Source organism: Mesoplodon densirostris, chromosome 16, assembly GCF_025265405.1.
Source record: "Mesoplodon densirostris isolate mMesDen1 chromosome 16, mMesDen1 primary haplotype, whole genome shotgun sequence".
Lineage (NCBI taxonomy): Eukaryota > Metazoa > Chordata > Mammalia > Artiodactyla > Ziphiidae > Mesoplodon > Mesoplodon densirostris.
Genome location: NC_082676.1, coordinates 11,088,873 through 11,201,794, shown reverse-complemented (window position 1 = coordinate 11,201,794; position 112,922 = coordinate 11,088,873). Strand labels below are relative to the sequence as shown.

The following is a 112,922-nucleotide window of genomic DNA, read 5'->3' as shown; positions in this document are numbered from 1 at the left end:
ACCCCCCAGAAAAATGGCAAAGGTTATGAATAGGTATTTCACAGAAAAGAAAATGCAAAAGTCATTTTAAAGATATGAAAAGATATTCAACCTCAATCTGTAAGTCTAAAGAATATTGAAATTAGTTTTCACTTATGCAGGCAAAAATAAAACGTTTTTGATGACACTGTTAGTGAAATTTTGAAGAAATGTGCATTCTCATATGTTGGTGGTGGGACGTGATTCTCATGGAGGTCCATGGGCAGTACCCATCAAAATTAGAAATGTATATACCCTTAGACCCCTAGGGCACAATTTCGCCCCTAGGGATCTAGCCTCCCAATATATACACACAAGAGAAACAATAAATGCAAAAGTTTATTCACTGCTTATTGAAATAGCAAAAGATTGGAAAGAACCTAAGTATCTATCAATTAGGGACTGGTTCAGTTACAGTACCTCCATACACGCAGGAATGGGTGGAATCCTATGCAGACGTAAAAATGGATTCGGAGTTCTTTATGACTTGGTATGGAGATATCACAAAAGCCAAAGTGGAGGAAAAGGTACCTGATATGCTACCATCTGTGTGAGAAAGAAAAGCATTCAAGTCCTCTGGGAAGATAAACAAATATTTGAGAATGGTGAATATCTATTGTGGGTGAGAAGTGGACTTTCCATTTTATTTTAAACTTTTGATATTTTGGTGTTTCCCTATTCAAAAAATTCAATTAAAATCAGTTGCCAGCAATTAAAAATCAGGACAGTTCACATTAAGAACTGGATTTCCAGCTTCTCTTCAAAAACTAAAATAAGGCAATATGGGGCTCATATTCTTGCAAGACAACAACAAGCCAAAGCTGAGTCCCTTTAGCAGGGCCGCACTCTCTGGGTCTCTCTTGTATCTAAGTTATCTCACTGATTTCTTTACTGCCTGACCCCACAGGTATTTGCATTTGCAGAAGTCCTCAACAAAATAGCAGCAGACTGAATCCAGAAATATATAAAAAGGATTACACACCATGACCAGTGGGCTCTCTCCTAGGAATACAAGGTTGGTTTAACACCTTAAAATCAATCAGTGCAACACACTTGGATTAATAAAAGTAAAAAAACCCCACATGGTCATCTCAAGAGATGCAGAAAAAAGCACTTGACAAAATCCAACATCCATTCATGATAAAAGCTCTCCTTCTTGGGGTGGAAAGGAGAGTTCTCAGAGAAGAGGTTAGAAGCTAGGCAGACACCCCCAAAGGGGTCTTGTTCCAGGATTACCAGTTCTCTCGAGATGACCTGTTGACCCAGGCACCTGGAGGCATCAAGGCATTTCCTTCCCATCTTAAAGCAAAATCCTGCTTTGTCTTTTTTTAAAATACATTTATTTATTTTATTTATTTTTATTTTTGGCTGTGTTGGTTCTCCATCGCTGCACACGGGCTTTCTCTGGTTGTAGCGAGCGGGGGCTCCTCTTTACGCGGGCTTCAGTAGTTGCAGCACGCAGGCTCAGTAGTTGTGGCTCGCGGGCCCTAGAGCGCAGGCTCAGTAGTTGTGGTGCACGGGCTTAGTTGCTCCGTGGCATGTGAGATCTTCCCTGACCGGGGCTCGAACCCGTGTCCCCTGCATTGGCAGGTGGATTCTTAACCACTGCACCACCAGGGAAGCCCCCCGCTTTGTCTTATGGTCAAAAGCACAGCCATCTTTGGGTTTCAAAGAATTCAAAGCAATTCTGACTCGGAGCAGCTGTCACAGAATTTCCTCTGTGAGGCCTGTGTGCTCGCTGTAGATTTAAAAGCATCAAAATTCTTATCGGTAAGCACCAGCTGGATGCATTTTAGGCTTGCAAGCCGCTGGGGAGGGGCAGTGGTCTGAGGCTTATTTCTGCCTTCTTTGCGGGGACTTCTGGCGAGTGTGCTTTGCTGGCTGCCTGGGCTGCTGAGGTGGGGGAAGGAGTACGGAGCTGACTGCAGTGGGCAGGTGTACTTGGTCTGGATAATCACATGATTTTCTCAGAGAACCAAACCAGGCAAACCTGACTCTGCTGGAGGTCGACCCCTCAACCGGAAGGACTTTCTCACTGGGTCTTCCAGGGAGCAGTCCCATCATAAATGTAGCATTCGGCGTTTCGCCAGCGAGGCTCTTCTTGGGGAGCCACGCCCGAGGCGCAGGAGAGGGAGGAGGCCTGGGGGAGCGCCCTGGACGATGAGGTTTGTGCTTTTCCTTTTTTTTTTTTTTTTGCGGTACGCGGGCCTCTCACTGTTGTGGCCTCTCCCGTTGCGGAGCACAGGCTCCGGACGCGCAGGCTCAGCGGCCATGGCTCACGGGCCCAGCCGCTCCGTGGCACGTGGGATCCTGCCGGACCGGGGCACAAACCCGCGTCCCCCACATCGGCAGGCGGACTCTCAACCACTGCGCCACCAGGGAAGCCCTTGTGCTTTTCCTTTGTTGGCACCAGGACTGGGGCTGTTTGCAGCGGTGATCCCGCTAGGGTGACCCGTGTAGGCCTGTGGTCTCATCATTGCTCCTGGGGAACCGGCAAGACATCAGGGCATTAGCTTACACGGGTAACATTGTTTTCTACACACAAGTTGCTTCTCTGGGTGTAGAAATGGGGGTTCTTAGGCTGTCTGGCAAGTGTGCGTGTTTGTTGAATGGAGAGAAATAGAATAAATGGTCTTAAACAGGAGACCACTGGCAGCAAATACATGAATCAGGGGAAGGCTCACTCTGTAGCCTTGGTCGCTTGTGTCTTTAGAACGGTGGTTCTCAGGTTTGCCTGGGAACCACATTGGAGTCACCTGGGCCACAGCTCAGGCCAGTTGCATCAGAATCTCTGGGGGAGGGTCCCCGGCATCTTTAAGTGTTAAAAATCCGCAGGTGATTTCAAGATGCAGCCAGGTCTGGGAATCCGTGCTTTGGAAGAATAGCAGTTAAGAGATTTTTCAAAGAGGTTTCCTTTGAAGAATGTAGAGGCCCCAGTATCCGTCTCACACCCTCCTGAGTGTAGTGGGTAGAATCGGGTTTGAGTTGGTTTCTGGTTTGGGTTGAATTGATTGCACCCCAGCTCCAGAGATGGGTATTGCCTGATCTAAGCCCATCGAGGTAATCCTAGCTCACAGTCACTCACCGAGGCTTAGGTCTGGCCTAAGCCTACCAGCCACAGAAACTGGTTCTGCAGTGGTCCAATTAGCTCCAAGTTCAGGACTCTCCCTCTGTGGTAAGAGAGGGGAAACCCTCTCTCAGGGCAGGTGAATGGGAAGCAACACAAACACCAGGGTCCCTGCTTAGGATGAAGGTGACCGTGTGGGTGGCAGGATGGAAGCACAGAGGACCTGACACCCTGCTGACATCACTGAGCACCCCGCCCTCCTCGGCCACAGCTGTTACCTGTGTGCCCCCTTTATTAAGCCCAATCTGAGTTGGAGTTCCCGTTCCTGCCAGTGAGAACCCTATTTCATAAAAAGGAGTCTAAAGCCAGGTAAGAAGAGCTGGGTAATGACTGGGCAAAGGCTTCCCTGGGAAGCACTCTGAGCCAGAGCCATCTCTTGACAAATGGTTTGGTGCCACCTGGCATGCATCAGGTAACACGAGTCCATGGAGACACATCCAGTTCTTCCAGTCTCGTCTGGGCCAAGGAAAAAGCCTCATCTTGGTGCTAGCGTGCCCTGGGCCCCTCTGATTTTCCTTTTTAACAAACAGAGCAAGTCTCAGGCTCACAGCCCTCAGCAAGCAATGACAGGTGGCACATTTTTAGTCTAACGTTTTGTCTTGTATGTGTTTTTAGGGATGCCTTCATTAATGGCAAATTATGCTGGTTGTCCTTTTTTTGTAGAGATACAGTTTTCCCTTCCAAAAAGGGGAGTTGAAACATACTAAGTATGTAAAGCAGCTGTTAGGCAGATGTGGCAAAAGTGACAAAATGGCAATGTGAACGAGTATAGTTTGGGAAACGCTGTGCCAGGGAAACTATGATGTGTGGGTTTAGAAACCAAGGCTCACATGTCTTTGCATTCATAGCAGGGAAAGCCTTTCTTAAGAGGGTAGTCTTCAGCCAAGATCAAGGCTGGATGGTGTGGCTGGGAATTCCAGGGGCTGTGGGCTCAGATCTCCTGGGTCCAAGTCAGCATCTCCCCTCTGCCAGCTGGAACCTTGGGACAAATTGGCTTCTCTGAAACTTCATGTCCTGAAACCCAAAACCTAGTACTAATACTCCCTTTAGAGGACCTTTTTTTTTTGGCGGGGGGTGGTTTAGGGAATTGGGGCAGGACCGTTTTGAGGACTCAAATGATCTTGGAATCTAATGCCCTACAACTAGTCCCAGGAACACTTCTGTGATGTTTGGAAAGTTCTTGAGTAAATATGTACTCAGGATGTGTGCTGAGCTCCAGGCATTTTCAGGAACAGTGTTGAACTCCTAGGAAAGGTGTAATCTCACCCCTGGCCTGGAGGTCCCCTCCTTGGAGGGCTCTGTGTTTAAGCCTCTCTCGGAGTCCTCTTCCCAGGGAAGCCCGTAGAGCTGTGCCAGCAGTTGCAGCCACCAGCAAGTCGTGCAGTGATCTTTTCGCCAGTGGTCCCCAAGGCAAGGTCTTTTAATTTTTAGATTCCCAGATGGCTGCCCCACGTACACAGCTGTCACATTCTGCTCCAATCTAGATGGCAGCCAGTATGGCGCTGACATCAAATGCATTGGAAAAGCCCTTTTATTTCTAGGCTCTTGCTCTACCAGTTTCCAGAAGTTGAACAATTTACTTATTAGGCTATCCATTTTGCTTCACTTGGTAATGACATTCATAAAGGTACAGCAAGATTTTTATTGCAAAAACCAGTTTAGGTTTAAAATGGCCTTGCACCTTTCTAAGGTATACTGATAACATTGTACATAAGCTGGAAAAAAACAGAGAATGTGTCCTGGAAATGACTATGGACTTTCCCTCCTGTGTCCTGTTAGCTGGAACACTTTGAAATCATGACTTAAGGATTTTCAGGATATATGCAGTTTTTACCTTATATGCCAGTTTTTGAACACAACTCCATTAAGCTGTAATTCCACTAGGATTTAAGTTATAGTGAATGTTAACTTTTTAAAGTGGAGTAAGTTGATGGGAAGTAGCAGGATGCAAAGAATTACCAAATGGTGATGATCCTCCTTTGGTGCAAGTTTGGATCCGTTTTTGAGCTAGACTTCTAGTAGTAGTTGGCAAAAAACACCTTTTTTTCTAACTTGCCTGTCTAGTTTCTCTCAGCTGAGTCTTTCCCTAGACCACGTTCGTCATGGTGGCCAGTTAATAACTGGTATGTTGGAATGCATTTCAGAATGGTGAGAGCAGCCTCTTCCTTTTGTTTTCAGTCCTCTGGGGGTTTAGGAGTTTGAAATGTTCCTACATGACACTTTGGTGAAACATGCCTGCAACTGGTGCCAGGCCAGTGACCTACAGGGTGGGTGGGCAGTTAAGGGTCACAGTGGGTTGAAAAGATCGTTGCCTAAGGGAGGGGCGGAATGCTGACCGGCTGCTCTGTGGAATTCAGATTCAGTATGCTCTACCTAATCTCGCTGGTGAAAAGTAGATTTTTCCATCACTCAAGCTAAGTGGTTCTCAAGCTCGCGTGGCACAGAATCACCTAGAGATGATTTGGGAGCCCCACCTCAAGGTTTGGGTGCTGGTAGCCCACAACGTGGGGAACCACCCCTCTATATGGCAGTACTCACTTGGCAAAAGCAAGTTGAATGGCCCCCAGGGAAGTGTTTCGGGCGGGCCATTCCCAGTCTGTGATAGAGCATTTTCAAATCTGGCACTTATTTTGTTCCCTCCTGAAGTACTGTGCGTCTTCACAAGTGGCTAGGCATTTCGAGTAGACAGAAACACAGCCACAGGGGGGAAAAGGAGGCAGATCCTTTTTTGCTTGGAATTTAAGAGGGGACAAAGAGCTGTTTGCTGAAGACCCTGTACTGCTCAATGACAGGGAACCAAGGATGGGACAAGAAAATGCTTCAACGTGCTGAAAAGGGAGAGAAACCATAGTGCTACTCAATCTGAGTCTGAAACTCATGGCCACAGGAAATTTAAAGGGCAAAAAGTTCTCTGGAATTTTGTTTTTCCTTGTTAAAGCAAAAGCAAATCTATAGGATTATTCAATCTACAGTTATAGACCTTCTCTAATTAGAAGATGGCAGAATGCCAGTTTTTATTTCCAGATTATTCCAAAAGCAAACAGTAGCAACAGCATTTTTTAAAAATGGCTTTTATTGAGACACTTTTAGGGCTTCTGCAACATTTCTACTTGGAAATCTTCTTTATTTCCAGTTCTTAGGTGGCTAAACTCTTCTCATATGCCAACAACGCCCACTCACACCACCTCAGCAAGAAAGCATACTCATCTATCTTTGTTCAAATGTCCAACCTGGAATGTCCTCCCACCCCGCCCCACTATTTTGCACAAGTCTCACTAGTACTCCATGTAGGCCTCATAAGCCCAGGCTAAATTCTTCCTACCTTTTAATTAGGCAGTCTAATTTCAAAACAAATGGGAGATGGCTTAAATGCAGCTGGTATTACTGTCCTCAAGGGAAAGAGACCTTCTCAATGCCAGTTTTTCTGATTGGGTAATCTGTAGCATCTTAACTTGGGGACATCCTGTCCTAAATGTTAGCTGGTGTCCACAGAATTTATAATCTGTATAATGGATTTAAAGTAGCTCCATGCCAGCCCCGAACACCCTAAAGGTTCTAGTCTATTTTCGTGCTTTCTCCTGTATTGTTTTTGAGAGGCACGACTTTACATCTTAGGGGAACGTTGGTCAAACCTTTATTCCTGGGTAGCAAAAGCATTAACAAGGTGAACCTTCTGGGAAGAGTCTCAGAAATCATGGAAACTAGCCACTTCAGAACTCTTTAGGCCAATGTCCCTGAGAGGTGACTGACCAGCCTCTGCATGGGCTGGAGCATCCATCCCATCACTGTCCTAACTGCAAAAAACATCGGCCTAATTCTGCCTCTTTGTAACTTTCTGTTTAGTACGGGGTTGGCTCTTGGGAATCCATGCATAGTAAACGCACCATACCAGCTCCTTGTATCTTGACAGCCCTCCGAACGTGTGATCTCCAAAGCCTTTTTCGTAACAGCAAGATGGTTGAGAGAATTATAACAAAAGCAGAGAATAGCTGACTGTTTAGTACAATTGTTCCCATTATAAGGTGAAAACTAACATTTACTTCATTTAGACAAAAGAACACCAGGGCATTAAGATTCTGCTTGCAAATGAATGCTAACTTATGTTTACATCCTTTTATCATCGATACATTTACATGTATAAGCAGGTTCTGCTCCTTAACAAAAGGGGAACTGAAGAAACTCACTCCAGGACGTTTAGTTTAGCAAGGAAAAAGGGAAAAAGACAAAAACCAAACCAAAGAATTTGCAACAGGTGCCTTGAGAGAAAGCATTCTTTATGCCAATGGCAGCAAATCTTGGTCTTCCACAAGTTTCCTCAGTGGCTGTACCTCCATCTCTGATGAAAGAGAGCCATGGCATCAACTGGCACAAGACATAATGGACACACAGGACTGTAATGTGTAATAAAGCAAATATTTACATTAAGCACAATACAGCAATTTATTTAGATGCTTAAAATGAATACAAAGGGAAATAAAGATCACAAAATTATACATACTACAACAGTGTGTCATATATTAGATGGTATAAATGACTACACCAGGGTGGTGTTTAACTAAAGATAAAACTAAATATCCAAAAGACAGCAGTCATTGGTTTGCTGCTTCAACACAACACACTTTCATACAGATCTAAAAGGTGTCAAAATTAGTAGCTGCAAAGTCAATTCTTGCATGTGATTTTAGCTTAAAAGATTTCAGGAAACATCTGAAATACCAGTTTTTGTTTTTGTCAGCTGTAATGTCAAGGATATTCAGAACAAGAAAAATTCTATAATACAAGAGAGTCCAGATATATATCTTATGTGGCTGGCCTCTGTTGCGAGATTGTACAAGGTTATGTGCAAAAACTAAGTCTGTCCCGAAGTCCACACTAGCGTAGTTTCAGGCTTTTGCTAGGTCAACTAGATACAGCGCTTATTAACACAGCAAGGGCAACACTAAAAAAAGAAACAAATCTATGATGGGTACACAATAACAATATCATAAGCATCACTTGAATAGGTCTAAAAGACTGTACAAATATACATTTCAACTATTCAGAATGAATACATGAAAAAAAAGTCAATTTCCCCAAAGTCTACTATACACATTGGACTGGTAGCTTGTATGTTGGCCCTACACTACCGTTTGAATCAAGAGAACGCTTCTCAAGGACATCCAACCAAACATTTTACAGAGGGAAAGAAATGTTGAGAAGGCAGATAAAATAAACCTCTGCTTTTTCTCGTGTGCGTTCGTGAGCCCCCAACTTACTGGTTTTTCACATTTAGTTACTGTGCCTGTCACAGCACGTTCTAAAGCAAGATCAGCCAATCATGTGTCACAGACTTAGAAAGAACCACGTGGATCGGAGTGGCCACATGTCCCCACAGCCTGATGACCCAGCACTCAGAAGGCAGTACCAGTTAGAATACAGCTTTGCAGTCATACTGAAAGGAGAACAGAGTTCCAGGCTGCAGCATCTGTCACCAATGCCAGAGAACCTGGCCCTCAGGCCTGCTGGCTGCTCAGTTTGACTCCGGTCAAGCTCCCGTGCATCGGCTCGGCTACTCCATCAGTCATGTTGTCAAACGGCTCCCCGTCCTCACTGTCAATCGTGCTATTCTGCCACTCAATCTGTGGGTTGGATAAGCGCTCATCATTTTCAGTTGCATTCTTCCATTGTGACTGGTCCTTGGACCAAAACCCTTCAACTTTTCCATAGGAACTATTCTTCCATTTCAACTGCTCTCTGTCACCTTGCATGGTAGCCTTTTTTTTGGCAGCTGGCTTACTGCTCCTTGCATCTTCACTCTGGGAAGACTCATCGGACCAGGTTCCTGTTTTCATCTCACATGTGTTGTCCTCGAAGTCTGACACTTGTTGGGAACCAGGGCCGCTCTCAGATGGAGAAGCACCATCTTTCCACTCAACAACATCATCTTGGTCCACCTCACTATCAGAGGCGTCATGCATTAGTTTGGTTGGTTCCTCAGTCAAATGAATAGTTTCATATTTTGAACCATCCTCCTCTTTTTGGTCTAGCTTCTCAGACTCTAAAGCATCCTCAGAAATTACCTTCTGTATGTGTTCCTCTGGGTTATCATTAGGGATTTTAGGCTCAACTTCAAAAACAGGGTCAAAAGGGCTATCACTTCCATTGGATTCTTCTTCCAAATTTTCAAAACTGTCTGAGGAACTGTCATCTTCCTTCCCAAGGTTGAGCTTTTTGTCAGCAGTTTTACTAGCATTGACCCTGGAATCCTTCTCATCATGATTTTCAAATAGCCACTCAGCATCAAAATCCATCTCATGCTTAACTTTGTTTAATTCTTTCATGTTGAAGCCCAGTAACACACCAGGCTTATACTTTTCACAGTCTCGGACACACTTCTTCCTCTTGTTACTAAAATGGGAAGCAATGTCACTCTTCCACAACCATAAACTGGCTGCCAGCTTCTCAATTTCTCTCCTGGTGGGATAGGGCTGCTTGTTGAAATATTTTGTTAGGAAGCTTTTCCTGGCTTCATAGGAATCGTCTTCATGACCCTTGGGGTCCAAAGCTAAAACAACAGGCTCCTCAGGCTTCTCTTCAAAGAAGCTGGGCGAATCGCTGTCATCATCTAACTTTCGCTTTTTCAGCAAGGGAAATTCCATTTGCTCATAAGTGCGCTTCACAGGTGCCAGGCCTGGTGACTGGTTAAGCCGAGAGGGTGCATTTGTCTTATCTTGGCCATTCTGGGTCTTTCCAACACCCCTGCAGTGGACCAGATGCAGAGTGATAGTCGAGGCGGTCATGTTGCTGGTATACACGCCAAGGCAGTGGATGCATTTGTAGGTGAGCTTTTTCTCCACTGGGTGAACCGTCTGAATAACCTGGTGCCTCTCTCTTAAGTGATGTGCAAGTGCATCAGATATGGGTCCTTTTAGGATTGAAAAGCAAAGAGGGCAAAGGGTTTTCCCGACATCCTTTTTATAGGGCACTGCAGCTTGAGGTGAACTTTTAACAGGAACATCTGCCTTTTCCTGAACTTTTGGCTGTGGCTTTGGAGGGACTGGAGGGTTATTTTGGGCATGGTAAGCAACAGATTCAGCAGGGGCATCCCTCAGGTTGTACGTAGTTACAAGGAGATGGATGTTAGTGTGACTGCCCTGCTGCAATGTCAAATCAAAACTCAGGGTCGAGTCTGTTTTAGGTCCCATCTCTTCGTCAATGTGAACCATCCGCATGTGTGCCGCCATCTTTTCCACATCATTGAAAGTTGAACGGCAATATGGACAAGACAGACCATGAATTAACATGTGGTTGAGCAGAGTGTCTGTGGGCAAATAGCGATTACAGTAGAGGCATTTGCTAGTAAAATTGTGTATTTTCATAATGTAGTTGGCTACTGCTGGGACTTTCTCAGCTTTATGTTCTTTTTCGAAGTGCACACTATAGACATTTTCAGGAAAAAGCTCATTACAGATTGTACATATTTTCCACTTCTGAGTTGAGGAAGTATTGGGTGGGGGAGGGCCAGTGGCAGCTGCAGTAGGTTTGGAACTGGACTGACCTAATACTCTGGATGCCTGTGACTGGGAGAGGGAAGGAGACTTTAACTGGCCCGATGAGAGAGACGAAGCATTTGGAGACTGCAGAGAGTATCTTGCTGGTGCCTGGGTCCTCTGCTCTGACCCAAGTCCATAAGATCTTCCATTTCCACTTGGAAGTAGCTGCTTCACAGACTGAGACTGCTGAGGGATGGAAACTGGTGCGTTGCCACCTAGACCCAGTCTCATTGACTGACCAACGCCATAGCCCTGGCCTACAGATTTGACTCCATAGTTGTTCTGCTGTAGGTGAACATTGGACATCATGTTGACTCCTGTAGAATTTAAGTTAGGCTTTGGTATTGAGAGTCGATTCACCATCTGCTGTGATGGTAAAGACCGGATGTTTCCAGAAGCGAGGGAACCAATTCTTGATTGGAGTCCCATGCCCTTCTTGTCTTGAGGTTTGGGAGCAATCAGCATCAAGGGTTTGGATCGGGGAACCACCACATTTGTGTGCCCAATCATGGCAGTGACCTGATAGCCTATGCGTTCATGGTCTTCAATGACATGCTGTACCAAAGCTTCGTAGGACTTTGGCATGAAAAGGCATCGCTTGCAGTGAATACTACTTTCTTCCCGGGCATTTGTGCCTAAGGGGACTGCACCATTGAGTGATTTTTCTCCTGCCTTTGCTATGTAAGGTGCTGCCACATGCTGAAAATGTTCCCTGTAAATGTGCTTCCTAACTATTTCATAAAGAGGATCTCGGTAAGTGCACTTCTTACAGTAATAAACAGCTTGCTCTACACTGTCAGCCTGCTTAGGTTTAAGGCCATCGCTTTTGCTTTTATCTTTGAAAGTGCTGAGGCTGCTACTTGGTGCGCTGGCGTTTGGAGCATGAAATATTTTAATGTGTGTTTCCAAAGTCTTTTTGTCTGCATTGAAGGTACAGTAGGGGCAATTAAGGAGAATCCTATTTTCAAAGTCTTCACTATGGACATTCCGGAAATGACTTTTGTAGGCAGAGAAAAATTTTGAAGAAAATGGGCAAGCACTGCAGCAAAAAGGTTTTGTCCGATAGTCCTAAAGAAAAGACAAAAACTGGAATCAGGATGCCACTTCAGATAAGCAGTAACAGGTTTTAGGCTTTTTTCCCCCAGTCTTTTTGTACGCGGGCCTCTCACTGTTGTGGCCCCTCCTGCTGAGGAGCACAGGCTCCGGACACGCAGGCTCAGCGGCCATGGCTCACGGGCCCAGCCACTCCGCGACATGTGGGATCCTCTCAGACTGGGGCACGAACCCACGTCCCCTGCATCGGCAGGCGGACTCTCAACCACTGCGCCACCAGGGAAGCCCCCCCAGACAGTCTTTAAGAGACATAATGCTATTTTTAGAACTGAAACTCTATAATGCACTGAGATTTGAGTATCATTTTTTCCTTTCGCAAAATGCAAAATAAATTTATAAAATATTCAAATGAGAAAGCTGTTTTAAACTAAATGCTTGTTTTGGCATCGCAGTGTAAATAAAAACTCCATTCAAAGTTCTTCCTCAGTGTTTTTAGAAAAGACCAGAGTCACATTTGCTCATTGGTTTTAGAGAAACCAAAGACAAATGGCTTCAAGATAAACATTTTAGTTAGAAAGGATAAGAATAAGCTAGGTGAAATCACTACAATTACTCTGTGAACTGGTAAGTTGCTGAAGGCTTCAGATTCACTATATAGTAAAACTCAGGGCCCAGAGTGTTGTAGTGCAATTAGGCAATATGATATAAAGACACACTTTTGATCCTCCCCATCATGGAAAAATTTTCAGAGAGAAAAAGGCTCATCTTCAAAAATCTCAAACATTTCCCCCCTCTGATCAAAGTAGAGTATAGTATTCAGGTTTCACTGAGATCACAAAACTAATGATTTGAAAAGTCGGCTTTCTTCTACAAGCCATGCTGTTCCTTCTTAAGCAAGAGCAGCTTCAAAGGAAGTAATGAAGTGACAGCTGCTTTGATTCAAATTAAGAAATTAAAAATTTCCTACAGACTGTGAGGAAAGCAAGGTGTTAAAAAGCCAAAAAAAAAAGTAAAGCATTGCAGAATATACCGGTATCAAAGAGCAACTTACAGAACCATGCTCATTAACATCTGTGCAGTTGGTCCTTTGAAGACAGGTGAAACACAAGTTCGGTGAGAGGTGATCTTTTTTCCCCTAGAAACCTAAGAAACCTACCTTGTTTCAGATACCAACTCGAACCAAAATGAAATACTTCGTTTTTCCTTAAAGCTCAACCCTTCTTTAGTATTTGTAAAACTGAATTAACTAAGTGATGTGTCCCACTGGAAAGCTTTCATATTTTAAGACTGCTGGTTAATACCCTTTCTTGGGGTATTTCTAAGAAAGAAATAGATGACTATACTATCAGTTTTTTCATCTTATTGGTGCTGAGAAGAAAAGGGATGAGAGTAGAGCCCAATTTTTTTCTTCCTGTTTGTCTTTCTGTCTTTGTTTTAAGTTTTGGTTCAGAAATAACTTCAAACTCACAGAAGAGTTGCAAGAATAAAGTGATGTGGATTTTAAAAGTACTGATTCCCTGCCAAGTATGTCCCAACAGATGAACAGATCAATAATCCAGAATTACTACAATCACTTGAAATAAACAGTACAGTTTGAATTGATAATCACTTCTCCCTGTGGGAAAAAACATCACCTATAACTCCATTTTTGTTGTATCATCACCTATTGATATTTGCCAGCATGGCTGGTGCCCTTGATTACCTAATACTGTTTTTAATTCCAACTTGTAAAAATTAAGCTGCACCACTCTGCCATCCTGCAGAGCCACCTGTCCCATCCCCCACGTGCTGGCTTAGGCTACCCGGAGAGGTTGGGTGACAACACAGATGAGTAAGAAAACGTAAATGGAAGCAAGAGCCCTGTCTTCCCTTCTCTAGAAAAAACAAGGATTGCAACACAGAAAAATGATGGATACCCTAGATGAACAGAATGCTGGAGGGAACATTTTAGAATTAGAAGAACCAAAAAACTTCTGACAGGGGTTAGGGGAGGAGAGGGGAATGCTGGTATACAGTGGGCTCCGCAACTTTTAAGTAACAAACATTCCTATTCTTCTTACACTTGAAGTTTCAGTACAATGACAAAAAAGACCAAAAGTTCTTCCTAATTTTCCCTACCTCTTAGGAAAATATGAAACAATCAGTTTCAACACTTCCCACGTTAGGTTGTTGCCTACAAACAATGCAATACCATGAAAGATGTAGAACTGAAAAGGGAGGATGCTGCCTTTTGGGGAAGTCTCCTGTGCCACTTACCTGGTTTTTTGTAAGTGAAGGGTCCCACAGTCCTACATCCTCCCATGTAGTGTTTTTCAAATAAAAGTCATTAGGTTCAAACTGTTTAAAATCCTAGAAAACAGTGAAAGAAGTTTCAAAAACATTGTATCAACTCTAGCTCAACTTTACATATAAATCCTATCTCTAACTAGGGTTGGGGAGATGCACAGGAAAATCGACACCACCGAGAACTAAACTAGTATCGATAAAGCTCTAGGAAATACAAAAGGCCATTAGGATGTTACATTGAACTTCTTATATCAACTAAGGAAAATCGACATCACCAAGAACTAAACTAGGATCGATAAAGCTCTAGGAAATACAAAAGGGCATATGGATGTTACATTGAACTTTTTATATCAACTGAACATTCCCCTAATGGTCACCAGGTTTCCAAAGAAACCACTGGAAGTTCTAACTAAGTGTAAAAAACTCAGCCACATATTAATACCAAAGCACCCTTCGTAAGAGTACTGTAACTCATTAGTTGTAATATTAGAATGGAGTGTAAGAGAGCAACGTTCACTTATAGTGCTACAGATGAGATATTCTGGTTCTGTGCAAGAAAAGTCTTTTGTGGGAGATGGGGGTGGTGTGGGATTGGACTGGAATGAACACTCAGGATTTCTGAACCCCAAAAGGAGGAAAGCTCTTCAAAGAAAGCAAGTAGTATTATGTTAAATTTACACTCTTGTGTAAAAATTTGATCCCCTCCACCCTGAGACAGGAACATAAAGAGTTTTATGGTAAAATTCCTCTTGTTCCTAAAAGGGTCACAGTTCAGTGTGGAAAATCAAGTACACATATATTCCAGAGTATGTAGTGGGTGCAATAATGGGAGGAACAAATCAAATGCAGGATAGAAAAGGTACCTTTAACATTTGCATTATTTATTCTTGTGAAGATTACCCCACTGCATGGGAAGTAAATGGACTGTTTCATCAGGCAGATCTACCTGAACCTGAGGGACTGAACTGCCACACCAGGGACGACATAACTAGAGAAACCCAATTTTGAAAAGCTTCAGTCTTCATGATATACCCCTAAAGTAGAATTAATAGGAACCAGGAAAAGAAAACCTGTTGCATGAAGGAAATTGCTTTTTTACTTTCAATTCCATCCAAACATTTACTGAGTGCCTATTAAGTGCCCAGCACTGTGCTAAGTGCTGAGGATACAAAGATGGACAAGGTAGTTAAGGTCCCTGGCCAGCTGGAACTTAAAAGGCTAGTGGGGAAAATAGCTTTAAACATTTCTTTCCAATCAGAGGTTGTTGATCAACTAACCACAAGACCTGGAGTAATGAGATCTAGAAGAGGAGACCACTGCACTGGCTATCCCACAGGGCTGTTAATAAAGCTCATAGAATAAAAAGGCTAGAAAAACAGTTTGTGAAGTCCAAACTGTTACCTAGGGGAAGATAATAGTCTACGATGGGTCAAAAGGGCCAACAAATGCTCAAATCCCAAGGAAAGAGACAACAAGCACCCAAACCACCACGCCTCAACAATCAGAAGATCAATCAGAACATTCAGGCATATCAGAATGAGGCTCTGGAGTCTCACAGACAGACCCTGCCACATGCTCAGCTGTGAGGTGGACCTATTTCTTTACTGGTTCTTTATCTGTAAATTGGAGATAAGAATTCCTATATCCCCCAGGGGTTGTTTTAAGGATTTGAATTTAAAGACCATTTTAAAGCCACCTAGTAAAAAATGACTGATGTGGTACGTTCTCAGTGGTAACTGCTTTTGCTCCAGGATGCAAAGATGAAAAAGCCCATTTTAGGGAGAAGGGAACAAGTTAGGCTATTTGAGAAAGCTCAGGCAAAGCTAACGCTGCAGTTAAAATACAGAATCACCCCTAAGAATTAACGATCCTGGCCACTGACACGAAGTAATGGATCAGAAGCTGAGTCATGTTAAAATTTAAAAAATGACATGCTACTTACTTCTATGTGTTCTTTACAGTATTCCAACCCAATGTCACTAAGTATTTTTTTCACAGTTTTCCGGGCTTTTCTTAAACTGCCAAGATTGTTGACAGGAAGTTGGAACATAGTTTCTATTGGAAAAAAAAATTTAAGTCAAGTCAAAACATGTACAACTTGTGATATTTACTAATTCCACTGATGGTAGGATCACAAACCCTGGCCCAGTCTGACAAAAAAGGTGAGTAGATATCCTTATCCAGCATGTTCTGAATACTTAATAAAGCAGGCAGGCAAAATAAGTACTCTCTGATCTTTTCTATTTTTAACAGGACATTTTATATCACAGGTAACATGAATCTAATGTGGCACAATTCTGATTAGACTTTTAAAAAACTAGTTTGGTGATGAGCTTATTTAGAGTTGAGAATGAGGTTTACATACCAACCGATTACTTTAAAATCAAGTGTGAGTGCTTTTCTCCTTGTGATGCTGAACCTCTGAAAACAGAAAAATGTTCACCATTTCAGCATCATTACCACGTAATTTTGAGTGCCAGGGGAAGTAAGTTTCTGTTGCCTGGGAGCTACCCTTCATACTACCGTGGTATCTGTAAGTTTCTGCACACCACCCAAATCTGAGAATTTGTATGGCTTCCAATGTGACCATAAATGTTTCCTACAAAATAGTGTAAAAACTAATCATCGACTTAATAATTCAAATAAATTTTGCAGGATATAAAGTAGTTCTAAAAATCAAAAACAGGCAGAAACAAAAGCCAATGCATCTGGATTTAAAATTTAGTATTCAATACATGAAAATCTGGTTTTCTAATTAATCAAGGCTGTTACTCTATAATACCACTACCATCTGTAAACCACAATCATAAAGTCAACTAATACACATGTAATAAGATATCATGTTACCTCACTTATTATTCAAATCCAAACATCAATATTAACTATGAAAAATGGAAAATAAAATGAAGCCTACCAAAAAATCCCAGCAACTTCTAGAAATTCTAAATCTGGATGTTACCAGAACTTAGCATACCTGAGGCCAAAAGATGCATGCAGTTCACTGCAAAACACATGCTCAGGATGGAACTCCTAGTTATGAAGCATGACTATGGTGTCCTCTGCACTCTCTGCCATCTAATAATCTGTGTATCGTTTACCTAACAGACTTAGAAGTCAGTTCTGATACAAATCAGTGTGCATTCAAGGCCAAATCCATTACTCCTTGTGAAAATTTTATTACTAAATTGTTCTGAACCATCTTTTTGATGGTTTAAAAAAAATCAGTTGCTTATTAAACTGATTAAAAAGAAAACTAGGTTCGCACAAACTAGGTCATTTAGAGAACCCCCGATAGAAAAATGTTTCAGAAATGTAAGAAAAGTGTTCCAGAAATACAGGAAGTGTTATAGGCTAATTCTGAAGAGACCAGGCATCAAAATGAATGTCCATAAACACCCAATTCTGAAAAGAGACATTTTGTTTCTCCATTCATTTTATCAACTCTCCACGGGCCAAAATCCAGTTCTTCTGGAACATCCCGTGTGAATTCTGTTTCACTTCAGAGCACAGACGTGCCCCAAAGGCAGCCCTTTCTGGCTTTCCCTGCCTCCTGGATGAGCACAGCAAAACACACACAGAGATTTGGAAATGCCGCCCCCCCTTCTATACAGAAAACATCCTAGGGAGCCAAACTGCAGCTCAGAATAAAGGAAAACCCAGTTTCCTATGGAAAATACCAGGTGTTCTAAGTGCTGACCCACAGCTAACAAAGTTGTTTCAAGACCTCCAAGTGAAGCACCTCGCTGCTTCGCTGTACCCAATTTATCCACCTACGGTTCTGAACAAGTAAGAATATGCTCTAAGGGAGCTTAGTTACAAAAAACTTATTTACAGAAGGTGATATTTCAGCAATAGAATAAATCTTGAGTTTACTTATTTGAGTTGAATTAAACAGGCTTATAAATAAAAGTTACATTGCTTATTTGAAAATGCTACAAAAAACAGTTATTTGTTCTATGATTAGCTAGGAGGAATCCAAGTTAAAGTTTACATCGGGACTTCCCTGGCAGTCCAGAAGTTAAGAATCCACGCTTCTGCTGCAGGGGGTGCGGGTTCGATCCCTGGTTGGGGAACTAAGATCCCGCATGCCGTGCAGTGCGGCCAAAAAAAAAAAAAAAAAAAAAAAAACCCGAAAAAGTTTACATTGAAAAATGTAGAATATTCTGAGTTAAGGTTATAACTGTCTTCATAAGCAGATTTCTGACATTTCTAATGACCTTGGGAATTCTATCATCTGCCCCTTTCCCCAGATGGAGGTACCCTCCACGGAAGCCATTTCCAAGATTTTGTCCATCTGGAGCTAGAGTAACACATTCACATGTGTTAGCATCCTCAAAAGCACTTAAGAGATTCTTCTGGTTTTTCGCTTATCGAATAAAACACTTCTCTCAGTATATAAAGCAGGTATATAGTATAGGAATATAATAAGCAAAGAAGGCTCCCTCCTACTCCCATCCTCCATTTCCTGTGTCTATTTCTTAAGCTTTTCTATGCCTGTAACAAGCCAAACGTTCCTTGTAAGAAAGTCTCCAACAAACTCTTACCCGTTAATGTTAGAATCATTATGGGTGATAAGAAAAAGAACTCAAGGGCCCTATGTTGTTGTTTTTTTTTCAGCCCACCACCTGCTGTTAAGAAACAACTTCAAATCGACAGCTGCCTTCAGGGTTCATTTATGTTATCTACCTGATTCTTGGGGCCCACACCTTCCTATTTACTCTGTTCTTAACTGAGGGGAAAGGACAGAGTAAATAGGAAGTTGACTGCCTGAGATTAAGGGGTGTTCCTCACTTTTGAATAGGAAGAGATGAAAACGAATTCTTTCAGTCCTTACTCTTAGGGAGGAAGATGTCTTACAATGTCAAAAACTGTCTAGAGATGGGCATTGAAAGGAATGCAGAAGGGTGGGATTACTTTCCACATTTGTCCCCAGTGGCTAAACTTTCTCTTGAGCCTCCCTGGCTATCAGGATGGCCATTTTGACGAGGTCAGCACCATTTCCCAATACCAAGGAGAGCTCCCTTCAGCCAAACCATAAACTTCTCAGCTCATGGCATAAAAAAGGGAAAAACATCCAAATTAATAGAACGAAACCACTGTTCATCCATCATTTTTGGAGCACCCTGCCCAATAATGTGCTAGAAACAGAAAGGTGAACAGGACACAGCTCTTCCCCTTCAATAGTCCATCGCTTTGGGGTATACAGCAGGCACTGGGTCACTGGAGTAAAGATGCTTGCTTCTCCCTGCCCGACTTCCTCTTGGAGCCACTCCTGCCGCAGTGGAGGTGCTGTCAGTTAAGAGGCCCTTCCTCCACCGCCCATACAACACAGGTTAACCAATTAGTGTTCTATCTCTGCAGACACTGGTTAGTACAAACCTGAACATGTGCCCCAAACAGGGCGGACAGTGATGATGCGAAAAGCACAGAAAGGGAAACACTCCTGCTGATACTGCTTAAGGTCCTCAATCTAGCTGTGCCTGAAAGATAGCCCCCTTGAACCATCCCTCCCCCAAACTTTTCATAAACAAGAACAAAAACACATGATCATTTCTGCTTAAGTTTTGGTAGACCCACTGAGTAGTGGGACAGAGAAGAGGGAGTGAAGTGAATAAGTAAGGGAAGATGGGGAATTTTATGCAAAATAATTATTCTTGTGAATTGGGACTAGTAGGAAGAATAGGAATTTGTCAGGGAGATACAGTTATTCTGAAAGAGGCGTTGGCCCATCGTTTCATTAATCAAAAACACTGTATGGAAAGAGTAAAACATTTTGTAAATTCTAAAAGCATTTTGGAGAAAGCTCAAACCCATTAATAATGGAGTTAACGTCTGCGTTTTATTAACTGAAGTAGTAACCTTTGGTTAAGCATATGCTACCTGATGAACTAGACTTGAATTATTGATTTTTGAGAATGATTTAAATTCACTGTTGAGTAATTCAGCCACACTCCTTATCAATCTGCAAATTATACCCACACCTACTAATTAGGGCCAAAACATTAGTTTTACCAATAATCCCGGCCAAATTCCCACTCAGAAAGCAATTCCTTCCTCAGAAAGCAAGAATCAGATGGCTGAAATGAAAATCTGAGATCTGTAGCCATGATGACTTAAAACCATATAAATTATAACAATACGTAAGACTGATCAGATACATGTACCTCTTTTCTCACCCAATACGAAAAGCAAAAGTACTCCTTTACACCAAGTACAAAGAAGGTAAATAAAGGCAGAGAGAACCTGTCTCACGAGGAAATATCTACAGGCCGAATCTGCGTAAGAGAACTGTACAAGGATGATGATACAACATCAATGACTGTGAACTTCATTTAGGCAAAGAGGTCATTAACTGAGAAACGTAATTATAATCATTTATGAAACCAGAGCTCTGCCAAAAGGCTTGGATCTAGTCAGGGGCTGTACTCAGGCTCATCTGGGTCAGGAAGATGGAGGGGAACCCAACAGATGACAGGACTAGTTTAGCAGGCTTAAGGCAAGATTTGCAGGACCTAATGTACCAACAGTCAATGGGGCTTGTCTGTGTATCGCAGTCCCTCTGCAAAGCCACCATATCAAGGATGGCATCATTTAGTCCCTGCTTCTAGGGGTAGAAGAAAAGTATTTATAACTGTGCCATCAGAAAGTAAAAACAAAACAACAAAAAGAACCCCCATAAAACCCAATCTTAAACCTTTGACTAGGCACAGATAATCAAGCCAGGAGAAAAAAAAAAGCCTCCAAATCAAACTTCTACAGATTATATTTTAAACGACTCCAAGTATGGATCTAGCATAGCATTTTCCAGTATACAAGTTCTTCATATTTTTACATGCATTCTTGTATGTTTTAAGTTCCTAATAAGAACATATGGTGCTAATTTAACATGCCAGTAAATACGCCAGTAAATATGATGTTGTGTCCTAGTTTCCATCACCTGCAGGCATAACCCTGCTACTTTCTAATATTTGGGAACTGAAATTTGAACAAATACCAGAATGAAAACTACTGCATCAGTTATACTGTGAATGCAAATCTAGAATTTTCATAGAAAAAACATTTCTAACACTGTACTGAGAGCTAGACCAGGATAGATACTTCTTCCTGCTAAAACCTAAACACAAGTTACTTAGACTAAACCAGTGGTTTCCACCACCCCACCTGACCTTAAAAGGGGTGAAATCCTTGTTTTTAAAGAAATCTTAGTTGAAATATAAAAAAGATAAAAAGTGGATGGAGGGGCTCAAGTTGATGGAAAGAGGAAGAAGGAAAAGTTCTCCATTTCCAAGTATCTCCTTGAAATAGTTACTTGTCTAAACTAAGCTCATAATGCAAATTTATGCCAAGGCGGCAGACTACTGAAATGTAGAATCTGGACCTAGTGGACAGTCAACCAAAGCATGATGTTTGATGGCTACAGCAGAATTCCAATAGTTCACTGAAAATCTCCCCTAAATTACAGTTTGATCAGAATATGGTTATAGGAAGCCCACAGTAAGCCTAAGGATTAGAACACAGTTTATACTCTGTTGTTTTTTAAACATTTCTACATTAAAGCTGTGAAGAAAGATACAGCCTCTCTGGAAATACCTTTTTGGTAGGGGGTGGGGGAGAATCAAAGGCTGGAAATGATGCCATTACTAGTGAAGAAAAAAGGCAGAGATATTTTCTAAGTTAATAAATTAGGAAGACTTTCAAACTACTACAATATAAACAATTTCATTTTTGGTACATCATCAACCCAAATTAATATGTAAGAAATTCAGATCCTCAATACTTAAAACAATACTCCACTTAATGCTGGTGCAAGTATTTATATAATCCACACTGGGGTTTAAAAGTCAGATATTTGAATTTTTTTAAACCACTGATCTAACTAAAAATATTAAGTTATGCTATTTTCTAAGAGACGCAGGCATTTTAAGAAGATTCTCACGAAGAGAATCAAAGCATCAGTTACTTCACTGCTACCCATGATAGCACTTAAAAAAATCTGTGATAGGGCCTCCCTGGTGGCGCAGTGGTTAAGAGTCCGCCTGCCGATGCAGGGGATACGGGTTCGTGCCCTGGTCTGGGAGGATCCCATATGCCGCGGAGCGGCTGGGCCCGTGAGCCATGGCCGCTGGGCCTGCGCATCTGGAGCCTGTGCTCTGCAACGGGAGAGGCCACAGCAGTGAGAGGCCCGCATACCGCAAAAAGAAAAAAAAAAAAAAAAAATCTGTGATATCTCTGTGGATTTTGAACACATTAAGTTAAAAACTATTTAGGCAGAAAGAAAAAATCATTCCTATATTTCTGCTGTTTTCTCCTCCTGCCACCCCCTCAACAACATATTTAATACCTGTCAATATCACTCACTGAGTAAAAAAAAAGTGTGGTCACTGTAAAACACTTTCTTTTTATAACCAGCAAGTGTTTATCTTTCCTGACTATTCTGGGATCCAAAGTGGTGAACACAGACACCTTATTTGCTTTTCAGGATGTCACTAGCCCTACATTTAAATTAAACCAGATGTAAAAAGCTTTATGTAATATTTGTATTTGAAACAAAATGAACCTTGTTAAGTCCTTCTAGAACCACCCTCCGATGAGTGAACACATCGAGACCCTAGAGCCTACGTTCAGTCTGGAAGCAATCACCCTACTCAATCTTCTTCTAAAACACAGTCCTGAACAGAAGCAGCTTATCTTTCAATTTCCTATAAGGTTTGGCAAAAGACCTTCTGGATGCCAGAGGCTCGGCTCTTCACATAAAGGCAGCTCGGTCTCCTCCTTTTCCTCTCTTCCTCAATCCCAAATACCACGAAACAAGTAACGGTCTGACTATCCAGGGGCAGAAAGCTCTTCTGGATTAGCAGATAAAACTGTGCAGCATGACAACAGAGGTAAAAAAAGCAAAGTTTTAGTCTTCCCTCTCTTCCATCTCACCAGATAATGTTCAGTAGTGTTGAGGCTAAAAAAGGGAGTATTTGGAAAGCCCAGAAGGATTAGAAAGAGAAACTACTTTGCCAATGAAGACACACTTGCACCAAAAGCTAAATTTAAATAATGAACATCAATTATGTTGCTTAGGATAATCATATTAGAACACTGTTAATAAAGACAAGAAGCAGGCAGGAAATGTAACTAATTTTTCTTCTGTTCTTAACTACTAACTGCATTAATTTTTTACTATTCTTTCAGTTTGGTAATAAAAGAAACCCAATTAACTGAGTAAAGTGTCAAATATAAAACTGCCTCCACTTCAGAAAAAAAAGGTTTTCTTCAAGTGTTTAACCAAATCAATTATTAAATTCCTTATAATTGTTTTCGTAACTATTTCTTTGGTAGGTAGACTATATTTATGCAAAGCAAAATGAGTGTATTTATCTACATACAGCATCCTGTACAAAAACGTTTTATCACAGTAATACTTTTGGCCACTTTCTATAAACAATGTGTGAATCCTTTCCACCAACAACCCTGCTCTAAGAGACTCTCTGCCTGATTACTTTGTGTGAGGGAAGCACAAACCCCACCAGGCATCTTGTCCCACACTGGACAGCTCTGTTCACAAGTTTACTCTTTACAATGCTCTGTAACCTGCCCACAACTCTCAGTTCAGCTACAGACGTCTAATTACATAGCCACCTAACAGCCTTTCAAGTTTTTAAGACACTTCCTCCTTCCCTCAAGACTTCCCCTTCTCCAAGTTAACCATGCTCAGTTCTTTTCACCATTCCTTCTGTATCGCCTACGCCAATCTCCAATAAACAGGCTCCAGTTGGTCAATCTCTGTGGTGCCCTGAATAAACTGTTATTCCAGATGTGACATAATCAGGTCAAGTGGAACAATATTTCTCTAATTCTGGATATTATTTTTAAATTAATGCTCCTAAAAGGTGCATTTGTGTTGGTGGCAGCCACTTTACACATGTAACTACAATCAATCCTTTTTTTTTTTTTTTGCATATGTGCTGCCTTTTTCAGCATTAGCTGGTTTAGCTGATGAGAAAAAGATATGCTATTCTGAATCCATGTCTGGTTAGAAGAGAAATAACTATCAACAATCTTTAAGTATCTTCTCAATCGAAGGGGCATGAACATTCTAATTCCAAAATGAAAAAGAACAAAGTACACGCCTTAGGAGACAAGAGATTGAGATTCATATTCCAACTAAAATCAGTTATGAAAAAGCAGCACTTTGAATCACTGAAAAGAACCTAGGGTTTTGCCTAATCTAAACTCTTCTCATTTTACAGATTAGCAACTGAGGTGAAGCAACTGGCTTAAGGGTGATGAGTGTGTCAATGACAGAGCTGGGTCTCAAGGTCATCTCCAGGCCTAGAATGCAGTGTTCTTCCCATTACCCATGCAGATGAAGCTCTGATCTCTGACATTAATTAAAAGTAAACAACAGCATGTTATATACACACATCTGAAAGTGTCAGAACTTTAATACCCAAGGTTGAAATAACCATAAATAATTCAGCCAAACCAGCTCAAGTGGAGATACGGAGATTAAGAATACACACAGGGCTTCCCTGGTGGCGCAGTGGTTGAGAGTCCACCTGCCGATGCAGGGGACGCGGGTTCGTGCCCCACTCCAGGAAGATCCCACATGCCGTGGAGCGGCTGGGCCCATGAGCCATGGCCGCTGAGCCTGCGCGTCCGGAGCCTGTGCTCCGCAGCGAGGGAGGCCACGACAGTGAGAGGCCCGTGTACCGAAAAAAAAAAAAAAATACACACACATATCTTAGGTCAGATGGTCCCATCACATCCAAAGAAGTGAAACATGAACTCAGCTCTGAGACCACCTGCCCTAAAGCGCTTGTAACATCACCGTGGATGCCAACAGTCACTAGTGGTCACATCTGACGGATATCTTTCTATCCAAACTGTAATGGTAATATATATATATTTTTTTAATTAAAAAAAATTTTTTTTTTAAATTTCTTGGCTACACCGTGCGGCATGTGGGATCTTAGTTCCCCGACCAGGCATCAAACCCATGCCCTCTGTAGTAGAAGCGAGGAGTCTTAACCACTGGACAGCCAAGGAAGTCCCTGTAATGGTAATATCTTACAAAATGAAAACCACAATTTTAGAATCCTTCAATAAAACAATACATTTTCAAAAACCAGATATATCCTATGTCTCTCCTACTGATAATGGACCAGTTATCCATTATCAATACTCAAAGCACAGTCTTCTGAAAACTGCTTGGGAAAAGCAGAGGCTTTCGTCATCTTTTTTCCTTTTCTAAAGGGCAGGGGTAGGCAGGAGACTAGTCGGCTCTCAACTAACTACCTCTTAGTCTCCTTTCCCCTGCCAAATTCCGTTCATTCTTGTTACAAAAGCAACTGAGGAATGAAAACATATGCCCACACAAAAACTTGTACACGTATGTTCTCAGCAGTCTTCATAATATCCGAGAAGGAAAATCAACCCAAATCTCCATCAACTGATAAATGGTTAAGTAAAACATGGTATTGATACAATGGGATATGATTCAGCCATAAAAAGGAGTGAAATACCGATATATGCTCCAACATGATGAACCCTGAAAATATTACACCAAGTGAAAAAAGTCAGTCACAAAAGGCCACTTATTGTATGACTCCGTTTATATGAAATATCTAGAACAGGCAAATCTCAAGAGACAGAAAGGAGATTAAAGTTGCCTAGGGCTGGAGGAGATAGGCAGGGGGAATAGAGGGTGATTGCCAAGGGGTACTGGGTTCTTTGTCAAGAAAATATTCTAAAATTAATTGTGGTGATACGTGCACAACCCTGAATATATTAGAAAACACTGAATAATATACTTTAAATGGGTGAATTGTATGGTATATGAAAGATATCTTAAGCTGTTAAAAAAAAAAAAGCAATTAGGCCTAGTATAAGATTACAAAATGTAGATAAGGTGAAGAACACAAATAATTTTACCCAAAGACAACAGTAAATACTGGGGTATACTTATCCTTCCAGATTTTATGCATGCATAATTTTTCTCAAATAAAAAGAATAGATGGGGCTTCCCTGGTGGCGCAGTGGTTGAGAGTCCGCCTGCCCATGCAGGGGACACGGGTTCGTGCCCCAGTCCGGGAAGATCCCACATGCTGCGGAGCCGCTGGGCCCGTGAGCCATGGCCACTGAGCCTGCGCGTCCGGAGCCTGTGCTTCGCAATGGGAGAGGCCACAACAGTGAGAGGCCCACGTACCGCAAAAAAAAAAAAAAAAAGAATAGATGTATTTACTCAAGCAGCAAGAAAACCAATGTTGCTTGAAAATTTTGTAAATTCATTTTTATTTTAAGAACTATGCTTTCCAAGACGGCAGATACTAGCCACAAATGGCTATAAGGCCCTAAAAATGTGGCTAGTCTGAACTGAATTCAGGTGCTTTAAACTTTTATTGTGCTAACATCACCGCCATCCATCTCCACAACTCTTTTCACCTTGCAAAACTGGAACTTTATCTCCATTAAACAGTAACTCCCCATTTCTCTCCACCCACTTACACCTGGCAACCACCACTCTGTTTTGCCTCTATGATTCTGACTACTCTAAGTACTTCACGTAAGTGGAATCGAAGTATCTGTCCTTTTGTGACTACTTATTTTACCTAGCAATGCCTTCAAGGTTTATCCAGTTGTAGCATCATGTCAGATTTCCCTTCCTTGTACGGCTGAATAATATTCCATGCTATGTATATATCACATTTATCCATTCACCTGTTGGACACTTGTTCCACCTTCAGCTATTGTGAATAATACTGCTATGAACATGGGTGTACAAGTGTCTCTTTGAGACACGGCTGCTGGATCACATGGTAATTCTGTGGTTCTACCATTTACACTCCCAACAGGGCACAGTGTTCCAGTTTCTTCACATCCTCACCAACACTTTTTTTTGACAGTAACCATCTTAATGGGTGTGAGATATATTTTCATTGTAGTTTTAGTTTGCATTTCCCTAATGACTAGTGATGTTGAGCATCTTTTCATGTGCTTTTGGGCCATTTATACATCTTCTTTGCCCATTTGAGATATGCTTTTAAGCATAAAATATACTTGGGATTTCCAAGACTTAGTATGATAAAAATGCAAAATATCTCATAAATACCCTTCCAAAAATAGACTGCACGTTGAAATGACAATACTTTGGATATATTGGATTAAAAAATTAAAATTAATTTTACTTTTTATTTTTAAAAAAGTAGCTACTGGAAACATGGATAAACCTCAAAGATATTATGCTAAGCAAAATAAACCAGTCACAAAAAGACAAATATTACATGATTACACTCATATGAGATACTAAAAGTAGTGAAATTCATAGAGACAGAAAGTAGAAGGGTGGTTGCCAAGGGCTGGTGGGGAGGGGAGAATGGGGATTTACTGTTTAATGGGGAGAGTGTTTCTGTTTTGCAAGATGAAGAAAGTTCTGGAGATGGACAGTGGTAACTGCTGCACAACAATGTGAATATACTTAATGTCACAGAACTGTATACTTAAAAGTGGTGGGTTAACATGATAAATTAATTTTATGTTATGTATATTTTACCACAGTTAAAAATAAAGTTAAAAAAAAAAGTGGCTACTAGAAAACGTTAAGACAAGAGTAGTGAATATGGAACCAGATAAGGCTGCTTGTAATTTTATCAGCAGGGCAGTCTGGGTTCAAAATCAGAGACATGTATCACTGATGGGTCTCTTTGCCAAAACTATGAATATTAAGCATCTGTTAAGACTGTTTAAGATTCCTTTGAACAGGATAGATCCTCTAGAGCAAGACCTGGATGTAAGAGAACAACTTTGAAGGCCTTTACAAATTTCCAGACCATTTTGGACAATTTTAAACGAGTGACTCTATGGTAATATATCAACAGCCCCCAAACTGTTAAGCACTTAAAAAAAAAAAAAATCTTAGTAGAGAGTTCACTTTCCTGGCAAATCTGCTCCACTCCAAGAGGCCAGGAACAGAGGAATATATCACTTTTGTCAACGTCAAAGGCCCAAATTCACTCTGCCTTAATTAACAGATTAATCCAGCTAGAGTTACTTTAATGAGTTCAATTATTTTTAATTTTGCAAACTTGAAATGATTCTAGAGCATGAAGCAGCAGTACAGAAATGATTTTCACAGAATTTCCATGTATTAAATTTTCAAATCACCTTAAGTTTCTTTCAAACAGTTACAGGATAGAACTGTAAAAGGGGAGAGGTCCCAGGAAAAATAAAACAGGAAGCCTTTTCAAAGGTAACAGGAAGATGAAAAATTTAATTTTAGCCCTTTAAGCAAGTTTTATTTTCTTTCATATTGGTGTGGCTCATTAATAACAAACCAAGAATCTAATGGGAAATAAAAAGCCTGGTTCACCACATTATCAATCACCAAAATTACAATGACACTGTGACTTACAAGTTTTAATTTATTTTAAATGCTCATCACAGGTGATCTCAAGAGATTCAGTAAAATATGACCTGAAAGTATAATTCATACAACTGGTAAAGAGATATTTATGTCTTTAAATTAGAATCACTATGAATCATTTTTCAGCACAGATTAATTGTCCTGATCTCAACTGATAGGCTAACTAGAACCCTTAAAATATGCAGAAGGACAAGGATGCCATCTCACTATTCAAGGCAAAGAATGTCCATTACAAGGACCCTGTTTTTTTTCCCCCTGCTATATTCTCTAACACGTTCTTCATTGGCTGGCACACAGCAGGCACTCAGTAAGTGTAGAATGAGTGAACAGTCCCTGCCTACAAAGGTCTTATAGAGATGACGCCCCATAAATATATACAGGAAAAGATGCAATATGTCAGATGTGTCACAAACTAGATGCTCTGAGGCTTTGTAAGAGAGACAGTTCATTCTCAGCAGGGGCAGTCAGGAGAGGGCGGAAGTAGCTGTTGAGCTGCGGCTACTATGTTAGGGTGGAGAATCTGCACTCACTGCAAAAAGTCTCACTGGCACAGTTCCAGAGGTGGAAAAGCAAGGAGTTTTAGGAACTACTGCAGAGAGTCAGAATGGCTGCTACGTCAAGCTTCTGAGTAGTAATGAATGACAAGGTTGGAAAGGCAGGATGGGGACAGAATGCAGGCCTTGAGCGTGAAGCTAGAGCCTGCTGCCATGTCTAGCAGGCACTGAGGAGATGCTGCAGTTACTGGAGTAGAGAAGTGATACAATTTTAATGGCGCTTTGAGAGAATTCACCTCGTTGTGTTTGGCAGGTCCCATTAAAAAAGGTCTGGAGTAAGTAGATTAAGTACAAGAGTGGATACCAGACCTAGACCTAGCCATTGTCACAATCACCTGAGGGAGCTTACACCCATTCCAGACCTACCTACTCAATCTGAAACATCTGCAAAATAGCCAGAACTTTAGGTATAAGATAACAAGATACTGAAATGATAGCACAAGGATGGGGAGAAAAAGTTTAAGTATAAAGCCTATAGCCAACATCAAATTTTGTGTTTTCCAGTAGGACTACACTGGTTTCATGAACAAATATTTAGGTTACCTGTCAGCCATATGTAAACATTTTTTCCCTCCTAACTTTAAACTTCTATAATAAGTAAGGTGACACAGTACAGTAAAGCTTTCCCCTGCTAGAAAAGAAAGATGGCACAAGGCAGTAAGAAAGAATACAGCTCTAGAGCTGGACAGACCTGTGTTTAAATCCTTGCTCTGCCACTTACTAGCTTTGTGACTCTAAAAATCTTACTTCACTTCTGGAGGTCTGTTTCCTATGGTATAACCAGTATAACACCATTCTACTGTTCAAATGTCAGAAGGATTAAATAAGATGATGCCAATTAATACTTAAAGCAGTTGTTATTATTATTACCCTAAACCAGGTCAGATTTTGGATCACTCTGAAAATTATGAGTTCATATGAGGATATAATCTCTTAAAAAGCACAGACTATCATTATTCCTGAGAATCAGATGTGGTTGCCACACATCTGTTCCTGTACACATTACAATGTGCATTTATACTTACACATGAGTGTTTTTTATGTATTTGTGTGAGCCATTCATGTTAGACTTAGCATATTAACTTTACAAGCTCTGTGGCACTTATAATGGTTATGCAATAGAACATTCGCAAGTACCCAAAATAAACCTAGGTGACTTAGAAATATAAAGGTGTGACCTAGAGTTTGCTTATTAAATATATATATATTTATATAATATAAAATTTGGGTTACTCCTCTTTTAAGAAGGCTTTCAGACTAAAAAACTAGTGCCTACAACTAGGAACTGTTATTATGGTTGCTGCTTATCCTGTTGCTTTTGAGTATTTAGATTTCAGACAAGAACCCTAGCTGTGACCGCCAGAACTTCTAGAACACTAATGGAACCAATGGTTTTCAGGGTGTACTTCTCAGAGTGTGCTGAGAGACTATAAGAGATATATACAGATGGAGGGGAAGTTGACATTTGAGGGACAACGTGAAAGCTGCCCCTTTAATCAGTTTTATATACTAGAGTTCACACAAAATTTTACATGAAAGGGGGAAAGATGCCTCACTACTTAAAAAAGGACAAAAAGGATTGAGAACATTTCTAACATCCCAATCTAGCTTCAGGGAGACTGTGAGATGGGAAGCATTTCCCAATTTACTCTATTTTAAATAGGCATTCCAGCAAGACATACTGTGGGAGTGATTCCAACACCATGCTGCCTACAATAAGAACTCCATAGACTTAGCGCTGCTTGCTGTCCATACAGGTGAACAACCTGGCTTAAGAGAAGTGTGAAAAAGGGAAATCAATTACGAGCAGGCCTAAGAGAACATCCAGATATGTCCATTTATAATCACTCCAGAAGCATGCTTCTGGTCTTCATCTAAATGGCCTAAGACAAAAAATAGGTTATTTTCAATCCCTTAATAAGTTTTCCATGCTGTCTCAAAACTACTCAAAATAATTTTCCCATAGTAATGGGAAATATATTTTTCTCACCATTCTTGAACAACAAAATATGTAATTTATTTGAACCACCTTCTCACGTTTTTCTAAGCTATCTCCTAGAGTCAAGGCTTAAGCAAAGGCATTATTCTTAGAGCAGGTTTTGCCACTTGATGGCTCAACCCTTACACTTTCCACACAAGTTTTATTTATATTTTTCTGATCTCAAACCAGGATTCTAAGCACTCCCTGCATTAGGACACACCCAGTCTCAGTTCATCTCTTTCACAAGAGCAAGAATTCTAATTGTTGACTTAAACGTACATTTAATAAATTCCACCACATTTCCACTAGATAGAAGTTTCTTCAGATATATCAGGTTTCAAGAGACCACTCATATAGGTCCTCAATTGTTGCCAGCTCCCATCAGAAAAGGAAAGCCTTACAGATTTTTGAGATATCAGGAGAAGCACAGGTTTCCACAAGCTCTTAAATGGGGCATAGAGGGTTCAGAAAAAGAAAAGGCAGAGGGCAAAAGCCAGCAATTATCTGTCTAAGCAAAAATAACTGCTCAGAGGAGAGAAGGAACAAGACTGCCCTAAACCAAAACAGTGGGAAAAGCAATGGACCATAAACAAACTTTCTTTTTAGATCCTTATACAGGCAACTTCAAACCTTATACAGTTGCTACTTCAACTAACTACCACCAGCACAATTCACCGGTAAAGAAGCTAGTGAAGCTAACTGCTTTAACTGCAGAGCCCACTTGGGATCCTTGGCTGTTAGCTAACATCCAAGCACAAAACATCACTAAGAAGTTATGAAGCACTCATGTGGGTCTTCATTAGCCAAACAGCTCACAGGGGCACTATAAAAGCCTGTGTTCCAAACACAGACCTGGGAACCAGCCCAGACATATTCCATGGCTCACTTCATCACTGCACACAGTAGTGCCTTGATTTCCCTACTTGTGAAATCAGTCCTGAGAGAATTGAGAATGGTTTATGAAGTGCTTAGAAAATGACACCAGTATTATTAATATTATAATACCATAAAGGCCAGCAAGGGGGCCTTTACACTTATAGTTCATCCTTATTAAAGACATCAACCAAGTCATATGAGAAGTGACAAACACAAACAACCCAAAGCTAAGTGACTCAAGTACAAATCTATACCCTTACTGGAGAAGGAATCAGGATGTGGAGGGATTTATTTTTAATTCTAAGAGATGGTCAATGCAAGAGTCTCTCACAGATCATGTTGTGCATGTTTTCGAATGACAACTCAATCTTAAACTGTGGCATATGTTCAGGGCAGCCTTCCCTTGGTAATTCTATTCAAAGTCTTTTATGCTCTTAATTTCCAAACCTTTATTTCTGGAACACTGCTAGAATTCTTGAGATATCAGGATTTCTCTCGCTGCTGTCTTGGAACTAAGCTAGGGATCAATAAAACCAAAGAGGACTGTGAGTGCATCTCAAAGAAGTCCTAAAGGCAAAGGACAGGAACACATACATGGAGATGAGAGAACCAAGCACGGAAACAGTGAAAAGAATTTTGCATTTTACACGTATTAGAACAAAAATGTGCACCCCTAAATCAAAACTCACTTTACATAGTTGGCTCACATTTTATCCGTGACTTCCTATATATACACGCATATCCCCATATAATCAAGTTGATATATATATATCCCAATATGAGAGGCCTGTTAATATGTAAAGAGCCTTCTCTTTCCAGTGAGGCAGAATGTGGATTCTCATTTAAGCCGACCTCTAAACTGGCAGACATCAAAGGTAGGTCATGACCAAAACAAAGGTATAAGGGGTACTAAGACAGTAAGAGACTGAGGGAGCACAATCATCCTTCTCCTCACTTTCTAATGGACAAGATCAGGCAAACAAACAACAACAACAAAAATGCAGTCACATGGAACTGTGGCCACTCATGCTGGGCAAAACATGGGTGGCTGTTCTTATAAAGTGTCTCAACGATCAAGGTGGAAAGTGCCAACGTGTAAACAAGAAACAGCCTCTACATTCAAGATACCAATTCAGTTAATTAGTGTGGGGCTTTGGTTCATACCAGTTTCAAACGCCAAGTTTCCAAACTAACAACATAAAATGTATATGCACATCAGCAAAACATGGCATTTGCTCCAGACTTAATACGACAAGTTCTCACAAAACTAGGGGAGGAAAAACTTTTGTAAGTTCATGTGATGCCAATAACACGTCAAGCTCTGTGAATCTAACTAAAATTATTTACATAGGTGAGCAACATTTTTCTTAATGTTCATGCCTCTTAGGCAAGCAGATGAAAGTTACACTCTTGTGGAAAATATTTTACCTTCTGGAAGACATAACAGACTTTATGACATTCTTTAAAAGTGAAAGTCCTTTGGAAGTCTAGATTGAACAAGTAGCTCATTACACAACAGTACTGGGCACCTTGATGTAAACTACAAATTAGGTTCTAATAAGAATTTCAAAAAAACTTTTGTAGTTTCACATCATTTTTAAAAAGTTTATCTAAGATTTAAACATTAAAAAAAAAACCCGACATTTAATTCTGATTTTTTTCCCCGCACAAATGTATTGTTTCCAAACATTATCTCCAATATTTGCACCTTTTATTTGTATTTAATGTCATTTCAACTCTAAAAAAGTGAACTGTATTTTATGTATACACCCACCCAGCCATTAATAAAATCAAGGTCTACAACTTATGCAATTTGTTATTTATGCATGGTTCTCAAAAGAAAAAAATACTACTTAAATTCTGAAGTTTTTCTTTTATTTTTTCCCTATCTAAGGTAGGGATCCCTACTTGCTCCTTTGTAACAGAATAGCTCTATGTTCCTTGTTAAACTGTAATTTTCACAATTAAATGTGAAGTCACAAAATGTGTACATCACCTTAAATATATTAACCACCAGGTTGCTAAATATTTAACATTTCACAATTCTAAAAATTATTTTTAACATTTTCCAAAATTTATAAGTAGTTACTTTTATAATGTACCTAATATAATTATGCTTTCAGCAATCAAATATAAATAATAAATGTAGGCATGTATGTTAATAATAAAAATCAAAATTCATTTTTACTCGATAAAAGCCTACTTATTATTTGGGAGCAAGTACATGTTCACGGAAAGGTTTGTTCTGATCAGAGAATGTTCAAGGTTTTTAGAAGCTTAGCAACTCTTGAGACTGGGTCATCAAAATAACAATAATCAAGAACTTACTTGACACTTAGTCTGTTCAACATGGTGGCGTTTTATTTTTAATATAAATAGTATTAGAACTTTTCCTGCACTCTGGTTTAAGGAAAAAAAGAGAAATTTAAGCAAAACAAATTCACAATGGATATGTTTAAAATCAATGACTTTCAGGATAAACAGGAACAAGGGTCTTTAGAGATTCACAGCCCAATCTCCTCTATTTCCTACACAGAGACTATAAGAGCCAAAAAGCAAAGATTTAGTTAGTTCGAAGTATAGCAGCCTCTAGTAAGGCAGTGTTAGGAAATTTTCAACAAGGGCCAAGACAAAGAAGGAACTTCTACTTAAAGTTCAATTGAACAGAATACCCATTCCCCACCCTCTAGTTAATTGAGGCTTTTTAATGAACCCTCACAGTTTACCTAAATTCCAGCCTTCAAGTCCAATTGTTCCACCTTTTTTCTTTTTTGGGGGGTGGGGGTGGGGGTGGGGGTGGGGAGGGAATGCCAAAATCAGGAAACATTTGAAATTGCAGAATATATGCTTTTTAAGAGCTCACAGTAAGTTTTCCCGTAGGGGGAAAATGGCTATTACCACTAAGGACATCAGTTAACATTATATCTTACGTATAATTTGCTAAATCACACGAAAGCACCTTCACAAACTACCTCCAACACACCCTCAAAGAAGAAATGGTATTCGTATTACTCATTTAAAAAGTCGTATAATTCTATATCAAACACAATTCAAGTCAAAATTATATCTGCTTAATACTAAGAAGTATTTAAAGATTACAATACCCTTTAGATCATATATCTGATTCTTCTGATTACTAAACAAATTGTAAAAGCAATTAGTTAAGTCTCTAGTGGAATAACTGAACCAAGCTGCCTCCTTTTCACTCACCAAAATGTTACTTGGTAGCAAATGTCCAATGCAAATTCTCCCCTAAGCACCAACTGGTTAACTATGTATCAAAGAATACACCGGTTCATTTTCCCATAAATTTATCTCGGTGTATCTTTATAAAATACCTGCAACAAAGTCTTAACAGTACCCTTAAGTATCAACAACCACTGTCCATCTTTGGTAGCAAGTACCTGTTCATGGAAAGGCCTGTTCTGATCAGAGAATCTTTAAGGTTTCTAAATGCTTAGCAACTCTTGAGATTGGGTCATCAAGATAGCAGTAATTGAATACTTAACATATTTTATACACAAGAGTGCAAAATGCAAATGATTAAAACAATATTAGCAACTTCAACATTTTCTCTTAAACAAGCCACAAGTCATTTCTCTGTTCAGAACCCACATCTGCAACCAGCTCTAACCGGTTCCTTGAGGAATGTGGCTAGGCTGAAATTTTGGAAGTGTTGGATTTGGTGGTGAGCAAGGAGGAAGAAGTCTCTGGCTTCCCTGTTGCTGCAGTTCCCACCCTCCAAAATGAATATACCCACCGGTGTGAATTGACAATGTGGTCCAAAGAGCAAGGCAGGAACGGAGTCCAGATCCTCAAAATGGTAGTACAGGGCATAACCACTAGGCCACCTATCAGTTCAGTACAAAAAGTACAACCCTGTGCATCATGGTGCAAAAGCTGGGGCCTAGGTTTCGCATTGTGCATCTCACACCTATGGAAATAACAAGAGGAGTAAAATCTATAGAAATCAACACACCCTAAGAAAGTGGGTGCTCACAGAAGACTGGTGTCAACACTTTTGCAAAGGCGGTTGGCTATTGAGATAATGAACAGCAACCCCAAGTCCAAAGTTGGAAAGAAAGAAAATTTTACAATCAACTCTGTTGAGTCTGACAATGAAGAACTCAACATGGGCTTGATGTTTACCAACAAGGCTTTGCAAATCATGACACCCATCTACATACTTAGGAAAATTACTACCCCACTAAAATCTAACATCCCTCAAGGATTTTCAACTCTCAAAGAGTTGAAAAGGTTGGGGCCATGAAGAAGGGATGTCGTAAGCAATTCCCCCAAACCTGTTACTCTCAGGTTTTAAACTTTTCCCTTTACCATCTGACCTTGGGAAGATATGGTGACACATTCAAAGCTTAAGGTGGAAGAATTCCAGAGAAGGGGATATCTGTGTACCAAAGATGTGCCAAGATGATTCCTCAAGAACAAATGTGGATTGTCTAAGGGTCAACAGTTTTGAAAAAGTAAAAAGAGAGAACTTCTAAAACGCAGGGTGAGTTCTTTAAAAGAAATAAAATCACTGCTCTTGACTCACTTGATCCTTCACCATGTTGCTGTCAGCTCACCAACTAAGAGTGTGCGACTGTGTCTTGCTGGGTCCATTTTCCCATGGTCTGTAGAAGGCGCTGTGAAGCACATCCTGTCCTAGCTCTGGGGCCCTTCCCCCCTCTGCAGCCTTACCCAGTGCAGGGAATGCGCCCCCTACTGACTCCAACACTCATCGCCTTTAGCCGACTTGGCTGCGGTGCATTTTGGGTGGGGGCTGGTATTTTCTTCAAGGCCATAAACCAGAAGCAACAATGCGGATTTATAAGGAAACTGTATCAAGCTACCCAGGAGTTTTTTTGGTTTTGTTTTTTCCCCATTCTGAAGGTTCAAGACACTGGCACAAGAAGCATCAGGGAAAGAGATTGGGTGTGTGGGGATGGACAGCATCAAAATGGCAAACACAGGAAACAGTTTGGTTCTTTTCCCTCCTAAGCCTTTGTCTGAGAAATGGGGTTATGGCAAGAACTGTCCAGAGGAATTGGGAAGGCAAGAACATCAAGAGGACTCAGTGTGGGTATGTGTGTGGCTGAAAAGACTATTAGACCTTAGCGCCTGGTCTTGGGCAGAAGAGGAAGAGAAGCAATCGCGCCTTTTCCAGCGGACAGGCATCCAGGTTTGGGGGGAGGGGAAGGCAGGCAGGCAGCCCAGAGGAAAGAAGAGGTGAATAAAAGGGTGCTCAAAGAACTACTCCCCATTCATTGCACACACACACACAAAAAGAAAAAAGAAAAAAATCTTTCGCAGCTTTCTGGATTTCCATTTTTTACCATCTTACTGCAAAGTTGGGGCTCAGAATGCTCGCAAGAGGTCGTGCTGACCAGGCAGCTGCGATTGAGAAAAGGGGGTGGTGGAGGACTCCGTGGTCAGGATAGGAGGGGAGCTGGCTTGTTGGGGAGGAAGGATTGCACAGGGGAGGCAAAGACTTTCACTCCGTGCCATGCATGCTCCCCGCCCCCCAATCTATTCCCCCCTCCCCCGACTAAAGGTGGGTAGACCTGGCAGAAGGTTCGTCCCAGGGATTGGGGGTGTGCGTGGGGGGCTCATTTTGGGCGGGGGGCGGGAGGAAGGAATTAGTTCCAGGGATGGGAGAAGCTCGATTCTTGCTGGGGGCGGGGTGGAGGGAGATGCCACTAGCCGCAAAAGCTCCGGCGGCCAGGGCGGCTGCTGGCCTCCGCGGGCTCACGGGGCGGGGAAGGGGGGTCGGGCTGCAGGAGGAGGCGCCCGGACCGCGGAGCAAGAGCCCGGGTAGCGGTCCGCGCCGGGGCGGGCGCTCCGTCAGCACCGGAGTATGCAAAGGAGCGTGTGCGGCCGGAGGGCTGGCGGTCTCAACAATAATGGGCCCGCGGGGCCGGCCGTGGGTCCGCGCGCGGCGGCCGCCGGGCTTACCTTGACTCGGCCTCGAGGCGCGCGCGGGGCCGGCGTGCTCGGGGACCGGGCGGCGGCGGCGGCGGGCGGATGGCGGCGGCACGGCGCTGGCGGCGGCGAGGGCGCGCCCGGGGCCTCGTCGCGCTCTGGCTCGGCGGCCTCGGCGGGGTCCGGCTCGCGCCGCGGCCGCGGCTGCTGCCGGGGGGCGCGGCGGGCGCAGCAGAGCGGCGGGCGGCGGCGGCGGCGCGAGCGGCTCCCTCCAGTCCCCGCGCGGGCGGCGGCGGCAGCGTCGTCGAGCGGTGCAGACAAAGGAGGGGCGGAGGGAGGAGACGGAGGGTGTGGGAGAGGCGGCTTCACCGGCGCGGGCAGGCGGGCGGCGACGGCCGCGCTCCTCTCACTCCTCAGCAGCGGGGACCGAGAGAGGGAGCTGTGTCTGAGGAGACGCCAAAATCCCCCTTAGCGCTGCCCGCGGGAGGGGGAGGGGGCACAAGATGGCGGCGGCCGGGGGGGCGGGAGTTCAGTTCATGGATCCCGGCGGGCGGCGGAGGGGAGACCGGGCCGGCGGAGGCGGCGGCAGCAACGGGCGGGGGAGGGGGGGGGCTGATCCCGCGTCTCCCCTCAGCAGACAATACAAGCACCTCGGAGCGAGTCCCCGAACCTGCCCTAGCCAAAATGGCGGCCGAGAAAGAGCGGAAGTGACGTAAGTACCTCATTAGCATAAGAGGACTCATTGTCCAGCTAACTAAGGGGGGCAGTGGGGGACAGTACCCTTTCCCCCCCATAGACAACTCTTACTCCCACCTGTGTTTGCTCCTAACTTTTTCTGAGGGAGGGTGGCATCAGCACCCCCACCCCCACCTAAGGGACATTATATAATCCCCACTGAGGGGGAGCTCTCGCGAGAACCAAGAGGATTTGCCATTGACCCACTAGGAGGCGCCGCGGATAATGGCCGCAGTGCGCCTCCATGGCCCGTGTGCACGGCGGGCGCCTTCCTCTGGCCACAGCGCCGGCGGCGGAGGCACAAGCAGAGGGCCGCAGCACGCGCTGCACTCAGTCAGGTGGCCGCGCTGGAGATCCTTGCGCGGGCCCAGCTGGGCCTGGACTACATCTGGTGGGAGGGGGCGTGCACGCAGCCCCGCGGCTCCACGTGCTGGGAAGCCCGCGCTCTCGGGCTGGGCAGCAGCCGTTAGGGCAGACACACCTGGCCGGTCATGCCCGACACCTCCTTCTTTAAAAGAGGTGTGAGGGCGTCGTGCTTCACACACCGACTTGAGATGAGACCCAACCCCATGGATGCTTGGCCCCTTGCGGGTGGGGTGCACTATTCAGTGGACAGGCCCGCGTTTTACAGAAGGCCGGCTGTTGCCCTGGGACTGGACATTCTTCCGAATCAGTGATGGACTCTTTGGCCTGAAGAAAACAAGTGGGATCCCTATCGTTTGAGGCCACTGGGCTAGTGAAGCCCGAGGATGAGAAATGATGTTGCCAGTGGGCCTCCACAAGGTCCTTAAAAACCACACAGGCTGTAGTCCCAAGCCTTTTAGTGCTCCCACAATTTGGACAGCACAGGACACAACGTGGGCCTTTGTAAATTTAGGTCAACCCCAACCAACACATTGTCTTCTCAACATTCTTGAACCCACCTTTTATAGTTGAGTGCATATGAGTGTCTATCACTGGCTAGACGTACTTAGAAGTAATAAATGTCAATTGTGAAGGATTAACCAAACCTGTTAAGATGTGCCCTGTACATCTTACACTTATCTTTTGCTGTTTCTCTAAAAATCATGCTAAAATAGTTTCAAACCATATTTAACATCCACAAAGAATCTGACTTTACTGAAAACAGAACAAATTGTGGTTACATATAGCTCAATGTCTAAGGCTTCAGTTAGCAGGTTTAACAAGCTGTTTCATCCAACACAGTGTTCCGTTAATTTCTGAAATTGTGATAAACTATATCTTTAAAAGCCAAATCAGTATTTCAAGGGAAAACAGCTGAAAAAAGTTGTAAAAAGGAGGAGGGGACCCAAAACATTCAATTTAGAGAAAGAAAGATGAAGAAGCTAATTCCATGTTGCAGAAGACAGGCAAGAACTAATATGAAATAAGCAAAATAATTTTAAATTTAGTTTTCCTTAGATATACTTAGATTTCATACAGAGATAATACCAATACAAAGGGAGAACATCTGGATTTCATCCTTGGCCCCATTTACAAAGTAAAAAGGGATGCTGGATTCACATGTAAATGTTTAAAAAGATTTTACAGTGTTTAAGTCACCAGATTTACTACAAAAATGCATCTAAATAGTCCAGATTCTTTTCTAAATAACTTCCAAATGGTGAAAGTTTTCACTGCTCAAATAATTTACTGTAAATAATGAGTGTTGTAATGATTGTGGGAATAAGAACCAAAAGACTAAACAAAGGCAAAAGGTACCTACCCTAGTGAGGTCTGAGAAGACTATTTTATAGTGGGCTCTGAGGTGGTTATTTAATCTCTACTCCACAGAGCTGACAATGAAAATTTAACTTTGGGTTCAGACGAGAAAGAATCTAAACACTCAAAAAAAGTATTTTACATCAGTGGTAATAAATTTTCTAGTTGTTATTAGTGATGAGAGAAGTCACTTCCCCAAGGAACAGGGGTCCATGGTGGGCCAGCTGTTCAGCTCTGCATAAAAGGGAAACAGAATAGTAGAGGCCCTTACTGGAATGTGTTCTATGGATTCAACTATGGGAATAGGTAATGTTCAAAACGACACCAAAGGTTTTATACTCTGGTATTCATTTCTGGTAGGATCTGTTAGAAATGCAAATGGAAAAATCAGACTTTAAATTTCTTTAGCAGCCAAATTAAGCCAGGAAAATGCAGTAGTAGGAATACTGTTCACTGAATATGCTTATTAAATGACTTAGAGACGCCCCTTCCTTTTACTTGCAAAGGAAAGTCAATTTAATCTTAAGCTTATTTGCTCAAAGTATGCCTTACTCAAAATTTTAAAAGACACTGCGTGATCTAAAAGCTATGCTATACTTGGAAATTAATCTTTTTTGCAATACCCACTTAAGGTGGGTAAATAGAATATTTGTGAGGGCTTTACTGAACATTTCAACTGGCAGAACAGTTTTCTCAACAGAAGAGCTATAGGGGATTTAGTCATATTACTAAAGATGTATGCTTTGTTAAGGGTCCTGAAATAACATGAAAAATATTTTGAGGAAAAAAACATAGTTGTTTAAAAATTACTACAGCTGGGAATTCCCTGGTGGTCCAGTGGTTAGGACTTGGCGCTTTCACTGCTGGGGGCCCAGGTTCAACCCCTAGTTGGGGAACTAGGATCCCACAAGCTGTGCAGCACAGCCAAAAAAAAAAAAAAAAAAAAAGGGGGGGTGGGGTGGGGGCAGAGGTGTGTATTTCTTTTTTAGTTCATATAGAAACAGCCATGTATCATATGTGTATTTCATGAATATAATTAGCACTCCTCTTCTGACATGTATTAGGTATGAATCCAGAGCTATGAATAGTTTTTATAAAGAATATTTCAAAATCTTCCCCATGTAAGAAATCCTGCATTTGCATACACTAATGAAAGCATTATTTTTATGCAAAAATTTCACATACATTTATTTATAGGTCTTAGTACAGCAAAATGTAAACGAAAATTGAGAACACTGCTCATTTTTCTAATTTAATTTGACATATAAAATGGAGTTTCTCAGGAAAAAAGATTTGCATGAAATTTACCTTACCTTATGATTTATGTTCTAAGAGTACATTTTATAAAAATCAGCAACCAGGCTTCTTTTATGTTTAAATTGAAATGAACATGATTAAGTATAAATGAATAACTTTCTTTTATGTAGTAGCAAAGAGAGTCAATAGTCCTTTCAAGAAAGAGACTATTTCATTTCCTCCCAACTTGGATTCACCATAAACACGATCCACAAATGATATTGGAACCTAGTTAAAAAAATATAAGTTAAGTGAGTCTTCAAAAATATTAGAAAGGAAGCATAGCAGGCATACAACAACTACTCATACAACAGAAACAAGATTAGTCCGCTGATAGCAAGTCCTTCAAGGTAAATCAGAATTATGGGATTCTTACAGTAACTGTGTGCATCTCCAAGTCTTCAAAATTAAACATGCGTTTTACTATCTAAAATTAGGTCATCCAGCCAAAGCTACAACTCTTTTGAAAAGCATTGATCCTGAATATTAAGTTGGTTTACTCAAGCTTCCAAGAAAAATTGTATGCCCGAAGTAAAATGGCCTTTCACCTACTTTTTTTCAGTAGTCCATCAAATTTAGCTGTCACTGTTTTAGCACTAAGTTAAAAATCTTATAACTTCCCCAACAGTAGCAACATTCTAGTTAGCTAGTTTCTTGCTCTGAATAAGAATATTACTGTTAAACGAGGAGAGTCTTCCCTAAGAACTTACTAGCTGGCTGTAAGTGTTACAAATCCCCTCTGCTCCCCCAATTCCTGCCCTTTGCAACGGGCAAAAGGGATTCACCACGCTTTTTTTTTTTTTGCGGTATGCGGGCCTCTCACTGTTGTGGCCTCTCCCGTTGCGGAGCACAGGCTCCGGACGCGCAGGCTCAGCAGCCATGGCTCATGGGCCCAGCCGCTCCGCGGCATGTGGGATCTTCCCGGACCGGGGCACGAACCTGCGTCCCCTGCATCGGCAGGCAGACTCTCAACCACTGCGCCACCAGGGAAGCCCCACCACGCATTTTTAAGTAGGGTGGCTGATGGCTGAGACAAGGGGAAAAGCAGCAGACTTATCCCAGAATGCTGAGTGGTCAGAAGAAAGGGAAAGGAGGAAGAAGATACCAGTAACTTTCATCTATTTAAAAGGGAATGCTGCCTTCTGTTATGCTTTAGATCTTGGTAAGTCAAATATATTTATTTTAAAGAACTGTGAATTTTCACCCTTTTGCATGGACACCTGGAAGCCTTCCACATTTTTTAGTAGTTTATGAAAATTAACATTTTTATGATAAAAAGTAACCCTATTGTTTCTTTATGAGGAGTATAACACACTATTCACCATACCTCGCCAACAGTATAATTCAGCTGTCTCGCCCGAACAATCATCTCCATCTGGAAGACGTAGCCTTTAGAAACACATTTTTCTATTAATTTCTGTAAAACTTCTTTTCGGTATAACCTGTAAGAAATTAAAATGTATATGAACACCTGGATAAATATACACGCCTACATGTATCCTGACCTTTCAAAAAGTTCACTGGTATTTATAAAACCTTAAACTTTCACCAGCCATTTGTATCTAGAAAAGTTCTCACAATTGATGATTATGATACATTTGTCCTGAACTGGAAAGGCCATAAAAATATTTGGTAAATAATTTGGGACGATTTTGAAAATGAATTCTTAGCATCTTTTAGAGAATTATCTTCCTATCACACTATCAGAAATTATAAAAATATGGTGATAAAGTGAATCATGTGGAGCAGAACCCCCCCATCGTTTGTAGTTTTTAAATTTTTCTTAAAATTTATTTTTAAAGCTGAAAGGGGAGAAACTGTTTCAAATACTGGAACAACAGAGTTGACAGATGATGAAGCAACAATATAAACTAGGTAACAAGAAAGAAGTAGTTAACAGGCATTTCCTCATAAATGTCTATGAAGTTCCTATTTCCTGAGATCTAAATAAATTCCTGAGATCAACTAAGCCCCTCTAGGATGAGCTTGGTTAAGCTAGGTTAAGACAGGAAGTAGGGATCACAGGATGAGGCAGTCCTGGTGGGAATCAGATATCAGCAACTGAGGTCACAGTTAGACACTTCAACTGGGCGAAGGCACAGCCTAACTTTAGATGGACTGCAGGCCAAAGGCAAAGCTCATCAGATTTACAAAGAAAGACAGGAGCTGGGAAGTCCTATGGGTGAACTCAGTCACGTTCTTCAGGAGCTCCCCATTTTCAGTCACTGAGGTTAAAAAACAAAAGCAACCCCTGAGCCTCAGTGAGTAGAAAGGCAGCAGTTTCTACCTCTTTCTTCTTGCTGTTTCTGTTTTTGAGAAAGCTAGGTGAGGCAGTTAACTTTGTTCTCTTGGTAGTTAAAGCCACCTGGAGCTACAATGCCAGAGGGTTTTATAGCTGGAACTCACATATTTTCTCAGGCTTCCTTTCAGGTTACCCCACCTTTTGGTTTTCCAAGCTTTTAGGTGGCTATAAGACTAAAGCACAGTCCTGAGAGGAACCTGAGGGGGATTAGTGGTATGCACTCCTTTACCTATACAGTCTCCATCAGAACTCAAAAGAATAAGTCTGGAATAAATGTGAAGAAAGGAGATTCTGATGGTAGTAGTATTCACTCAATAACAAATGTTTATTGAGGAACCTACTGTGTTTCAGGAACCTTTTCATGTTTGGGGATTTTAGCAGTAGAAACTAAAGATATATGTCAAGTGATGTTAAGTAGGGGAGGGAGGTCTGGGATTATGGGAAGAACTATGATGGTGGGATAATGGAAGAAGGTTTCAGCAGTACCTTTAAAACTAGGATTAGGCTACGAATTCTTTCCCTGTAAGAGTCACTTTATTCCCGTAAGAGTCACTTCGTAAGATTTATTTCTCTTCATTGCCACCCCCGTCTCCTCCACCACAATATCTTTTTTTTTTTAATTACAATCTTCTTTTTTCCTCTGGAAATCAGAGATCTTTATAACACATTATTCATTTGCCTCCAAGTGTGGAACTGAAGGGATGTATTTATGGGGTCCCTATCTATCTTTTTTTTTTTTTTTTCCCCGTATGCGGACCTCTCACTGCTGTGGCCTCTCCCGTTGCGGAGCACAGGCTCCGGATGCGCAGGCTCAGCGGCCATGGCTCACGGGCCCAGCCGCTCCACGGCACGTGGGATCTTCCCGGACCGGGGCACGAACCCGCGTCCCCTGCATCGGCAGGCGGACTCTCAACCACTGCGCCACCAGGGAAGCCCCCTATCTATCTTTTATACACCAAATTGTGCTTTCAAAACAATTTACATTTTAATTCTGGAGAGGTTTCATTTTCATTGTCTGACCTCTCATTTGCGATGGCTCCTCTCTTCACTTGTGACTTGTCTTACTGTCCCTGAACTGCTATCCAACAGACGTGCAGTGGCACTGGCGGTACTAGTTAACCCTCACCAGCCAGCTCCTGATTTGTGTGTTTGTGTTGCTCTAGTGAAGTATGGAAGAATCAACATTATTTCATGGATAGGAGCAAATACCAAGTAATATAAAAGTACTAACCAATGCATGGGTCTCGGCCTTAAGGCAGATGAACAGAAATTTTATAGTTTCAGAGATAATACACACCCCCCAGAAACAAACAAAAATTTAAAAACCCCAAGGACCTAGCAGGAGGCTTTGCTCCATTTAAACAAGAATTTTTTAAATAAAAAACGTGGAGAATAAGGAAACTGAAAAAGCTATATATAAATATTAAAGATTTTAAAACTTTTCTGTGGACAATGCTATAAACTGCAGAAAATTACCGGAAGAGGCACTGTTTTTGAAGCCCATCTCAGTAATGTCCTGAATGAGCAGTCCATGGTCACCTCAGGCCCCTCAAGGGCTGAGCAGTGACACTAATGTTAACAAGCACACTAACCTGTCGTCCATACTCTTTAAAAAGTACAATATTTTCCCTTAAGATGCTTAGGCTTCATCAGCAGCTTCTAAGCAACTTCAGTCTGTCCTTTTTAGCGTTCCAGAACAAAAATGGGATAGAAACGAAAAGTATTTCTTTAAGTCATTATAAAGGAAGAAATTTAGGCAAGAAATTGTAAATAGTAGAAAACACACAATCACAGGTTTTCACTGTACCTGAAACTTCCTGTTAGATCAGACGCTCCTGGTCTCAGCAAGATCTGAGTTATAAAATTTGCCCCACGGCTGCCAAATAAAAGATTTTCTTTATAAAGTACAATTTCTAAACAAAAGAAATACACCCAAGTGTAGAGTGCTAAAAATGCTACACTAATTTCATAAATGCAACACTATTTCACAAAAATGTTAATGCTATGGAACAAACAGAAATCACTGAAAGGAGATCTGGTAGTTCTCCTTTTTCAGAAAATAGGGATTTTTATTCTTGGAATGTGACATGTAGAAGTGACCATAAAACACTCATTCTTCCAAACTCTAGGTGAGAATGGTAATAGATTTTTTAACTCAACTCGCATGTTTGCCAACAGTCATGATTTAGAATTACAAACATCTGTCAAGACAGCAAAAGTGATCTATCAGGGATCTGGAGTTTCTTTTTCAGATTCAGATCGCCAAGTGATGGCAGTTTCCAACTGGGTAATAGGTCAGTTTGCATTAAAATGGCTTTTTTTTTTAAAGGTGTGCAGGTGGGAGAGGGTTTTGGTTTTTGGCAATCTCTGGAAATTGACCAAAAGTTCCGTTCTGAGACTTTCTTAGTCTGCTTGGGCTTCTATAACAAAATACCATAGACTGGGTGGCTTAAACAACAGATATTCAATTCTCACAGTTCTGGGGGCTGAAAAGTGCAAGATCAAGGTGCTGTAGACTTGGTTCCTGGTGAGGATCCTGTTTCTAGCCTACACATGGTACGTTCTTGCTGTGTGCTCAAATGGAGGGAGGCAGAGGGGCTGAGGGTGGGGGTAGGAGGAGAAAGGCCAAGCTTTCTTGGTTTCTTCTTGAAAGGGCACTAATCCCACCAAAAGTGCCCCACACTCAGGACCTCATCTAAACCTCATTACCTCCTCAAAACCCCACTTCCAAATACCAACACTCCCTGCATAAGGTACTTTAACACATGAATTCTAGCAGAAATATTCAGTCCATAACAATGACTTTAGGATCTGTGCTTCAAACACAACTAGGTATCAATCAACTATAATCTATTACTGACTAATAGCTATTATTAACATTTCAAAAAGATGTGAAGTACACTTGGAAAAAATGACTTTGGTACTGCAGCTATATTTTAGTGGGCTCAGATTATTTTAGAGTGTTCAGATTCAGAAAAAAAGTGGGTTCTTTTTTTTTGGCGGGGGTGCGGAGGGCAGCAGGGGAATCAGCCTGGAGAAAACAGTTTCTCCCCAAAGCCAGGGTAACCATCAAGGCACTCCTTAGGAGTGTTTCTTTCTTTCTTCCTTCCTTCTCCTTCCCCCCTTCCTTCTTCTCCTTCCCCTCCCTTCCTTCCCCGTGCCACACAGCATGTGGGATCTTAGTTCCCTGACCAGGGATTAAACCCAAGCCCCCTGCATTGGAAGCGCAGAGTCTTGACCACTAGACGGCCAGTGAAGTCCCAGGAGTGTCTATTTCATATAAATAACATGGTTAGGGATATAGCTGGCATAATGGCTAACAGAAACATTTTACCGTTCAGTTTGCTTCTAATAGCTACAAAAAAATTCCAGGACATAGTTTACCCACCAAAATGGGTGTAATCAAAGGAATGTGAGTGTATATGTATTTATGTGTATGTGTGCATGTGTGTATGTATATATTTGTACATCTATTTAAGGTAATGCATTTTAAAATTGGGGTCTTTTAATTAAAATGCAGCAAGAGTCAGACAGACTTGGGTTCAAATTCTGGTTCTGGACCATACAGATGAGACCTTGAGCAAGTGATACAGACTCTTTCTCAGGAGTTTATACTATAAAGTCAGTGCAGACATTAACAACTAATGACAGATACAACTCAATGATCCAACTAAACGTTGTAAATTGTCTCTGACCGGGACTCCCTGATTTTAAATAATAGCTTTAATGACCAAATTCAGAGAGGCCTGAGAGATCACTGATTTGTTGCTCTCAACCTTGGCTGCACCACAGAATCATCTGGGAGCCTGTGAAAAATACTGATGCTCTTGCACCACCTCTGGAGATCCATTCAAATGGTCTGCAGTATGTTCGTGCACAAGAAAGGGAGGACAAACAGGGAGCAGTTGTGTATAATTTTCCCCCTACATGACTTCAATGCTCAGCAGGATTGAAAACCACTGATTTATCCAACCCCTTCATTTCACTGAAGACTGAGGCTCTTACATGTTTGAAATACTTGCCCAAGATTTAACAGTTAAGAGGCAAAAGTGACATTAACCTAAGAACCTTCAATAGGAATGAAGTGGGTGATAAAAAATACTATCAGTAAGAATTTATATAAAGTTATGTTGTTACACAAAAAGCAATAAGCTATATAGATCCTTTAGAGATAGAAACACATCTTCCCAACAACCTAGGTGCCATAGATTAAATATGGTCAAAAATTCTTTGTGGGTCTTCCCATCAAGAGGTGGATTCTATTTCCCCATCCCTTGATTATGGGCTTGCTTTGACCAAAAATTAATTTGGTGTTAGCCCCAGAGCTTAGGACTCAAGAGTCCTTGCAGTTGCAGCCTTGGTACTTTTGGGTGCTGCCCTTAGGATGCCATGTAAAGAAGCTGATCTAGGGCTCCCCTGGTGGCGCAGTGGTTGAGAGTCCACCTGTCGATGCAGGGGACACGGGTTCGTGCCCCGGTCTGGGAAGATCCCACATGCCGTGGAGCGGCTAGGCCCGTGAGCCATGGCTGCTGAGCCTGCGCGTCCAGAGCCTGGGCTCCGCAACGGGAGAGGCCACAGCAGTGAGAGGCCCGCGTATAGCAAAAAAAAAAAAAAAAAAGAAGCTGATCTAGCTTCCCAGGTAAGTGGCCACATGCAGGAGAACTGAGATGGCCCAGCCAACAACCAGTACCAACTGCCAAACATATGAATGAGGCCATCTTGGAGCCTCCAGCTGAAGGAAACTGCATGAGTGAGCCCAGGTGAAGTCAGCAGAGGAACCAGTAGCCAAACGAAAGAATTGTGAGAAATAATAAATTGTTGCTGTAAGTCACTCAGTTTGGGGATGGTTTGTTACACGGTAATAGAAAACTGAAACAGTCTGTTTCATTTCCATCTTATCATGAGGAAAGTAAAGCCTAGAAAAGGTAAAATATGCAAGGGGACACAAGTAATTAAAAGACACAATCAGGATTTTAACCTAGGTCTGCCTCCAAAGCCTCACTACTTTATGCTGCTTAGTAAACGCTGAAATCATGAAGTGTCTTAAATTATTGAAAAATACATATGGAAAAAATTACATATTTAGTCCAAAAATATAGATGAATAGTTCACTTAAATCAAAGCTGGAGGTCCGGAAGAACAAACTGTGCTGAATTAGACCATTTCTACGAAAGGTTCAAAGGTTTATGCAGATTTTTCCCAAGTGAAAAACATCCAAAATTAAATACTCTAACACAGGAAAAACTGTGCGTAAGAAGCTATCTGGGAATACTTTCTGGAAGTTACAATCTGATCCCACAAATTCCAAGGCAGCATGGTAATTTAATCCAAATACCTGTTAAAAACATATTTCTAGTAGTTACACTAAAAAAATAGAGAAATCATGAGCACATACATATATACCTGATTATTTTCCTTTTCAAATCCCAGCCATATACACCTCCATTTCCTTTGTAGCGAGTTCCAGAGACAATGTCAAAATTACCCTCCTTTTGCTTCCTGCAGAAAAAAAATAAATTAGCTGGCAATTAGAAAAAGCTGTTGAGCTTTCAACAGAATTGCTAAAGCAAAGCTTATGAGTATTTTTAATTCTAACAGATATCACCAGAAATTACTTTCCAAAAAGGCTGTAGTAACTCATACTTCCTCCAGCAATATCCATGTTCATTTTCTATCATCTTATTGGTGCTGGATGTATTGTTCTATATGTCTTTAATTTTGAAAAACTAATAGTAACACACGGTTATTTTAATTGCATTTCCCTGACTACATCCCAGGGTGAATATCTTCTCTTAGGTTTATTAGCCATTTGGATTTCTTCTACACATGGCCTGCTTGTATCTTTCACCCATTTTCTACTCCACTGGTTCTACTGCCTTATCAGGTCAAAGGAGCTTTTGTGTATTGGTGATCTAAGCAGAGAAGGTATTTCTGAGGTGACTTTTATGCAGAGATCAAACAAGGAGAAGTAGTTGGCCATTAAGGAGCAGTGAAAGAGCACTTCAGGCAAGGGGGAGGGGCACAAGACGAGTTCAGAATGCAAGGCAGGGGCCACATCACGAGTGGTTTGAGGGGCAAGTAAAAGAGTGTGGATTTTTCCCCATGTGTTCACAGGAACTCCTGGAAGTGTTCTAAGTAGGTGAGTGACATGATCTGATTCTGTTTTTGTGTATTTAGCTTACATTCAGAACAGCTTCCAAATGCTTATTCTGAGAGGTGTCATGGTCTCTTGGGTTTTCTAAAAATATAGTTACATTACCTGCAAATAAATGTAATTTTGTATCCTTTACCAGTATATACTAAATTCTTATGTTACAACATTACTTAAAATCTCCATGTTTTATGATAGGTGGTACGCCTATAATCATTGATGAGTTTATTGGAAATGACTCAACATTTCACCATTTAATAAGACCTTTGTGGGGAAATTCCTTGGTGGTCCAGTGGTTAGGATTCTGCTGAGGGCCTGGACTAAATCCTTGGTAGGGGAACTAAGATCCTGCAAGCCGTGCACTGAGGGCAAAAAAAACAAAAACAAAAAGTAAGACCTTTGTGTTAGGACCAGGTTGTCTTCAGTATGTTTAAGTGGTTTCCTTCTATTTCTACATTAAAATTTTAATTAGAAATGGCTAGTGAATTTTACCAAATACGCTTTAGCAGCTATAGACTTAATCACGCTTTTCTTTTTTAAAAATATTTATTTATTTGGCTGTGCCAGGTCCTAGTTGCAGCACACAGGCTCCTTAGTTGTGGCCAGCAGGCTCCTTAGTTGTGGCATGCAAACGCTAAGTTGCGGCATGCATGTGGGATCTAGTTCCCTGACCAGGGATCCAACCTGGGCCCCCTGCATTGGGAGTGCGGGGTCTTAGCCACTGGACCAACAGGGAAGTCCCCAGTCATGCTGCTTTCTTTGTTAATGTGATAAATGAATTTTTTTGACCGATTCCTGATTTTAGCATTCCTGGAATAAACCCCAGCTATTCACAGTGTTTCACCCTTATGATGCAGGGCTTAATTCCATTTAACAGGGAAGTTGCTTTTCATATTTTTCTGTAGTCTGTAAGAATTAGGTAATAAAGGAATTATCTGTTGATTACTCTTATCAAGGCTCCTAAAATATATCATTTAGTCACATAACTAAATATTCACATGTCTCAAAACTATACCTTGGTTTCATTTTTGATAGCAAACTTAGAATAGCATGAGTATTTTTAATGAATGAAAAATGAAAAGTACAAAATCAGTAAGATAAATGATTTGAATAATTCTTTCAAATATTAGAAATACCTACCTAATGAATTCAGGAATAAATTTTGGCTGAAATTTAGAAAGAATAAAGAGTAGGTCAGTAAAACAGGCTAAGACTGTCATAAATAGCCTCTAAAAAAACATACTACTCACGTGGTGTGAGAGATCAGCATCCATAATGATTATGTAGTTTCCTGTGGCATGTTTCACCCCATGAATATATGCAGTTCCTAAAAATGAAAATATTTATATCCATTAAAGGAAATCACCAGAAATGCTTAGGTATACATCTGAACAGGGAAGAAACTGAAAAGCATACATTACTCCTCTAAAGTCCTATTTATTACTCTCCATCAAAAACATCTCTCGGGCTTCCCTGGTGGCGCAGTGGTTGAGAATGTGCCTGCTAATGCAGGGGACACGGGTTCGAGCCCTGGTCTGGGAAGATCCCATGTGCCGCGGAGCAACTAGGCCCGTGAGCCACAACTACTGAGCCTGCGCGTCTGGAGCCTGTGCTCCGCAACAAGAGAGGCCGCGATAGTGAGAGGCCCACGCACCGCGATGAAGAGTGGCCCCTGCTTGCCACAACTAGAGAAAGCCCTCGCACAGAAACGAAGACCCAACACAGCCATACATACATACATACATACATACATACATACATACATACATACATACATACATAAACAAACCAAGCATTTGAAGCCCTTAAAAAAAAAAAAAAACTCTCCATTTCATTCTTTCGTCTCCAATTTCACTTTAGTCCCAGGCACCATCTTCTGATGCCTGGATCCCTACCTAACCAGTCTCTCTGCTTCTGCTCAGCCCATCACCCCTGTCCCACAAAAGCTACGCAGTGTCTTCTACACTGTAAGCCTGGTACACTAGAGCCCTGTACCTGGGGCCAAAGGTGCAACTAGCAATTACTTAGCCACCCTCATGCCTAAAAATTCCTCGGGGACTTGGCAGGTAAGGGTGACTGGTCAGGAACACGATGTGGGAATTCCTGCATTCTCTAGCCCCAAATCACCACAGTATCTTATTAGAAAGGCAGAACTCTTCTGACTTCTTTTGTTAAGAAGTGACTATCCAGGGACTTCCCTGATGGCGCAGTGGTTAAGACTCCACGCTCCCAACACAGGGGGCCCGGGTACGATCCCTGGTCAGAGAACTAGATACCACACGCATGCCGCAACGAAGGAGCCTGCAAACCGCAACTAAAGAGCTGGCGAGCCACAACTAAGGAGCCCGCCTGCTGCAACTAAGAGCCAACCAGATTAATTAATTAATTAATTTTTAAAAAACGTGACTATCCACAGCTTTTTGGATTTCCACTGACGGGTTAGTAATTCTTGGTGGCTTTCATGGCAGTTTCAAGATTATTTCAATCCCAAAGAACCTTCTGGATTCAGATATTCAGAACATTTGATCATGCCATGAAACTGAGGGTCTTCAGGACAGCAGATACTCAATTTTCAAGAACTGTGCTTCCTCCATGCTCCCCCAATTTTTCAGTAAAATTATACCACTTTTCAACATAAAGCAGCTGTGAACAACAATAGAAATAAAGGCATTCAAGATTTTCATCTCAGAATGACTGACCTCATCTCAGCTTTTCTATAACCCCTTACATTTTAAAGCTGGAAAAGCTTCCTTTTTAAAAACTAAACACCTTTTAAAAACTTGTAACTTCAAGAACTGTTCAAAAGACTTACAGCTAAGGGAGTGTGCTGGTCTAAATGTTTGCCCTTAGATCCCTTCTCTGTTCTATATTGCAGGGTACTTTGTTTTCTTGTCCACTGGTTTCCAAGCAGCTTTGGGAGGCACAGGAAGAAGGAAGCACTCAAGGAGAAGGGGAGAAGTCCAAGTGCCTTCCCCTTTCCTCTGCCCCCCGGCACGGACCAGATTCCATCCACGGCCCCCGCTTCTGCCAAGCATCCCTGACTCCACCCTTCTAGCTCCTCTGGGCAGCCCGGGTTCCCAGCTCTAAAAACACCATCTCCTCCATTGCTGCTCCAGCCCAGGAGCGGTAGTGAGCTCCAGCTGCTACTAATCTCTGAGTAGCCCCACTGTTCCATTTGGCTTCTCAGCAACTCCTTCACCTGTGTAACCAGATTCTCTGTATTAAATTCCCTATATTGAAAGAATTACAGTGGTTTCTGTTTTCCTAAGTGGGCTTTGCCTCATACGGGCAATTCAAGTTAAACCATCTGAATATCATTAAGATCATTAAAAACCATCACAGGAGGTCACTGTATTTTGGCCCTGTTCCAAACTGGGGAAATACATACTGGATAGTCTTAGCAAGGCAAGGAGCAGGCATGAGGGGTGAGAGGTTCTACTTACCTAGTCCCAACTTTTGCTCTCGCGGTCTTAGAAGCTGTAAGAATAAGAAATGGCATTTTAACACAATTAATCGAAAATCTGACTAATAAAAACTTTTTTAATAAGTGCTCACTCATTTAAACAGAAATACAGCCGCATTTATTAGACCTTAAAGCAGAATATGCTTAACATTTTTTGCCAAAGTAAAAAAAGCATTTAGTAACAAATCAAATAATTTAATAGCTTTCAAGGAAAAGTAACATTCTTTCACCCAAACCCCACAGACCAAATCTTAAACTCCGCCCCCCGCTGCACCCCAGAGCTATCCACCAAAAAAACTTTTTTTTATGTCTATTACTTGATTTATCATTTTAAGCAATAGCTATTGATTCCTTCCTAGGAAAACAGAGTATTTAACTCACTTATTCTATACCTTTTTGGAATATTTGATAGCCATGCTTGTTTTCTCAATTCCCTTTGTGATTTTAAATGTTGATACTCCATCCACTTATCTTGACTCTATGCTTGGATGACCTCATCTTATTCTCTATTGGTCCAATGACATGATTTCAGGTTATATTCCTAAGATTAAATTCTTTCTCCTTACAGTTTGTCCATTAATCTTTTTACACTTCTTGCTTCATATATAAACACTGACTTAGTTGTTATTTCCTTTTTTCTCTAAATTTCTGGAAAAGTAGAATGCCAAGGTTTTGACCCTAAGTTTCTGAGGTAGGGGGCTCAAGTAGACGAACTACTGGGCATTTCTTATCCTCCCCCCTCCCCCGCCCCCCGGCACTTGCCAGTGGGTAAGCAGGTTGCCTCAGACTGCAATCTCCAAAGTACTTGCAGTTTAATTTAAGCAGGATAGATTTTCTCTTTTTTTAAAAAACTACACACAGCTGCTATAGGTCTAGGGGAGGGACAAAGATAATAAAATACATTCCTACCCCATTTTTTAAATTAGTTTCTGCTTTATAACAAAGTGAATCAGTCATACATATACATCTTTTCCCACATCCCTTCCCTCATGCATCTCCCTCCCTCCCACCCTCCCCATCCCACCCCTCCAGGCGGTCACAGAGCACCGAGCTGATCTCCCTGTGCTCTGCGGCTGCTTCCCACTATCTATCTACCTTACGTTTGGTAGTGTATATATGTCCGTGCCTCTCTTTCGCTTTGTCACAGCTTACCCTTCCCACTCCCCATGAGTTTTTACATAGAGGAGAACTAGACATTCAATCATCTATAATAATTACTATTCACTGAACAAAATCAAACCAGACATGTCAGGTTTTATTTGATTTTGTGCTTGACTGTTACTGACAAAATACTGACCTCATCTGGTATTTGCCCTGAAAAAGCAAATCCTTTAAAGTTCATCTTAGATTTCCTATAACCCTATGCTTTAGCTAAAAAAACTTTCTTTTTTTCAAACAAAGGATAATTTTGTTATTTATAATTTTCAGAACGTTCAAAAGTTTATATAAAATACAAACCACGTTACATAGATAGGGTATCATGGAGCAGTTAAAAAAATGAGGTAATCTGGTGACAAAAAACGTCCAAGGTATAATTAAAGAGTAACAGAGGGCTTCCCTGGTGGCGCAGTGGTTGAGAGTCCGCCTGCCGATGCAGGGGACATGAGTTCGTGCCCCGGTCCGGGAAGATCCCACATGCCGCAGAGCGGCTGGGCCCGTGAGCCAGGGCCACTGAGCCTGCGCGTCCGGATCCCATGTTCTGCAACGGGAGAGACCACAACAGGGAGAGGCCCGTGTACCGCGCAAAAAAAAAAAAAAGAGTAACAGAATGACACAGGAAGACTGCATTTATGTTCAAAAACAAAAGCACACATATAAAACCACATTACCTTGTTCTATAGATGTAGACACACACACACACACATGTGCACAAAAAGATTTGGGGTAACATATACCAAAATGTGGACTGGGGTCTCCCCCTGGAGAAGGGACTGGGATGCAGATCAAGAAATGCTCATCAGAGGCCAATTCAGTTTTACTGGTAATATTTACATTTGACAATATACTTGTTTACTTCTTATGTAATAAAAAGTTCAAATTGTTTCATCTCCTGTGCTTTACTTTCAGACCCCTAATTCTACCCCTCTCCTTTTTTTCCCTCCTTACATCAATATGATTGCTTTTTCTTACATATGGCAGGATGGCTTAGTAGATGACTATGGAACCCCCCTGCTAATTTGCTGTGTGACCCCGGGGCAGCAATGGGCACACAGAGCTCACCTCACTCAGTCGTCATCAGAAAAAGCTGTGAATTCGTAGAAAGTGCGTGTAAGGGTACAGGGCACATATCCTGAAGAATGCTTACAACTGCTTAGAAAATACCATACGACACTATGATTTATTTGACAAAAAACTTACTTTGTAAAAATCTTTATCATAGAAAATCACGACACTTCAGAAAACTGTATCCATTTCCATTAGGATCAACACCATTTGAGTGGATCTGTTTTACCGTACTCTTGAAAACGGGTTGGGAAAAGAATAAAAATAAATCTGCAGCTAAGAAAAGGCTAATCGTACTCTCCTATTTTGCAATTCTTATCAGTGAGGCTCATATTTTTTCTTTTTTTTTTCACTTTTGACCATCTGTAGTTCTTGTTTTTATGAATATTTCTGTACAGTTGATTAGGATACTGATCTCTTTGTCAGAGATAATATGTTGGTATTTGGGGATGAACCAAATATTTTTAAGTAGTCAAATCTCTCAATCCTATAGTTATGCTTGACATTTTAAAAGTAATGAATGTGTGTTATACTTCATTATCAAAACAATTTTTAAAAATACTAAACTATAAATAATGACAAAATATAGATGAGTCTCTCTGATCTCAACTTGGGTGATGAAACAAGCCATGTACATCAAACATAATAGAAGCCCTCCAAATCTCGTATCTCCCTGCCCTGTGATCATTGTTAACAGTTCAGAATATGTGCCTCCAATTTTTCTATGGTCCCACTCCTGCCATTTATTAATTACCTATGTACCCTTAGAAAGTCACTTAACCTCTAGTCTGTTTCCTCACCTCGAGTTAAATATTTTTTTCTTTAGCTTTTTTTCTAAAATATTCATTTCAGCCAGTTTGAAAGGCTAACAAAGCATCTGTGAATATTTTATCTGAGGTATTGTAAGGTGGTTCCTAATTTTTCCCCCAACTAAATATATGTACGTCACCTAAAAAGCAAGGAGGTGCCCTCCCTGGCATAGCTTGTTATTGGCGCGTGTGCACACGCACACATGTAATTTTCTAGTTTAAATGACCTAAAAGTGATAAAGTAATGAATAGGGAATTTCCCTGGTACCACACAGAAATCATGATAGTAAATGCTATTTTTTCCTCATTATTTTAACTTTTATTGGATTGATGGAGAAAGTGGAACACTTTGAAGACCGTGTTGTTTTAGAATTTGAGGAGATCAATTCATCAGGCATTCCTTAAGATCAATCAACCACACCTCAAGGCTGAGGTTCTATGACAAAATATTCAAAACACTGTTAGGTTGATGTTCCCAGATTAAGTGGAAGTGCATAATGAGAGTATTCTATACGTTATGTGAATCAGTAGCCCTGGCCCAGAACTTAATAACTGAGGAACTGTTGGCCAAAAACATGAACCTAGCATTATCGGAAGTCACTGCTAGAAGGATGAAAATCTCAGTTTTTATCTCCTCTGTACACTTGTACATCTGGAGACATTCAGAGAGGACTGAGGTGTGCTAGTTCTGCGAATTGCTCGTCTGAGAGATGGAAAGAACCTCCAGTACAGGATAGATTTACCATGTATATAAGAGTAACACATTTCTTTAAACGCTTCTCACCAACTAAGGTCTCCTCCAACTGCACAGAAATTATTTCATTATTGGGACTAATCAAGAATATCTGGGGGCTTCCCTGGTGGTGCAGTGGTTGAGAGTCCGCCTGCCCATGCAGGGGACACAGGTTTGTGCCCCGGTCTGGGAGGATCCCACATGCCGCGGAGCGGCTGGGCCCGTGAGCCATGGTCGCTGAGCCTGCACGTCCGGAGCCTGTGCTCCTCAACGGGAGAGGCCACAACAGTGAGAGGCCCACATACTGCAAAAAAAAAAAAAAAAAAAAAGAATATCTGGACCCAGAGCCTATTCATTCATTCATTCATTTATGGCTATGTTGGGTCTTCGTTTCTATGCAAGGGCTTTCTCTAGTTGCAGCAAGTGAGGGCCACTCTTCATCGTGGTGCGCGGGCCTCTCACTATCGCGGCCTCTCTTGTTGCGGAGCACAGGCTCCAGACACGCAGGCTCAGTAATTGTGGCTCATGAGCCTAGTTGCTCCGCGGCATGTGGGATCTTCCCAGACCAGGGCTCGAACCCGTGTCCCCTGCATTGGCAGGCAGATTCTCAACCACTGCGTCACCAGGGAAGCCCAAGCCTATTCTTTTTGATGCTTAATTGTCATTTCTTGAAATGCAAATATCAATAAAGGTTCTCCAAGAGACTTCTTTGTTCCTTTTTATGGCCGAGTAATATTCCATTGTATATATATGTACCACATCTTCTTTATCCACTCCTCTGTTGATTGACATTTAGGTTGCTTCCATGTCCTGGCTATTCCAAGAGACTTCTTTATTCCTATACCAATCGTTCTCTGTGGAAAGAGGGGACAATTTTGCCCACAAAGGGAGGGACACTTGATGTTATCCAGAGGTATTTTTGGTTGCCACACTGAGGAGGGGGGCTGCTGCTGCTGCATCTCGTGGGTAGAGTCCAGGGATGATGCTAAACATCCTACAACATACACGACAGTCCCTCACAGCAAAGACCTATCAGGTCCCAAGGTCAGGAGTGCTGAGATTGAGAAATTCTGGTCTATACAAATTACAAAATACCCAATGCCTAGAATGTGTTTTCTAATTAAATCTGGATTTAATGTATGCTTTTGGCCCAAGAATTAGCTGAAGTGATCTCACAAGTATGCTCCAGCATTTATAAAGCCAAAACACTGAATCAAAAATAAAAATTACAAAGCTATTACAAAATGAACTCTACATCTGCCTAAGTTACTCCTGTAGAAGAACAACAGGCTTTAAGGCACAGTGGGAAAATCTAAAGTTTAAGACTCAGAAAGTCAATCTAAATACTTCCAGAAGACGGTTCTACAGATAAAAATAAAAATGCCAAGTTCTCTGAAAAATCATGTTTCACGTGAAAACCATCAGTCACCTTTCCCAGCTACAAGCTAGCTGTAGGCAGGATTCTCTACTGAAAGTATGAGAATACCTAAAGAAAGGGAGCGAGAAAGATCCAGACACACATTACTAACTGCAACCTAGCTCTATAAATATTCCTTCTCATTTCAGTATCATGCTTTAATTCTGCCCTTCAAGGAAACTGACTTGCAGAGTCAGACATAAAAACAGAGTTCATCCAAAGGCTCACTATCTTGCTGTGAACCTACCACTGACTCAACATATCAAAGACATGTAAAACCTCAAGCACAATGAAAATGCATCTAAACCCCAAGTGTATAAGTTGCTCTTTAATTTTTTCAGTTTCTAGACAGACTGAATTTAAGCACTGTTCATTCATCATCTTTCCCCAATATAAACATAACTAATATGATAAAAAAATGACTTACAATTTTGTCTGACCCATAGATCTTCTCCAACTGTTCAGCAACATCCCTTGTTCCATCTGGGCTTCCATCATCTATGATTATAATTTCATAGTTGAAGCCACTAAAATAAAAAAATTTAAATGTGTACTGCTTGGAGACAGTAGTCTCAAATGAAAAAATGATTTTAAAATCACTAATTCCTCCCCAGTATAAGTGGAAATTTATTGCCATGTTAAGCCCCAAGGAAAACTTCAATTATCAAATGAAATAAATGTCAAATATTTACTATGTCACCTCCAAACTACGTATGTTGCTGTAAAATGCTACTATACAGTCCCGAGATGTTAAAATTCTCACAAAAAACATACTCTTTCGTTAAAAAAATTATAGTGATCATGTATGTTATATATGATAGGATATCATATAAAATTTTATACCTACTTGGGAAATGGAATTGTGAAACTTTAATATCAAGTCTTAGTTACATAAAATATTTCAAAAATACATTTAAAGATATCAAGTCAGCTGAGTAGCTCTGGGTGATTACTCTTTTTAATTTAATCCATGAATAAATAAATCTGATTTAATTTCACCCTTAAAAAACCCACTTGAGAATGGTGACAATCTTTTATATCACTATTTCAAACAGTTATACCCATTATCCCACACTATCAAAAAAAAAAAAACCCCAAAACCAAAAGAGCATAGAATTACAAAAGATGTCAGTGCTTCAAAATTAACATCTTTTCGTTGTTCCCATTAACTTCATGTGATAGTTTTTATTCTAAAAACAAGCCAGCACAATACTTGGATGTACCTCTGATCACCATCACATCTCTCCCCACCTCCCTTTAAAGAAAACATTCTTTTTGTTAACTTTATTGGGAAACTTAAGGGGAAAGAAAAGGAGATACAGACAAACCCCCGAAACGCAAGACTCTGCTTCCTCTGGTCCTGCTTGAAGAAACAAATGTGAGGAAATCAACCAGAAAACACATTCTATTGTTAAAAGCGTAAAAAAAAAAAAGTCGGCCCCAGCAAACTTGGAAGAAAGCGAAACCCATCCTATCTCATCCTATCTTCTAAGAGTAGATAAGATGACTTCAGTTTCCCACAGTGCATTAAATTTGGTTCGTAAAGCCAAAAAAAAGTTAAGATGTTGGACTTCCCTGGTGGTCCACTGGTTAGGACTTTGCCTTCCAGTGCAGGAGGTGCAGGTTCCATTCCTGGTCAGGGAGCTAGGATCCCACATGCCTCGCGGCCAAAAAACCAAAACATGAAACAGAAGAAATATTGTAACAAATTCAATAAACACTTAAGAAAAATGTAAGATGTTAATTCTAGTTGTTGTTCTGAAAGATATACTTCATAAACAAATGGAGTCATTCATAAGCAAAATTACTGCCCTCTCCACTTCAAAGCACCCACACCACCTGAGGGTGAGGTAGTTAAAGGAATCAAGCTGAGCAAACTTTAGGTAATTTGACTGCCACCTGAAAAGAAAATAGTTGTTTCCGTCATTAAACTTCATTTTGATTAAAAAAATATCCACCCAGAAACTACTGAAAAATAAACTGCACTACATAAAAAAATTAAAGAATAGAGCAAAACATATTGTATAATCAGAAGACAAGCTGGAACAAGATCAGCTACATGACAATTTCTCTAATCTGGAAAGAGCTTGAGAAATCAAAATATAACTTGAAGAAAAAAGGGTTAAAAGCTACGGATAAAAAAACTTTGGAAAGCCGTGAATGTGAGGATAGTTATTTCATTCAAAGAATTATAATCAAAACAGCAGTATCTTTCACCAATTAACATTTCCAACAATGTAGGTTTAATAAAACTGGTTGGTTGGTGGGGAAACGGGCCCTCTCTGATGAATGTTGGAGAGTCCTAAGCCGGTACAATCTTTTTTGAGAGGAATTTATCATTAACTATCAATCTAAGCACATCTCTGTCGACTCAACAATTAAACCACAAAGACTTTATCCACGGTATACTAGTAAAAGTAAGAATGTGTAAGGAGCACTTCTTATGTGTCAAGCACTTTTCTCGATGCTGTTAAATACGTTGTGAACAAAGTCCCTATTCTCATTTGTAAAGTTAAAGTCAAAAAAGAAAAACAGAAAAACTCTGGAAATAATCCGTGTTCATTGATATGACCCGCTTAGAAAAATTATAACACAGCCATGTGATACTACCCAATTTTCACAATAATTTGCGAAGTTTGTATACGGAAAGATCTTCAAAGATTTACACATGACCCCATTGGTGGTACAAGTTACTTCGTACTGATACCACGATTTTCTGAAGTTTAAAAAAAACTGTATAACTCTTTCAAATTCAACTCCAAAACCTCTGTTTCTAACAATCACATCAAACATCCACCAGCGAATCTGCCCTTCTGCCCTCTCCAGAAAGGATGTCCAGCCCAGCAGCAGCTCCCTAACCCACAGAGCCCAAACCTCATGCTTACATAACCCCTCAGCACCCGGGCGGGAGTGAGCGGCCTCACTGAGAGTCCTGGTTCCTGCCGCAGATCCTGACCACCTAGATAGAGGGAGGAGTGAAGCCAGGCTTTCGGCCTCGCAGTAATTAAAAGGGTGGCTAGGGACTTCCCTGACGGTCCGGTGGTTAAGATTCTGAGCTCCCAACGCAGGGGACATGGGTACGATCAGGGAACTGGTCAGCGAACTAAGATCCCACATGCTGCGGGCGCATGCCAAATATAAAATAAAACAATAAAAACAAACAAATAAAAGGGGGGCCAGCCCTTCTAAGAAAAAAGCGGGGTGAGGAGTATAAGGGAGTGTACAATAAAGGAGTGTGTCACAAAACCCAAGGGCAGAGATAAGAACTCGAGACACAGAGAGAACCCGGGAAGTATTCGCCTCCTTCCTCGTAGGGTGCCTTCCTCCCCAAGGCTTCCAGCGGGAGACGGAAGAGAAGCCAGGCAGGGGGCCGCCTCTCGCAGCCAACTGCCGACACCCAGGCCGGGAAAGCCAGCTCATCTCATTCCTCTAGAAGGGCGGCCGGGCGCGCTACCTCTCGGAGAAGCTCTTCACCAGCAGCCACACAATGAGCGGTAGGTTCTCGCGCTCGTTGTAGGTGGGCAAAAGCACCGAATACTTGTCTTGTCGCGGGGTGCGCGGCTCTGGCTCCCGCGGAGACCGAGGAGACGATCCTCTCGCTTTCCCGGAGTCCATGGCAGAGCTGCGCCAGGCGGCGGAAACGGGATGACGTCAACGCGCCGCGGGAAGAGGACGCGTCGGAACGTACCAAAGCCGGGAGGAGGGGGATGGTCCGGGTGGCGAGTTCTAGTCCTCCTAAGGCTCTCTGCGTAGCTCCATTGGAAACAGTCAGGACTTGTGACTCTTTCAAGTTGAATCTGACGGTTGCTTCAGAAAAATACATATCTATTTATCACCTTTCCCCAAGCTCCATAGAGCTGTTTAGTTTATTCCAGTCTCATGACGAGGGAAAGCCGGAAACGGAAATGCCTTTGACAACCTCCCAAAGAGGCTGCCATGGCGGCCAGGAAGGAGGTGCTCACTTTGCAGGCTGAAGTTGCCCAGCGTGAGGAGGAGCTGAGTTCCCTGAAGCAGAGGCTGGCGGCGGCTCTTCTGGCCGAGCAGGAGTCAGAGCGGTTGGTTCCGGTGTCTCCCCTGCCGCCAAAGGCCGCCCTGTCCCGAGATGAGATTTTGCGCTATAGCCGGCAGCTCGTGCTGCCTGAGCTGGGTGTGCAGGGACAGCTGCGCCTGGCGACCGCGTCCGTGCTGGTCGTGGGCTGCGGGGGGCTCGGCTGCCCACTGGCGCAGTACCTGGCAGCGGCCGGCGTCGGCCGCCTGGGCCTTGTGGACTACGACGTAGTAGAAGTGAGCAACCTGGCCCGCCAGGTGCTGCACGGCGAGGCACTGGCCGGCCAGGCCAAGGTCTTTTCGGCCGCCGCTACACTGCGCCGTCTCAATTCGGCGGTGGAGTGCGTGCCCTACGCCCAGGCGCTTACGCCAGCCACGGCGCTAGACCTGGTCGGCCGCTATGATGTGGTGGCTGATTGCTCCGACAACGTGCCCACTCGCTACCTGGTTAACGACGCCTGTGTGCTAACCGGCCGGCCCCTCGTGTCGGCCAGCGCCCTGCGCTTCGAGGGCCAACTCACAGTCTACCACTACGGCGGCGGGCCTTGCTATCGCTGCGTGTTTCCGCAACCACCTCCGGCGGAGACGGTGACCAGCTGCGCGGATGGCGGGGTGCTTGGTGTGGTTACCGGGGTCCTGGGCTGCCTGCAGGCGTTGGAAGTGTTGAAGATCGCTGCAGGTCTGGGCCCCTCTTACAGTGGCCGCCTGTTGCTCTTTGATGCCCTCGGAGGTCATTTCCGCTGTATTCGGCTGCGGAGGCGCAGGCCTGACTGTGCAGCTTGCGGGGAGCGGCCCACTGTGACTGATCTGCAGGACTACGAAAGCTTCTGTGGCTCCTCGGCCACCGATAAGTGCCGCTCCCTACAGTTGCTGAGCCCAGAGGAGCGAATTTCTGTCGTCGACTATAAGCGACTTCTGGATTCCGGGTCACCCCACGTGTTGCTGGACGTCAGGCCTCCAGTGGAGGTGGACTTGTGTCGGTTGCCTCACTCCCTACACATCCCTTTGAAAGATTTGGAACGGAGGAATGCGGAGAGCCTGAAACTCTTGGGAGAAGCAATCCGGGAAGGGAAGCAGGGCACACAGGAAGGGGCATCTCTCCCCATTTATGTGATCTGCAAACTGGGCAATGACTCCCAGAAAGCCGTGAAGATCCTGCAGTCCTGGACAGACTTAGACTCTTTAACAGTTCGGGATGTTTTGGGAGGCCTCATGGCCTGGGCTGCCAAAATCGATGGAACGTTTCCGCAATACTGAGATGGTCGGTAGTGTGGGTTGTCACGTTACCTAAAGTTTTTTTGCCTTTATGAATGTATTTGCATTTTTTTCAGTAATGTACGGAAGAGCCTGGGATTCTCCAATATCTGCGGATAGGTGGACGTCTTTTTATAAGGAGCTTTTTAATTGCTTCTTACTGGGTGATGTGGCAGTTAAGGGGTTATAACACTGTTCCTCTGAACTGTCTTGTGTTTGCAGCACTTGGATGGTGTGTTGAACCGATGGGATAGAATGTAAGTGACAGGACTTTGTGTTTTGAACTGCAGGTCATTTGCGTGTCCTGCCTTTTTTTTTTTTTTTTTAAATCTCCCAATTAAAAATCTCTTTAAAGTTGTCCATTTTATTGCTTGGAAAGGTGTAATATACTTACTGAATTGATCACGGATGATATAGTTAAGATAAGTTTATTGTTTACTAAGACATTCTATGGGTGTTATTTCTAATTCAAATGATGGAACGTGCCCTAGAGATCAGTGTTTAAAATGTAAATTGTTAAAACATTAAAATGAAAATTAGCTGGGAAGTGGTCATTCTATTAAATATTTTCAATTAATAGCCAAGTAAGATATTTACAGTCTAGCAAGATAGAAACCACCTTTGTAGCATGTCAGTTTCTTTTATAAATTGCTGATTTTTTCTTAGACTTAACTTCAGGGTCCACCTTATGTTGTACACATACAGAAATTTCTAAACTGTATGGTTAGGCTTGCTTTGGAATCTTCAAGTCCCAAGTCCCAGCCTTCTCCCCTCCTTTTGTCCCTGTCCAACCTGTTATTTTTATTTTTGTCTTTACTGTATGGCCAGAATGCCAAATACAATATTGAATTAAAGTGAAATAATGAACATTCTTCTCTCCTTTGCAGTTTCAGGTGAAGAACTTTGAATATTTGGCCAATATTACTTGTTATTGCTTTACTGTAGATAAATAGCCTCTATCAGATTAAATAAATTTCTGTTTATAGTTCTGCATTTTTATGTGCTTTTTTTCTTCTGTTAATGTTGTGAATTACATTTTTTTTATTGTGGCAAAAAAACCCCCGCATAACATAAAATTCACCCTCCTGACAGTCACCACATGTACAATACAATATTGTCAACTCCGTGCACATGCTGGGCACCAGATTCCAGAAGCCTCCATCCTGCATGACTGAGACTATTTATACCCACTGAACAGCTCCCCATCTCTCCCCTTTAGTTTACCTTTTCTATTTTGATTTAATCTATTCCAGTATAAAATGTATACTATTATCCAGTATACTATTATAGCAGTATAAAATGTTGGTGTTTTTATGTTTGTGTACTTATTAAATAGCGTTTTCATGAAATGGCATGTAGTATGCCCAACTTGCAACGTATTATGCAACAAAATTAAAAGCAAAAATTTGGTATGTGAGTATATAGTACAGGCAAATTGAACAATCCATGACATATCAAAAGGGGGCCTCTATTCTCTAGCTGATTGTTGCATGGCAGGCCTATAATCGTCAGAAATCACAGATATAAATGTAAAATGTTTGTATCTCTGAGTACAATTTTTAAAGATTAAAAGCGTTGTGGGCCAGACAAAACCCTCTGCAGGTCAGAATTTCTCACCAGTTTGCAACATCTGACACAGACTCTTGTTTTATGATAAAAGGATGGTATTGTTTAATAATCAAATTCAAAATTAGACATCACTTTTTGAGTGTGAGACATAGCTCATTTTGGAATAGGCATGCTTAAAGTATGATAGGCCTTTGTTATAAAGACAAAGCAGGTTTCTTATGACTGCTTCTCCCAAGGAGAGGTGGAAATAAATGACAGACCTGGAGAGGAGAACAAAGATGGCTGGCCTCTGTCACACTTCTTACTCCTGGGAAGTGAGCTAATTCTGATATATATCAGGAAACAATCAGGTGGACAGAGTAGGAACTAGTTCATACTGTAAAGACATGTCCTAAAGTTAGGCAGTTTTGCTAGTTCCTGCAAACCTGGTTGTCAGTGGGACAGGCAACAGAAGTTGACCCTGACTGATTGAGAGGAGGGCTTATTAAAGCTATCTGAGGGCTTCCTTGGTGGTGCAGTGGTTAAGAATCCGCCTGCCAATGCAGGGGACGTGGGTTTGAGCCCTGGCCCAGGAAGATCCCACATGCCGCAGAGCAACTAAGCCTGTGTGCCACAACTACTGAGCCTGCGTGCCACAACTACTGAAGCCCACGTGCCTAGAGCCCACGCTCTGCAACAAGAGAAGCCACCGCAATGAGAAGCCCATGCGCCAAAACGAAGAGTGGCCCCCGCTCACCGCAACTAGAGAAAGCCCATGCACAGCAATGAAGACCCAACATAGTCAAAAATTAATAAAATTAAAAAAAAATTTTTTTAAATAGCTTTAAAGTGATCTGAGGTGCTTTTCAGAATTTGGGGGAAGACTCGAAACTGTACTTCCAGGAACGATGCCCAAAACCATGCACAGAACTGACCTGAGAACTCTATGCTGTGCTGCCCCATCTAGTACTAGAGGAAGCTGCCAGCACAGCCTCACCAAACTCACTTGACTTGGCTCCATGCTCTTCCAGAAAGCCCAACACCTCAGCCACAGCTTAGGGGCCAGAGAGCAGAGTTGCTTTCCACCACTCTTTTCTGAGTCAGTCTTATGAGGGTGTCTGGTAAGTAGAGCCTGGTCACATGCCTTCATCCTAACTGCAAGAGCCACTGGGAATTTGAGTTCCGACATCTACAGTAGGGAGGCTGAACTCGTAACCTGGGATTTTTCTCAAATTAGGGAAAGATTTTTCAGAAGATTGGTTGTTAAGAATATGACAAGTATCTATTACAGGACCCAGATCTTTTTTTTTTTTTTTTGCGGTACGCGGGCCTCTCACCGTTGTGGCCTCTCCCGTTGCAGAGCACAGGCTCTGGACGCACAGGCTCAACGGCCATGGCTCACGGGCCTAGCCACTCTGCGGCATGTGGGATCTTCCCGGACCGGGCCACGAACCCGTGTCCCCTGCATTGGCAGGCGGACTCTCAACCACTGTGCCACCAGGGAAGCCCAGGACCCAGATCTTTTTATTCTTTGAAATTCTCTTTTCTCTTGTAGCTGGCTTTTTACAATCAGATGGGATTTGAACCAGATAACTTTTTTCCTTTTCATTGAACATCAAGTGTACCAGTTACCATTCTAAGCTCTGGGATAAAGAAAGATGAACAAGAGGGAATTCCCTGGTGGCCCAGTGGTTAGGACTCTGCACTTCCCCTGCTGGGGGCCCAGGTTCAATCCCTGGTCAGGGAACTAACATCCCACAAGCTGTGAGGTGCAGCCAAAAAAAAAAAAAAAACGAGATTTCCTATTGCTATGGAGTTTACATTTAAATGGGCAGGGGGAGACAAGTCAACAAGTAAGTTAGTGATAAGTGCTGTAAAAGACATAAAACTATGTGATGTATTGGAGTTGGGAGGGGAAGCTATTTTGGATAGATTCAGAGAAGGGTTGACATGAAACACAAAGCCTGAGTGGTGAGAAGAAGCCAGTTAGGTCTGGGAGAACATCCCAAACTGGAAAGAATACAAGTGGGAAGACCCTGAGACAAATAAACCTGTAATGTTCAAGAAACTTGAAGTGGCAGGTCAGGCTATGAACAGCTGGGGAGAGTAGAACAAGGTGAGGTTTAGGGAGATAGGGAACATACCATGTAGGTTGTAGACCATAATAAGGGTTTTTTATTTTAAGTAAAATAACAACTAACATTTATTGAGCACTTACTGGTGATTTGGGATTTGAACCCAGGTTGTCTGGCTGGAGAGCCTATGCCCTAAGCAGTATGCTATGCTGACTCTCAGTGAGAACTTTGTAATTGTTGTATATATTTTCATTTTTGAAAAACAATCTATGCCCTGATAATCACAGAATGGAAAGAGCTTGTATTTCAGATGCAACAGAATTGTACTCTGATGCACTTGGTTTGCAGACCTCTCTCTAGGGAAGGAGCCCCAGAGTGAAATCCCTGGGAGCCCTCTGACACACCTAAGCAATAATGTGCAGTTAATCAGGAGCCACTTTGGTCAGGGAGAGTGAGAAATAAAGTCTCAGCGTAAGGAGTCACAGCTAGTAAATGGAACGGTGGCCAAGGAGGGGGGTCAAAAAAGGGCAGTAAGTCGCCTGAGAATGTTCCCATGGGAGATGAGGTGTTTTTTTTGTTTTTTTGTTTGTTTTTGTTTTTTTTAAGCTTGTTTATGTTTAATTAGCTGCTCCCTCCCACAGAAGCAGAGGGTCCTCTGGGAGCCTGAGGTCAGATATGTGGCCCAGTTTGCTCTGCCCAGGAGATTTCTTTGTTTTCATAGGTGTATTTTCTCAGGGTTCCATATGTAACATGAGGTAGACCTGTCCAGGTAAGAGTAAAATCTCATCACTAGAAATCATGCACCTGCCTGAAGATTCAGGATAATTCTGGAGTTGGTTGGGAATATTAGAAAGACTACTGTGGTACAGGAGTGGGAAAATATTTTGCAATAAAACAGTAAAAGGGGTTAATTCATACCTTTGATGAAATATAATTTCCAAAGCACTCAGGATGTGGGAGAAAGCTAATCAAATCAGCCCAGAATTTGGATGATAAATAGTACATATACAGTTTACTATAATTCACTATGAAGTCCTATATATTGACACTGATTCTGGTTTCTAATCTTTAGTCCAATTATTCAGAATTTAAAAAACAACAAATAGTGACTTACCCAGGTGTTTTGTTCCTGACTATTAATGCCATTTGTTGGAGACGTTGCTGAAGAAAAGGAAAGAGAAAAGGCTTATATTTTAAAAGTTCCCCTCTTGGTGGCACCTTGGTTTAAAAGGTGTCAGAGTAGGGTGACATTGATGGAAGATGTGTGGGGCATTATTTTTAATTAGCAGTATTTTCCTTACCCAGTGCTTCCAGATGAGGGCGGCCTAAAACCAATTGGAACTTAACAGACCAAAGTTCAGGTGAGTTGAAACAGTTGACCCTCAAGTAGAAGAAATCTCCCAGGCAAGGCTTGCTCTGTGTAAGAGCCAAGGGAAGCAGTGCTTTTACAATCTTGACTTAGTCATCTGCGGTAAGCTCTGAGTTGTCTACCCAACAGCTTTCCCACTCCCACCTCCTTTTTCCTGGCAGTGCTGAAAATGTAGGACTCCTTTCCCAGCCTCCCCTGCAGTTTTGGAAGAACCTGCACTTCTAAACAATTTATTCCATCAAATACAGTTCAAATCTGTCTACTTCTCACTGTCTCGACTGCCGCCACCCTAATCAAGCCATCTCTCCATCAAATGTATCACTTTTTAGGGACATGCGCAGCATCAATCACACCGTGGAGCGCCAAGAACCAAGTATCGCTCTTAGGTCTTAAGATAACAAAAGAGGTACCTGTGTACAGCAGGGACTGCCGGCCTCATAAATGTCCTTTTGGTAATCTTGAGACCTGTGAAGGAAAACAGGACTTTTAGATCATGTTTCTCTTAGTGACATAATGAACAAGACTTATCTACTTTGTACAGAGCTCAAAGGGATTTGCAAACTCAGTAACTCCAGGGGTTAGGCAAGTAAAGAAATGAGTAAAGGTGGTCAGCTAGGGACCGTGGTGAAGAAGAAACACAAGTACCATCGAAAGCCACTATACAGCTAGCTCACTTTGCCACACAGGAATGTGGTAACAGTGTTGGCAAATGTTTCAGTGTTTTAAGAAAATCTGAACATTTGGAGTTTTCCATGAAATCTCCTAATTTTAAAATGTTGAAAACAAATTTTAAGATTCCAAAACCCTTTTCGCATTGAAATATATGCATAGGAGGCTGAAAAGAGCCTTTAGGCTTAAACAGGAAAAACCAAACCAAACCAAACCAAACCAACCAACCAACAAAAAACCCAAAACACATGATTTGCATCTTATTTAGCTTGGTGGCCATGGATGTTACTGAGTGGTGGGAGATGCCTAAAGCAGCATTAACAGTTTGTTAACACCTGTAATTTGTGTTTTTCATTGTTTTTGTATTTATAAGCTAATCATCTTAAAGTTTTGAAGGAAATTATACTTTTTGCTCATTTTAATGTCATGTAAGGTAATATGTAAAGTGGTTTGAGTGATATTTTTCAAAGGACTGAAAAATTGGAATTGGGGAGCTGCATGTGCTATCAGTCAATATCGTTTGCTTTTCCTGGTATTCTGGTGAATTGCTGATTGTATGTAATTTTTTAGAAAAACGTACCTGCATAATAGAAAATCAGAGTGAAGATGGAAGAGTATAGTGATGGAGATGAGAGTTTGCACTTGATACTTTGGGAGATTTGCACCTGTAGTGTTTTGGGCTGGATTAGACCCATAAATGAGCCTTTAATAACAGCAGGAAAAAGAGTAGTAAATGGATTTTGTTTAAAAAAAAACTATTGAAAGATGATTCACAATGATTATCTGAAAAGGAGTTTTTATTATCCTCTAAAATATTTACTGCTAATTTGAAGAAGCAATATGCCTTCAAAGCATCAATAGCACATGAATGTTATGATCATACTCTTTGTTTAAAAACATGCTTAGTTTAAAAATAGTAATTCATGCTCATGGTAAATTTGAACAGCTCAAAGGTATATATACTAAATACAATGTGGTATCCTGGATTGAATCCTGGAACAGAAAAAGGATATCAGTGGAAAAACTGGGGTCTATAAATAAAGTCTATAGTTTAGCTTAGTTAATTTCTTAGTTTTGGAGAACACCATAATTTGAAAAGATACATGTACCCCAATATTCATTGCAGCATTATTTTCAATAGCCAGGACATGGAAGCAACCTAAATGTCCATCAGTAGAGGAATGCATAAAGATGTGGTACATATATACAATGGAATATTACTCAGCCATAAAAAAGAATGAAATAGTGCCATTTGCAGCAACATGGATGGACCTAGAGACTGTCATACTGAGTGAAGTAAGTCACACAGAGAAAGACAAATATCATATGATATCGCTTATATGGAATCTAAAAAATGGTACAAATGAACTTAATTACAAAACAGAAATAGAGTCACAGATGTAACAAACAAACAAAAAAGTTATGTTTACCAGGGGAAAGGGGGGAGGGATAAATTGGGAGACTGGGAATGACATATACACACTACTGTATATAAAATAGGTAACTAATAAGGACCTACTGTACAGCACAAGGAACTCTACTCAGTACTCTGTAATGGCCTATATGGGAAAAGAATCTAAAAAAGAGAGGATATATGTACATGTGTAACTGATTCACTTTGCTGTACAGCAGAAACTAACACAACATTGTAAATCAACTATACTCCAATAAAAATTTAAAAAATAAAAAATAAAATAATTTAAAAAATTATAATTCTGAAAAAAATTGTTTTTAGTTTTGACACATGAACCAGGGGTATATAAGATATTAACATTAGGAGAGACTGGGTGAAGGGTATGCAGGAACTCTGTTTACTATCTTTGCACTTTAAAATTATTTAAAAATAAAAAGTTTAAGAGCAAAGCAAAAAATAGTGTATAAAGAAAGTGCAAGTCTTTCTTCCCACTACTAACTCCCATCCTTTCAGTTCCTTCCCTAGAGACAATCTCTGTAACCAGCCTTATACATGCATTTTTGTAGATATAGCTCTTTAAAATAAATGTTATTTACACTGTTCCTATACTTTTTTTAAAAAAAAGTAGTGTGTACTGTCCACTGTTCCAGTTCCTCTCATTTCACATAGATCAGCCTCAATCTTTTTTTTTTTTTTTTTTTTTTTTTTTTTTTTGCGGTATGTGGGCCTCTCACTGTTGTGGCCTTTCTCGTTGCGGAGCATAGGCTCCGGACGCGCAGGCCCAATGGCCACGGCTCACGGGCCCAGCCGCTCCGCGGCATGTGGGATCTTCCCAGACCGGGGCACGAACCCGTGTCCCCTGCATCGGCAGGCGGACTCTCAACCACTGCGCCACCAGGGAAGCCCCAGCCTCAATCTTTTACTTATTTATTTATTTGGTTGTGTCGGGTCTTAATTGTGGCTGGTGGTCTCCTTAGTTGCAGCATATGGGGTCCTTAGTTGCGGCAGGCAGCTTCTTTAGTTGTGGCTTGCCAGCTCCTTAGTTGTGGCATGCAAACTCTTAGTTGCAGCATGCATACAGGATCTAGTTCCCTGACCAGGGATCGAACCCGGGCCCCCTGCATTGGGAGCTCGGAGTCTTAACCACTGTGCCACCAGGGAAGTCCCCAGCCTCAATCTTTTATTAACAGTCTTTGTTTTTTGTGGGGTTTTTTTGCGTTACACGGGCCTCTCACTGCTGTGGCCTCTCCCGTTGCGGAGCACAGGCTCCAGATGCGCAGACTCAGCAGCCATGGCTCGCGGGCCCAGCCGCTCCGCGGCATGTGGGATCTTCCCGGACCGGGGCACGAACCCACGTCCCCTGCATCGGCAGGCGGACTCTCAACCACTGTGCTACCCGGGAAGCCCCCCAGCCTCAATCTTTTAAACCGACATTTAGAGTGCCATCTACATGCTCTCGGTGTTCTTTAACCAGTTCCCCCATTGAACGACATTTAGGATTTTCACAGTCTTTTGCTGTTAGTAATAGTACTTCAAAGAATATCTTGATATGTATATCTTCGTACAAATACATTTAACAATAATGATAAAGTGCTTACTATGTACCCCACAGAGTTCTAGGATTACCTGTGAGAGTTTATCTGTAGGATGAATTCCTCAAAATGGAATTCTGCCAAAAATATGTCCAGTTCAAATTTTGAGTAGGCAGTGCCAAATTCCCTTTCCAAGGGGCTGTATTAATGCACACCAACATGCCTAAGAAAGGCTATTTCCCAACACACTCGCCAGCATAGTCTTTTTTATTTTTTTATTTTTTTGCTGTACGCGGGCCTCTCACTGCTGTGGCCTCTCCCGTTGCGGAGCACAGGCTCCGGACACACAGGCTCCGCGGCCATGGCTCGCGGGCCCAGCCGCTCCGCGGCATGTGGGATCTTCCGGGATCGGGGCACGAACCCATGTCCCCTGCATCGGCAGGCGGACTCTCAACCACTGCGCCACCAGGGAAGCCCCAGCATAGTCTTTTTAAACTTTTAGATCTTTGCCAATCAGATAGTGTTTTTAAAAATCTCATGTTATTTTACATTTTTTATTACAAGTAATTTTGAGCAGTTTTTCATGTGCTTAAATGTCTTCTCAAATTTAAAAAAATCTGTTTATTCTTAGCTCTTTTTTTCCTACTGATCTGTGTGTTCTTATTCTTATTGATGTATATAGTTAAGAAAGACTGCTTAGCGGGGAAAAATCTGTACTCCTTAGCAAAAGAGGTTTGAATGAATTCATCCTGCAGACATTTATTGAAAGTCTCCTCTGTACCAGGCACTGGCCAAGTTCTGGGGATACCAGATAATTAGGATGTGGGGCTTGACCTCTAGGCGTTCATATCTCAACTTTATAAGGGTAATTTATAGAGCCTTATCCCACCTGCATTATTTCATTTAATCCTTCAACAACTCTGAGAAAAAGGTAACTCCTTCCTGTTCATAGGCTCCTCTCCTATGTTTTTACCAACAATAGATTTCCCTGAAATAACTTCATTGGCAGGGAGCCTTGTCCTCAAAGTGGAAACCTTCTGTCACTAACGAGATCAGGCTCTCTGTTCCTGTATAGCATTTTAGGGAAGTTTCTATTGTAGACTGGATAAATTTTTCAGCTATTCCCAAAGTATTTTATGTATCTTGATCATCATCAGAAACTTGGAGCCATGGTGGGACTTTGTGAGTGCAATGAATGGCCACAATGAAGCTTGTCCCTGTTGGTCCACTTTTGGTCTCCTGATGGGGTCAGATTCACTTCAGTGCAGACTCTGATCTTATTTTCAGAGTAGATGGTTGGAGTCAGGGCACTTGGGACACCTAGACCATTAGCTAAGCACAGATATTTCTGACACGCATTCTTTATTCCCAATGCATGGGTTGCATAGACTGTTTCATTTAAGATTCTCTGTGTACATATTTTCTTTCAAGATTTTTTTAAAATTCATTTTATTTTATTTATTTTTGGCTGTGTTGGGTCTTTGTTGTGTGCGCACGGGCTTTCTCTAGTTGGGGTGAGCAGGGGCTACTCTTTGTTGTGGTGCACTGGCTTCTCATTGCGGTGGCTTCTCTTGTTGTGGAGCATGGGCTCTAGGTGTGTGGGACTCAGTAGTTGTGGCCCAGGGGCTCTAGAGCGCAGGCTCAGTATTTGTGGCACACAGGCTTAGTGGCTCTGCAGCATGTGGGATCTTCCTGGACCAGGGATCGAACCCGTGTCCCCTGCATTGGCAGGCAGATTCTTAACCACTGTGCCACCAGGGAAGTCCCTCTCTGTGCACATATTTATAATACAATTTTGCACTTGAGTTTCCTGATTTGGAAACAAGCATTTCATGGGAACTGTTTTTCCTTGGTTGAATTTCTGAAAGCCAGATATACAGGGATAATGGCTTTAGCACTTAACACTTTTCCAGGTCGAAGGCAATTTTGAAGTTTTGGTATTAGAAACTCCCATGTGGGCTTCCCTGGTGGCGCAGTGATTAAGAATCCGCCTGCCACTGCAGAGGACACGGGTTCGATCTCTGGTCAGGGAAGACCCCATATGCCGCAGAGCAACTAAGTCCGCGAGCCACAACTGCTGAGCCTTCGCTCTAGAGCCCGTGGGCCACAACTACTGAGCCCACATGCCTAGAGCCTGTGCTCCGCAACAAGAGAAGCCACCGCAATGAGAAGCCAGCGCACCACAACGAAGAGTAGCCCCCGCTCGCCACAAGCAGAGAAAAGCCCGCGTGCAGCAACAAAGACCCAACGCAGCCTAAAATAAAATTTAAAAAATTTTTTTGAATTTTATTTTATTTTTTTTATACAGCAGGTTCTTATTAGTTATCTATTTTATACATATTAGTGTATACATGTCAATCCCAATCTCCCAGTTCATCCCACCACCACCACCCCTCCGCCACTTTCCCCCCTCGGTGTCCATACGTTTGTTCTCTACAACTGTGTCTCTATTTCTGCTCTGCAAACCGGTTCATCTGTACCATTTTTCTAGGTAAAATAAATAAATTTATATTAAAAAAACCCTCCCACATGTAATAAAATTATACAGAAAGCTCTATTCTTGAGTTCTTGATTTAGTCTTTGTTCTAAGAATGAGGTCATAGTTTGCAATAACTTAACTTCCATTAAATAAAATTATTTTTAAAAATTTATTTTGGAGTAATTATAGATGCACAGGAAACTGAAAAAAAAATGTACAGGGAGTCCTTGTATGCTCCACCAGTTTTCCAAGTCCCCATCTTGCATAACTATGCTACAATATCAAAACTAGGGAAATCACATTAATGCAATCCACAGACTTTATTCAAATTTCATCAGTTATACATGAATTCGTGTGTGTGCGTTTGTGTGTGTGTGTAGCTCTAGGAAGTTTTATCAAGTGTAGATTCAAATAACCACAGTCAAGATACAGAGCTACTCCTTTACTACAAGGCTCCCTCCAGCTCCCCTTTTATTGCCATTCCACCTCTCCCCCATCCCTAACACTTGGCAACCACTAATAATTTTGTTATTTTAAGAGTGTTATATAAATGGAATTATACAGTATGTAGCCTTTAGCAATTGGCTCTTTTTCACTCAGAATAATTCCCTTGAGGTTTGTAGTGGGTTGAACAGTGTTTCCCAAAAAGATATGTCGAAGTTCTAATCCTCAGAACCTGTGACTATGACCTTATATGGAACTAGGGTCTTTGCAGATGGAATTAATTTAGGGATCTCAGGATGAGGTTATCCTGGATACATGGTGGGCCCTAAATCCTATGACTAGAATTCTTCTAAGAGAAAAGAAAGGGAGATTTGAAATACAGAGACACACACAGGGGAAGTCCACCTGAAGAAGGCAGAGATGGGAGTGGTGAAGCCACAAACCAAGAACTTCGGGCATCCACCAGAAGCTAGGAGAGAGGCATGGAAGGATTCTCCCTCAGGGCTCCCTAAAGGAACCAAGCCTTCTGACACCTTGTATCAGATTTCTGGCCTCCAGACGATGAGAATAAATTTCTGCTTTTTTAAGCCAGTAAATTCATGGTAGTTTGTTACAGTCATCCTAGGAAACTGTTACAAAGTCCATCCAAATTGTTGCATGCGTGTATCAATAGTTTGTTCCTGGGCTTCCCTGGTGGCGCAGTGGTTGAGAGTCCGTCTGCCGATGCAGGGGACACGGGTTTGTGCCCCGGTCCGGGAAGGTCCCACATTCCGCAGAGCAGCTGGGCCCGTGAGCCATGGCCGCTGAGCCTGGGTGTCTGGAGCCTGTGCTTCGCAACGGGAGAGGCCGCAGCAGTGAGAGGCCCGCGTACCGCAAAAAAAAAAAAAAAAAATAAGAGGCGCACAAACAGAGCCAGCTATATAATTTGCGGAGCCCCTCGTTCAAACACTATTAAGAATTGCATGACGGGCTTCCCTGGTGGCGCAGTGGTTGAGAGTCCACCTGCCGATGCAGGGAACACGGGTTCGTGCCCCAGTCTGGGAGGATCCCACATGCCGCGGGGCGGCTGGGCCCGTGAGCCATGGCCGCTGAGCCTGCGCGTCCGGAGCCTGTGCTCCGCAACGGGAGAGGCCAGAACAGTGAGAGGCCCGCGTAACGCAAAAAAAAAAAAAAAAAAATTCATGACAGAGGCAGCAGAACACTGAAGCACACGTGGGACATTTGGCGATGTCTGGAGACACTTTGGTTGTCATACTGGGGATGGGCAGGGGAGTGGGTCACCAGCATCTAGTGGGTACAGGTCAGGGATGCTGCTAAACATCTTACGATGCACAAGACAGACTCACAACAAAGATTTATGCGACCCCAAATTTCAGTTGTGTCAAGGTCCAGAAATCCTGCTTCAGTCAATGACAATCGGGCCAGAAAGAAAAAAAATGCAGAGGGGTTTATGAAAACATACAGCCAGGGGATCTGCCTTGGTCTGGGGAAGGCTTCTTGGAGGAAAGGCCTTTTGAGCTAAAATGTGAAGACCGCATATGCCTGGAGGAGAGGAGGTGGCAGATGTTGGGGTCTTGGGAGGGAGTGTCAATTCTTAACATCCTTTCCTTCTTTAAGGAGGTTCAAAACCAACAGAGAAAGAGACATGGGGTTTAGGGAGACGAAGGTGAAAATTCTACCTTTAGGGCTTCCCTGATGGCGCCGTGGTTGAGAGTCCACCTGCCGATGCAGGGGACACGGGTTCGTGCCCCGGTCCAGGAAGATCCCACATGCCACGGAGTGGCTGGGCCCGTGAGCTATGGCCACTGAGCCTACGCGTCCAGAGCCTGTGCTCCGCAACGGGAGAGGCCACAACAGTGAGAGGCCCGCGTACCGCAAAAAAAAAAAAAAAAAAAAAAAAAAAAAATTCTACCTTTATAACTAAGAAAGCTACTTAAGGACTTGGCTTAGGTTCCGCCAAACTGGCTAATACTCTACCCCCGTTCCACCCCGTCCCCACCATGCACTTACTGCCCCAGCGGGTAGGCCCACCCCAGGGAAAAAAGATGTCCTACTACTCACTAGAGTGCACCCCCGCCCCCAGTCTCAGAAAGACAGGAAGGGGCCAAAGCACATTTGCCCAGTGTCCTCGCCCCAACTCACCAGCGGGATAAATCAGTCACAGTCATCCTCTCCGGAGGCATGAGAGGGTCAGCGAGGGTTGAGAGAAGCTGGGATTGACGGGGTCAGGCCTTGGTATGTTTTTAAAGCTCTCCCTCCCAGGCTGGTCGGATAAACTACAGGACGCCCAGTTAACTTTGTACTTCAGATAAACAACAAATACATTTTTGTAGTTCAAGTCATGTCTCAAAGATTGCCTGGACTTACTTGAATTACAAACGTATTTGTTGTTGATCTGAAATGCAGAGTTAACTGGGGCATCTTGTATTTTTATTTGCTGAACCTGGCAAGCCTGTGAGCCCAGATGATTCCCACCTGCAGCCAAGGTTGAGAATCCCTGACCCAAGGGAACGGGAGGGGTGGGAAATAGGTATCCTCCTCCCACCTTTGTTCTTCTGACCCTAAAGCACAACTATTAAGCCTGTGGACAACTGGGGTTGGGCTGTCCCCTGGGGTGGGTGGGCAGCGGGATAGCAGTCTTTCATGCCAGTCCTGGGCCTGGCTTCTTGAACCTCAATACCAGCCAGTGCTTCTTGTGGATCCTCCTAGAACTAGGCTCAGCAGTGGACTGGGAAAAACACGGTCTTTAAATCAACACAAGCCTACTCCCCGCTGAGAATGAACTCCCTATTCTTTTCCCATCTCAAATTATGTCCAGCTTTGTTATCCAATATGGCTTATCACAGGTGCGGTCACGAGATTATATAGACTCCCATAATTCAAGCCAACAGTATATTGCCTCGCATTCGAATATAAAGTCTTTATGATAGCTCCTGGGACAAATTCATGTCCAAAGATGCCTTGTAACTGAAGGTGCAAGTAAATTGAAGTCGAAAGGAATGAAAGGCTGAGCTCAAATCCCTGGCGCCTGTGAACTGTAAGACCAAAGCAGTTAGGGTCCAAATTCATCTGCCCTCATTTCTTATTCTGCTCAGACTCAGCTGTGTAGGTTCTGTAAGGATACCAGGTAGAGTAGGGGGTCCTTCAGCAGCTGCAGTGTGGGCTGTTTCCCTCTGAACAGGTGCAGTTCCTTCAGGGTCTCAGAGGCTGGACTAGTCACGTGAGACCCCCTGTTTAAAGAGCTGAAAGAGGCAAAGTGAAACACAGGTATGGTGGCCCCGGCCCTGTGCCCACAGCATTTTCTAAGGAAGCAAATTCCAGCCTTGAGCAGCCCCCAGGCAATGATACTGCCACACCCACCTCCTGGTCTAATCCAGACCCATGTTATATTGCTAATGGCAGCAGAAAATAACGCTGGTACCAGCTTCATGGGGATGCAAGCTGAAGGTCCAGACATCACAGCCAGTGAACATAAATCCAGTTGGAACAGAGAGTTGTTCTGTAAATGGCCAGAAAGTAAATATTTTGGCTTTGTGAGACATATTTGTCTCCCTTGCATCATCAAAGGACTCAGAGACAATAACTACTTAGCCAGTGGGCATGACTGTTTTGCAATAAAACTTTATTTAAAAAACAGATGGTAGGCTGTAGCTGGCTGACCCTTTAATTAGGAGCAATATCTCACTAAAAGGTTACTTTGGGCACTAGCCACTTATATGTAGAGGGAACATCCATTTACACATATGTCCTAGTTTTTTTTTTTTTTTTTTTTTTTGCCAAGTTTTAAATGTGAGGGTCTTGGAGAGTTCCCTGGTGGCCTAGTGGTTAGGATTCTGGACTTTCACTGCTGTGGGCCTGGGTTCAATCCCTGGTCGAGGACCTAAGATCCCACAAGCCGCGTGGTGTGGCCAAAAAAAAAAAGCGAGGGTCTTATTTGAGGTCTTTTTCTTCATACTCAGGATAATCATTTATAGCAAAGAATGATCCAATTCAGTTGACTGCATGCCAACACTGTCCTATGTGCTTTATACTTATTAATTTGATTTCTATGAGAACTTGTCTGGTAGATTCTATTATTATTCTTGTTTTACAGGCAAGGAAACTAAAGTACAGAGAAATGTAATAACTGGGTCAAGTCTATCCAGCTAGAATGTGATAGAGACAAGATGTGAATCCAGGCAGCCTGGGCTGGTCCAAAGCCTCTTTCTGTTTGCTACCCGCTTTGAGCCCTGTGTTTCTAGGGTCCTTATGGGAAATGGGCATGAGCTCTTGGTGAGCAGGTGTGTTCGTCCTGGGCCCTGACTCTTGATGGGAAATTTCTTTGGCCTGCAAAGCCTGCCTGCTGGGGATGTTTCTTACTCCTCCTGCAGCTGTTGTTTCAGCTGCAGATTCCAGAACTGAAGTTATTGCTGAAACGTCTGAACCCCAACCTTGGAAGGCTGGTGAGGACCACACTTCTGCAGGGGCTCCTCCAGACATTCCACTCCTCTTTCCCTTAATTTGAAGGAAATCCCAAACATTATCATTCCTATTCATTTTCTATTGCTGTATAACAAATGACTGCAAACTTTGCCGCTTAAAGCAACACAAACTTATTATCTCACAGTTTCCGTGGGTCAGGAGTCTGGGTGTGGGTTAGCTGACTCTTCTGCTCAGAGTGTCACCAGGCTGAAGTCAGGATCTTGGTCAAAGCTGCAATTCTCACCTGGGGCTTGAAGTGCTCTTTGAAGTTCACTGGTTCTTGGCAAAATTCATTTCCTCATAGCTGTAGTACTGAGGTTCCTGTCTTCTCCCTGCTGTCAGTGGACTCTTGCGGTCTGCTCCTAGAAGCTCCCCGTAGTTCCGTGTCATATGCCCCCGCAAGCAGTTCAGGACATGGCTACTTGCTTTCTTCCAGGCCAGCAGGAGCACATTCCTCTGACTTCTTCTGTCCCTGATATCTAGATAATGTTTAAAGAACTCACCTGGTTAGGCCAGGCCACCAAAGATAATCTCCCTTTTGATGATGAACTCAACTGATTAGGGCCCTTATTTACAACCTCAACAATCTATTTGCCTATAATGTAACATATTGGGTGAGTGGTATCCCTGTATCACACTCAAGGGCATTAGTGATTGGGGATCATCTTGGATTTCTGCTTACCACATCATTTTATCCATACATTTTTTTAAAAAAATAAGGACTTAAAAAAAGCAATAACTGCAATACCATTATTGTATGTTGAGTAATAATTCTTTAATATTATTAAATATCCAATAAGTATTCAAATATCCAGTTGTCTCATAAATCTTAGAATTCTAAAACTGTTTGAATGAGGATTTAAATAAAGTCTACAAATTCCAATTGGTTGATATATGTCATCTATCTTTTTTTAAAAATTTTTTATGTTGCAAACATTTCAATGATTATTGTTGAACATACATTTTGGAACTTTTTTTACTTCAAACTGCAAGTTAAATAAATGCTTATAATATACAAGGAAAATACAACCAAAAGTAAAACTTGCTTTAAGTTTGCCTCGTATCTAAACCAGTATTTCCCGCCACCCCCCCTTAATATATCTTTATTTTTGAATTGCACAAACACACTTAAGAATTTGATCTTTATAGTATGGCATTTAGGAAATAAAAATATACTCCCACCTCAAAGAAATAAAAAGGTTGTGCATGATTATATGCCAAATAAAAGAGAGAACACTAGATATACTCTGATAGTGCAGGCATCATTAAAAAGGAAAAGAAAAAGCTTGAGATGCTCATTAACTCTCTATGTCATCTATCTTTTCATCTACAGATGTCACCCTCCGACTTTTCCTTCTCCCTGGCAGTATGTTTGTTGAAGAAACTGGGTTGTGTGTCCTGTAGATTTTCCCACAGTCTGGATGGATTTTGCTGATCGCAGCCCTGTGGTGTAATTTAACATGTTCATCTGTCCTCCGTATTTCCTATACATTGGTGTTTAGGTTTAGTGGCTGGTTCAGATTCAGGACTGATTTTTTTGGCAAGACATCTTTACAGGGGGCGGTGTGTTCCTGCAGCAGGAGGCAGATAAAGTCTGGGTGTCTCTTTGTTTATGATGTTAGCAGCCCTTGATGATGGACGTAGCCCTTGCCTATACTGATTTGTTCACTAGGGTTTGCAAAATTGTGACCTGTATTGATTTTCATTCTTCCACTGTTCCTGCTCTGACAGTAGGAATGAAGCTCATATGTTTCAAACCACCTTCATTCCTCCTTAATTCCCTGATCAAATCGGATTTGGGGAAACAGAGTTCCAGGCAGAACCCATTTTGATAGTCTTCTCAGACTTTGGATTTGCCTTAATTTCATCAAACGATTTCTTTACTTCCATCTAAGAAGTTGGCATATTATCTCTATATTAAGGCTCTTGTTCCTTATTTTGTTATTAGTAAACTCTATCACCTGTCAGTGGGTGAAGCCACACTATGTAAAGTCATGGTCATAGTTTATGTAATTGATAAATCCAGAAGACACACGGAGGATGGTGCCCTCGAGAGCCTGTGAACCAGCCATGTGAATCCAGAAGCTTCTTCTCTCAGTACCCAAAGCCATTAAAAACAACAATTCTCTCAAAATAGTAATAGAGTTTGGGGCAGCTAATTGGGCAGAACCTACTTGGGCCGGGCAGCACTTATTTCAAGCCAGACTCTTTGTAATGCAGTTGAGAATCCCAGCCTGCAGACAGGCTGAAAGCCACAGTAAAATCCACAATCATTGTTATCAAAACTCTGCCTCTTAGAGGTGAAGCGTTACTGCAACCAAAAGATGATCACTTATAATCAAATCACAACCTAGACCCAGACCTGATCTCATTACCAATAATCAATCATGTCTCCTCCATAACAAATTTCAAGGTCCTAGCCAATGGTGGATTCACCATGAAGATAATGAACTTTAAGCTTTGGGCCTCTCACCTGCCTGGGCTCTCTTCAAAGCCCTGAATGAGATCCTACTAATTTTGCAATTTTTTTTTTTTTTTTTTTTTTTTTTTGCCACACTGCATGGCTTGCAGTATCTCAGTTCCCCTATGATTAAACCCGGGCCATGGAAAAGTCTGGAATCCTAACCACTAGGCCACCAGGGAACTCCCTGTAATCCTTTTCTTAATGAAAGTCCTTAAATTATATAAGCATCAGGGCCCCCAAGCCTGGCTCCACCCCGTTCCTAGCCTTTCAACTCACTCCCTCTGTTGCCTCAATTCCAACAATGCCTTGGCCCACCAGACTGTACAAGTCCATGGCCCTACAACCTACTCACTGTACTCCCCAGCTCCCCTCTCCCCATATTTTCACTTTCCTCTAACCCATTTTAGATTCTATTTTTCCATTGCTATAATCACTTTCTAACATACTCCACACCCTTGCCCCTTGTGCTATGTTTATATACTCTATTGGCAAAATCCCAGCCCTAATTAAATTCAGCCTTCTGGGCTACTCCTGCACCTGTGCAGCTCAACGTAGCAGGAGAAAACACCACTCTGCTGGTGAGCTAAGCCAGAAGAGCAAAGCAGAGATGAGACATCATCCTCTCAATGACTCTTTCCCAATCCTTCTAACTAAAATCTCAGGACTGACTCTCATTGGACATTTAACGATGGCAAGCAGGGATGGGATACTCTGATTGGCCAGGTCTGGGTCACATACCCACCCATGAAATGGGGCTGGGGGTAGGGTAAGCTCCATCCAGACCCATGGACTGCAAGTGGGGGAGAGGTCATTTTTGTTTTGAAACGTAGGTTTTATTATTATTCAGGAATGACGAGGCTAACAGATCAGGAGATGGCTGCCATTGAAAAGATGGTTTTGTACCCACAGATTCAAAAAAAAACACCAAACGTGTCATGGGGGAGAATGGGGGTTGGTCGGAGTGAGGGGGTGGGAGAAACCTTGCCAAGAGCCTTTCTTGTGGTTTCCATGAGAGGGAACAAGGAAACAGGGTAAGCAGCCCCAGGACTGGCTAGTTTGAGTAACTTCAGTGAGCTCTGGGGCAGAGGGGCTGTCCCTAGTGGCTTGGTTCCTGGGGCCAAGTGATCAGAGCAGGTGGATAGTGTCCTGGAGTGTGAGCGCCAGCAGGGGAGGTAGTGGGGGTGTGGCTCTGAATTGGCTGGTTTGCATATGAAAAGCAAGCTCCAGGGCAAGAAATTTACCATCTTTAGGAACTGACTAACTCTGGGAGGGGCAGTCCCTCCAGGGTCTGCAAGGCCCCAAACATCAAAGCATCAAAAATACAGAATAAAAAAATGTAATTAATACAGTTCTCCAAATAAACATCCAATTTCTGTGGCCAAAAGTGGAGACAGGGCTTCCATGGTGGCGCAGTGGTTGAGAGTCCGCCTGCCGATGCAGGGGACACGGGTTCGTGCCCCAATCCCGGAAGATCCCACATGCCGCGGAGCGGCTGGGCCCGCGAGCCATGGCCGCAGAGCCTGTGTGTCCGGAGCCTGTGCTCCGCAACGGGAGAGGCCACAGCAGTGAGAGGCCCGCGTACAGCAAAAAAAAAAAAAAAGTGGAGACAGAGGCTGGGCAGGCAGAAACAAAAGATCCACTACAGAAATACAATTCCAGCCGTTCTCACCCCAAATTAGGACTCTGCTTACCTTGTCAATTTTTTATCCTTGCTCTCCCAGAGGGATGCTTTTTCTTTGTCACTGGGATTTAGGGCCGCCTCAGGCCTCCTGCTTAGTCCTGTCCTGGGATCCCTCACAGAATGTCTAGGTCTTCTCCAGGTTTCTCAGCCTCAGGTCACTGGGTCCTGGGGCCGCACCTGCTCCTGCCATATTCATTCTGGATCACTGTGGGGAAAAGCTGACAGTTGACAGTGGCCGTGGTTCTCACTTCCCCTGGCACCAGGCCCTCTTGTTTTGTTTAACTGTGACCAGAAATTGTGCCTGCTGTCGCCAGGAGCAGGGGGTGATCCGAGCCACTTGAGGTGTTTGTCTTCAGGCGGTAACGGGATTGTCAGTCACCTCAGAGGCACGAACATTGGACAAAGTGAGGGACGCACCATCAGGGCACCTGCCATTCGTTTTGAGACGCTTTGGGCTGTTCAAGGGACTGGGCCCTTTTTGTTCCCACCTCCGTATGTGTGTTGAGCTCTTTCCCAAGGGAGCTGGGCATTCATTAGAAGCTACGGATTAGAAAGTGCCCCCTTTGTGGTTTTGAGGTTGAATCATGCCAGAAGTGGGAGCTGATGAACCAAGGTGGCGAGAAGCGGGCGTCCTGGATTCTGTGTGGGGAGGGGGCTCAGGTGCACCCCCTTCCTCCTGCAGGAGGCTTTTGTGCTCAGCAATCATCCTTCTCTTTTCTCTAGCAGCCCATTTTATCTCTCAGCTTCTACCAGCAGGAGCTTCTGAAAACTGAATTCAACAGTTTTCTCTGTTGCTTGTAAATTGCGTGAACTGAGCAGTTTCCCTGGCGCTGGACTGGTGTTTGGGTTTTTGTCAGCAGTTGTTTGGGGATCACCTTGATCTATATGGGTCCAGATGAGTCTGGTTTACTACGCTGATCTTCCCCCAAACCCACCCTTCCTACAGCAGAGTCCCCAGCTCTGAAAGTGGTACCACGCTTCCAGGTGCTGAGGCCATGAAACTTGTAATCATACTCTCTCTCCCTTATTCCCACATCCCATCTGCCATCAAACCCTGTCAGCTCTACCTGCAACATACACCCAGAATCTGGACCTCTGCTGGTCCAAGCACCATCATTTCCAGCCGGAACTGGTGCATCCCTGGTCTCTGCTCCTACCTTGCCTGCCTCAATCTGTTCTCCCAAAGCAGCCAAAGGGAATCTGTTAACACCTAGGTGGGTCCTGCCACACTGGTGCTCCAAGCCCTCCCCTGGCTCCCATCTCACTCAGAGTAAAAGCCAAGTCGTCCAGAGGACTGCCAGCTGCCCTCTCACTTCTACGGCCTCGTCTCCTCTGCCCCCTCCTGCTCACTCTGCCCCAGCCACACTGCCTCACAGCTGTGCCGCCAACATGCCAGACGTGTGCCTCAGGGCCTTTGCATCGGCTTTACCTTCTGTTTTGCCCAAATGTCACTTTCTCAGGGAGGCCTTCATTTACTTAATTAAATTAAAAAATCAAAAATTTAAAATGCAATTTTAAGTGACACCTTCTCTCGGACTTCCATGCTTTGTTTTTCTCCATGGCATGTCACCCTCTGACATAATTACGTTTTTCCTTGTTTATTGGTTTACATCTGTCTCCGTCACTAGAATCGCAGCTCTGTAAGGGCGAGACTTGTGTCTGTTTTGTTCCCTGCTGTATGTCAGTGCCTAGAACACAGTGGGTGCTCAATAAATATTTGTCAAATGATCGGTTGAATCACTCTGGCAATCATGTTATGGTCTGAATAAGGGTTTAGAATTGGTGATGACCCATTTAAAAAAATCTGCATGTGTGTCTGTTTTGAGGATGCATGAGGGTCCCCTTTTGTCCACTGCTCTCAGAGGCAATTCACTTGCCAATTTGGTGGCTGGGGGAAGGAGTAAACCGATTACTCTTCCCTGTGAGTGAAAAGTTCCACTGATACTGTATCTACACATTCTTTGCAAATGTCAGTGCGGGTGAGTCATGGGCTGAGGGATTGCTCCATGGAGCTGGCCTGAGCCGACTCGATGACTAAGTCTCCCCCATGTGATGTCACCAGAGTCAGAATGATCCCCCAACCCTCGCCAAAAGGGAAAAGCATTTTCAGTGAGGATGCCTGAGCCGACTCGGCTGCAGCCAGGCTGGACCTGGGTAGTGTGGCATAGGTCAAAGGCGTGACCTTCGGGGACACTTCTAACTGTCCGGCAATTCACTCCTCCTCTTGGAATTTCCTTGTGTGTAAAGTGAGGATACCATTTATTCATTCAACCAATATTCATTGAACGCTGAGTAGAGGCTGGAGATGTTTGGTGAGCCAGACAGACAGGTACCTGTTTTCAAGAAGCTCACAGTTGGCGAGAGATGCAGATGACAAACAGGTGAGGAAAGAAGAACAATACTTGCTCTACTGGGAATGTCATGGAGGGAATAAAACAGGATAGTGGCAGAGAGGGTTGAGGGCCAGCGTCAGCAGGACAGCCAGGAGGAGATGGCAGCAGGCAGAGACCTGCAGGTGGGGAACGAGCCATGTGAAAATCTGGGTGGGGGAACCAGCAGGGGTAAAGGCTCTAAGGTAGGAGAAAGACCTGTGCATTTGAGGACAGAGGCTGGTGTGGCTGGAGGTGGGAGGGGGTGAGGGGAGGAGACAGTGTAAGGTCAGGGTCAGAGGACGTAGGCACTGGGAAGGTACAGTGAGAAATCTGGGTTGTGTTCTATGGACCTACCAAGTTCTAACTGCCACGATGTATAAAGAGCACAAGGGCAAGAAAGGTGAGTCCTTCCTTCTGATGTGTCTGGCGGGGCCTAGACCCCTGCTGGAGCGGAAGGACCTCTGGTGAGCGTTCCCTGGGCTTCCTCAAGCCTGCAGACATCCCCGGGAGAAAATCAGGCTGTCCAGAGCAGTGCCATACTGGGGAACCAGAGACGGATCCTGGAGTGGGTGCAGGGTGGCTGGCTGAGCATGGGTTACCTTCACCTGGGCCACATCGAGCCCTTGATTACCAGTGAACAACAGTCTCTGAAGAAAGTGAGCTACGGAGCTGACAAGGTCCATCTCTCTCATTTTCTGCTTCTCAATTAGAGGATCAGCTCGACGCTGCTGTCCCAGTACCAGGAGGGGGCACTAGTTTGCTCTGAAAAAGCTTGTCATTTTGTACACTTGTACTTTAAAAAAAATGGAACATTCTTTACATCAACTTTTAAAAATTCAAAACATATTTTCGTCTCATTTTAAGCAATTCTATTCATGAAGTCATAGGTTTGCTGCACTGGTTTAATCTTTTCCCTAATATACATGAAAATAAATACGTCCCAACCATCGTAACTATACCATCCTTTATACAGTACTTCCTGTGAGCCAGGCATTGTTCAAACAGCTTTATTAAGAGGGCTTCATTTAATTCACACAACCTTGTGAGGTGAGTCCTATTGTCATCCCTGCTTTACAGATGAAGAAAAAGAGGCAGAGGGTACCTGACTTGCTCTGGATCCCACTGTGGCCAGTGGCTTCAAGGCTTATATGAGGTACCTTGAATAGATAAAATCATAGGAACAGAAGGTTGAATGGGGTTACGAGGGGCTAGGGGGAGGGCAAATGCGGAGTTGTTGTTCGATGGGTATAGAGTTTCAGTTTGCAAGTTCTGAAGGTCTGTTGCACAAAAATATACTTAATATACTTAATACTAATGAACCGTGCATATAAAAACAGTTCAGGTGGTAAATTTTATGCTATGTGGCTTTGTAAAACAACAATGAAAAATTAAGGGACTTTGCAGATTGGTTCGAGATGGCGGAGTAGAAGGACGTGCGCTCACTCCCTCTTGTGAGAACACCAGAATCACAACTAACTGCTGAACAATCATCGACAGGAGACACTGGAACTCACCAAAAAAGATACCCCACATCCAAAGAAAAAGGAGAAGCTGCAATGAGATGGTAGGAGGGGTACAATCACAATAAAATCAAATCCCATAACTGCTGAGTGGGTGACTCACAAACTGGAGAACACTTATACCACAGAAGTCCACCCACTGGAGTGAAGGTTCTGAGCCCCATGTCAGGCTTCCCAACCTGGGGGTCCAGAAGTGGGAGGAGGAATTCCTAGAGAATCAGACTTTGGAGGCTAGCGGGATTTGACTGCAGGACTTCAACAGGACTGGGGGAAACAGAGACTCCACTCTTGGAGGGCACACACAAAGTAGTGTGAGCATTGGGACCCAGGGGAAGGAGGAGTGACCCCATAGAGACTGAAGCAGACCTACCTGCTTGTGTTGGAGGGTCTCCAGCAGAGGCAGGGGGTGGCTGTGTCTCACTGTGAGGACAAGGACACTGGCAGCAGAAGTTCTGGGAAGTACTCCTTGGTGTGAGCCCTCCCAGAGTCCACCAGTAGCCCCACCAAAGAGCCGGGTAGACTCCAGTGCTGGGTCGCCTCAGGCCAAAGAACCAACAGGGAGGGAACCCAGCCCTACCCATCAGCAGACAAGTGGATTAAAGTTTTACTGAGCTCTGCCCACCAGAGCAACACCCAGCTCTACCCACCACCAGTCCCTCCTATCAGGAAGCTTGCACAAGCCCCTTAGATAGCCTCATCCACCAGAGAGCAGATAGAAGAAGGAAGAAGAACTACAGTCCTGCAGCCTGTGGAACAAAAACCACATTCACAGAAAGATAGACAAGATGAAAAGGCAGAGGGTTATGTACCAGATGAAGGAACAAGATAAAACCCTAGAAAAGCAACAAAATGAAGTGGAGATAGCCAACTTTCCAGAAAAAGAATTCAGAATAATGATAGTGAAGATGATCCAGGACCTCAGAAAAAGAATGGAGGCAAAGATCGAGAAGATGCAAGAAATGTTTAACAAAGATCTAGAAGAATTAAAGAACAAACACTTAGAAGGATTAAAGAACAAAGAAACAGAGATGAACAATACAATAACTAAAATGAAAAATACACTAGAAGGAATCAATAGCAGAATAACTGAGGCAGAAGAACGGATAAGTGACCTGGAACACAGAATGGTGGAATTCACTGCCGTGGAACAGAATAAAGAAAAAAGAATGAAAAGAAATGAGGACAGCCTAAGAGACCTCTGGGACAACATTAAACGCAACAACATTTGCAATATAGGGGACCCAGAAGGAGGAGAGAGAGAAAGGACCCGAGAAAATATTTGAAGAGATTATAGTCGAAAACTTCCCTAACATGGGAAAGGAAATAGCCACCCAAGTCCAGGAAGCACAGAGAATCCCAGGCAGGATAAAACCAAGGAGAAACACACTGAGACACATAGTAATCAAGTTGACAAAAATTAAAGACAAAGAAAAATTATTGAAAGCAACAAGGGAAAAATGACAAATAACATACAAGGGAACTCCCATACGGTTAACAGCTGATTTCTCAGCAGAAACTTTACAAGCCAGAAGGGAGTGGCACGATATATTTAAAGTGATGAAAGGGAAGAACCTACAACCAAGATTACTCTACCTGGCAAGGATCTCACTCAGATTCGATGGAGAAATCAAAAGCTTTACAGACAAGCAAAAGCTAAGAGAATTTAGCACCACCAAACCAGCTCTACAACAAATGCTAAAGGAACTTCTCTAAGTGGGAAGCACAAGAGAAGAAAAGGACCTACAAAAACAAACCCATAACAATTAAGAAAATGGTAATAGGAACACACATATCAATAATTACTTGAAATGTGAATGGATTAAATGCTCCAACCAAAAGACACAGGCTCGCTGAATGGATAAAAAACAAGACATATATATATGCTGTCTACAAGAGACCCACTTCAGACCTAGGGACACATACAGACTGAAAGTGAGGGGATGGAAAAAGATATTCTATGCAAATGGAAATCAAAAGAAAGCTGGAGTAGCAATACTCATATCAGATAAAATAGACTTTAAAATAAAGAATTTTACAAGAGACAAGGAAGGACACTGTATAATGCTCAAGGGATCAATCCAAGAAGAAGATATAACACTTATAAATATGTATGCACCCAACAGAGGATCACCTCAATACATAAGGCAACTGCTAACAGCTATAAAAGAGAAAATTGACAGTAACACAATAATAGTGGGAGACTTTAACACCTCACTTACACCAAAGGACAGATCATCCAGAGAGAAAATTAATAAGGAAACACAAGCTTTAAATGACACAATAGACCAGATAGATTTAATTGATATTTATAGGACATTCCATCCCAAAACAGCAGATTACACTTTCTTCTCAAATGCACACAGAACATTCTCCAGGATAGAACACATCTTGGGTTACAAATCAAGCCTCAGTAAATTTAAGAAAATTGAAATCATATCAAGCATCTTTTCTGACCACAATGCTATAAGATTAGAAATCAATTACAGGGAAAAGAATGTAAAAAACACAAACACATGGAGGCTAAACAATACGTTACTAAATTACCAAGAGATCACTGAAGAAATCAAAGAGGAAATCAAAAAGTACCTAGAGACAAATTACAACAAAAACACAACTATCCAAAACCTATAGGATGCATCAAAAGCAGTTCTAAGAGGGAAGTTTATAGCAATACAAGCCTACCTCAAGAAACAAGAAAAATCTCAAATAAACAATCTAACCTTACACCTAAAGGAACTAGAGAAAGAACAAAAAAACCCCCCAAAGTTAGTAAAAGGAAAGAAATCATAAAGATCAGAGCAGAAATAAATGAAATAGAAACAAAGAAAACAGTAGCAAAGATCAATAAAACTAAAGGCTGGTTCTTTGAGAAGATAAACAAAATTGATAAACCATTAGCCATCAAGAAAAAGAGGGAGAGGACTCAAATCAATGAAATTAGAAACGAAAAAGGAGAAGTTACGACACCCCAGAAATACAAAGCATCCTAAGAGACTACTATAAGCAACTCTATGCCAATAAAATGGACAACCTGGAAGAAATGGACAAATTCTTAGAAAGGTATAACCTTCCAAGACTGAACCAGGAGGAAGTAGAAAATATGAACAGACCAATCACAAGTAATGAAATTGAAACTGTGATTTAAAATCTTCCAACAAACAAAAGTCCAGGACCAGAGGGCTTCACAGGTGAATTCTATCAAACATTTAGGGAAGAGCTAACACCCATCCTTCTCAAACTCTTCCAAAACACTACAGAGGAAGGAGCACTCCCAAACTCATTCTATGAGGCCACCATCACCCTGATACCAAAACCAGATAAAGATACTACAAAAAAAGAAAATTACAGACCAGTATCACTGATGAATATAGATGAAAAAATCCTCAACAAAATACTAGCAAACAGAATCCAACAACACATTAAAAGGATCATACACCATGATCAAGTGGGATTTAACCCAGGGATGCAAGGATTCTTCAATATACACAAATCAATCAATGTGATACACCACATTAACAAATTGAAGAATAAAAACCACATGATCATCTCAATAGATGCAGAAAAAACTTTTGACAAAATTGAACACCCATTTATGATAAAAACTCTCCAGAAAGTGGGCATAGAGGGAACCTACCTCAACATAATAAAGGTCACATACGACAAACCCACAGCAAACATCATTCTCAATGGTGAAAAATTGAAAGCATTTCCTCTAAGATCAGGAATAAGACAAAGATGTCCACTCTCACCACTATTATTCAACATAGTTTTGGAAGTCCTAGCCACGGCAATCAGAGAAGAAAAAGAAATAAAAGGAATACAAATTGGAAAAGAAGAAGTAAAACCGTCACTGTTTGCAGATGACGTGATACTATGCATAGCGAATCCTAAAGGTGTCACCAGAAAACTACTAGAGCTAATCAATGAATTTGGTAGAGTTGAATGATACAAAACTAATGCACAGAAATCTCTTGCATTCCTATACACTAGCAATGAAAGATCAGAAAGAGAAATTACAGAAACAATCCCATTCACCATTGCAACAAAAAGAATAAAATACCTAGGAATAAACCTACCTAAGGAGGTAAAAGACCTATACTCAGAAAACTATAAGAAACTGATGAAAGAAATCAAAGGTGACACAAACAGATGGAGAGATATACCATGTTCTTGCATTGGAAGAATCAATATTGTGAATACCATGTTCTTGGATTGGAAGAATCAATATTGTGAAAATGACTATACTACCCAAAGCAATCTACAGATTCAATGCAATCCCTATCAAATTACCAGTGGCATTTTTTTTACAGAACCAGAATAAAAAATCTTAAAATTTGTATGGAGACACAAAAGACCCCAAATAGCCAAAGCAGTCTTGAGGGGAAAAAAAAGGAGCTGGAGGAATCAGACTCCCTGACTTCAGACTATACTACAAAGCTACAGTAATCAAGACAATATGGTACTGGCTCAAAAACAGAAATATAGGGCTTCCCTGGTGGCGCAGTGGTTGAGAGTCCGCCTGCCGATGCAGGGGACACGGGTTCGTGCCCCGATCCCGGAAGATCCCACATGCCGCGGAGCGGCTGGGCCCGCGAGCCATGGCCGCGGAGCCTGTGTGTCCGGAGCCTGTGCTCCGCAACGGGAGAGGCCACAGCAGTGAGAGGCCCGCGTACAGCAAAAAAAAAAACAAAAAAAAAAAACAGAAATATAGATCAATGGAACAGGATAGAAAGCCCAGAGATAAACCCACACACATATGGTCAACTAATCAATGACAAGGGAAGCAAGGATATACAATGGAGAAAAGACAGTCTCTTCAATAAGTGGTGCTGGGAAAACTGGACAGCTACGTGTAAAAGAATGAAATTAGAACACTCCGTAACACCATACACAAAAATAAACTCAAAATGGATTAAAGACCTAAATGTAAGACTGGACACTATAAAACCCTTAGAGGAAAACATAGGAAGAACACTCTTTGACATAAATCACAGCAATCTTTTTTGATCCACTTCCTAGAGTAATGGAAATAAAAACAAAAATAAACAAATGGGACCTAATGAAACTTAAAAGATTTTGCAAAGCAAAGGAAACTACAGACAAGATGAAAAGACACCCTCAGAATGGGAGAAAATATTTGCAAATGAATCAGTGGACAAAGGATTAATTTCCAAAATATATAAACAGCTCATGCAGCTCAATATTAAAAAAACAAAAAACCCAATCCAAAAATGGGCAGAAGATAGAGAAATGCAAATCAAAACTACTATGAGGTATCACCTCACACTAGTTAGAATGGGCATCATCAGAAAATCTACAAACAACAAATGCTGGAGAGGGTGTGGAGAAAAGGGAACCCTCTTGCACTGTTGGTGGGAATGTAAACTGATGTAAACTGAATGGCACTGCGGAGAACATTATGGAGGGTCCTTAAAAAACGAAAAACAGAATTACCGTATGACCCAGGAATCCCACTACTGGGCATATACCCAGAGAAAACCATAATTCAAAAAGACACATGCACCCCAATGTTCACTGCAGCAGTATTTACAATAGCCAGGTCATGGAAGCAACCTAAATGCCCATCGACAGACGAATGGATAAAGAAGTTGTGGTACATATGTACAATGGAATATTACTCAGCCTTAAAAAGGAATGAAATTGGGTCATTTGTAGAGATGTGGATGAATCTAGAGACTGTCATACAGATTGAAGTAAGTCAGAAAGAGAAAAACAAATATCATATATTAACACATATATGTGGAACCTAGAAAAATGGTACAGATGAACCAGTTTGCAGGGCAGAAATAGAGACACAGATGTAGAGAAAAAAGGTATGGAGACCAAGGGGGGAAAGTGGCAGGGGTGGTGGTGGTGGGATGAATTGGGAGATTGGGACTGACATGTATACACTAATATGTATAAAATAGATAAGTAATGAGAACCTGCTGTATAAAAAAAATAAAATAAAATTCAAAAAAAAGAGAAATAGATTTAAAGAAAAATATTGATTATAAACAATAGTAATACATGCAACAAAAACTGTGACAATGGTAGGCAAATAACAGAAGTTTGCTGAGTACTGCCTTATCTTCTAACTAGTTTGGGACATTAGCCAAGTTAAAATCAGTAAGTGCTATAAAGTACTTTATATTGTTCTTGTCAGATTTCACCACCAGGGTGATAGATGGTCTGTGTCTGAAATGTATACACAGCTTGTGTAGAAAGGTTTGAATCAACTTACAGCTTAAACCAACCCAAACAAGCCAAGTGGAGACTGAGTCCAGGTATGGACTCAGGAAGAGTGGATACCGTCATGCTTCGAGATTCACAGATCACTATCTACAACTTGGCCCCAACGTCATGGCAAACATTCCAGGCAGCAAATGCAAAAACAATAAATGTTGTGTACAACTATTTCTGTTTTCTTAAAAAAAAAAAAATTAAGGGACTTCCCTGGTGGTGTAGTGGTTAAAAATCCACCTATCAATGCAGGGGACATGGGTTTGAGCCCTGGTCCTGGAAGATCCCACATGCCTTGGAGCAACTAAGCCTGTGTGCCACAGCTACTGAGCTCGTGTGCCACAGCTACTGAAGCCCGTGTGCCAGAGCCTGTGTTCTGCAACAAGAGAAGCCACCGCAACGAGAAGCCCACGCACCGCAACGAAGAGTAGCCACCATTCACCGCAACTAGAGAAAGCCCACGTGCAGCAATGAAGAGCCAACACAGCCAGAAATAAATAAATAAATAAATAAAATTTTTTTAAAAAGTAGAACAAATTTTTTTCTTATTCAAGGTCCGGCCGCTTAGATATTCTCCAACAGAACATAAAGGTTCAAAGGAAGAAGGGTGTGTGTGGGAGACCCCACAGCATGGTATCGGTGGGAGAACACAGAGATTGGGGACCTCTCCATCCACTTTGTAACAGCCATGGTCTACTGGTGTCACCCCAAGGGCCCTTTTCTGGGAGAGGATTCTGAGCAGGGTGGACCATGCACTTGACCTAGTAAGGTGTTTTGTTTTGTTTTTTTAAGTTTAAGTATGTAGTCATTTTATCACGTATTTAATCTCTTCCCAACAAATGTCACGAGACTCTATTAAGTGTTTTGGCTTCAAGGATTAAGCCTGAGATTTATTTAAACTTTGCAAATTGAACTCTTAAAAAAGAGATGTTTGCAATGTTTAAAAAAATCCAAACAATTCAAAAAGATAAAGAGTAAAAAGGAACTATTATTCCCACCCCCAACTCTCAGACCCCCAGTTCCCTTGCCCAGAGCAGCCATGGTTATCAGCATCCTGTGTCTCCTTCCCAAGATGGTACGTGTGTGCACAACCATAGATGTAAAAATACCTTTCTCTTAAATATAAATGTGACCATAATACACACCATTCCACACCATTAACAATGCCCTTTTGAGATTGTTTTAGCTCAGTACATGTAGATAACCTACTTCTTTTAAATAGCTCAATGACTATTCCACGCTATGCATGTACCCCAATCAACTCAACCAGTCTCTTTGAATGAAGGGGCTCTTCAACTTTTTTTGTGCCACTGTTACTGAACACAACTGCATGTGCCTGACACATAGTGAGGCCAAACAAATCAAAATATTCGAGTTTGGAGCAGAGAAAGTTTTACTGCAGGGCCAAGCAAAGAGAATGGGGGGCTCATGCTCAAAAACCCTGAACTCCCCAATGGTTTTTGGGGAGAAGTTTTTATAGGCAAAATTTGGGATGAAGGTTGCAGGATGTGTGAGTTTCTCCTGACTGGTTGGTGGTGAGGTAACAGGGTGGTGTTCCAGGAATCTTGTGCTCAGCCTGAAGTTACCATCCTCCACCTGGGTGGGGACCTTAGCTCCAGCAGAACTCAAAGATATTGTTATATGTATCCGTCGAGGAAGAACCAGGATCCTACTTTAATCGTTGCACTATCATTTCTTGATTGCTCCGCCTTTGTTTCTGCATTCTCCTACTTCCCTGATTTGTAAATGTTTGCATCTGCCCTTTGGTACTCAGGGAAGGTCTAGGAGGCTGAAGCCTTTATCCTGAAAATAAGAAATGGGGGACCTGAAAAGAAATGTGCCCAGGAGAGCCCCACAGGGTCCTGCTTGGTTCCACCATAGTTCCCTTTGACAGGCTGGTGAAACGAAAGCACATCTCAGAAAAAATATTTTTAAGAGCTTAAAGTAAGATACATGGGGACACAAGAGCAACAAATTACATGGAAAAACATATCTATCCATGGACACTCTGGGAGTCTGTGGACCCTGGGATAAGGACCCCTAACTGGTTCCCAGTCTTTTCGTCTACTATAAACTGCTTCAGTGAACATCTAGGTACATATACCTATTTATTTCTGTAAAATAAATTTCTAGAAGTTGAATTGCTGGGACAAAGATCTCAATTTTCCACGAAAAAGTACTGCCTCTACATAAAAAAGTGTATTTATAAAAGTAACACTGTCATTGGGAAAACACTTTGTATTCTGTTACAAGTTAATCACTAAAGGGATGTTGCCTATAAACTTAAATTATCCATAATGCCCCATCTCTGGGAACCCTGCCTCCCAGGTAACAAGTGTTAAACTAAAATACCTTTGTTTAGCTCACAGGAAACATACTGACCAGGCCCACCTGTGAATGGCTTCAGGAAAGAAGAAATGAACACATCCCATTGAGAGTCTGGCTGGAACCAGGACTTTATCCACTCCCCTTTTAATATGAAAGGAGCCTAAATGAATTCTAGCTCGGGGAAGATGGTTCTTTGGGATACTAGTCCACTATCTTCTTGGTCTGCTGGCTTTCCAAACAAAGTTGCTATTCCTTGCCCCAGCAACTCATCTCTTGATTTATTGGCCTGTCATGTGGTGAGCAGTATGAGCTTGGACCCAGTAACAACACTAGTCCCCAAAAATGATAGTGAGGGTCAGATTAGACCAAAATAGAAGGATGCTTACCTTATACTTGGATCAACAGGTGATCAGGTAGAACATACATAGGTGATAAATAATTTTATCTACGAGGGAATTCAATCCTTGTGATGTGATAAGGAGGTTCTAGGTGGGCAGGTGGGTGATAGCTTCTTTAAAAAGGATGGCCAAGGCAAAACTGTAGAGGGGGTGGCACTTGAGTTTGAGGACTAAAGAATGAGAAGTAGCCAGACATGTAAAGATATGGGAAGAGATTGTATTTTTCTCGTGCTTACATTATCCAAGTTTTGGGATTGATTTCTAATCTAAGGCTGAAACCATGAAACTATTGTGAAGAGAGCCCATCAAATGTCTACATGACATGGAACAGAGGTTAGAGACCACTTGAATGATTTCCCCCTGCCGGTATGGAAGGGTCTAGAAGAACATGGAGAATAAAGGAGAGCCTAGGAGAGAACTTCTTCCGGATGCACGGGTATTTTAAGGTTCTTACCTCCTTTATGGAACTTTACAGACCTGAACCTTTACAAGCAGGGTCAGCGGGAAGAGCTGTCTTGACTCCAGGTTGTAGTTCTCAGAAAGACCAATAGGTGGGGGTGAAGGACAAGAAACAGACAGCACTTCGTAGTGTCTATAATAGATGGTTGCCATTCAGGTTGAACTAATTACTCCCAGAGTGAAGCTCAGGAGTACACGAATGCCAGTTTCTAGTAGATTAGTATGTCTGAGGACATGGGAGCTCCAAAGGAGGAAATTAATAAGGGTTTATGTAGCACTTGTTATGGGCCAAGGAACCTCAAGCTTATTTGCTTGCAAACCTTTTCCTCCCTCCTCCCTCCTCCCTCCTCCCTCCTCCCTCCTCCTTTCTACTGCTAATCAGGCTTGGTTCTAAGTTCTCTCCAGGCCTGAGCTTCTTTCATCCTGATTGCACAGCCAGGAAGTTTAGATGGTGCGTTTCAAAGTTTACCGTGCACACCAGTTCCCTGGAGAGCTCATTAAAATGCAGCCTCTGGGGCCTCCCTGGTGGCGCAGTGGTTGAGAGTCCGCCTGCCGATGCAGGGGACACGGGTTCGTGCCCCGGTCTGGGAGGATCCCATGTGCCGCGGAGCGGCTGGGCCTGTGAGCCATGGCCGCTGGGCCTGTGCGTCCGGAGCCTGTGCTCCGCAGCGGGGGAGGCCACAGCAGTGAGAGGCCCGCGTACCGAAAAAAAAAAAAAAAAAAATGCAGCCTCTGATGCAGTTGGTCTGGGTGGGGCCTGAGAGTCTGCCTTTCTACAGACTCCCAGATGAGCCTGGTGCTGTAGGGCCTTGGACCTTGCTTTGCACACTGAAGGTTCATTAAGCTTGAGTAAAACAGGCACAGAGGTCTTAAGGAACTTGGCCAAATCCTCCACCTCATATATGGCCGAGCTGACATTTTTTAACTCACTCAGGTCAGCTACACATCAGGGGAGGTGGAGAGGCCACTAATTGATGTTGAGGGGTTAGCTAATTGTTAAGTGTTACTTTGTGTTGGGTCAAGGGTTTTTTTTTTTTTTTTTTTCTTGTTTGTTTGTTTTTGCGGTACATGGGCCTCTCACTGTCGCGGCCCCTCCCGTTGCGGAGCACAGGCTCCGGACGCGCAGGCTCAGTGGCCATGGCTCACGGGCCCAGCCGCTCTGCGGCATGTGGGATCTTCCCGGACCAGGGCACGAACCCACGTCCCCTGCATCGGCAGGCGGACTCTCAACCACTGCGCCACCAGGGAAGCCCCCGTCATTCACTTTCACTCCGTGAGGTGGAACACATCTCCAGGACCTGGCCAATCAGAGCACCGCCTCCTCTTGGCCTCACTGATTGACAGGGGGATGTGCAGGTGATCTAGGCTCCCAATCAGAGTGAATTTCAGGGCTTATGGCAGGAGCTATCCCAAAGATACCTTGATCTTTCCTGTTAGACTTGAACTTGAGAAGATGAGAGGCTGGGCTGCTGCAGCCATGTTGTCACCAGAGAAGGAGAGTCTTGAGCTGCCAGGTGGAACAGGAGCATTCACCACAGGGATCATGAGAGTGAAGCCGACAGGTGGGGATTGTAAGATGGGGAGAAACAGACTCCTCATGACACTGAGCTGTGACCTTAACTTTTCAGTGATGCAAGCCTATAAATGTCCTCTCTCCACATTCCTTCCTCCACCTCCATGTTCCCTCCCACCCCCCTTAAGCCAGTTTGAGTTGGATTTTCTGCTATTTAGAAACATAGAAATCCTGCCTGATAGAATATGTTTCGATTTTTACAAAATGGCTTTAGGAAAAGAACTATTGCTAAATATCTGCTCTTTGCCAGGCACTTTACTGCATTATCTCATTTAATCCTCTCGCCATCCCCTCACAGCCCTTGTAGGGTGGAAGGAAGGTGTGTTATCATTATCCCCATTTTCCAGATGAGGAAACAAGGCTCAGGCAAGGTAAGTAACTAGTCAAGGCCAGCCAGCTAGTCAGTGATGGAAGCAGATGACGGACCGTGCAGAGTGGAAGCCAGTTGTCCACCTTCTCAAGTGGCCAGAGCCGTGCATCACAGCAGAGGGGGTCCACACTGGCCAAGGAGGAGGGCAGGGGTGAAATACAGATCCCTGAGTAATCGTACAAAAATGCAGCTCTGCCACATTCATTCTCTGCTAACGAAAAGATCTCCAAATTGTGGTTCTGCCAAGTCTTTTGGAATGAAGTGTGAACGTGCATTTGTAATTAACAGCCGTTGTGCAGGCAAATGATAAAAGTGCGAAAGTCCCTTGAAATGTTATAAAAAGTCAGGCAAAAGCATACCTCTATTACCTTGTGTATGCTATTAATTTATCAGTCCCTTTTCATTGTTGCTGGCTGAGTTTGGGGAGAATAATTAACAATAATCTCAATAGCTACTGTTTGTTGAGCACTGACTATGGGCCAGATTCTGTTCTTGGTGCTTTGTATTCTTTATTTCATTTAATCCTCATGTCATCCCAGTATGGTGGGTGTTACTGCTCCTTTTTTTTTTTTTTTACAGAGGATGAACTAGATGTTCATTAACTTGCCCAGGGACACACAACAAGGCAGTGGCTTGTCAGGGAGTTGAACTTGAGATTCTCTGGCTCCAGAGCCCAAGTTCCTTCTGTTTGTCCTAGGACTTGCAGCACTTCCTGCTCCTTCAGGGTGTCCCCCACACATAAATTAAGAAAACCATATGGATTGACTCCTCTGAAGACCAGTGTTACTGGCTGGCTAGAGTGCTAAGTTCAGCTTGAAGATGCTCGTATTGTTAAAGGTGTCTTGATAGAAGCTAAACTTCACAGGACCCTTCCTGGATTTCTAATTCAGATTCAGGTATGTATCAGTCAGTTAAAATGACAGAAACCCAATTTATTGGATCACATGAATGAAAAGTCCAGGGGAAGGGATGGCTTCAGGCACTGCTTATTCCAGGGATTCATTGTTGACATTAGAACCTAGTTTCTCTCTCTCCATCCTTTGGTTCTGTTTCCTCTGTATTGGCTCCATTCTTTGGCTCCCATATGTACACCATTCAGATTTATATCCAGTGAGGAAGAGAGAGGTTCTTTGCTGATAGGGCCTATATAAGTCCCAACATCCATCTGGAGGATGGAGTCCAGGATGTGGCAGCCCTAAGATGCCCTCAAGGACCCAGGTACTCACGTTCCTGTTCTATCATCCTTGGTACTTGGCTTATATCTTCAGAGTCACTTCACTGTCCAAGACAGCTGTTAGAGACCCAGCAATCACATCTACGTTCCAGGAACAGGGAGAACAGAAGAAGGACCATTTTTCTCCTCTCCTCTTGAGGAGCCTTTTCAAAGCCCCTACAAGACTTCACTTACATCTTACTGGCCAGAACATTTTCATTTGGCTCCATCTAGCTGCAAGGGAGGCTGGAAAATATAGCCTTTATCTCAGTGGCAGTGCACCTGGATAGAATTGGGGCTTGTTAGTAAGGAGGAAGGGGAGAATGGGTGGTAGATGAGCCACTAGGGCTTCTGTCCCAGTGGCCACTGCCAGATGCTGGGGGGATGGATGCTGGGGAGGCAAACTACAGGTGCCCACTAAACTTGGCAGTTAGTGTTCTGCTGGGATCTAATAGCTCCTCTTCAGTGAAACAGATATTTCTGAAAGAGTTCTGGATTAGAGGTCAAAAGTTCTGATTGCTGATTCCAGCTCTGCTATTAACTGGCTATGCGGCCACATACACCTCATTTTGCCCTTGTGTCTTAGTTTCTCCAACTGTAAAATGGGGACTGTAGTCATATCAGTCGGATATGCCTCTGACTACAAGTCGGATATGCCTCTGCCTCTGAGAATGCCTGACTGACTAGCAGTAGGGTGACCAACTCATCCTGGTTTTCCTGGGACTTTTCTGAGTTTAGCACTGAATGCTAAATGCTAAATGCAGCATCCTGGGAACACCCTGAGTTCTAGGCAAACTGGGATGATTCGTCATTCTAAGTAGCAGTAACTTAAATCAGAAAGGCATTTATCATTTGGAGGTAGGTGTCCCTGGGTGAGTTCAGCAGCTTTACGATGTCTTTATGGACCCAAGCAGGCCCTTTGCATCTTTCAGATCCACCCTCCTTGGCAGGTTGGGTTTCCTTCCTCCAACTTGCCATCCCCTGGTCATGAGTATGGCTGCCCAGCTTCAGCACCTGTTGTCTTAGGTTGGCCTCCCTAGAAGCAGGGGGCTGAGATGGGGAATGAGGCGCATGTGCTTTATTGAGATGTGCTCTCAGGAGAAAGCTGCATTGGAGAAGGGAAGCAGGATTGGGCAGGGGAAAAGGTAAGCAAAGATGTGGTTTTGCCTGGAGTTCAGTTTCTGCCTGATCCCCCAGGGAGCTCTGAAGCATGAACAGCATCACAGAACAAGTTCCACCTTGAGGCAAGGGGCTGAGGACTTGCACCCGTGTCAGCCAGTTGTGGCTGTGAGCTGGCTTGGTGGGGTAGGGCTGTAACCTCGAAGGCATCTCTGGATGCTGTGATTCCCTGGAGAGGGGGCTGCCCTGAGTTATGACAACACAGCATCTGGGGGCTGGACAACTACAGCTTCTTCCACCCATGTCCTCACTCAACAGCATCCAGGGCAGAAAGGGGGAAAGAGGAGAAAAGGGCTTTCTCATATCAGAGGGAAAATCTCCCCAGCAACCTCAGACAGACTTCCAAAACTGGGTCACGTGCCCACCTCTGACGACTCATTGCAAAGGGTGATGGAATTACCATGGTTGGTGTAAACCCTGGGACTGGGCAAACAGGGGACCTGCTGGTGGGGAAGATGGGGAACGGCTTTCACATGGGCAACTAGCAATGTCTGCCCCCAACACTGCCCCAACTCTGGGGCTGTGGTGAGGTCCAAGCACCGATCGCAACTCTGTAGACACGAGTGGTTGTTACTTATTTTCCCTCTACTTCTTTCCCTGGTCCCTGCAGACAAATAGGTTAGGCCTCCTTAACAGAGATGAGGCTACCCTCATAACTCTCCCAGATCCTTTGCTGAAGTTCTGGGCAAACTTGGGCTCTTGCCTTGGGCACGTGGAGGAGGCTGGAGGACCCCCCCCCCGCCAACTCTCTGCCAGAAACCATAAATCTTAGTGTTTGCGGATGTGCTTTCAGCTGGGCCTTCCAATTTATTCTCCTTCAAAAGCAAAGCACAGCCCAGCAGCCTGAGATGGGTAAGACTGAATAGCTGAGGGCAACAGAATAAAGGTATTGCTTCACTTTTGCCAGTTCCCTTCCCTTCCCCAGAACTGCCCCTAGGAGCCTCGGTTGACTCTCACTGCTGAGTAAGTTTTATGCCTGTTTCAAAAGCCTCTGAGCTTTTAAAATGAGGCATTTTCCATCTAACCTTCTTTATAGAGAAACAGCTTTTATCTATTTAGCAGCTATTCTGTTCAATGGGGTCACATACCCACCTCCTTGGGCTTGTCCTTATTAAATGGACTTGTCATTTAAAGAATGATTCTAAGGACTTTTTTTTTTTTTTTTTTTTTTTGCAGTACGCGGGCCTCTCACTGTTGTGGCCTCTCCCGTTGCGGAGCACAGGCTCCGGATGCGCAGGCTCAGTGGCCATGGCTCACGGGCCCAGCCGCTCTGCGGCATGAGGGATCTTCCCGGACCGGGGCACGAACCCGCGTCCCCTGCATCGGCAGGCGGACTCTCAACCACTGTGCCACCAGGGATGCCCATCTAAGGACTTCTTTTTTGTGTCCCATGTATATATAATAATAAACATGGTGGAATGCCGATAGCTACCAAGTAATCCAGACCTGGGACGTAGTCCTATTAGGTTCTTTTTGCCCCCTATTTTTAAAGGCAAGGCTAGTTGGTGGCTTTAAATTTATTACGACAAATTTATTTATTTGGACATTTCCAGGTCATTTGGGTAAATGGCTTCTCAGAAAAGAAAATGAAAAAAATATTTCGGGCTCTGTTTTATGCTTTCAAACAAACTCCCACAGTATCTTTTTATACATTTAATTAAAAAGACATGGATGTTGATGGCGGACTGAATTCACACGGTGGAGGGACTTCCCTGGAGGTCCAGTGGTTAAGACTCCGTGCTCCCAATGCAGGGGGCATGGGTTTGATCCCTGGTTGGGGGAACTAAGGTCCTGCATGCCATGCAGAGTGGCCAAAGAAATAAAATAAAATAAATAAATTCACATGGTGGAGATGGTTTCCAAGCAGACATCATCTGGTGACCAGGGGGTGGGGGTGGGTTATCTGACCACTTAATTGTGGTGCCCTTTTACAGGAATAGATTGTAATGAGAGTCAGGCCACCATATGTATGAACAAATATGGTTGACATGTGTATGTATTTTGTAGGACTCTGTATAGAAGTAAGGGATCCACAGATTCATTTATTGAGCACCTATTACATGCCAGGTGCTGTCGTAGACTGGGGATACTGCTGTGCAGGTCCCTGCCCTCATGGAGCTGACCATCTAGTGGAGAAAGAAAGCCCATGAGCAATAAACATATAAGCTATTGGGTGATAATAAGGCTCTCAGAGAAGGATGAAGCAGGTTAAGGGGCTGCGTGTTTTAAATATAGGTTTTATTATTATTCAGGTACGGCGAGGCTAACAGATCAGGAGACAGTTGCCATTGAAAAGACACTTTGTTATACTCATAGTTCCCAAGAGAAGGGGGCATGCCACATTGTGGGGGGACACATGGGGAAGCACAGGGCTGGTCAGGGGCAGAGGGAGGGGGTAACTGTGGGCAAGAACTTTACTGAGGTTTTTGAGGGAAGGGGTGGGTGAGGCAGGGTAAGCAGGCTTAGGATTGGCTAGTTAGAAAAATTCCAGCGAGCCCTGGGGCATAGGGCTGTGCTTGGTTCTCTGATCTGGCCCTGGGGTGATGAGGGCATGTGGACAGTGGCCTGGTGTGTGAGAGCCCCAAAAGGGAGGTGGCTAAGGGTATGGAATCCAGATTGGTTGGTTTGTATTTGAAAAGCACGCTTGCGGGTGAGTGGTTTACCATCTCTAGGAATTGGCTGTCCCTGGAAGGAGCAGTCCTTGCAGGGTCTGCAATGTCCCGGATGTCAAAGCATCAGAATACAGAAAAGAAAAGCCATGGTTAATACACTGGGGGCATGCTAGGAGTGTGGTCTTTTATACAGGCTGTGGGGAGGAGGTCAGATAAGGGCTCTCTGTTTAAGTGACATTTGAGCAGAGACCCTAATAAAGAGAGGGAGCACATGGATATACCTTAGGGAAGAGTCTTCCTGGCAGAGGAAACAGCAAGTGCAAAGGCCCTAAGGAGGGACTGTATTTGGTCTGTTCATTGAATAAAGAGTTTGGTGTAGCTGAAGGGAGAGATGAGGAGGAGTCAAGGACACCAGTTCAGGGAGCTGGGGCCGCGAGAGACACTGGCTTTGACTGAGTGGGATGGAATGTCACCAGGTTGGGGGAGACACTCTGTGCAGAGGATGAGTATAATCAGAGTTGCGTTTCAACAGGGTCCGTCTGGTGCTGTGCAGAGAACAGATGGGAGGGGAAGCAGGAGAGCAGGGAAACCAAGGAAGAGGCTTCAGCAACAATCCACGTGGGAGAGGATGGGGGCTGGGCCACTGGAGGAGGTTAAGTGGCCAGATTCCTGATATAAGTTAACAGGACTGGATGGAGAGATAGGAGAACCAGTGTTCGGAGGAATACTTTTTTTTTTTTTTCTGGAGGAAAATGTATGTGAGGCCGTTTTAGCAAATGTAAATCTGAGTGAAAATCATGCTTCCTTTAGCTGATGTCTTTTTTTCTTTCTTTTTTTTTTTTTTTTTCTGGCTGTGCTGTGCAGCTTGCAGGATCTTAGTTCCCCAACCAGGGATCCAGCTCAGGTCCTGGCAGTGAAAGCGCCGAGTCCTAACCACTGGAACACCAGGGAATTCCCAGTTGATGTCGTTCTCCACGCTCCTACAGCTCCCTGCGCCTGCACCCCCATCATCCCACGTGTGCAGAAATCTTCTATTCACGGGTCTTTTTCTCCATTAAATAATAAGCACCTCTGGAGCAGGGACTGAGTCCAGTTCTGTTGTTTTATTGTTTTGTCCCCAGCTGCTCTGAGAGGGCCTGGCTCAGAGTAAGGTCTCTGGAAATGTTTGTTCAAAGAGTGTCCACTTTGCAGATCTGAGTTTTCTCCCTAGGAGGAAGGATTCTCGCCTTGGGGCCATGTGCCCACAGGCACCCTCAACAGCTGGTGGGATGTCCAGGGCTTCCCCACCTCTGGGCTTTGCACCCGCTGTCCCCTCTGCTTGGATGGCTGCCCCTTTCCCTTCTCCTGGTCCCCATTTCAATGTCACCTACTCAGAAAGTCCTTCCTTGACTCTCTTCAGGGGCTGCTCTCCACCCCTCCTCTGGCCCCAGTCGCTGTCTGCCAGGTCACCCTGTGCTCACCAACATCAGAAATTATTTTCTTCAATTTGTATTTCACTGTCTCTCTCTCTCTCCCCATCACTGTGCGGGCCCCATGAGGGCAGGGGCCTGGTTCTCAAATGTTCACTGGGGTAGGAGGTGGGGTTGGTGGCCATTCTGATCCCCTCCAGTGGGAAGGGTGCCCATGCCTAGCAGCTGCGGTGCCAGGTGCTAAAGGCTCCCACCTGTGCTTCCTGGGGGACAGGCTTGGCTGGCTGGAACTGTCCCGCAGGATATGGCAGGGGTGTCCAGTCAGGACCGGAACTAAAGAGAGGTATGTGGGTCAGAGTTATGCATTTGCAAAGGCGGATCCTGTCTTTATTTTGTTCATCATGGGTTTTTAGCATTAGTCTTGATTTTTTTAAAATATTGCATTGAAATATGATTTATCTTGATTACTAAGGTTTTTTTTTTTTTTTTTTGACTCCCCCTTAAACTCTGTGCCTGAGGTGAGAGGTCCCAGCCCTCCTCAGAGGTGGGCTGAGAATCTGTACTGTGAAATCAGCCTTTCCCAATCCCCACTGTGACTCTTAGGGAAGCCCTGAGCTCAACTGTAGATGGGGGATGTCCATGTGACCTAAAAAATAAGACAAATTTGGGAAAGGTCTGCTTTGCCGTTTCCCCTAGAGCAGTGATTTTCACTCACTGTAATTTTCACTGCATGGAGTTAGTTGCCTGTACCGGGGTCTAAAGGGAGGTCCCCTTAGGACCCGGGGAAGAATTGTGCCCCCAACTTCCATCAGAACAGCCCTTATTCAGTCCAGTTTATAGCTGGGCTTCTTCATCAGATTTCATATTGCTAAAAAAGAGTGGAAAAGCCACGATGGTCAAGTCGATGATGGTTCTACAAGTGGCTAGTTAGGTGTCCTGAGGCCTCCGGATTCTTAATTAGGGCAAAGGATCCTTAAGCACCACTCTGGGTGTGAAGGTCAGTATCTCGAGCCCCTTTGTCCCTCAAGGGAGGTCTTGAGAGGTGCCTGCGTCTGGGCCTCCACCTCAGCCACCAGCACAGATGAGAATCTGGGCAAGAAGATGCCAGAAACCTGGACCTTCAGGGACCCCAGCTCCTCCTCTACCCTCGGTGTGGTGGGCACGCGACTCCCCTCCCAGCGTGGCCCGTTCTGGGCTCCCCCCACCTCAAATGGTATTTGCTTTCCCCTCCCTGGAGTTTTAAAGGCTCTTTGTGTGTCATGTTTCTGTCTGTTCTGCGTTTTCAATTGTCTTCCGTTCTCTCTTAGCCACTTCGGAGGGGGGCAAAGCTCATTCCATAAACCTAAGGTGTTATTACGGTGACGGCAGTGCCTGATCTCTATGACACCCACCGGGCTCCGGAAGGTAGAGCTAATTAGTCGGAACACTTACTTTTCAGGCGTGAGTCACTGGAAGCAGGTGTCAGGGGGAGGCTTTAACGAGGCCCTCGTGACTTGCATGATATTTCCAGTCGGCATCACTGCGTGTACACTGTGCAGAGGTAGCCCTGCCCCTGCCTCCCCACTGGGTATGGGGAGAGAGAGAGAGAAAGAGAAGAGAGAGAGAGAGAGAGAGAAGAGGAAGAGAGAGAGAGAGAGAGAGAGAGAGAGAGAGAGAGAGAGAGAGAGAGAGGGAGAGGGAGAGGGAGAGGGAGAGGGAGAGGGTAGAGGGAGAGGGAGAGGGAGAGGTGCTCGGACGTCCCGCTATCCAGTGTTAAAAGCAAAAGCCTTTCTACTTTCTGGCCCTTTTTCTTGCTTCCCCTCAGCCTTTCATTCATTCCACAAATGTCTGTTGAGTACCTGCTGGCGGCCGGGCCCTGTGCTAGCTGTACGATAGCACTGACCTCCTTGGGCGGGAGACAGACCGTAAGTGAGGAGCAGAGAAATAAACAAGGCAATTCCAGAGGCCGATAAGTGGATGGAGAAGATAAGCTGGGTGAGAGAGACAGCGCAGGCAGCGCGCGTGCTGGAGGGGATTCTCTAGGCACGTGGTCAGGAAGGCGATGGGAGGAGCCAGCTTTGCAGTGTTGGCGGGAACCGGCGGAAGGATCTGAATGTGTGAAGTCCCGGGCGGGAAATGGGCTGGGTACTTCTAAAGAGCAGTTTGGAGGCCAGTGTAGTTGGATGGAGTGAGCGAAAGAGAGACACGTGGGAAATGGGGCTGGAGAGGGCAGCGGCCCAGGCAAATGCCGGGCCTTTGCGCTTTATCTCAGCGTGATGGATGCCGCTGTGGGTTTAGGCAGGATAGTCATGGGACCAGATTTGTTTTAGAGCTTGCTTTCCGCAGCTGGCCGGGGGGAGGGGCTGGGGCCAAGGCAGCAGGCGTCTGGGGTGGAGAAGCCAGCGATGCCGCGGTATCTGTGAGGCGGAAGGCAGGCGTGTGACCGCCACCTGGGCGCCAAGCCCCCTTTCCAGACTGGCACCGAGGGGCTCTGAACTCTGCAAGCAGAGTAAATCTGGTGGGCTGCCCTGGGGCTCCCTCTCTGCCTGGCACCATCCACACTGCATGAGATCGGGAGGTGTTCCTGGTCGGGTGGGTGCTCTGTAGGTCTTTGAGGGGCCCAGGGAGGCCTTTGGGGGCTTCAGACTATGCTCTCAGATGGCCCAGGAAACTGTGGTCCACCTTCCCAAAGCATCAACCTAATGTCATCTAGGTTTACATTTAGATTCAGATAAACCGTCTGAAGCATTTTTTTAAATTAAAATAAATGTGGCATAGAATAAAAAAATCCACACTATTTTTTTAAAAGAGAAAATGAAGTGATTTCACCTTTGTAGTCAGCAATGCTGACTTGGTGTCTACTTGGCTGTTAGGGGTGCCTTGGGGGAAAAGTTGGAGAAACAGGCCTTAAGGTGCAAAAGAGGAGAACAGCAGATGGGAGAGAAGGAAAAAGGAGGGAAAGAGAGGCCTGGAGGTGGGAGGAATCAAAGAGAAAGAAGAGCGAGGGACTGCAGTCTTTACCAGCAGTTTCCCGAAGGTACCTGCCCTGTTTTCCTCCAACCCCACGGGGACCCCACCAAGCATGGAGGACCCAAGGAAACAGGCCCTTTTACTTCTGGTTCCCACACTGGCTGGCCTTGCTGGGAAGCGCCGTTTCCTCTCTTAAGAGAGCTCCACGGAAGGCTTTTTCTCTCTTTTTCACCGGTTTCCTTTAATTGCACATGATCCACACTAAAGACAGACGTGTAGCTGCTGATGTTTGTATTTTTTCTCTAGGCAGCCCCAGAAAGCAAGTCTTTGCTGGGCATGTTATTTACATGGTGGAAAGAACAAGCCATTTCCTTATTAGGAAACAGGCATCGGGGCTGGGGCGGGCGGGGGGACCGACAGGGCTGTGTGCTGGGCTTCACTTCTGGACTCTGAGGACCAGGGACCCCCTGCGGATGGATGCTGGGACATCCTCCCTGGGGCATGGCTCGGTCACTCCTAGGCCAGGGCTGCGCTCAGAAGCAGCACATGCCTTTGAAGGCTTCTGTAGTGATGGCGATAGCTTCAAGCCTCAGAGGGCGGGTAGGGCTGGGGGTGTCCTGGCGGTGGCGGTGGCGGGGTGTGTCCTCTGGGCTCAGTTGTTGTCTCTGGTGTCTGAGGAGGCACTTCCAAACAAGATGTCACTGTCGTGGGACACGCTGCTCAGCTGCGACTTGGTTTTGATGAGGAACTGGGTCCTCCGGAACAGCACCCTCTCTTGCTCCTGCTTGAGCTCCAGGTAGGAGCGGGAGAAGGTGTGGAAGATGGAGGTCACGGGGAAGGCCATGAGGAGGATGCCGCTGAGGATGCTGCTGAGCGCCACCACCTGGCCAGGCGTGCTCCTGGGTACCATGTCGCCATAGCCCACAGTTGTCATGGTGATGACGGCCCACCAGTAGCAGGCAGGGATGCTGGTGAACTCGGGGCTATCGGCCATCTCGTTCTCGATGACGTAGAGGAGGGGGGCAAAGAGGGCGATGGCCACGCAGAGGAAAAGCAGCAGGAGCCCGAACTCGCGGGTGCAGCGGCGGGCCGTGAGCCCCAGCGTCTGCAGCCCCAGCGAGTGGCGGGCCAGGCGCATGACGTATAGGATACGCAGCGCCCGCAGGACCCGCAGCACCAGCCCCACCTTGTCCAGGTAGCTGTTGCCTGTGCCGGGCTTGCGGCGGTCCGCGGCGGCGCCGTCCACCAGCAGGGTGATGTAGTAGGGCAGGATGGCCACCATGTCAATCAGCGTCAGCGGGCTCCGCAGGAAGGCAAACTTGCTGGGCGCCTGGATGAGACGCAGGAGGAACTCGAGGGAGAACCAGCCCACACACACGGACTCCACGATGAAGATGTTGTGGCACATCTGGGAACACTGGCCCTGGGAGAGAGGGGAGAGGTCAGTGGTCCCACCAGCAAGGAGCGCGGGGCTCTGTCCTGGCTGGGCTTCCCGGGTGAAGGGTGGTCTGGGCGTGATGCCTGTCTGTGTCCTGCGGCCCCGAGTCCTCTCTTTCTCTGGTTATGCTCACTCCCTGGTTGATCCCGTGCAGACCTAGGGCTTGAAGTACCGTCTCAACACTGACCATTCCTAATCCCTCTCTAGCCCAGACCTCGCCCCTGAACTCCAGACCCCAGACGGGCTGCCTCCTGGGATGTCTGATAGGTGTCTCAAACTCATCATGTCCCGAAACGGGCTCCTGATTTCTTTCTTCTTAAAATTTATTTTTATTGAGATGTAATTGACATATAACATGGTGTACAAATGTAAGGTGTACAATGAGTTGATTTGATACCTTTATATATTGCAATATGAATAATTATCGTTCTGTTTATTGTGTTGAGAACATTTAAGATCTAGTCTCTTTGGGCTCCTGATTGCCTGCCCACCTGCCCACCTGTGGATTCCCTTCTTAGCGCTCAGCAATCCCATTTCTCCGGGTGCTCAGGACAGACTTGGCCTCATCCTGACGCCTCCCCTGTAATCCTCATGAAATCCCACTGGTGCTTCATTTTAAATGATTCCAGAGTCAAAGCACTTCTCACTGTGTCCCCTGCCCCACCTGGGTCCAGCCACCGCCCTCTCTGACTTGCACAGTTGCAGGCACCTCCTCCCTGGGCTCCCTGGTCCCTGCAGTCCATTTCGCACACACAGCCAGAGGGACTCAGAACATGAATCGGATCCTGTCCCTCCTTGCTGAGCATCCTCTGTGGCTCCAAGAGATGGCTCAAGTCCCCCAGGGGCACAGGTGGCCAAGCCTGTGGCCACCTCTCCCACTTCCTTGCCCCCTGCCTGCCTCGCTAAACTGCTCCAGCCCCACGGGCCTCCTCACTGCTCCTCCAACACCCCAGGCTCACCCCCAGCTCAGCGTTGACTTTTCTTGACTTTCCCTGCAGGATTCCTCTTCCCACAGACACCCGTATCTCTCTGCCCTCCCTTTCTCCAGCTCTTTACTTCCATATCACCTTCCCAGGGAGGGCTTTTGGGACCTGCCCTGTTTAAATGCCGCCCCCCACTTTGTCCAGTACCCCAATTCCCTTTATCTTGCTCTATTTGATTGTAATGCTCATCATCTTTTAATATGCTCAGTAAGTTACTTATTTACCATGTTTATCATCTGTCTCAGCCCTGCCTGCCTGTCCCACTGCCCCAGGAGACTGTAGCCCCACAGGGCAGGACAGTTTGTGTATTGTTCACTCTCAGGACCCCAGTGCCTGGAAAGGCCCAGCATGCGCCCAGTGATCAATTCATATTTGTTACCAGGATGGACGGAAGAGCCCTGGCCTGGTGTTTAGACGGGGTGTCAGGTGAAGGCCAGGCAGGCAAAGGGAAAACGGCGGAGGTGGCCCAGGTGGGGTGGAGGCCTGCTGGGGAGCGCAGCCATCTGGCTCATCACCCCCTGATGGCTGTCCCAGGAGAACTCAGTCTTGAGGCTGCCTCACCAAGTTTTTCAAGAGAAGCTGGAAATTTGCAGTTTTACATGAAATCTCCTGGGTTTTAAATGTTGTGACAATTCAATACAAAGAAAGCACTCCATGGTTCACTCGAACACATCTGTGCACTGCATCTGTCATGTGGGCTGCCAGCTTGTTGCTCTGGTCTGCAATACAACTGGACGGTGGACCGTCCCCAGTGGGTTTGGACCTCAACCTCAAAGGGGCCTTTGGCAGAGAGGGAAGGCACAAATGGTTCTACCTGGGGCATCTTGTCGGTTCCCGGGCACAGCTGGCTTCTACCAGACCTGCTCTGCTAGCTCTTCCTCTAGGAATATGTGAGAGGCTGGAGAGGTGAACTAGTACTCGGTGAGGCTTTGAGGTCTCAGACCTCTGGGACAGGAAGCCCCCTCCTCTGGGAAGCCTTCCTGGAGTGCTTCCCCTCCAAGTATCCCAAGCACAGTTGGTGGTCCTCTCACAAGAGCCCCCTTGGCTTGTGTGTCATACTTATGGTCACGGGGCTGTCACCTAGACTTGAGCTCCCTGAATCTGGAGATTCACTCTGGTCACCCTGTCTGCCCTGTGGAGCCTGAATACAGTAGGCACTTAAACGTGTGCTCATGTGAAACAGTGAACCCCACTGGTCCCCCAAATGAAGCAGAAGAATAGCATTTTTATTGAGTCATGAAAAAGGCCGGGTATCTTTTTTTTTAAAGCAAATATCAGAAGTTGAATAAAACTGTGGCTTTGTTAGTATTTTCCTGATAAAATCAGTATTGTGTATGTTGGAGCCAAGAAGAAATCTACACTAAATACAGGTGCTTCCAGACAGGTCTCAAATGATGGGCATTTTCTCTTTTTTTGGTAGGCATGTATAATCCTCACAGTGAGCACTTCCTGCACGCACATCGCCAGGCAATGTTCCAGTCACTTCCCATAGACCCATTCACTGAACCCTCAAGTGCTGTGAGGTGAGCCTGTTCACAGCCTCTTGGACATGTAGGGAAACTGAGGCACAGAGAGGTTAAGTAACTTGCCTACAGTTACACAGCCAGAGTGGACGAAGTGGGATTCAAATTCAGGCCGTCTGGCTCTAGCCCTGCCCCCTTCATTACTACCACTTATGCTTCTCAAAAGTTCATTTTACTGGTTGAGTGCTGTTTTCTTAACACTGGTTTTTTAAATTCAATGTATTAAAAAAGAAGTGCCAGAAACTCCCTGGGAGTTATAAATGCAAAACTATTGCTACTTTTTCCATAATATATGTGTGTGGAAAA

At 43.5% G+C, this 112,922-nt stretch overlaps 4 protein-coding genes and 1 long non-coding RNA gene across 9 annotated transcripts in view; 2 read left to right on the top strand and 3 right to left on the bottom strand.

Moving 5' to 3' along the window:
* Nucleotides 1–6,218: 6,218 nt before the first annotated feature.
* Nucleotides 6,219–37,863, bottom strand: ADNP (activity dependent neuroprotector homeobox). 3 transcript variants are annotated; one of them, XM_060079053.1, is made up of 5 exons: nucleotides 37,793–37,862; nucleotides 35,601–35,774; nucleotides 15,959–16,071; nucleotides 13,987–14,079; nucleotides 6,219–11,745 (listed from the first exon to the last, which is right to left on the bottom strand). In XM_060079053.1, the coding sequence occupies exons 3-5, from the start codon at nucleotides 16,064–16,066 to the stop codon at nucleotides 8,638–8,640; spliced, it is 3,309 nt and encodes a 1,102-aa protein (XP_059935036.1). In that variant the 5' UTR covers nucleotides 16,067–16,071; nucleotides 35,601–35,774; nucleotides 37,793–37,862; the 3' UTR covers nucleotides 6,219–8,637. The 3 variants fall into 3 exon arrangements, with proteins under 3 accessions (XP_059935036.1, XP_059935037.1, XP_059935039.1); XM_060079054.1 differs by lacking the exon at nucleotides 35,601–35,774 and having other exon boundaries at nucleotides 37,793–37,863; XM_060079056.1 differs by lacking the exons at nucleotides 35,601–35,774; nucleotides 37,793–37,862 and adding an exon at nucleotides 16,382–16,437.
* Nucleotides 37,602–53,191, top strand: LOC132476844 (uncharacterized). Of its 2 annotated transcripts, none has more exons than XR_009530172.1 (3): nucleotides 37,602–37,692; nucleotides 38,397–38,471; nucleotides 52,841–53,191. It is a non-coding gene; the product is annotated as an uncharacterized LOC132476844 (long non-coding RNA). The 2 variants fall into 2 exon arrangements; XR_009530171.1 differs by having other exon boundaries at nucleotides 38,394–38,471.
* DPM1 (dolichyl-phosphate mannosyltransferase subunit 1, catalytic) lies at nucleotides 39,606–62,250 on the bottom strand. 2 transcript variants are annotated; one of them, XM_060079058.1, is made up of 9 exons: nucleotides 62,065–62,250; nucleotides 59,038–59,137; nucleotides 53,409–53,442; nucleotides 51,216–51,292; nucleotides 51,106–51,131; nucleotides 49,218–49,313; nucleotides 45,622–45,690; nucleotides 42,840–42,954; nucleotides 39,609–41,740 (listed from the first exon to the last, which is right to left on the bottom strand). In XM_060079058.1, exons 1-9 carry the CDS (start codon nucleotides 62,223–62,225, stop codon nucleotides 41,636–41,638), a joined length of 783 nt encoding a protein of 260 aa, XP_059935041.1. In that variant the 5' UTR covers nucleotides 62,226–62,250; the 3' UTR covers nucleotides 39,609–41,635. The 2 variants fall into 2 exon arrangements, with proteins under 2 accessions (XP_059935042.1, XP_059935041.1); XM_060079059.1 differs by lacking the exon at nucleotides 45,622–45,690 and having other exon boundaries at nucleotides 39,606–41,740.
* Nucleotides 62,251–62,508: 258 nt separating this feature from the next.
* Nucleotides 62,509–64,869, top strand: MOCS3 (molybdenum cofactor synthesis 3). The gene has a single exon (XM_060079057.1). The coding sequence runs from the start codon at nucleotides 62,547–62,549 to the stop codon at nucleotides 63,912–63,914; it is 1,368 nt and encodes a 455-aa protein (XP_059935040.1). The 5' UTR covers nucleotides 62,509–62,546; the 3' UTR covers nucleotides 63,915–64,869.
* Nucleotides 64,870–108,978: 44,109 nt separating this feature from the next.
* The window catches only part of KCNG1 (potassium voltage-gated channel modifier subfamily G member 1), a 17,440-nt gene continuing 13,496 nt past the window's right edge, over nucleotides 108,979–112,922 (bottom strand). The window contains exon 3 of the mRNA XM_060077820.1: nucleotides 108,979–110,095. Coding sequence (XP_059933803.1) covers nucleotides 109,325–110,095 — 771 coding nt within the window. The 3' untranslated portion in view covers nucleotides 108,979–109,324. The remainder of the gene's footprint in view (nucleotides 110,096–112,922) is intronic.

Bases quoted from the DNA above. Each gene is read 5' to 3' on its own strand.
- DPM1 (XM_060079058.1), bottom strand. From the start codon at position 62,225: ATGGACTCCGGGAAAGCGAGAGGATCGTCTCCTCGGTCTCCGCGGGAG. The intron at 59,138-62,064 runs GTAGCGCGCCCG...TTTTTATTTTAG, and splicing joins GTGAAGAGCTTCTCCGAGAG to TGGCTTCAACTATGAAATTA. The intron at 49,314-51,105 runs GTAGGTATTTCT...TTTTTTCTGCAG, and splicing joins TTTATTCCTGAATTCATTAG to GAAGCAAAAGGAGGGTAATT.
- ADNP (XM_060079054.1), bottom strand. From the start codon at position 16,066: ATGTTCCAACTTCCTGTCAACAATCTTGGCAGTTTAAGAAAAGCCCGG. The intron at 14,080-15,958 runs GTAAGTAGCATG...ACTGTTTTCTAG, and splicing joins ACTGTAAAGAACACATAGAA to GATTTTAAACAGTTTGAACC. The intron at 11,746-13,986 runs GTAAGTGGCACA...TCTTTTCTTTAG, and splicing joins CTTCACTTACAAAAAACCAG to GACTATCGGACAAAACCTTT.
- MOCS3 (XM_060079057.1), top strand. From the start codon at position 62,547: ATGGCGGCCAGGAAGGAGGTGCTCACTTTGCAGGCTGAAGTTGCCCAG.